The sequence below is a fragment of the Amia ocellicauda genome, chromosome 6 (genome assembly GCF_036373705.1).
Source record: "Amia ocellicauda isolate fAmiCal2 chromosome 6, fAmiCal2.hap1, whole genome shotgun sequence".
NCBI lineage: Eukaryota > Metazoa > Chordata > Actinopteri > Amiiformes > Amiidae > Amia > Amia ocellicauda.
Window position 1 is genome coordinate 37,711,171 of NC_089855.1, and position 124,548 is coordinate 37,835,718.

Here is a 124,548-nt window from a genome sequence, read left to right on the forward strand (position 1 = left end):
AAGACTGCCACTTTGACGTAGAACAGTTCATGGGCCAATGAGCTCAGGAATTCTGGTAACTTTGGGGGAGAAATCTTCTTTAGATCAGAGCTTCAGCTCAGAGCTAGAATTCTCTATCAAAATACACCTCCCTTAAAGCTACAAGGTGTATTAATTAAGGTTGCAGCCTGTGAATACATTTGTGAACACTTGAATGGCCTTTGATAGGAAAAAGGTTCCCCACCCCTGGTGTACAGCCTTATAACGCGCTGCAAATATATCCCCAAACTTCCCCAGGAGTTTCTCCAGCTGCTGCCTCTGCCCCTTGCTCTCCTCTGGCGCCGAACTCTGGCGACTGTAGAGGTGGTGGCCTGCCAAGAGGTTCCCTCCTTGCCAGCGCTTGGAAGGAGGGTGACGCTACCACCAGGGAATGTGAGCCGCGGTGCTTTGAAGTCCAGCTTCGCCCCCAGATTGGTGAAAAAATCTAGCCCAAGGATGCAGGCCTCACGGATCAGAGTCAGCCAGAACATCGACTTACATCTGCTTACACACTTGCATCAGTGTCTTTTGTCCTGTCACGGTCCTCAGGTTCAGCGAGGTCGCTTCCCATGTCTTTTCTGCAACAGCGAAGGCATCGGGGTGTAGCAGAGAGATGGTGGAGCCGGAGTCAACGAGGCCCCGACATATTTGTCCCTCTATGGTGCAGGTGAGATACAAGCGGAGTTTCCTGACGGCTTGCCTGGAGGCCATGGTTTCGGCACCCGGCAGACCCGGGCTATGTTTCCTCTTTTTCCGCAATGTTGGCAGTTAATGTCCTGTGTTTTGTCGGCCTGCTCCACAGCGCAAGCCATCTCCTCGTCATCGCCCAACTCGTCTGTTGCCTCGGTGTGGCAACACGGAAGGGCTTGCTTGTCTGGTGGAGCCAAGCACTCCTTCTGCATGGGTCACCAGCTGCAAGGCTTGCTTCAGTGTGGTGGGTGCTGCCAGCCCCACATAGTGGCAGAGCTCTTCTGGAAATAGCTGGAGGGCGAGTTCCACTTGGACTGAATGCGGGAACTCCGGATAGCTCCACCGGACCATGTATTGTGATCCGTGGCTAAAGGACCCAGCTTCTCTCCCGGCTTCCTCTTCAATGTGGTCAGCTTCTTGAGCCAGGCGCTAGCTTAAACCCTGGCTCCAAATTGCTGTTGTAGAGCTGCAACGAGGGCCCCAAAGTCTTGTTGCTGCTCTTCTGGCATGTCCAGGAGGGCCTGTCGAGCTCTGCCATCTAGTGCCATGGCTAGCTGTCCAGCCTTCTCTTCTGGGGTCCACTGTCCAGCCCATGCTGCCAGCTGGAATTGGGCCTGGTAAGTCTCACAGTCCACCAACACGTCATAACTCGGCCTGGTGGAGCCCTCTGCTGTGGTCATCGGGGCGGGTCTCAGCATCGCTGATCGTCTGATCGTTTCTGCTCCTCTGGGACCTCATGGTCTGGTGGCGCCCTCTGCTGGGGTCATCCAGGTGGGCCCCCTCATCACCCATACAGGATCCCAGTCTTCTGGCCGGCTTGCTCACCAAGGCTGTTCCAGTCCCTTGGGTTGTCCGTTGCTGGTCCTCCCAGGTAAAGAGTGGCGCTGCTCCCGCTGGAGTTGGAGGCTAAGCAAGGCAGTTTCCTTCTCCAAATCTTCTAGCCTCGGTTGCAGCTGGCTCTTCAGTGTCCTCTTCCTCTTCACAGAATCGTCTTCATTGTGGGTCTGCATGTTTCCCGCACTCTGACACCAATGTATCAATTACCGTTTTTCTCGGCTATGTTACGGTTTCACAACACTGAGAAGAAATAAGGGAGGAGGCGCAGGGTGCAAACAACAAGAACTTTATTTGCGCTCAGGCTTTTTCTAAGCCTGGAGTTACCCTCTCTCACCTCTACAACAACTGCAACTATGCCGTGGGAACCAGGGCACCCCTCTTTATTAGTTCTTACCCCGTGACTGGCTCCCCCAATCACGGCACCCCCTGTGTTCCCGCGGGGGGCCAACCCCTGACCCCGGAAGTAACTAAACAGTTACATTAACATAACAGAATGAACACAAAACACATCTACACATACCACACATGACCACCCCAGTCCCGGATCCTTACAATATCAAAAATATATTAGAAAATATATAAACATGGGAAAAAGTAGGGTTTATTTTATTTTCTTTAAAAAATATTTGTATTTATACTCTTAAATAAGAGGTAGGTATTTACCATATGTAGAGGGTTTCAATCCCACAATGAAAAGAAAATATACCAAACATCAACATTGCATGCTTATTCACAAATATCAATATTACAACATCAGTTATTTAAATATATTTTTCTCTCTTTCTTTAATACCCTATATTTAAATTTTGCATTATAAGATGTTATAATGTATATTGTAAGCCACAGGGGTGACTGTTTCCCTCTAAACTGTAAATTTTGGAAGCCCTGGCTTTCACTGTTGGCTATATCATAGCCAGGATTCAAACCATGGCTACAGGGTCCAAACAGCATATAGTTCAGGACTCCATAATATACATACACAAATAATAATAATAAAAAGTGTATTGATAAACATTTCCACATTTTACACATTGACACATTGATACAGACCAGTGCTCTCACTAAGTCACAGCCCCATGAGTGACTGTCTGGAACGTTTCAAGAAAATTGAAGAACTTTGATATATTTTTTTATATTAACAAATTGGTTATATATTAATTAATCAAATACATTATTGCAATTTTGATACTTTTTATGAGAAGAGAACAGGTTTTGTTATATATACAGGGCTATATTGTACAGGTCTGTAGGGGGTGGTGTTAGCTTACAATGCTGAGAACTGAGTACTTTTTTAATCAATGAGTTAATTTTACATTTCACAGTAGAGCTTGAAGTGGTTTAGTCAGGTCTGATTAAATAATGTCTAATATATGAGTATGTCAGTAGGAGACCAATGTTTTTCCACTACAAGTTGTGTTCAGTATTAATAGATATTATTAGATTTCTGCCTTTCAAACAAACTGTCATCCTCAAGTATTACACTTTGAGTGAATTGCTACTTGAGCTTTCAAGAACTGACCAGAAAAGTTGTTTTTGTTTGTTTCTGTTCAGCTCATCAAGTAAAATTCCCTGCCAGCCCCAAGGTATTTTCCACTCTGACATTCTACAAGGCAGGCTAAACAAGTCTTTCTTTATGCTTTTCTAGCGTTTTGAGGTTCTTTTTTTGAAGTCCGTTACCTCCTCAGTAAGGTATTTTCTTCAACTGGTCACATTATATTATATTTATTATAGAGGAGAATGCCTAGTGTCTAATATACCTCCACTGGCATTCTTTTCATTGTCCCTGAAGTCTGATTCCATGCTGCCCCTTTTCAAGGTAAATAACAGCATGTAAATGTACTGTTCTCAATTACCTTTTTTTTGGAAACTGAGATGAGAAACTATCCAAATGGCTCCACTTTGTCAGTAGGCCCAATATTGATAACATATATTCCTGTATCCTTTACACTGGTAAACTGGAATCATGTGAAGCACCCTTTCAATAACTAAAAAGCAAACAATTATCTTGTTTTCTTTTCTTGTTTCCTTTTTTTTCATTAACTTTGTAAAAAGGACTAGCACAGTTTGGGAATCATGTCATCAATGCATGAGTTTCCATGGCCGGATTGTTCACTAATTCAACTATTCCTGCATTTGGGGATTGTTCTGTCTCTTGCATCGCAGTCATCGAGGTCCCTGAAAATAATGTAAACAAATCAATGCCTTTATCCAACCTCTCATAAATTATACATATACATATATATATATATATATATATATATATATATATATGAAATGGAAAAACAAACAAAACACAGCAAAACTAAAACTGTAATGTGAAAGAAGGAAAAAAAAAAAAAACACATGGGCTTCAGCTTCGGACAAATTAAAATTAAAAATATTAATTTTTAGAAATGTAAAAAAAGAAACTAACAAAAAAGTTATGCCTTACTTGTCTTGCAGTATATGATTAAAGCTATAAGTCCCAGAAATGAAAGCACAGAAACAACACCAATGATCGAAGGCACATCACGTTTTTTGCGGTGATTTTCAATGTTACCTAAAATAAAACAAAGACAAATTATTATTATAATTTCTGCTTTAATTAGATTGATTATTAGCCCTATTTTCATATTATACAATTTTGAATAATTTAAGACAGGAAGGAGAAGAAAGGAAACAAATGTATAAAATGTAGGGAAAAGTAAGAAAATAAAGGCAGAAACAAGAATGATGAATGTTCAGTATTTCAACATGATGGCAGCAAATATTTTCCCCCCCCCATAGTCAATAGAGTTATGAATCTTACATTTTTCAGTAGGTGATGTTTTGATCTCTCCCAGTTTTTCATTGATTATGGAACACCTCACAGTCCCTTGTTCTGATATGTTGGTTATCACAGCAATACTGGTTACGAAAATCACTCCACTCTTTGGATCTTGTGAGAAATTTGTCTTGATTTTCTTTGGATCTAGTAGGCCCCCCTGCACAGTCCAGTTAACTCTTGGTTCCGGATACCCTCCTTGGGCAGTACATATTGCTTTAATTCCTTCTGCTATATTTTCACAAGCAGATATATTTAATACAGGTTCATTGAAACTTGCTGCAGGGATAACAAAAAATATATATAATAATAGAGGTGAATAGTAACACTACATAACCACTTTTAAAACCATAAACATATAAAGGATATCAGAATAGGCTCATCTACGCACAACCTAATGATCTCGAACTAAGATCATATACTGTGACTGCTTATGCCAACATATGCTTCCATTATTTATTCAAGACCTTGGTTAGCTAGCACTCCTTGCACTCATTGTTAGCACACCCCTGCTAAGTAACTCTTATGGCTTCTCTAAGGGGATATTTTAACATGTAAGATTATTGTTTTCCATGACATGCATTGAACATTTTTTTCCCATTAATGTATTTATTCATTCATTATACACCGATCAGCCATAACATTATGACCACCTGCCTAATATTGTGTAGGTCCCCCTTTTGCCGCCAAAACAGCCCTGACCCGTCGTGGCATGGACTCCACTAGACCTCTGAAGTTGTGCTGTGGTATCTGGCACTAAGATGTTAGCAGCAGATCCTTTAAGTCCTGTAAGTTCGAGGTGGGGCCTCCATGGATCAGACTTGTTTGTCCAGCACATCCCACAGATGCTCGATTGGATTGAGAGCTGGGGAATTTGGAGGCCAAGTCAACACCTTGAACTCTTGATTCATCAGACTAGGCCATCTTCTTACATTGCTCCTTGGTCCAGTTCTGATGCTCACATGCCCATTGTAGGCGCTTTCGGCAGTGGACAGGGGTCACCACGTGCACCCTGACTGGTCTGCGGCTACGCAGCCCCATACGCAACAAACTGTGATGCACTGTGTGTTCTGACACCTTCTATCAGAACCAGCATTAACTTTTTAAGCAATTTGAGTTACAGTAGCTCGTCTGCTGGATCGGACCACACGGGCCAGCCTTCGCTTCCCACGTGCATCAATGAGCCTTGGCCGCCCATGACCCTGTCGCCGGTTCACCGCTTTTCCTTTCTTGGACCACTTTTGATAGGTACTGACCACTGCAGACCAGGAACACCCCACAAGAGCTGCAGTTTTGGAGATGCTCTGACCCAGTCGTCTAGCCATCACAATTTGGCCCTTGTCAAATTCGCTCAGATCCTTACGCTTTGACCATTTTTCCTGCTTCTAACACATCAACTTTTAGGACAAAATGTTCACTTGCTGCCTAATATATCCCACCCACTGACAGGTGCCATGATGACGAGATTATCAGTGTTATTCACTTCACCTGTCAGTGGTCATAATGTTATGTCTGATCGGTGTATGTGAGGTATATTTATCACCAATTCTAATTGTGAAGTCTTCATATTGTCATTGCTGCACAATACTTATATCTGCTTATAGTTAAAGGCTTGACATTTCCTATTTGTCATGCTCCATCTTTAAAAGGTTTTTCATTTTTACTGACAATTTAAAAGGTTGCACTTTACCTGCAACATGGAATTCAATGGCGCAATGATGAGTCATGCCCCCATTTTCATTTTCAAAGTATAAATCATACTTCTCATTGGGTTTTGATTTGTCTTTGAATTTCACTGGAGATATCCTCAGAGAAAAATTGCCATTTGTTAATTCCTCCAGGAAAAAGCTAGTTCTATTTTCGTACTCCTTGACCTGGTGCTCAAAATCCACTTGCCCATGATTGAAAACATGTACTGACACAATGTGTGAGATTTGCCAGTAAATCCGTAGTTTAGTTAAGTTAAAAGGTTGGTCTGTCTTGTAACTACAGGGAAGAACAGCTGATTGGTTGATGATTCCAGTGATTGTTTGAATATGAGTTAGACTTCCAGCTTTACCAAACACTGTAATGAAAAATTATTATTTTTATTATCATCATCATCATCATCATCATCATAATTGCCTAATGATTGTGTCCATGGTGATTCATATTCACCAAAGAACTGTCAAGAAGAATTAAACAGGCAATGAAAATAGATGCAGTGATGTCAGGATTTGGGCTGTTGAATTTTGGGCAGTCAGTAACCTATTGTAGAAGCACATGATAGTATAACATTATAATAGCCACTGCCATGTTTCACAGTAGGGATGGTGTTCTCAGGATGATGTGTATGTTGGTAGGCTTGCACCTAATATAGCGCTTAGCGTTGAGGCCAGAAAACTCTATTTGGTCTTGAAGTCTCCCACATGCCTTCTGCCAAACTCTACCTGAGATTTGATGTGAGTTTTTTTTCTGTCCCATAAAGACCACTTTGGTGAGGCACCCGGGCTATTGTTGCAATATGCACAGTGTTTCCCAGCTCAGCCGTGGAAGACTGTAACTCCTTTAGAGTTGCCATAGGCCTCTTGGTAGCCTCCCTAACTAGTACCCTTCTAGCCCAAATACTCAGTTTTTGAGGATGGCCTGATCTAGGCAGATTCACAGTTGTGCCATATTCTCTCAATTTTTTAATAATGAACTTTACTGTGCTCTGGGCAGGGGCGCAAAAATGGGGTATGCAGTATATGCAGTGCATAGGGGCGCCGCACGGGGTATGGGTGCCATTGTGGCAAAATCATTCTTTGAAAATCTTTCATAAAACGTTATAAATAATCAAAAGCTTATTTGTTAAAAAATAAAATAATGAAAGGAAACATTTTTATTTAACTTTTGTTTAGCATTTTAAATGAGATCAAAAATGTATTTTATTATATCAAGTGATTGCATATCAACCACTCACCCTCCGACATTACTCGCACTGGAGGCGTCCAGACGCTTAAACGGGTGTTTCCACTAGACGCGTCAGTGTTTTTGTACGGTTAACTATCTGCTGTCAGACGTGGCCGTAAGCGTCTGTCACGCCCACTATACTTCTCTTTCAGCAGCGAGATGTGTGCTTGACTTGCAGACAGACAGGGAAGAGATCAGATACATTATGTCGGAAGATATAATCTCAAGTGCCGTGTGGGATCACGAAGAAATTACAGTTTTATTAGCAGCATGGAGTGAAATCCAATTACTGCTTACAGTCAATATCCGAGTGTATTAAAAACTTTCACAGGACCCGGTGCAGTGCCGTGACTAGTTAAAAATAAACTGATGTTATTAATATTTTATGAACAGCTGCATGGTGTTTCAGGCTGTGTTTTGTGAATGGCGTGCAGGGACAATCTGCAGAGACAGTCAGTAGGAAGGCGAACACGATTAGTTAACGTGTGCCCATTTACAAGTTAAATTAATGAATAAATAAATACAGCAGATCTTGGTTTCCCTCTAAAACATTAGGACTGGTTTAATAAATGCGTCCATAAACGCCATGACTGAGACGTGCACACTTCAGTTAAATTATAACCTGCTATATTGGATGATTAATCATGAAACTTGTGTATTTTGTTTCAACTTTAACTTGCCCTGGTTAAGGACGTCTGCCAAGTAAATTATAAATAATACGGCAAAAAGTATTGTTTGCAGTTACAAATCTGCAGAAAGAGTAATAAATTAAGGGAGTCATGTTGTGCCATTTAAAACATATACTAGCACAAAATGATAATAATAATACTAAATAGCAAAAATGTAGTTATTGTTGCACATGGAAACATATTCTTATGGGGACGTGCTTGTCTAAATATAATGTTGTCTATACACGTTTAGCTCTTCCTAATATCTCTTAACCTAAACCTGTATTTATTACGCTGTCTTCAATCATGTAAAGCAGAAAGAATAGAATAGACACAAAAGTGTTTTCCATGTCAGGCTGTATCGCTCGCAGTGTTGTTCTCTGTCTCTGTTTTTAAAATGAAACACAAACCAAACCCACAGTCGCTGATCCTCCCATAAGAGGGACGGACTTCACAACAGCCTGCTTTTACAAACAGCTCTGGGACGCATCCGGCACGGCATGGCACAGCACGACTCTTAAGCCAGTGGAACCAAGGCACTACAAAGTTACTTTTCCACAGCACTGTGAATGTGTAATTGGATGTGTTCAATAAAGACATGAAAGATTATAATTGTTTGTGTGTTATTAGCTGAATTGTGTTTGTCTATACTTGTGACTTTGATGAAGATCAGATGACATTTTATGACAAATTAATGCAGGAAACCAACTAATTCCAAAAGGTTCACGTTTGGGTACAATTGCCCCCTATGTATTGTATATCCCCACTGTATAACTGTTAGAAAATATAAGAAACTTTCCAGTAAGTTAGTAGTTAAAACTTGTTCTTATTAGGATTTCTTTTCTCTTATTATGATTCCTCTGCTCAGACTTATCTGTGTGGCAGATGAAAACAATTTCTGCTACTGTGGCAAATTCTTTGGGTAACGAACCGAAATTATCTATTAATACGTTCTTATTAGTGTAGTGTGTCCTTGGTACCAGCGCTTCCATGTCTGAACTAATTACAAAGAAAACCTTATGAAATTTTGTTTACTGTGTCTTTGATATCAACGCCTCCATGCTTAAACTAATTATAAAGAATACCTTATTAAATATCGCTTCCCGTGTCTTGAAACTGCCCCGGACATATGCCAAGAAGATAAACGAGCGCTCGTCTCCTGTTGAAAAGTCTCATCTGTTACTGGAAGCGCTCACTGGGGTGCCTGATTCACTGGGATCCGAAGGGTTGCTTCAACTGAAGCGTTGTACCTTAACAGTTCACATACTTTTTCTTGCAACTGTATAGTTTGTACAGTACAGAATATATTATGGAGTCCTCATATATCACAAATACCAACGTTTGTGTGTGTTAGGGCCTGGTAATATTTCTTTAATATTATATTTAGTACTTTTCATTTACAGGCACTAATACAATTGTGTGGAAAAAACAGAGTATGCTAAAATTATAGGATTATATACTTTTGTTAAATGTAGCATATTTCTCTCCTATTTACTTCACCTTCACTGTTCCTGTGGGTGGGGTTGTGGGGAGGTGGTGGTGGGGATTTGGGGGCGCCAACATTGATCTTGCATACCCCTCAGCAAATGTGCAGTTGCGCCCCTGGCTCTGGGGCATATTCAATGCCTTGGAAATGTTTTTTATATCCTACCCCTGATTGGTGCTTTTGAAGACACTTTGAATCCTTTGAACTACATGATGTAGTTTTTGTTAGGAATTGTACTAACTAACTGTGGGACCTCCCAGAGACAGGTGTATTTAACCTGAAGTCACGTGACACACTTTAATTGCGAGGTGGACTCCATTCAACTAATTACGTGACTTCTAAAGACAATTGGTTTCACCACAGCTCAATCAGGTGTGTCATAGCAAAGGGGGTAATTACTTATGCATTCAAGTATTTTTTGTTTGGTATTAATTAATTTAGAACAGAATATGAATTCTTGTTTTTTTTAAATGTGTTCAAATGTGCTTAGACACACTTTAAACTCTTCAGTGCCTAATTCTATTGTTCTAAGGTGACAAGTTTCCATATAGAGTATTTTATACATATAGAAATGTTGAAAATGTCAGTTAACTAGCACCCTGTATATGGTTGAATTTCAATTAAAAATATCAGAATCCCCTAATTTACAGTTAGGTCCATAAATATTTTGACAGTGACACAATTGTCATCATTTTGGATCTGTACGCCACCACAATGGATTTGAAAGGAAAGGCCTTTCATCTTTAATTTGAGGGTAGTTACATCCAAATTGGGAGAACCGTGTAGGAATTACACCCATTTATATGTGTGGTCCCCCCAATTTTAGGGACTCAAAACTAATTGGACAATTGGCTGCTCAGCTGTCTCAGCTGTTCCATGGCCAGGTGTGTGATATTCCCTCATTAGTTAAATTACACCTAAGCAGATAAAAGGTCTAGATTTTATTTAAAGTGTGGCATTTGTATTTGGAATCTGTTGCTGTTAACCCTCAATATGAAGGCCAAAGAGCTGCCACTGTGATTGAAGCAAGCCATTATTACGCTGAGGAATCAAAACAAAACAAACCAATCAGAGAGAACAACAGTTAAAAACCGCAAAAACAGTAGGTGTGGCCAAATCAACTATTTGGTACATTCTTAAACAGAAAGAATGCACTGGTGAGCTCAGCAACACCAAAAGGCCTGTAAGACCATGGAAAACAACTGTGGTGGATGACAGAATCAAGATGTGTGTGTAGACTTTCATCTTTAATGTAAGGGTAGTTACATCCAAATTGAGTGAACCGTGTAGGAATTACACCAAGAAAAACCCCTTCACAACAGTTGGCCAGATCAAGAACACCCTCCAGGAGGTAGGCGTATCTGTGTCAAAGTCGACAATCAAGAGAGAACTTCACCAGAGTCAATACAGAGGGTTTACCACAAGATGTAAACCATTGGTAAGCCCCCAAAACAGGAAGACCAGATTAGATTTTACCAAAAAAACATCTAAAGAACCATGTACTGTTCTGGAAAAATTATACTATGGACAGATGAGACAAAAATCAACTTGTACCAGAATGATGGGAATAGAAGAGTATGGAGAAGGGAAGGAACTGCTCATGATCCGAAGCATACCATCTCATCTGTGAAGCATGGTGGAGCTAGTGTTATGACATAGGCATGTATGGCTGCCTAGGGAATTGGTTCCCTTGTATTTATTGATGATGTGCAGAAAGATGAATTCTGAAGTGTTTAGGGCTATATTATGTGCTCAGATTCAGCCAAATGCTTCAAAACTCATTGGACGGCGCTTCACAGTGCAGATGGACAATGACCCGAAGCATACTGCAAAAGCAACCCAATACATTTTTAAGGCAAAGAAGTGGAATGTTCTGCAATGACCAAGTCAATCAGTTGACCTAAATCCAATTGAGCAGCATTTCACTTGCTGAAGGCAAAACGTCCCAAGAACAAGCAGGAAATAAAGAGAGCTGCAGTACAGAACTGGCAGAGCATCACCAGGGAAGAAACCCAGCATCTGGTGAAGTCTATGGGTTCCAGACTTCAGGCAGTCATTGACTGCAAAGGATTTGCAACCAAGTATTGAAACTCACAATTTAATTCATGATTGTTAGTTTGTCCGATTACTTTTGAGCCCCGAAAATTGGGGGGACCACATATAAAAATTGGTGTAATTCCTACACTGTTCACTCAATTTAGATGTAACTACCCTCAAATTAAAGATGAAAGTCTACACGCACATCTTGATTCTGTCATCCACCACAGTTGTTTTCCATGGTCTTCTGGGCCTTTTGCTGTTCCTGAGCTCATCAGTGCATTCTTTCTGTTTAAGAATGTACCAAATAGTTGATTTGGCCACACCAACTGTTTTTGCTATCTCTTGGTTTGTTTTGATCCCTCAGCCTAATGATGGCTTACTTCAATCACAGTGGCACCTCTTTGGACTTCATATTGAGGGTTAACAGCAACAGATATCAAATACAAATGCCACACTTTAAATCAAATCTAGACCTTTTATCTGCTAACCTGTAATTTAACTAATTAGGGAATAACACACACCTGGCCATGGAACAACTGAGACAGCTGAGTAGCCAATTGTCCAATTAGTTTTGAGCCCCTAAAATTGGGCTGACCATGTGTTTCTGTATTTGTACGTCTTAGTACAAATCTTACTTTCAATAATAAAAAAGGATTTCTACAATAACCCCTTTCCATCCTGCATTATGTTTAAGTAATTTAGTAATAATTTAAAATATATGCATGAGTACTAGGTACTGTAGCTGTATGATAAATGTTTATTTTGTTAATGATACCACAAAGTCCCCGTCTTGTAAAATGTGTATGCAGTCATCACTGTCTTAGGTGTTAAGGTTTTGCTTTTAAAGGGCAGGAAAATCCCAAATGAGTTCCCCCAAAATTGTTAAAGTGGACTAACATGAATAACATTGTTTGTGTTACATACTAAATAAATAAGCCACATGTATAATCATTCCTTTTTGGTAATAGGGGTGAAGAACTTTGATCCTTAAGGAAAAAACTGTCCTCAGGTTATCATCCAAGTTGAAAATGGGATATCAGCTGAACACCAGTCCTATTGTCAGATTGGAAGGCTGCCTCCCCCAATGAAAAGCCTTCCAGCAGGTCTTGGTGAGGCTGATCACTCCATTGATGAAGCACCTTCACATTGAACAAGGCATGGGAGGCCACAATTGAAGCAGGCACAATGGGAGGGCCTGTGATTAGGCCATTAACAACCCCAGCACTTTTAGACCTCCACACTCACTCTCTATCACAACTTGAACAGGGAGATTCTAATTGAGTAGATGTGGTTGAAGCTGAAAATTTGGTAACATTCAAAGATAGACTAGATAGGATCCTTGGATCACTTAGTTATTAATGGACACCAAATGAACACTATGGGTTGAATGGCCTCCTCTCATTTGTAAACTGTTCTTATGTTCGTACTGTATATCATATGCTTTCTCGTGATCTACAGCTGCAGTTGCATGTTAAAAAAACTTTAAAAAAAATTGTAAGACATAATCTGCCTCATCTAAACCCTTTTCACTACCACCAAGAATATGGTTTTCATTAAGATGCTCCTCTATTTTCTTTATAATATATTTTTTTTAAATGTTACAAGTAATGCAGGTGAGTAATTTCCTGGCTCAGTTGTTTCCCCTTTCTTGTGGATTGGTATCACATTTTCAGATTTCAAATCAGTTGGCACATCCCATGTTATAAGTGTCAATTGGAATATTTTAGTTAGCAGCCTATACATAATTTCCCTAATTTCCCTAAGTACTGTCGGAAATATACCATCTGGTCCAGGTGATTTGTTTGTTTTTAATTCTGCTAATCCCTTTAGTACCTCCTCCCCATGTATCCTGATATCTCTAGAGGTTGACTGGAGTGATTGTTAAGATGTGACATGTTATCTGTTTTTTATTTTGTAAAAACCTCTGTGAAATACTAATTTAGAATATTTGCCACATCTTGTTCATTTTCTAAGGTACTTCCATATTTAGCTTTTAGCTGTTTAATTTCCTCCTTTATTGACCTCTTGCTGTTATAGTATTGAAAAAAGGTATTTACATTAGTTTTAGCTCCAAGAGCTATGTTTCTTTCTATTTCCCTCATTTCTTTCCTGATCCCTCTTTTAACATCTCTTTGCAGTTCTATGTCCTTTGTATTTAGTTTTGGCTCTCTATTTTTTATATGTGCTATACACATTTTCTTTCTCTTAATATTTTTTGCATACTTCTATTAAACCATGTTTCAAAATGTTTTGGTTTATGTTCCCTAATTAAACTGCTTGAATTTGATCTTACAATTATCTTACATCAATTGCCAACGAGGTCTGTGCTCGCCAATACTATATAATCTGGCATGCATGCTACTTTCATCAGCTAATCCTCGCATGGCCTCCCTCAGGGCAGCTCTCCTGCTGCGGTTGGTGAAAATGGCAGTGGATCTCCTCTACAAGGGGAGACAACTGGTGTCAGAGTGGCACTTTCACCATTAAGTGGTGAAGCACATATGGGATTGGTTCGGTAGGGTCAGGCCTGGCGGCAGGAGGGTATCAGAAATTACTAAGGGGGCACAACTATTTTTGCTTGATGATAACACAGGATGGATAATAATCGATAGTACAATTACACACAATGTATTTGCATAACTCTCGAGTTTTCAAAACATCAATGCGTGAGATTTGTCACTTTAACATAAAAAAATTTGATGACAGATACCACTGCTGCCAAAAAAAGCAGGAGTGTTATAGGGTGTACACATAGGGGGTGGCGGGGAGGGGGGGTGCACACTGAAAATGTTGGGGCAAATGTGTGAGATTTTACACACAATGCGTAAGAGCGCAGTGGGGGCACATTTGTAACCAGGTTGAAAAAATGCAAGTTATGACAATGCTACACATCTACATGTACAATAACCATCTATGCTATGCAAAACAGTTGCTAATTACCATAATAACACTTCCCCATGCCAATACAACAATACAATGCATTTCCAATCGTGGAAAAGAAAAAATACTTTACAATGCAGCTTGGATGCAGGTACACAGATTCATTCAAATTACTACTCACTACTCTTTGCCATTTGCTTGGAGCGGAGGTGTCTGTATACTTCTCCCATAACTCACTGTAACGTCACAGTTTTTCCACACAATTGAGAGCACTGCTAAACTATTAATTTGGCCTACTAATTAACGTTGGATATATTTCTTCATCCAGTTGTGCAGTGAAACATTGTTTGTTGTTGTTATAGGTATACGCAACTTTGAAAGCAAACATAAATGGTCAAATTCACCCCACCTTTCTACTGCGTGAGCCAAAGATTTTTTCTATTTTCTAACTGGTAAAATGTGTGAGATTTACATATGAATGGTGCTATGGAGCAGCATGAATAAAGCCTATTGCCGTTTTAATATTAATATTAATGTGCTACTGGAAGTGAACTGTGTGCCCCTGAAAACTTAGGTTTGATGTTATTCTATTCCGCTACATAGCGCGACCATCAACGCAACAGGGCGGGTGGGCGTGACTGTGGGGGCAATTTGTAGGACAGAACAGGGATACAAAACTGAGGGTGCATTGCCCCCTTTTGCTCCCTTGTGGTGTCAGCCTGAACAGGGTAAACATAGATCTCTTCACCTCACAAGATTCTACACACTACCTGTGTTGGGTGTGCAAGTCAGAGTCCTCCCCCACTTAGGATTCTAACCGCACCAACAGAGGCTTTCATCTGAGTGTTCTACACCACACAGCTCCACCCAGTAGAGGATAAAACTGGTACCCCAAAAGACTGGTGTGGAGAATTTAAACACTCTGCTGATTTCACAGAGGGGTTACAAACACTGTAATGAGCTCATGTACCCCATTACACCTGCTGTAGTTTTCTGTCCACAATGCCAACAGCCTGCTTGGAGTTGATGCACTGGCCCACCAGTGGCTGGAAGGCCTTCTTTATGTGTTCCCACCAATCATGCTTCTCCTAGCTTTCCCAGAGAAGGTCAAGCGAACTTAGTCCTTAGTGGTCTCTGAGGATGTAGTTCATGGCTCTGGCTTTGTTGCTCAATTGGGAACCATGCCAGATTCAGCTCAGGGCGGATCTGCTTTCATGGGTATAAACCTAAGCCCCTGCCTGCTTTCACACACTCAGATCATGCTGTGGCACACCAATCACACCAACCACACCCAAACCTATTGGATTTTGCCCCTGAACTGTAGTATTTGTCAGCCTCTATGAGGTCACAGTATTCATACTGCTGGCAGTTGTTTCAGACCTGGTATCTGGCCAGAGTTCATGACCCAGTCTACTGCCCCATGGCGGTCATTTTGCAATTTGTACAGAAGCTGTTGTAGGGAAAGTCTCAACCAAGGCTCAATGTCTACTGATCAGATATATTGGACTGCCACATATGAATGTGATGGTGTGTCACCTGGATTTCACCTACTGGTGACACTTCTTGAAAGGGAAGCAGGAGCTGTCAAACACGGGTGTCAAACATATGGCCCACGAGGGGTCACTGGATCAGGGGTTCACTGCCAAGTTAATGCACGGACGGCGCACAAGTTGCTTGATTGCCCGCGCCATATATTGTTCAAGTAGATTGCCCAAGGGGGAGGTGTTACTGTATCACAAAACCATATAGGAAGGTGGCATGGGAACCCTAGCTCCCATCAAAAGAGGACGAACCTGCACAGACATCACGTTTTATAGAACAGGAAGTGGGAAGGGACCTGTTCTGAGTGACATGTGCAGGGGCCAATGGCAGCTTTGACAGAGTAACGTTTTCGATTGGGTTCCTACGGAAGTGTGCAGAAACCCCTCCCCTTTGAGTAGTGCTTCGTTTTTCAGATAACCAGGGTTGCATTCACAACCTGTCGTTTTTTTGGTCCCAGTCCGCCCCTGTTTGTTAGTCTTAGTGCTGACTTTCAACATTTATATTCAAAAACAATTTACTGAACAAGCCAAAATAGTCATTAGCTTAACCGCATTTTTTTCATTTATGTACATTAAAAACAAGAATTGAAGTCAGAAATTGTACTCATGTATTTTCTGAAAATGAATTCCATTAAAAAAACAACAACAACAATACCAGTGCTTATCCTTCAGTTTGTATGTTTTGCTTTTGTAATGGCTCACTTCTGTATTGTGATGTGGTTTTCTTGTTTGGTTGTCTTTTTGGTCATTATTATTTCCTATTCTTGGAGCTTACAGTTTCTTTGTAAGACACACCTACTGGAAAACCCAGAAGAAACAGCACTACTGTTTAAGTTTCTATATATGAACTATACCGAACAGAAACTCAAACTAGTTTCACAGTTTAGTCTGTGTGATTCCAATTACTGACAGAAAGTGAGAAATAAACACCCAGCTGCATGATTTAAAATTCTATAGGTCTCAAAATAAATGCTGATGTCCTATATGAAAGAAAAAGCAAACATAAACAAGCAAATAAAACCCAACAAATCACACCTTCACCTTCACACCAGGAAAATGTTCGTTTTTTGGTTTGTTTATTTTTGTTACGTTATATACTAGGCATTGTGATATTAAACAAACAAAAATGTTTTTGTGATTTTGTCCAATACTTTTTCATTTTTATTTGTATTTTTAGTATAATGGAAAAGAAGAAATGATTTGTGGTCTGTAAGTTATACACTGAACACAATAATGAAGCAGTAGTTTCAAACAATAATATGTTAACCTACTACAGTATTGTAGTAAATTAAGTAGTCCCTCCATAAGAAAGGGAATATATATTTATTGATAAATATGAATATATTGATGTCTGAAACATTATTGATATGTAATCACAAAAGTCAGCTACTGGGACAAAGACTATATATACAATTAAGAGAGCAGAATCTTAATGTGACTTACCTAGGAAGAGACTAAATACAGCAATGATCCCCCAATATGACCAAGTGTGTTGTTTCCTGAAAGAAGAATAATTTAAACACAAATTATCTTATTAGAAACTGTCAAAAAAAAGTATCAAAAGAATTACCAACCAGACTTCAAAATAACTGTTAATCTGCTTAAATACAAAATGAATTCCCTCAGAAAATGGTGGTAATGATATAGTCATTAGCAATCCTAACCAAGACACCCATTTAAAATCCCATATGCTTGATTATATAAATAGTATTTATCAGGCTTCTACAAATGTGTTTTATTGTACAACATACTATACAGTCTTTTAGAAAATATTTACAACAAAATATCAGCCTTACCCAGGCATGATTCTCATACTGCTTTGCTTCCTTTGTTATATTTGACTCCAAGTAGAAGGAGTAAGGGCATTCCAAATCAAGAAAGTCGTTTCTTCTTGGTCTCCTCTGATAAAGGCACACTAAAAGAAGGCAGATTAAAAGGGGAACCACTCTATGGGCTCTCTCTCTCTCTCTCTCTCTCTCTCTCTCTCTCTCTCTCTCTCTCTCTCTCTCTCTAATTAAAGATCATAATTTAGCTAAATAAAGCAAATACATTATATTGAGACATTATGTGTAACTATTAGTAGTTTATAGGGGCTAAATCCAGGAAATTCGTATTAGAAAGGCTAAAATAAAACTTGTCATATCACCAATTTAGAATGGGTGTTATATGATTGTACTACTAAGAGAAGTGTACCTTTTTGAGACTTTGTTTATAGATTGTCATAATTCAAACCAACCTATTATGAAAAAACAGATAATCTTTTAGTTATATACATTCAACATTATAGACTACCTTAGGACTTAATTGTTGTATTTTGTAACTTTTGGATTTTGTTTTGCATGTATATGTATTAATTTGTTATATTACTCTTCAGTATGTAATCTTAGCATTCCATTATAGTTTACAGGTAAATTTTTCCTGCTATATATTGTTTTTAAGTAAAATAAATCACACATTCATTTTAAGTAATTTGTAATGAGCAAAACCAAAAACTATACAATTTTTATTTTTTGTTGTTCTTTGCCTAATTCCCAGCATGAAAGTGACAATGTGTTTGTTTTGGGAGAATAGGGATTTCATATCAGTAATACACTGAACACAGAATACATATTTCAATCCTCTATATGTGTGCTGTACAGTATTATTTGTAATTATGCCTATAAATAACAATTTCTAATCAGAAAACAAAATATGAATATCAATAATAATACATTATTATCTATCATGTTTTTATATCCATTTATATTAAATAAATATTCAATAATTATAAATGAAAACGTGATACCAGTTTCAATCAATCAGCTCTTTACATAATTAAAATTAATAAATGTGGTTTGTATCCAGTTTATATTGAGCTATTAGTATCACCTGCATGTACTTTTAAATAATTTGCTCATAGCAGATCCCATTTTGTGCAGAGTTGCTAGTAGAATGCTTGGTCAATAGCATTCAGAAGTTAATTTAAAGATTGTACACAGTAATCCACAAATAGTTAAAGAATGAAAAGCATTCAAATATATACTTATTCGCATCTAGACCACATCACGTCACAAATTGTATGCAGCAGCACTAACAGAGCAAAGAAGGAACATATTTTAAGGAACTGTAAGTATTACTTTAATGGTCTGGTGGCTAAATTGTTGGAAATGTACGTCAACATGAATGTGAATGGAACAAAAAAAGTGTTACTGTTCTGGGAAATGTTTACAATGATTGCCAGTGTTTCAGAAATTGTATCTCAGGCAAGTTCAAACCTCTACCAATTGTCATGTTGCAGCAACATAGAGTATCAATTAATTCAGTTAAAGTACTAATGTGGTCTCTCTATTTGAATTTTTTTATAAAATTCACTCACCTTTAGTCATTTATCCATCTTTTTTTTTATCCTGTATACAGTGATGGGAGAACACAGGAAAATCCATCACAGGAAAAACATTTGCTGTTCAGCCTACTTGTATTTATACCCTCTAAAAGTAGGGATTTTCCAGGTATATTATTATTGTTTAGGCACAGGCTCATTGGCCTTAGGAATAGAAGTCCTACATTGGAAACTCCAGAACCTCCAGAAGCATTGCTCGTAACTATATTCATGATACAGCGACGGGTTATATCGGTTTCCTTTTTATTGCAATGTCCAACTGTGTACGATCAAATTAGTGTTTTTATTCATTTTCTGTTTGTTCCATTACCGCATTGTTTTGCTATCATGGTTGCCAGAAATTACTAATACGAAACCATACTTTTGAGTACTATTTGGTGATTTTAGCTCGTACTTAATATTAGTTCACGCCTGAGTTATTCATGGGTATGAAACTGCCAATGTGGCAATCTTTAAAATACGGAAACTAATACTTGAATAACTACAATGACAGAGTATACAAGGGAATGGTTTTGTCTGAGTGTTATTCGGTTCGTTTCCTATGCGGATTTACCGCATTTAATTGATAGCAATAGTTATTTAATGTATCTGGTTATTTATGAATGCATTGCTGTTGGGGCTGTGGGGGAATGCATATACATTGGGGGGGGGGGGGGGGGGGGGGGGGGGGAGCTAGGTTGACCTTGTGAGCATAGCGTGTGTGCCGGGGAGCGTGTCTGGCGGGGAATTGAGAGGAGGAGATCGTGACTGAGGAGTGAGTTGGCGCGGAGCAGCGAGAGTGAGCAGATACTGTGTGCGAGTGAGAGAGTGTTAGAGAGCGCAATCAGTGAGATAGAGAGGGGTATTTGTGTTATTTTGGCGTGGGTCCCAACCAATAGGGATCCCTAGTTCTGTGTTCCAAAGGGCAATAAACTCCCGACGTTGCCTTGAACAGTTGTCTGCAGTCCGTCATTTAAAATAAATATAAAAATAAAATTATACACATCCCATGGAGGGGCAAATTGATAGGCTACATTTTAAACAAGTGATGTCTTGAAGGAGCCTTTATTTATATATTTCTGTATTTATTTCTGTATTTGTGTCACGGGCGGGGCATGACGGTGTAAGATATTATTTGTTAGAATATATTTTTCTATCGGAAATTCTATGCTATCTGGTTTGGTACAGAAAAAAGACTTCTTCCCTTTTATCTAGTTCCCTAAATTCCAAGGGAGGCCCCTGGTAGACCCTGGTTTATCTATGTGTCCAGAGTACAAAAGATACCTGTCCTGTGATTGGCTCCTAGCCAATCTCCACAGACCCCCACCTCTATATTACATCAGGCACCCTTTTCATGGTGTCACGCTGCCACAATGTGATTGGTTGAAAGGAAACCTTATAAAACTAGGGACAAACAAAGATAAGTTAGTTTGGGAGTTCAAGAAGATAAAGGAGATAACAACAAGACAACAGCAGGAGGAAGAGAGAGAGAGAGAGAGAGAGAGAGAGAGAGAGAGAGAGAGAGAGAGAGAGAGAGAGAGAGAGAGAGAGAGAGATAGAGAGACCCGCTGCCTGACCAGACTGACCTAAGCTGCCCTGTGAGGAGAAGAGGAGAAATCAGGTATTATCGGCTTCTTTCTGTAATACAGCAAAAACTTAATATTACTTATTTTCAGTAATATAATTGAATGATATTAGTTTCTATTTTTGTCATAAATTATAATTGCACATCTGTAACTTGACCGCATCTCCCTCTAAAAAAATCTTAAAAGAGAAACCAATTGATCTATGAGTTTTCAGTTCAACTATTTATTTATATAGACTGAAAAAACATATCAAATTCTCTTGCATAGTGGTGGCCAGTATGGAGAAGACGTATATTTGCTACAAGTCACAGCTTGTTCCGAGAGTATTAACGTTCATGTATTAGACAGAATAGCCCTGTATATCCGACTTTTGCCTGAAAGATTAACCTTGCGTAACGGTGTCGTCAGCATAGACGAACTGTATAATTGACCTTAGGAGTGTGTTTACTGCGCATTCGACTACACGAAGTGTGGGCGAGTGATTTAAAAGTTACCTTCTGTAAATAGACGGCAAACATCTGTGTCAGAAGGCAAGCCGTTGTGTACATAAGGGTCGAACGAAATTCACAATACCAAAGTGTCCTAGTACTTCGTTGCAGATTCCTGTTTAACGGAGTTATCAAATGAAAAAGTTAAAAAGCCACATCCGAAAAGATCTGCTCTCTATGGGTTAGCTCAGTGTGTTAAGATCTTAACCGATCATTCTGCCGAACTAGAACAAAATTGAAACTTGTAAGTGATGAGAAATCTGCCCTGCTTTTACAAAATGCAGAGTTGAAACTCTGGGGGGGGCTTCCTAGGGGTGCTGATTCTTTAGTAAAATAGCTATTTTTCTCTATACGTGTGAAGCTCCAAAAGAGCGCTATGTATACCCTTCAGATTCTTTAGAAAACATAGATATTTTTCCCTACACTAGTGAAGCTCCAAAAGAGTTGTATTTAAGTCCTCCCGATTTATTTAGTAGAATAGCTATTTTTCCCTACGTGAGTGAAGCTCCAAAAGAGCTCTATTAAAGCCCTCCCGATTCTTTAGTAACATAGATACTTCTACTTCAGCGACATCCACGAGGCTGTCTCTTCAACAGGGCCAAAGCGGTTACCTCTTTCAAATGGACAAGAGTTATGTCGGTCTGGAGCTTTTTGAGTTAGTGGGGGTGGCGAGGAGATGACTACGTCTTTAGTAACCTCGGATCGGTGAAGAATTAGTATATTTGGGGACGGAATTGACAGGGCACTGAAGAAATAGCCTATCACGTTAGCGTTTGGTTTGAATAATTTAAATATTTGGAGGCGGAGTTAACAGGGCACTGATGACAGGTGGGGTCTGTTTTCAATTTAAGAAGCGGCTCTGTTTACATTTGAGGCGATGGGCCCCCCTAGCCCCGGATAATGGAATTGGGCAAGAGATAGCGATCTGTAGAAGCAGTGGGGGCTGTGGGACAGCTTGAAAATGTCTTCTCCAAAAACCGAGGAGGCCGCCAGGGCCCGCGAACTTTTTCCCTCCCCGGCTAGCCCCCGGGCCTACGCTCCGGGCTTTAATATACCTGCGGACCCCCGAAGCCTCATCTCCCGATATAAAATACAAATGACACGTTTTGTTTGGTTAATAAACATGTTCATGGTCTTATCGTGTGAAATAGGGTTTATTTATTAATGTTAAAGAACTACAATGTTTTTGCGTGGACGGTGCACTGGGTTAAAATCCAGAAAGCATCGGAATACATTGTATGGTGATATTTTCAGAACCTGTTTATAGGTTCAAAGGTATAAAAGTGCCTAAGCTAGATCCCTCTATGAATACCTCAATATAAACACAGTCGTTGAAATATGTAATCATGTTTAAGGTGTTTGACGCTATAAATGGGCCACCTGTAGGTGAAATAACTAAATACATGTTTTGATTGTATAGAGGTGGAAAGACAACACAAACAGCCTTGTAGACTCACATTACACCAGATCCCTGTGCTATAATCAAGTACACAATACTAACTCAATTTAAAAACAAAGCCGGTAAGATGTGCCAAATGTTTACAGATGCTCCAAAATATGGTGATTAAAAAGGTCAAGTTTAAGAATGGGACATTTTTACATATAGAATACATGGGAATATAAACATATAAATCCTCTATTATTTGAATATTTGTCTTTTAAAAAATCTTGACACTCGATATCCGTAAAAGAAAATTAGGTATATAGTCAATGATACAACTAAACAAAAAAGCACCCCTACTACCTAGGTCCTCGGTCTGTGCTACCAACCAGAGGAGCTCTTAGAGGCGCCTGCTCTGCCCCTGCAGGGGTTTTGATAAGCGGCTCCACCCCGGGGGCTGGGGCCCCTAGCCTGTGACTGATGCTTATTACCGATCGCTGTGTTCAGAGCTCTCTCATATCAAACCCCTGATCTGATATGAATGTGCAGTTCTTTTCAGGATGCTCAACCAGAAAGAAAACTGTAAAGAAAATACATAAATAAATAGTAATTCAAACTTATGTAATGAGTCAGAGTTTTCACAATCATGTTTCATGACTTTTTAACACACAGACACCGTTAGATCCCTTCCTCCCGGGCTGTGGTCACCCGCTATTCAGTTTTCTTATTTGAACGACACAAATGTGTTGTTGTTTCTAAGCATTTATTAGGTCTCTGTTTTAGGGCCTCAACTTAGTTTTCTTTATTGTCACAAATGAGTAAAATTTAGTTTTTTTTATTTAAAGTTACACATTTGTTTCTTTTATCTTACTTTGAAAACCTTTTTCAGCCGACTAATGTCATAAAGACGGAAAGTCTTTGTAAACAGTTATTTCTGATGTGTTTGAGGTATTTGGTCTAGTTATTTGAAATTTCATACTAATCTAAAGCAGATTCCCTCTGAGTATTTGTTATAGGCTCCCTGTTTGTATTCAGCATTGTGATTTATAATAATGCATTTGATTAAGGTTGAATAAATCCAAAACAATAAAATAAAATAAAATATTGATCTTTGCTAAAATTAACCTTTGTCTTTAGCCTGTATTTTACTGATGAGTCAAATCCCGCTTAAAAATAGCTTGTACATCAGACCCAAAAGCCAAATATGTCCACCAGTATAAAAACTGTGTTCATATGATTTAAAATACATGTGCTGAATAAAACAACAAATCAATAAGATTTTATTAAACATGCTGTTAAAAGGCGATACACATGGCACCATACTTCTTGACAGACCAGAAAAACTGATGTGGTTGAGGCTGTACTTTTCATTTCTGGGGTAATGCAGACAGATGACGGGGTACGAGAGTCAGTGTCCTATGCTGTGGGACGTGTGACGGTGGTTCAACCCCCTTAAAGCCTGAGATATCCTGTCCCCCAATTTGTGTAACGCTCCAGACGATCACTAGTGTTGTATTTTGAATAATGTTCAATCAGGCTTAATAGCCCTGCCCATTCATTAACTGTGTTGCCCTGAATTCAAGGTAACCATTAAGATGCTACTTATTCTTACAATTACTAATCTGTTAAATCTCAATCATTTAATTTTAAACCCCTCTTAGATGCAATCTTTACACTTTCAAGTTAGTGTATTTTTAATGTCACTATTTGGAAAGTTTAATTTGTCTTTAGTGCGCTCACAGACAGGCGGTGGTGGGTGGTCAGTTTAGTTATTATTGAAGTTATTTGTAATACAAATCAATACAAATGTAAAGTGAAATTAATCTTTTAAAGCACAAACATTTCATTTTATTTTACTTTAGTTTACTGATCCTGTCTGGAAATGATAATACCTTAGTAAGGAAAAATAAAAACATCAAGACCTTGCAGTTCTCATGCGTTTCTGCACAGCCTTAACAGTGTCAATGCTGAGAATTCATACAACTATCTAACTAACTAGACAGACACCCTGCATTTGCACTGCTGTAATGTGACATTGTGCTGTCCGGTCGGCTCTGGAGGATCTGTGTCAGGGGTTTCAGATCAGATAGGGGCTGTGAATGTACGGGCCGCATTCCTCGCAGCTTTTCAGGCGGCTCTCCACAGAGGCTGGAGCTTTTTTTTATTTTCTTAGCTGGACTCTCCTCCCCCACCGCTTTCTCCCCAGCGCGGTCAGATCAGCCCTTTTTAGCAAAACGTTGGATGACTCAGAGTGTACAGGAGTCAAGGAGGTCATTAAAACAATATCAATTTTATTTTTTATACAGGGACACATCGAACAGGTTGATGTGCATAACTTTTGACTTTTTAACTACTTTACTTATTTTGAACGTTATTTGGGGTACAAGTTGTACAGTAAAGCGAAATCAGATTTAGCAGAGAGAGACACAAGCCGGTAAGAACATGTTTTTGTACAAAATAAGAATCAGAGAGGTATCTATTTTATGAAATGCTTCTTTATTGTTAATAACATACACAAGGTGGGAAGGATGGAAATTATGCTACATCAGCTCAATGTATAGAATATTAATCTGAATTGCGCTGGTGCTGTTTCTGCTCACGTTTCAAAGATAATCAGTGAACTATTGGCAGGGTGACTGAGAATCTGCGATGCCGTTTTAAACCCTAGATGCTTAAGCTATATGCTGTTAGGTCCCACCCCCCACCCCAACCCATACATCGCCGTTTAAACTCCTCTTGAGGAGCCCTATGTGTAATAAAAATAATAAAATCGATATATGCAATAAGCCCACAAAGTATTTTGAATATAACGTATAGACTATTTCTGTTTGCTATGTGTGCTTTGTTACAACTGGAATTGACTTTGATATAGAAAATACATTTTATATTGCACTGATGTTGTAAGTTGCCCTGCCTGTTGTTTTGTCTGCCAAAAAAAAAAAAAAAAAAAAAAAAAATAATAATAATAATAATAATAATAAAGCATTTCACAAATTTCAACATTTGTAGCGAAATAGTAAAATCTATCACATCAGTATGTCATGTATTTCAGTACACTGTGCATGTTTCAACACAATTGTACATTACTTAGATACAGACAATGAGGATAGAAGTGCCTGACCTCTGGATTTGTACAGGTTTTCTGGTGATAAATTCTCAGTCATTAGGGGGGCTAGTTTTGTGTTGTTGATAGAATCGTGCCGCTCCTGCAAACCCCCACCATGGTGCTGAGAGCAGGACGTGCTGCTTGTGAAGCCCCTCCACTGCAGTGTGATCCTGTCAGGGTATCAGTGGAATGACTGTGTAAACTGTTTTGGTGAAACAAATTCTTAATAAAATGTTCAAATATTCGAGTGTGTCGGTTTGGTCTTTATAACTCACCCTGTTATTATGGTTATTTATTTATTTATTTATGTATGTATTTTCTATTTATTTTTTATCGGTTTTCTCTATTTCTAGCCAATCTCTCTTTTTCTGTGCCTGATTGTTTTGTGTTAACCCTATCTCACTACAGACCTGCTGGATTCACGTATGATCCGGTGTGACTCTAGTGTGACTGTGTCTCCCTGTGCTTGTCTTTCGCTGTGGTCTCTAAGGTTGCTGCTCCCTCTGGCCTCTGTCTGTATTGTGTTTATGTGCTGCTAGGTCGGTCTCACTCCCTGAGATGCTGAGACTGGAGATTATTTTTCTAGAAAAAGTATAAATCTACTGTTTTAATAGACACCTACTTAATGAATGATACATATTTAATATGTCTAAAGTTACTTTAGTATTTTTTAATTCATTTTTTTCTTAACATCATGGGGTGCATTCTTTATTTCTGTAAGAAAGTTACTACTATAAGGCTTCTGTTTGACCGTGGAGAGTTATCTAACTAGCAAAGAGAGCTGTGCTCAGTTAAATGTCGGTTATATACTGTATTTCTTAAGTTAAATAACTGTGGTTTAGTTTAATTTACTTACTATCGTTATTAAATTGTGTTTTCGTTCTTTATGTCTGTACATAAGTTACAAGTTAGTTGTACTGAAGTCTGTTCAAATGTCTTACTGTAAATACAACCAAGACCATTAAGGTCAGACTGCACCCCCAAGCTATTGTAATGTGTAAATTATATAAATATACATACACACATAGATTTTTGCTTAAATCATATTGTGTATTTACTTAATCGTATTGCATGAATGGATTACATTAGATATTTATTTAAAATAATTTTATGTTTTGTTACTAATATTATTACAAATGCTGCTTTTATTGAGTTTTATTGAAATTTCACAGTTTCTACATATATATTCTATGGTTCTTCTAAGGATTTCTTAAGTTAACTTAGTAACGTTACATTTCATTTACATCACTGTGTGTTGTGAATACACACACACACACACACACACACACACAAACATTTAAAACATTATATTTGTATTTATTCAAGCTTTACATTTACCCTTTCTTTAAATAACACGTTTGATATATTCTGAAATACAAGAAAATATTGGTCTTGGGTTGGTGTAGTATTTACTGAGATTATGCTGATTACTGAAAGTTTTAATTTACATTTTCTGTATTACATTTCTTTTAATTTTGCTCGTATTCAGGATTTTCTAAAGTTCAGTCCATCTTGTGTCTCTCAAGCTGTCCCACAGCCCCCACCGCTTCTACAGATCGCTATCTCTTGCCCAATTCCATTATCCGGGGCTAGGGGGGCCCATCGCCTCAAATGTAAACAGAGCCGCTTCTTAAATTGAAAACAGACCCCACCTGTCATCAGTGCCCTGTTAACTCCACCCCCAAATATTTAAATTATTCAAACCAAACGCTAACGTGATAGGCTATTTCTTCAGTGCCCTGTCAACTCCGCCCCCAAATATACTAATTCTTCACCGATCCGAGGTTACTAAAGACGTAGACATCTCCTCGCCACCCCCACTAGCTCAAAAAGCTCCAGACCGACATAACCCTTGTCCATTTGAAAGAGGTAACTGCTCTGGCCCTGTTGAAGAGACAGCCTCGCGGATGTCGCTGAAGTAGAAGTATCTATGTTTTCTAAAGAATCTGAAGGGAATACATAGCGCTCTTTTGGAGCTTCACATGTATAGAGAAAAATAGCTATTTTACTAAAGAATCAGTCTGGCTTAAAGACAAATCTTTTGGAGGGTTTGAAAAACAGTTGAAGACCCCCACCACCCCTGCACATTCCTTCGGAACCCATCAATATGGTAAGTATTCTGTGATGCGGTACAAACACCCCCCCCCCCCCCCCCGAGTTCAACTCAAGTTCAAGGTCAAAAGGTCAAATCCCCCGCAGCCCCCCCTTCCGAAAAAGTGCCATATAATACTACTGCTGTGCTTTGTCAAGAATGCCACAGTGTGCTGAAACCAGTAGCCTTCGCTTCACGGTGTCTTCAGGGTGTTGAGAGAGAGTACGATACGTGCACCAGACACTGGTTAGCGACTTTTTGCGCAGTGAAACATTTCAATTATATTACAGGACTGAACAAAGTGGCGCTGCACACACCGCATAACACCACTTACTTATTGAAGCCCACAGATACTTTAGTTTAATCACAGAGACTTTCACATTGGACTTTGTTAATGTTGCAACGTGACTTAGACCTTGATGATGATTATTTTTTTTTTTATTTCTTGGCAGACGCCCCCCTTATCCAGGGCGACTTACAACATAAGTACAAAAAGTTAAGTTAAGTACAAGGCATCAATCATTACAAATTCAATTTAGCTAAAACATAGCAGTTCAAAATAATACATTTTACAAATTCCAATTTACAATTTACACAAGTACAGTAAGTGAGGTCCTACATCCTGGACAGTGAAAGCTAAGTGCTGTCAAGATGTAGGGTCACAGTCAAGGGCTATGGGAAAGGGAGCAAGGAGGAAAACAATCAAGAACGCAATAAGCATAATAAAAACTGTGAAGTGCTATCTAGCAGGGATAGAGGACTAATATTACAAGTACTGTCGGAAAAGATGCGTCTTGAATAAGCTTCGGAATGAGGTCAAGGACTCTGCTGTTTTGACTTCGGTGGGCAGGTCGTTCCACCATGAGAAGGATGAGAAGGAGCAGGCTCTGGAGGAAGGAGAGTGGAGAGGAGGTAGAGTTAGTCTTCTGGCACTGGAGGAACGCAGTGGTCTGCAGGGGATGTATGGAGAGACGAGTGACTGAAGGTAGCTTGGAGCAGTGTGGTCAAAACAGCAGTAGGTGAGGGTCAATGTCTTGAACTGAATGTGTGCCGGTAACGGGAACCACTGGAGGGAGCGGAGCAGTGGAGTAGCGTGTGCAAACCTTGGCAGAGAGAATACCAGACGAGCCGCAGAGTTCTGGATGAGCTGGAGTGGGCGGGTAGTAGATGCAGGCAGGCCGGCCACGAGGGAGTTGCAGTAGTCCAGGCGGGAGAGGACCAGTGACTGGACGAGTAGCTGAGTCGAGTAGTCGGTGAGGAAGGGACAGATCCGACGTATGTTGCTAAGGAAGAATCTACCGGTGCGTGTCAGCGTGGTGATGTGCTGGGTGTAGGAGAGCGCAGGATCGAGGGTGACTCCTAGATTTTTAGCGGAAGAAGAAGGAGAGAGTGTGGTGGATTCCAAGGGGATCGAGATGATGATGATGATGATGATGATGATGATTATTCCTTTATTGGATAAACAGGATATTTGCAAGCATGACCAGTAGGCAATCACATCTGGTGTATTACAATAGACCATTCTTATTATTTGTACAATTTGGAATGTCTCATGGTGAAGGCCTTGAGTAAATATGTGCATATCTGTTGCGAGTCCAACATGGGTAAAACTCCAACAATCATCTACCCAAATGAGTGGAGGCTAGCATCGGACATGATGGCTGTTCTTAGTCCTTTTGAGGAGGTTACACAGGCACTTTCAAAATATAGTGCCTCCATCTCTGAGATCATCCCCCTCCTCCATGGCTTGTGCTCCATCATCAAGTCACTGCATGTGGGAGCTGTTGCAGTTGGTGAGGATGGAACCTAGTGATGATGTCATGGCTGGTGGTTCTGATCAGGATGCCAAAGTGGAGTTGGGGCAGGATTCAGGAACTGTCTTATTGAAATGCTAAAGGAAAACTTCTTGCGTTGTACATCTTAATTAACATGTCTATTAAACCTGCCTGCTGAGTCCAGGGGAAAGCTATGCACAGCAGCAAGGAAACTGGCAGCCAATCTGAGTAGACAACTAGAGTGGTGTTTCAAACCCAAATAAGTCTAATCAATTAAGGTTTGTCACGCCCCGCCAGTGACACAGAAGCAGAAATAAATACAGAAATATATAAAAGGCTCCTTCAAGACATCACTTTTTTTTTTTTTTAAATGTAGCCTATTAATCTGTCTCTTGATTTGCATTTAGGTAGTGATAAATATAATCTATTAACATGTCTATTTTTGAAAGCATTCTTATTTTACAGCATTTTTTCCACACCTGCCTAAAACTTTTGCACAGTACTGTATATTCAAGGGTTGTTCATTCTTATTGAAGCATTGCTTCTTTTGCTTTTATTTGTGTGGTTTTGTTATGATTTCCTTTAATTATGGTGATCGGGTTATTATTGTTCTTTTGCCTGCTGCACGCCACCAACCAGCATTCCCACATGGACCTTCACCTATGTGATTGTTTTCACCTGTGCCTTTGTTTCCCTACCTGCCTATACAGGCTGAGGGTTCCTTTCATTCAGCAGAGCAACTGACAGACAAACAGAGAGCATGCATGGAGCTCCGTATCGCCCACAGACCAAACAGAAGATGCAGGGCTGGAGGGAAAGCAGGCTTTCAGAGATGGCAGAATAAAGGTAGAATGGTGAAAGGCTCCCGGGAAGAAGGATTACAAATAATTGCCAGAGACAAACCCTGGAGATTGGAACGTTGACAAAGGAGACAGAAACTTAACGGCAAGACTGTGGAGTGTTAAGTATCTCACTTTGGTTTCTTTGGGGAGTGATTACACAAAGGAAAAAACATACACAGTGGACACAAATTCCTTTGAGACAATTGAATAAAATTAGACTTTTGCACTTTTATATATTGGGTTCCTCAATTCCCTTTTCCATTGTGTTCCCCTGCTATGCTACAGTCTTCGTGCCCTGTCCTAGCATTTATCATAATATACTATTGTCAAAACTTACCATCCATGTGGTGTTGTCCTGGAGTCCTGTCGAGCAAGCTCGGGGAGGGAGAGAGAGTGGGTACACTCTCGGTCATAAAAAGAGGTGACATGGTCGGTTTACCCACTAGGAGGTGACACATTTTTGGCGTAGCATCGTCTCTAGAAGGTCTCACAAAAAGAGAGCCTGCCTTATTAGGCAGAGGAAAGGGCCACCAGATTTTTGTGGCGTTAAACAGTCTCTATTTTTCATGCGGCTTCACTTTATGGTTATGCAAATTGTTTTCCAGGAGGAGCCACGGGAGTCGGCCCAGGAGGAAGGGTCCTCTGAAGCAGGAGCTCCTACAACAGGTTCACCAGGAGTCGGGGATGACCTTTAACCAGTTGAGGAAGGAGGCATACGGGCAGGGGCGTAGTTTGTGGGGGGGAGGTAACCCCCCCCAATATTATAATCTAGCAATTACAACCCCCCCCAATATTTGTATCATGATCACATGAAAAATATGTAGAATGTATTTTGTAGCAATATTTTTGTTCCTAATTGAATGTGAGTTTGTCATAATAAATCAGACAAAATTACTTAAGTCCCCCTCCATTGCACAAATTGGTAATGCCCAATTTTCCTTCGCAAACGTTCGCACTTTCCTCAACACAGGGCTGAGCGCTTTGACTGCAGATTGGGGAGCACAGGTAGCAGCTCTGAAAATGAAGAGAAGTGCTGCCCAGCAGACTATTTTAAATTGCTGGTCAAAGACGGACAGCAAAAAGACTAAAATATGTACTGAGAAGGTATGATAACATTGTGTAATTTAACTAAGTGTTAGTGTATCCTAATCCCAAATTTACAGTTGTGCAAGAGCTGACTACTGTATGCGTTTCCATTTGAAAAGGATTACAGGGGCATATAAAAATCTCAAAATAAATGATTTAAATCAGTTACAGTGTGTGTGTTTTTCTTATAAAAAAATATCAGGAAGCATACCCACACTTCAACCCCCCCAATGTTCAAACCAAATCTACGCCCTTGCATACAGGAAATGGAAATGGAAGGCTGCGGGGAGACCGAGGAAGTGGCAGCCCAGACGATGGCATCTGCCACAACGAAAAGGAAGCCCCCCGTGAGTCTGACCGAGTGGAGGGCTGCCCTAAGAGCTGAACTGCGGGAAGACCTGAGGCAGCAGGTGCAGGATCTGGGTCACCTCTTGAAGGAGGAATTGGGTAGGCCTGGTCCTACAGAAGCCCTAGAGCAGAGGGCGACTGGTAGAGTCGGTCGGGTAGAAGATGGGAGATACTGGCCATGTGCAGAGCCCTGCTGGATGAAATGAGGACAACCAATTTGCCTGCAGTGTGGTCAAGAGGGGCATAGGCATCGCCCTCCCCAACGAAGCAGTGAGTCGGCATTAAACTTCAATCCTCGACCACGGTATGGGCATGTGTGCAGGGGACCTCGTAGAGGATGCTCTTGCCAACTGGCAATACTGCGTCTGACAGACCCCAAGCCATCAGACGATCCCAGCAGGCCTGGGTTGGAATGCCAAAGTGTGCCCTGCACCTGAGACAGCCAGTCCGCCCGCAGGGGAAGCTGCCAAGGTTCTCTTCCCAAGAGGGAGACCAGGTCTGCAAACCACAGTCTGTGGGGCTACCAGGGCACTACCTGCAGAACTGTTTCCTGTCTGATCTTCTCCAGAACCACCAGGAGAAGAGGGAACGCATCGATCCCCAGGGTCCCTGAGTGGTCTCGGACGGAGAACCATAGTGGATAAGGTGTGGACTTTGCCGAGGCGTAGTGGCTTCAAAGCTGTTGAATCACGGGTAGAGGCGCCATTCTGATACCGGGGGGCCTCCACGAGAGAGGAGGTCTACTGCCGTGTTGGAGATTCCAGGCAGGTGATCTGCTTTGATGGATTGAAGCTGAGGCTGCATCCATAGTAGCAGACAACGCACTAAACGATATAGGGTGTGCAACTGGAGACCTCCCTGCCTGTTGATATAGGCAGCCACCACTGTGTTGTCTGTCCACACTAGAACATGACTGCCTCGAAGGGCCAGCATGAAGTGACGGAGACCGAGGAGCACAGCCTGTGATTCCAGAGTGTTGATATGGAGAGTCCTGATGGGCGCCATCCAACTGCACCAGGATTCTTGTCCATTGCAGATAGCTCCCCAACCTTGCATAGAGGTGTCTGTTGTCAGAACCAGTTGGTGGTTGTAGAACCCGTCTCTGAAATAAGTGGAGAAGTGACGTGAAATCTTATGGTCGTTCATCCAATCAGAAGGTACAAGTCCAGGTCTGTTTACGATCCGTCTTCCCGTGAAGAGGTGATGGATCCAAAAAGCAGATGTCTGTCTTTGATGTGCACTAGTTAGATGCGATCCCACGGTCGTCATTTACCTAGTGTCAATCGCTCATTAACAGAAACAATTCCTGCCTATCTGGAGAAGCAATTAAGTCACAAACGGATTTTCAACAAAACCACTGTAGGCTGTTTCGGCACTGTGTGATCTTCTATTACTTACAGGAGTTTCTAACAAATGAACCTTGTTGACCTCTTGCTTAGCCTGCTAAAGCTAATCTGCTCAGTCTATATACAAGCTACTTCTAATGATAGTATTAATATAAAACATTATATAATTATCACAAAACACTTTCTTCAACTTTCCTATACAGAGTCTTCAGTGGCAGATTGGCCCCGATGGCTCACCCAGGACTAAATTCAAAGGGCTCTGCCCACTAACGGAGTGCCTTTCAGCATGCCTGACTATTTCGGCAAGGATGCATCCCATGGGAACTGAACCACCACTGCAGAGGCCTTAAATGAAAGGCCAAGGGGGAGGGTTTGGGACGCAGTCGCTAGAAGGCCCAGCAGCCTCTGGCAAAGGGACACCCTGATGCGGGCTCTCAACCAGAAGAGGGAGATACACGTGCTTATGGAGGCAACTCTCTGGCATGGAAAGCATGGTGATGGAATTGAGGCACAGTCTGAGGAACTGCACCTGCTGAGTTGGCATGAGACAGCTCTTCTCTCGGTTGACCCGGAGGCCCAACTCGGAGAGGCGGCCAAGCATCAGGCTTGTGTGGCTCTGAACCTGCTCCCTGGAGCTCGAACAGACTAGCCAGTTGTCGAGAATTGAGGATGTGGAGAAAACCCCTCCTCCTTGGGCAGTGCTTCCAACCCAAAAGATAACTTGTATGTTCATATGGCAGGCGGCTCACGATACATGTGCAACTGGCGGGTGAACGGAGCGCAGTGGAGGATATGAAGCAGTATTCCATACAGTGGATTCTTTCCTCTACCCTGAATAGATCTAGGTTGCTTTAAACACTTATCCTCACAGCTCCATCAGCCCGTCTCCTGTTCTGCGCCACTTTTACTATCCTTGCATGCATCAAGTTACCATTGTATTTTTCACTTAATTCTAGCATATATGTGAAGTTTTCATTCTTGTGTCATTCAAGATGTAGAATGCAATTTCCAACCTTGTCCACATGATGGGGGTAGAGGTCTACATAAGGAATGTCATGACGTGGCTGATATGTGAAGCTTTCATTTTGTTAGTGTACAGCAGCCAGGTTTTGTGTCCTATCAACTTGGCTTCATCAACTTTGACAGATCTTTCTACTAGGTTAATCACTGACAATTTAAGTTCATTAGGCTATAGTTCTGTTTATATTTGATGTCATAAGTGACATATTGTAACACAATTTAGTGAGTTTTTGAATTTTGCTGCGTTTCATGCGTTTATAAATTCGTGTATTTTGCATATGTGCACAGTCATTTGCTTGTGGCTGCCATGTTGTTGCACACAGTCACTTGCCTCTTGCAGACATGATAGATAGCAGTGTCTATGTAAGACATGCATAGTTTCAGGGCATTGGGCTTTAGAGTTCCGGAGTAGTAGCTGTTTTCATTTTTGCACGCAGACACATGTTCAATCCAACATTGTGGCTTAACCGTGTACCTCACAAACTTAATGATCAGGTTTTATGCTCAATGCACAGACATCGACATAGGTGCCGAGTTTCATGTGCGTACTGCAGTCCAGTGTAGAGGTAATGTGTAACTTACTAATAATGTGTAATGTGAACAAGCATAATAGTGGGGCATAAGGTATGCATGTGTATGACACGTGTAGTTTTCACTGCATTTGTAGGTATAAGTTGTGTCTACAACACTTGCGAGTTTCGTTAGTTTTAATACATGTATGAGCGTTTTAGGGGCATTTGAAGTTTTGGTGGAAGGAAAAAATAAAATAATAATAATAATAATAAAAATCCTAACAGTAATGGAAGCATGGAAGCCTAATAATAACTAGAAGTTGCAGGCAATTTTTAAGGCTTCCAGGTGCTTGCAGTCGAGAAATGTATGGTTTCAGACTCCTAAAAATATTAATCAGATGAACACACATGTTGACAACATTATTTACTTAAAAGGTTTTGGTAAGCAGAGTATTCATGGTCAAGTTCCCCCTCTTGTGGTTAAATATTTTAAGGAAGAATTCCAGTTACAATCTCATTAAACCACCTAAACTTATTTGATTTAAATATATCAATTTAATTACATTAGTAATACCATCAATACCTCTAATATCATAATATATTAGTAAACACTTGACTCTAAGTTTCATTTTGTGTACTTTAAAACACAATCTAACCATTTAAGTAGCTTTAGATTGCTGCTGCTCTTCAATTTGCAGTTACCATCTCAAACTTATTTAGTTGCATACCTGGTGTTTCATATAGTTATCACGTTGATTTCTGATGTGTGCGTTATATATATTTACAACTGTAAAAGCAAAGTAAATCACTAAGGAGCAAATAGATCCAATTCGTTTTTACTATTGCACCTGACCGAGTATGTCTGCATTTTCATGTGTAGCTTCCACAGTAAAGGTATAATGTTCACCCTTTCAATTCTACTTTATAGAGCCAGCGATTAAATTATCCATTACACAAATTATCCATTAGGACAAGGCACATCAGGTCTTCTTCCTGACCAAAAAAAAAAAAACAGAAACGCAGCAGGGTAGGTGCAATAGTCTGGGCACCGTTTTAAGTTCCGAACGGAGCAGCAAAAATAGCAGTCCAGGACAAAACATGTCAAGTCTCATTATAAAACAGCCAAAGAAATAAGCAACAACAACCCATAACATCAAATTTTCAGGCAAGAGAAAGGGCATCAGCAAGGATATTATCACGCCCTTTAATGTGCAGCACAACCAGAGGAAAATTCTATAAGAAGAGACTCCACCGCAGCAGTCTTTGGTTGGTATGGCCAAGTCTTTGCAAAAACGTTAAAGGATTATGATCAGTAGAACTCAAGATAGAACTACGCCCACTCAAAAAGATTTCAAAATGCTTAATAGCAAAATCCAGAGTGAGAGCTTCTTTTTCTATAACCGAGTAATTTCTCTGATGCTTATTAGAAAAGAAGCAGACAGGATGCTCAACGCCACATGGGTCATTTTGCAGCAAAACAGCTCCAGCACCAGCATCACTTGCATCCACTGTCAGTTTAAAAGGCTTTGAAAAATCTGGCACAGCCAGAACTGGTGCATTTATTAAAAGATCCTTGGCCCCCTCAAGACGGACCTTAGCACTTAAAAGATCAGTATGAGGTGTTACGACATCGGAGAAATTGTTACAAAAGGCCCTATAGTACCCTACCATCCCTAAAAACCTCTTTAAATCTTTACGACTGGTAGGGATAGGAAAATTGTCAATTGCCTCCACCTTAGCCCTTACTGGCCTCACTTGTCCCTGTCCCACCACTTTTCCAAGATGGGTAACAGTAGCTTTCCCAAACTCACATTTTGCCAAATTCACAGTAAGATTTGCATTGATCAAGCGTTCAAAAAGTTCAGTTAGTTGAACAACATGCTCACTTGAAAACACAATTTTCTCAACCAGTGCAGAGACAATTGCAACTTTAACATTTCGGCTGCCCTTAACAACTTCAATTTCATAGTAAGTAGCAAGTTCCAAAAGCTCCGCCTTGGTGCAGCGATTTAACTGCTCCACTGTCGGCGCTTCAGAAAACTGGCCTACATTAACCTCAATAACGGCAATATATACACAATACACACAAACACACACATTATATATATATATATATACACACACATATACATATACATATACACACACACACCAAATAACAACAACAACAACAACAAAAACGATAATAAAATAGCACAATACTACTATAAGCGACTCTGAACTCTAATCCGAAATAGCGGCTAAAAACCAAAAAAAAAAACAATAATGTGGCAAAAGAAGCGTGCGCGACACAAAGTAGCAACATCACTCCCACCAATCAATTGGAGCAAAAAGCTCCTGGACGAGCCCCCATTTTATGTCACGACCACAAAATCGCTCACCAGCAAGAACGCAGCGCCGCAGCTTCGTAAACATAAACAAAGCCACAAAACGGATGAAAGCAGAGTCGCTTCTAACAATCAAAAGGGGAAGATCACTACGCATTTCATTACACAACATACATCAGGATAACAAAAATATAAAGGCTAATACAATACAAGGCATTCCCTCTAACAAGATGATAAAGCTATAGCAGTGCGGAAAAAGAAACACAAAATAACATATAAAGGGTTACATTACTCACCGACCTGCCAGGGAAGCCGAAAAAAAGACAAATATATTTCTTAAAAACAAGGAAACAAAGAAAAGAAAACTCAAAACCCCAAAAAACCAAAAACAAACAAACCAAGCGTTTTAGAGGGAGCTTCTCTTGAAACTTCCATTGGAGGCTTTTATAGGTCCGGTGATATCTCTTCCATCAAACGTAGTGCACCAGACACTCAACCCACACCAATCATCTTAAAGCAATAATGAACGGGGCATAACATGTTACTGTAAGTTACGATTTCACTGAGAGAGAAGAGCACAAAGTCGTGCCCCCAGTGTTGCATAGTTAACATGATATAAACAGGAAGTCATGCACTCGTTGTGATCTCAGTTTGAAATGACTTTCAAATGAAAGCAATAACCCACCACTACAGATCCAGCAACGCCATTGTTCCTGTACCACTGTCCATTTTCATATATTTATTTTATAAAACGTGTATTCATGTTCTTGAGAATCACATTTAATCCTATATTTTAGTTTCACTTTCGTTTTCTCTTGCTTTTCTTCACGGTTTCTCTACAGCTGTAATAACCCCTCACTAGTTTGTGTACTTGTTATAAAAAATCTAACGAACAAGGGAAACAAAACTGCTGCAGCTTTTAAAATCGTAGTTACCTTCTCAACCTTATTTAGTTGCTTATTTGATGTTTAATTTGGTTGTCACATTAATTACCGATGTGTTGTGTTATTTATAATTCCAGCTTGTAAAAGCTATGTTTTTCATTAAGGGGGAAATAGCTCAAATTATTAATCTGAAGCTCCTGAGCGAGTATGTCCATTTTTTCGGGTGTAGCTCACACAGTACACGTCTTATGTTCATCCTTTCAACTCTATTGAATAGACCCAGCGATTCTGCACAGTTGAGTATATAACATGTCAGCATAAATTACCATTTTACGAGAAGAGGACGAAGTCGTACCCCCGTGTTGCATCGGTAACATTAAACAGGAAGTCATGCACTCGCGGTTGCACTCGGTCTCAGTTTGAAATGACTTTCAAATTAAAGCAATAACAAATAACAAATATAACTATAACAAATCTCAGTTTACAGTATTTGTATTTGCTTGCAGAAGTGTCTCTGTGTTTAAATAGATACTTTCCATTGTAATACTGTTGCAAGTGATATCATTGATAGTTCTTAGTTTTTACAATGTACATGCCAAAGATGGCGCCTGAATCTTGTTTTCTCAGTGAAAAATACGATATATGCTTCCACAAGTGGTGACAGTGCGTCATTACAGTCAGAAAATTGGACAAAATTGTTCGTTGCTCCCATATTTCTTCATGTAGGAACTTTTCTTATAGAATATTTGTTGAGAACAGTCAAAAGATGCTGTATACCAAAGCACACATCAGGCAGTCAAATGTTCTATGAGGAGTTGAGGCTGAAGTGTTTTCAGCATAATCGAACATTTTGGGCACACCATGTGATTTATCAATTTTCTGTTATATCCAAATCAAGTATTAACATAAGCCCACTATGGAGAAAACAGTTAATTTTTTTACTACAGTCAAGATAGCTGCCAAACCATGTGACTTTAGGCCACCATATTGCATTCCAGTGACCATACCATAGACCCCTACACTCATACCAAGTTTGGTGAATTTTCACCAAGCGGTTCAAAAGTTATAGGCATTTGAAAATATTCTGTCGGAAGAAAAGAAAAATAATAATAAAAATCCTTACAACAATAGGCTTCCAGACATCCTGGACCTGGAAGCCTAACTTCGTTGCTTGGCCCCCTAATAATAAGAATAATCCTAACAATAACAAAAGGGTTCCAGCAACTTCATTGCTTGGCCCCCTAACAATTACAATAATAATAATAATAATAATAATAATAATAATAATAATAAAAATCACTTCGTGCATGGAAGCCTGAAAATACTAACAAAATCAATAGGCTTCCGGGACTTTGTGCATGGAATCCTAGCAATCCTAACAAAAACAATAGGCTTCCAGCACTTCATGCCTAATAATAATACAAATCCTAACAGAAACAATAGGCTTCCAGCACTTTGTGCATGGAAGCCTAATTAGGAGCAATAGTATGGAGCATTAAGTTGGCGAACAGATAAGTGCAAGTTAGAAAGTACCATCATTTCAGAACTTAACATCTAAAATGAAAAAAACGATTGTGAATGCAACACCTGTTATCTGAGAAACGATGCACTGCCCAAAGGGGGAGGGGTTATGCCAGTTTGCACTGATGCCTAATCTAAACATTTTCCTATGAAAGCTGCCTTATAGACCCCTTTGTGAGTCACTCGAACAGTCCCTTCCTGTTTCCTGTTTGAATATATACTGACATGCACTCAGGAACTTCCTCTTTGCCGGGAGACCCACACGACCTTGCAACCTTTGTGCAGTGTTTCCTTTCTCAGATAAACAGGGTTGCATTTTTCGAGTCGGAAGCACTGCCTGAAGGGGGAGGGCTTACTGCAGGTGTAGTCAATTATTTTGTGTCAGGGTCCACATTTCTTGGTCAAGGTATAATCAAGGTCCAGACATGGGGGGGGGGGTCACACCTTCAAATGACCCTTTCCAAAACACACACAATTCTGTGAATTAGTGATATACCCCGTTGCTTATATTTAGTACATTCATTTGACAAAGTACAACAATAAAATGTTTAAATACATGTATGTATTAGTATTAAAATGGTTTAGCATTTCCCTTTGCCCCACTGTGCACTGCACAAAATTGGTGTTGAAAAATGAGGTCAAAGATGATTGAGTAATACAGGGCGGGTGGTGTGGGGGTCGGTCGGCATGGGCACAACAAGGCACACCAGCAACGGGACACTTTTGCAGAGACTGAAGCAACTAGCGGGACTTCAGCCGCTGTAAGTGCGTCTCCACCCTGCAAACGCAATGCAACTCAGGTCAGCAAGGAGTGCAACTCTGAGTACCAATCAGAGGCGCAGCACCAATGTGCATTGAGGGCACCGCACCGCTACTGCAACAGGCCACTGGGCTGTACCAAAGCACCGGTCACTGGGTCATGCTGTAGCACCAATGCAGTAGGTACAAAGGAATAAGCACCAAGCACCACCAAGATGCGCCAAACAAAACGCTGTGCTCCAAGCACCGAGTGCTGGAGAACGAGTGCTGTGTGGGCCTTGCAGGCCTATTCACACTGATGCATCAGGGACACAGAGAGCACCGAGCGCCAGACTGTTCGTGGGGTCTGAAGGGCTCCGAGGGTAACTAGCCACCAGCAACAGTGGGGCGAGAAACTACCATGAACATCAACGTAGTATTAGATAGAGAGCTCTTCAAAATCTATTTCTTCAATCTAAGGTTTTTCAGTTGGTAGAAGGGTTCACAATAACAAACAAAAACATGGTATACATGCTTAACACACCCTGCCTGAAGCAGTTACTCTATTTGACCATACGATCAGCCATATTCAAGTGAGGGAATGCCATCCCCAGAAATTGTACAATTCATTCTCTCAGTCATAAGAACATAAGAACATCAGAACATAAGAAAGTTTACAAATGAGAGGAGGCCATTTGACCCATCGTGTTTGTTTGGTGTCCATTAACAACTGTCAGTGATCCAAGGATCTCATGCATTGTCGTTTTGAAAACTTGAGCACTATGCAAAAACATTGTGTGTAATTGTAATATCGATTATTATATCTAGTGTAATCATTGACCGAAAATAGTTGTGCCCCCTCAGTCATTTCTGATGGCCCATTGTGAGTTAATCCTGCCGCCGGGCCTGGAAAGAAGTTAGCTACACTCTCCCTAATTTGGTTCATGTCTCCGACCTTAATAGTTTCATACAATTAGTAAGAATCGCATCCTTCTAAAGCGCTCGTCCTGTGTCAGACATTAATATAAAGTGTGTTGGTGCTTCACACTGGACACAAGTGAAAATCGTAGAACTGCCTGTATTTCAATAGGACCTTCCACACTGCTTTAAGAAAAATAGCATCGCTAAGATTTAAACGGGCTACTTTCTAGATTTATTCGCCACGACTGGAAAGAATCTGACCAATCAGAAGTGACGTCAACCTACATGGAAACATGCACAGTATATGCATGCACCCCATAACAAACAGCGTGGACAACGAGAAGTTAATTAATGAGGCACAGTAATATCCTTTGTGCATTGTACATTAAACCTCAAACATTCAAAAGACAATGCGTGGGTGAACATCACAGCAGCTTTACTTTAATGACAGCTGTCCATAAATGATACAGTATTAATAATTAATATGCAGAATTCAATGTGATTTTTATTTACATATTAACTTTATTATTCACTTTATGATATAAATAGTACAATTGTATATGAGAAAAGGTCCCGAAATCATGTCCACAGTGATGTTTACATTTTATATATAAGATGGTATTTATAATGATAAATATATTGAAAAATTGATTTTGTAGCCACACTCTCAGTCATTAGGTATTTATAGCCTAGATGAACTCACAGTAATGTCAAAAGGTGTTGTTATTCAATAAAATGAAACTTTTGTAATAAGTTAGAGTGTGGCTACAAAATCAAATTTTAATTATATATTTTTGCCTTATTTGGGCCAGCACCTCATGGGAGTGAAGACGCTGTAGTGCATGGATACTTTTAAGTTATATTAATGTGTGTATATATATATATATATATATATAGTAACATCCTGGGGAGGTTTGAGATTCAAACCCAGTCTCATGCACCACAGTGCAATAGATTACATTATAACAAATATGATTACTACAGGGGTACATATTTTATATTGTTTATTTTGTATTGTGTTTTATTATACAACTCTTTGGGACTGTGTGTGTATATGTTTGTGTGTGGGTGTGAGAACAGTGATTTTGTTAAGAAAACTCAAAATAGGCTATTATATAAATCTCCCAATGTTACCCCTTGTAAATACTGAATACAAATGAAAGTAATTTCCAGATATGTGCCTAAATAACATTTATTTTTGTTGGACGTGGTTTTCTTCAAGATAAAATTGAGGAACCATAAACATAAAATACCTTGATAATTTTTGGAAAATACACTGTTGGATTAAAACATCAAATTAAGCTCTTTTGCATTCTCTCAAAGAATGCTGCTGAATTTACTTATATATATTTATGTTATAATGTTATAACGTATAATACATTATTTAGGAGCGCCTTTCAGGGTACCCTAGGACACTCTACAACGTCACTGTTGCTTTGGAACAGAAGAACTTTAAGCAAAGCTTTTAAATTTATTTATTTATGTATAGTTATTTTAGAATGTAATGTTTAATATATATTTAAATTTTCTACATTTTCTTTTTAACTGTAACTAGCTCGAGCCTTCCTTGACACACTCCTGCACCCCCCTTGGAAGGCGCAATACACAAGCTACAATTGCCAAATCCCATTTGCTGATTTTAACTCACTAGTTAATTAGCTAACTTGATAATTGATGCTGCAGAAATAGGTTGCAGTGTTATAGCATAGATTTTCAATGAGGCAGAAAAAAAGAACAAACCTCTTGCAGATCCTATTCAAGGTAAAACTGGTTACAGATGCAAATACACAGCCATGTTAAAATAAAATGCTATTTGGTGGCAGGTAAGGTGAACTTTAACTGTCCAGTTAAAGTAATGAGAAAAAACAGCTAGTTATGGCTACACATAAATGTCATCGTCATTGAAACAGTTAGTATGCAAGCAAGCTACTGTACAGCAATAAAAACAAAGCATAATCAAATAACATTACAATACCTTTCTCTTGTGCTTGTTTTTCCTTAAGTTTATATTTATGATTTTGTGCGCCAGATTGGTGCATTCTTGGTCTTTTTTCCACCATTATAATTTGGTTGCGTCGCAATCCAATTTTTTTCTCCTTTTTTTCTACTACACCCAATGCATACCAAAACCAGATTGATGATAGGTTTCTAAAGCATAACTTATGTTTGATTCCATGATCAAACATAAAATCAAATCTGAAAACTGATCACTGTCATCAATTATAGACAATAATTGAAAATATATTCAATTTATGAATTATTCATTTTTTCTAGGGGCCCCCTAGTGGCTGGGGCCCCTAAGCAGCCGCTTATGTGGTTTATGCCTAGAAACAGCTCTGGGTGTGCTAGCCATAATGTTTTTCTTCTGTAATAGTAAAGCACAAATATGTTATAAGTAGTTTTAGTGTACTTTAGTGTAGTGAGCACATTACAAGTGACATAACCCTCCGAATAAATCAGTACAGTGTGTCTGCTTCAACATATCCACCTGATTGGCCTAGCATGTATAGACAGTATTGGTATTGAGTGCCTGATGTGTTAGGTTCGAATCACGTGTGGGGAGCTCTGTTTGTACTTCAAATATGATATGGCCCCCTAAATACACTACTATGAAAAATAATGTCAACAGAACTATTCTGTGTTTTGTAAATAGTGGGAATTTACTAATTTTAACAAATTATATATAAAGCAATAATCCAACTCAATCAGATAAGTAATAATCTCATTTGGTAATGTGACTGGTTTTGTGGTGGAGGGTCACATCACTTTGATAGTTAGCCTACTGCCAGTTGCCATCCAAAAACTAACGATTAGTTAGGTTAATTATAACCCCAATTCTGAAAAAATTGGGACAGTATTGAAAATGCCCTTCAGGCACCGAGATATGACATGAGATATGGTTCATTGAATCTTTTAATTATATTGTGCACTGTACAAGGTGAAATGCCCATCCTACCGATTTATCTTTGAGGAATGCTTCCAGTAACAGATGAGACTTTTCTCCAGGAGACGAGTGCTCGGGAAGGAAACATTTACAGACACCAAAGTCTGTTTGTTTATCTTAATTTATTGAAAGTTTCACATAGCCTTTTATACATCTACAAGCAGTATTTCAAAGGAGTTTTGGGGCAGTCCCAAAACTGGATGATATCTTCTTGGCATATGTCTGGGGCAGTTCCGAGACACGGGAAGCAATAATTAATAAGGTATTCCGAACAGATAAGTGCAAGTTAGAAAGTACCATCATTTCAGAACTTAACATCTAAAATGAAAAAAACGATTGTGAATGCAACACCTGTTATCTGAGAAACGATGCACTGCCCAAAGGGGGAGGGGTTATGCCAGTTTGCACTGATGCCTAATCTAAACATTTTCCTATGAAAGCTGCCTTATAGACCCCTTTGTGAGTCACTCGAACAGTCCCTTCCTGTTTCCTGTTTGAATATATACTGACATGCACTCAGGAACTTCCTCTTTGCCGGGAGACCCACACGACCTTGCAACCTTTGTGCAGTGTTTCCTTTCTCAGATAAACAGGGTTGCATTTTTCGAGTCGGAAGCACTGCCTGAAGGGGGAGGGCTTACTGCAGGTGTAGTCAATTATTTTGTGTCAGGGTCCACATTTCTTGGTCAAGGTATAATCAAGGTCCAGACATGGGGGGGGGGGTCACACCTTCAAATGACCCTTTCCAAAACACACACAATTCTGTGAATTAGTGATATACCCCGTTGCTTATATTTAGTACATTCATTTGACAAAGTACAACAATAAAATGTTTAAATACATGTATGTATTAGTATTAAAATGGTTTAGCATTTCCCTTTGCCCCACTGTGCACTGCACAAAATTGGTGTTGAAAAATGAGGTCAAAGATGATTGAGTAATACAGGGCGGGTGGTGTGGGGGTCGGTCGGCATGGGCACAACAAGGCACACCAGCAACGGGACACTTTTGCAGAGACTGAAGCAACTAGCGGGACTTCAGCCGCTGTAAGTGCGTCTCCACCCTGCAAACGCAATGCAACTCAGGTCAGCAAGGAGTGCAACTCTGAGTACCAATCAGAGGCGCAGCACCAATGTGCATTGAGGGCACCGCACCGCTACTGCAACAGGCCACTGGGCTGTACCAAAGCACCGGTCACTGGGTCATGCTGTAGCACCAATGCAGTAGGTACAAAGGAATAAGCACCAAGCACCACCAAGATGCGCCAAACAAAACGCTGTGCTCCAAGCACCGAGTGCTGGAGAACGAGTGCTGTGTGGGCCTTGCAGGCCTATTCACACTGATGCATCAGGGACACAGAGAGCACCGAGCGCCAGACTGTTCGTGGGGTCTGAAGGGCTCCGAGGGTAACTAGCCACCAGCAACAGTGGGGCGAGAAACTACCATGAACATCAACGTAGTATTAGATAGAGAGCTCTTCAAAATCTATTTCTTCAATCTAAGGTTTTTCAGTTGGTAGAAGGGTTCACAATAACAAACAAAAACATGGTATACATGCTTAACACACCCTGCCTGAAGCAGTTACTCTATTTGACCATACGATCAGCCATATTCAAGTGAGGGAATGCCATCCCCAGAAATTGTACAATTCATTCTCTCAGTCATAAGAACATAAGAACATCAGAACATAAGAAAGTTTACAAATGAGAGGAGGCCATTTGACCCATCGTGTTTGTTTGGTGTCCATTAACAACTGTCAGTGATCCAAGGATCTCATGCATTGTCGTTTTGAAAACTTGAGCACTATGCAAAAACATTGTGTGTAATTGTAATATCGATTATTATATCTAGTGTAATCATTGACCGAAAATAGTTGTGCCCCCTCAGTCATTTCTGATGGCCCATTGTGAGTTAATCCTGCCGCCGGGCCTGGAAAGAAGTTAGCTACACTCTCCCTAATTTGGTTCATGTCTCCGACCTTAATAGTTTCATACAATTAGTAAGAATCGCATCCTTCTAAAGCGCTCGTCCTGTGTCAGACATTAATATAAAGTGTGTTGGTGCTTCACACTGGACACAAGTGAAAATCGTAGAACTGCCTGTATTTCAATAGGACCTTCCACACTGCTTTAAGAAAAATAGCATCGCTAAGATTTAAACGGGCTACTTTCTAGATTTATTCGCCACGACTGGAAAGAATCTGACCAATCAGAAGTGACGTCAACCTACATGGAAACATGCACAGTATATGCATGCACCCCATAACAAACAGCGTGGACAACGAGAAGTTAATTAATGAGGCACAGTAATATCCTTTGTGCATTGTACATTAAACCTCAAACATTCAAAAGACAATGCGTGGGTGAACATCACAGCAGCTTTACTTTAATGACAGCTGTCCATAAATGATACAGTATTAATAATTAATATGCAGAATTCAATGTGATTTTTATTTACATATTAACTTTATTATTCACTTTATGATATAAATAGTACAATTGTATATGAGAAAAGGTCCCGAAATCATGTCCACAGTGATGTTTACATTTTATATATAAGATGGTATTTATAATGATAAATATATTGAAAAATTGATTTTGTAGCCACACTCTCAGTCATTAGGTATTTATAGCCTAGATGAACTCACAGTAATGTCAAAAGGTGTTGTTATTCAATAAAATGAAACTTTTGTAATAAGTTAGAGTGTGGCTACAAAATCAAATTTTAATTATATATTTTTGCCTTATTTGGGCCAGCACCTCATGGGAGTGAAGACGCTGTAGTGCATGGATACTTTTAAGTTATATTAATGTGTGTATATATATATATATATATATATAGTAACATCCTGGGGAGGTTTGAGATTCAAACCCAGTCTCATGCACCACAGTGCAATAGATTACATTATAACAAATATGATTACTACAGGGGTACATATTTTATATTGTTTATTTTGTATTGTGTTTTATTATACAACTCTTTGGGACTGTGTGTGTATATGTTTGTGTGTGGGTGTGAGAACAGTGATTTTGTTAAGAAAACTCAAAATAGGCTATTATATAAATCTCCCAATGTTACCCCTTGTAAATACTGAATACAAATGAAAGTAATTTCCAGATATGTGCCTAAATAACATTTATTTTTGTTGGACGTGGTTTTCTTCAAGATAAAATTGAGGAACCATAAACATAAAATACCTTGATAATTTTTGGAAAATACACTGTTGGATTAAAACATCAAATTAAGCTCTTTTGCATTCTCTCAAAGAATGCTGCTGAATTTACTTATATATATTTATGTTATAATGTTATAACGTATAATACATTATTTAGGAGCGCCTTTCAGGGTACCCTAGGACACTCTACAACGTCACTGTTGCTTTGGAACAGAAGAACTTTAAGCAAAGCTTTTAAATTTATTTATTTATGTATAGTTATTTTAGAATGTAATGTTTAATATATATTTAAATTTTCTACATTTTCTTTTTAACTGTAACTAGCTCGAGCCTTCCTTGACACACTCCTGCACCCCCCTTGGAAGGCGCAATACACAAGCTACAATTGCCAAATCCCATTTGCTGATTTTAACTCACTAGTTAATTAGCTAACTTGATAATTGATGCTGCAGAAATAGGTTGCAGTGTTATAGCATAGATTTTCAATGAGGCAGAAAAAAAGAACAAACCTCTTGCAGATCCTATTCAAGGTAAAACTGGTTACAGATGCAAATACACAGCCATGTTAAAATAAAATGCTATTTGGTGGCAGGTAAGGTGAACTTTAACTGTCCAGTTAAAGTAATGAGAAAAAACAGCTAGTTATGGCTACACATAAATGTCATCGTCATTGAAACAGTTAGTATGCAAGCAAGCTACTGTACAGCAATAAAAACAAAGCATAATCAAATAACATTACAATACCTTTCTCTTGTGCTTGTTTTTCCTTAAGTTTATATTTATGATTTTGTGCGCCAGATTGGTGCATTCTTGGTCTTTTTTCCACCATTATAATTTGGTTGCGTCGCAATCCAATTTTTTTCTCCTTTTTTTCTACTACACCCAATGCATACCAAAACCAGATTGATGATAGGTTTCTAAAGCATAACTTATGTTTGATTCCATGATCAAACATAAAATCAAATCTGAAAACTGATCACTGTCATCAATTATAGACAATAATTGAAAATATATTCAATTTATGAATTATTCATTTTTTCTAGGGGCCCCCTAGTGGCTGGGGCCCCTAAGCAGCCGCTTATGTGGTTTATGCCTAGAAACAGCTCTGGGTGTGCTAGCCATAATGTTTTTCTTCTGTAATAGTAAAGCACAAATATGTTATAAGTAGTTTTAGTGTACTTTAGTGTAGTGAGCACATTACAAGTGACATAACCCTCCGAATAAATCAGTACAGTGTGTCTGCTTCAACATATCCACCTGATTGGCCTAGCATGTATAGACAGTATTGGTATTGAGTGCCTGATGTGTTAGGTTCGAATCACGTGTGGGGAGCTCTGTTTGTACTTCAAATATGATATGGCCCCCTAAATACACTACTATGAAAAATAATGTCAACAGAACTATTCTGTGTTTTGTAAATAGTGGGAATTTACTAATTTTAACAAATTATATATAAAGCAATAATCCAACTCAATCAGATAAGTAATAATCTCATTTGGTAATGTGACTGGTTTTGTGGTGGAGGGTCACATCACTTTGATAGTTAGCCTACTGCCAGTTGCCATCCAAAAACTAACGATTAGTTAGGTTAATTATAACCCCAATTCTGAAAAAATTGGGACAGTATTGAAAATGCCCTTCAGGCACCGAGATATGACATGAGATATGGTTCATTGAATCTTTTAATTATATTGTGCACTGTACAAGGTGAAATGCCCATCCTACCGATTTATCTTTGAGGAATGCTTCCAGTAACAGATGAGACTTTTCTCCAGGAGACGAGTGCTCGGGAAGGAAACATTTACAGACACCAAAGTCTGTTTGTTTATCTTAATTTATTGAAAGTTTCACATAGCCTTTTATACATCTACAAGCAGTATTTCAAAGGAGTTTTGGGGCAGTCCCAAAACTGGATGATATCTTCTTGGCATATGTCTGGGGCAGTTCCGAGACACGGGAAGCAATAATTAATAAGGTATTCCTTATAATTAGTTTAAGCATGGAGGCGTTAATATCAAAGACACAGTAAACTAAATTTCATAAGGTTTTCTTTGTAATTAGTTCAGACATGGAAGCACTGGTACCAAGGACACACTGTACTAATAAGAACGTATTAATAAATAATTTTGGTTCGTTACCCAAAGAATTTGCCACGGCAGTAGAAATTGTTTTTATCTGCCACACAGATAAGTCTGAGCAGAGAAATCATAATAAGAGCAAAGAAATCCTATTAGAACAAGTTTTAACTACTAACTTACTGGAAAGTTTCTTATATTTTCTAACAAACATTTACCTTAAAAAAACTATGCAGTTGATTAGGTAAAACATCAAATACCTTGTCTTTATATGTTTTTTGTTTAAATATAAGTCAAAGTACTTTTACAAATCACTCCTCTTTGTTTTTATTAGCATTTTCCATACTATCCCAACTTTTTCGGAATTGGGGTTGTACTACAGTAGTTGCCAGTTGTCAGCTAATGATTTTTGATTTAGTTGTATTTATTATTTAATTTCGTTTTTTAATGTGCACTGTGTAATATAGTATTTTCAGTATTGAGTATTTTTGGTGTGGGTGGTTTTTACCTAAACTGTTTATTTGTTATTGTTGTTATTTCAGTGGTGCACTATTTACATTTTTATTTATTACTAAATCTATTTCTTCAACATGTACAGTGTATGTTAATGTCAAACAAGTGTTGTGTGTGTCTCTTAGTTTTACCTAAAGAATTTCTCTCCGCTATAAAGATGGGCACCACTAAAATGTTTTGCAGCAAGGTGGGAGGGGCCACAATCAAATCTCACCTATGGCCCCCAAAAGGATAGGGCCAGCTCTGGATAGTGTAATTGGGAATTTGTGGTTTAGGTGTTGCTACCACCCAAGTGGATTGGAGAGGTGCTGTGCAGTAAGGTGAAGGTGGGACGTGAGAATGGTTTCTCCATAGAAATAGTAAGGTCAGGATGCTTAGATACAAGTTTAAGGATGGTGTGGCAGATTGTTTTTGGTTTAAACTCCTTTGCTCTGCTCTCACTGTTCTTGAGATATGGCCTCCCTATTTTCTTTAAATCTGTAATATATAGGTTTTGTTTGTATTTGTTTCAAATACATTCTGATCTTGGATCTGTACAATGCAATCACATTGGAGAACAATGCAAAAGATGTATACCACTACAAAGGTGACAATACTACACTAAGACATCTGATGTGGATGAAGCAGCATTTATGAGTCAGGTAAATTGACACCCTAGGCGAACTCTCCCTGGCTATCACCAAACTCCCCACCTGGAACAGGGAAAGGTAAAGAGTTGCAAACTTCTTGTGAAATTTATATTTTATAGTTTACAATTTTGTTTGCTTCCCCACTTGTTTGCCCCCCCCCCCCCAAAAAAAAAGAAAACGTATGGTGTGTGGAGGAAAATATAAATCATTTTGTGCTTCTGTGCTTTGTATGCTGTGACCCTGGAGGTTTCTGCCAAGTAACTATTCATTTGCCTGCATCCTGCATTCTTTCCAATGAATTATGAGAACCTCTTATTTTCTAACTTCTCAGTTACTCCTTTTTAGTTTATCAGCAACTTACATTCTCTACTTCTTTCTTTTAAGTTTAACGGTTTCAAACCTATCTTTGTTATCAGCAAATGACCTTCCAAATGTAGCTGGCAATTTAGAGGATAATAATTACTATTCATGAGTAATAATTGTAATAATATTGATGAGATGGGTAGGCTTATTTTAGAATGCCAATGACATTACTATCATAGTTATTTCGATGACCAATCAGACACTGTTTGTAAAATGTCCCAAAATGGGAATAAAAGCTACGTACTTCCTTGAACTCTTTGGAAAAACAGCATTATACTTGTTTAATACTTTCTGCTGGTGTGTTCTGCTGTTTTTTTCCCATGGACATTATTAGATTAGAACTTCTGATTCCAAATCTTTCTTCCAGCACAGGTAGTTAATGGAGTTTAGCTTGGAGCAGGAATTTAGTATTTATTATCGGTTATTACAAATGAATGGCTGTAAGGGTTGTATGGGCTCCTCCCATCTGTGCTGATCACTTTTTAAATACGGATATTGAATTAATTTTAGTTTGTGCCATGAGCATACTTTTATTTTAGTTTTAATAATATTACTGGTAACCTTGCATCATCACATAGCAGAAACACAAGCTTTTTTGGCATTTGCTCATTTGGATGATACAAATCCAGAGTTGCTGATCAGAGTTCAGATTCCAAATTGAGGAGAAATATCAAGTTAATAAAATAAATAAAAAATCCCAAATTAATTAAGTTAACAATTTTAAACTGTTAAACTGCCTCCGCTATCTTCTCCCCAGCTTCCTTAGCTTCTCAGCTATGCAGCCTGATTAAAAGTACCTGTGACCAGAGCTGTAAAAAGTATTCGCAAGTCATACTTGAGTAAAAGTAAAAATATTCTATACAAAATTTACTCCAGTAAAACTAAAAAGTCTCCCATTCAAACAGTACTTGAGTAAAAGTAAAAAAAAGTAGCTACTTTCAAGAGTACTCAAGTACCAAAAGTAAAAGTAAATTGTGATTTTAGTAATAAAGTGAATGTGCATGTGTTTGTGTGTGAGCCTTATGAAGAGGGCATGCAAAAGAGATTAATTTGATGTTTTAATCCAACAGTTTATTTTCCATAAATTATCAAGGTATTTTATTTTTATGGTTTATGGTTATGGTTATGGAAAACCATGTCCAATAAAAATAAATGTTATTTAGGCACATATCTGGAAATTACTTTCATTTGTATTCAATATTAACAAAGGGTAACTTTGGGGGATTTATATAATAGTCTATTGTGAGTTTTCTTAACAGAATCACTGTTCTCACACCCACACACATACACACGCAGTCCCAAAGAGTTGTATAATAAAACACAATACAAAATAAACAATATAAAATACGTACCCCTGTAGTAATCATATTTGTTATAATGTAATCTATTGTCCTGTGGTGCAGGAGACTGGGTTTGAATCTCAAACCTCGCCAGGATGTTACTAAATATGTTTTATATATATATATACACTCACCTAAAGGATTATTAGGAACACCATACTAATACTGTGTTTGACCCCCTTTTGCCTTCAGAACTGCCTTAATTCTACGTGGCATTGATTCAACAAGGTGCTGAAAGCATTCTTTAGAAATGTTGGCCCATATTGATAGGATAGCATCTTGCAGTTGATGGAGATTTGTGGGATGCACATCCAGGGCACGAAGCTCCCGTTCCACCACATCCCAAAGATGCTCTATTGGGTTGAGATCTGGTGACTGTGGGGGCCAGTTTAGTACAGTGAACTCATTGTCATGTTCAAGAAACCAATTTGAAATGATTCGACCTTTGTGACATGGTGCATTATCCTGCTGGAAGTAGCCATCAGAGGATGGGTACATGGTGGTCATAAAGGGATGGACATGGTCAGAAACAATGCTCAGGTAGGCCGTGGCATTTAAACGATGCCCAATTGGCACTAAGGGGCCTAAAGTGTGCCGAGAAAACATCCCCCACACCATTACACCACCACCAGCAGCCTGCACAGTGGTAACAAGGCATGATGGATCCATGTTCTCATTCTGTTTACGCCAAATTCTGACTCTACCATCTGAATGTCTCAACAGAAATCGAGACTCATCAGACCAGGCAACATTTTTCCAGTCTTCAACTGTCCAATTTTGGTGAGCTTGTGCAAATTGTAGCCTCTTTTTCCTATTTGTAGTGGAGATGAGTGGTACCCGGTGGGGTCTTCTGCTGTTGTAGCCCATCCGCCTCAAAGTTGCACGTGTTGTGGCTTCACAAATGCTTTGCTGCATACCTCGGTTGTAACGAGTGGTTATTTCAGTCAAAGTTGCTCTTCTATCAGCTTGAATCAGTCGGCCCATTCTCCTCTGACCTCTAGCATCAACAAGGCATTTTCGCCCACAGGACTGCCGCATACTGGATGTTTTTCCCTTTTCACACCATTCTTTGTAAACCCTAGAAATGGTTGTTCGTGAAAATCCCAGTAACTGAGCAGATTGTGAAATACTCAGAGCGGCCCGTCTGGCACCAACAACCATGCCACGCTCAAAATTGCTTAAATCACCTTTCTTTCCCATTCAGACATTCAGTTTGGAGTTCAGGAGATTGTCTTGACCAGGACCACACCCCTAAATGCATTGAAGCAACTGCCATGTGATTGGTTGGTTAGATAATTGCATTAATGAGAAATTGAACAGGTGTTCCTAATAATCCTTTACGTGAGTGTATATATATATATATATATATATATATATATATATATATATATATATATACATACATTAATATAACTTAAAAGTATAATAAAAAATTGATTTTGTAGCCGCACTCTAACTTATTAGATATTTAGACAGGACTCAAAAGTTTCATTTTACCGAATAACAACGCCTTTCGACATTACTGTGTGTTCATCTGGGCTATAAATACCTAATGACTGAGACTGTGGCTACAAAATAAATGTTTCATTATATTCATCCTTATAAAATTTGATTTCCTTACACATGCTATCTTAAAAACGTTTGTTTTATATAAAATGTAAACACTATTGTGGACATGATTTTGGGACCTTTTCTCATATACAATTGTACTATTTATATCATAAAGTGAATAAGAAAGTTAATATGTAAAATAAAAATCACTTTGAATTCTGCATATTAATTATTAATACTGTATCATTTATGGACAGCTGTCATTAAAGTAAAGCTGCTGTGATGTTCACCCACGCATTGTCTTTTGAATGTTTGAGGTTTAATGTACAATGATACGGTATGTATATTACTGTGCCTCATTAATTAACTTCTCGTTGTCCACGCTGTTTGTTATGGGGTGCATGCATATACTGTGCATGTTTCCATGTAGGTTGACGTCACTTCTGATTGGTCAGATTCTTTCCAGTCGTGGCGAATAAATCTAGAAAGTAGCCCGTTTAAATCTTAGCGATGCTATTTTTCTTAAAGCAGTGTGGAAGGTCCTATTGAAATACAGGCAGTTCTACGATTTTCACTTGTGTCCAGTGTGAAGCACCAACACACTTTATATTAATGTCTGATACAGGACGAGCGCTTTAGAAGGATGCAATTCTTACTAATTATATGAAACTGTTAAGGTTGGAGACATGAACCAAATTAGGGAGAGTGTAGCTAACTTCTTTCCAGGCCCGGTGGCAGGATTAACTTACAATGGGGCATCAGAAATGACTGAGGGGGCACAACTATTTTTGGTCGACGATAACATTAGATGTATAATAATCGATATTACAATTACACACAATGTTTTGCATAGCGATCTATTTTTCAAAACGACAATGCATGAGATCCTTGGATCACTCAGTTATTAATGGACACCAAATGAGCACGATGGGTCGAATGGCCTCCTCTCGTTTGTAAACTTTCTTATGTTCTTATTTGTCACATACAAACAATGCGGTGACAGATATCTTTGCCACTGGCAAAAGCACAAAGCACAGGGGGTGGGCACAAAAATGTTTGGGGAAATGTTTAAGATTTTAGGGGCAATGCGTGAGACTTGAGAGCTGTACCTGCCCAATGTACCAATGTACACAGCTACATGCACAATTCCCATCGATCTAATGCAACACAATGTCTGGCGCTCGGTGCTCTCTGTGTCCCTGTAGTCAGGGATCCAAGGCCCAGAAAAGTGCTTATAAATGGTTTAACATGACATCACCACCTACAATTTTGTGGAGGCTCATTTTAGAAAGGTCACACCCTATTGTGATAGAATCAAGAGGCCTGCTTTGCCAGAAATCATCTTATGTATTAAAAAAACAATGATGTTCATGTACCTCGATTGTCGGTTTGCAATGATTTCGAATCTCCAGCCACGTCAGGATTCTATGCTTTACTCTTCATCTGAATTTGCCTTAATTCCTCATCTGAAAATAAAATCCCCATTGAGCTGTGTATATATGTATTTATTATCACTATGTGCATGTACTCGGTAAAACAGCGTGATCGTGTTTTCTTTTTTCTTTTATGATTTATGTAATCTCAATGTTCAGAAAAAACAATATATAAAGAATTACATACATGTCAGATAATTTATCAGAGTGTTTTTATTTTTATTTTACATAATTACAGGCTTATGGATGTTTTGCCATGTTTTTGTTTTTCATTGTGCTTGGAGACAGAAGGTAAAAGGTCATGTTACGCAAAAAAAAAAAAGACAGAATTTGCCGCTGCCCCCCCCCCAGTGTCGCCTCCCTGTCACATCTCTCTCACAGCTGACTGCCAAGCTTCATTCACAGACATAAACATTCAATCTCGAATCGAAGGTATTTGACAATTTAGTACAATACAAGTATGTGATATGTAAAGAAAATAATAAATATACTCAATTATACATTAATTAATGTCTCATGAGTTGTATGTATGAGTTTTAGTCATAGAATGTATTGATATAACATGACCGCTGTATTTAATGAAAACGATAAGTTGCGTATGCAACCCCGGTTATCTGAAAAAGGAAGCACTGCCCAAGGGGGAGAGGTTTCTGCGCACTTCCGTAGGAACCCGATCAAAACGTCACTCTATCAAAGCTGCCATTGGCCCCTGCGCTCGTCACTCAGAACAGGTCCCTTCCCACTTCCTGTTCTATAAAATGTGACATCAGCGCAGGTTCGTCCTCTTTTGCCAGGAGCTAGGACTCCTGCGTGACCTTGCAACCCTTGGGCAGTGCTTCCTTTTTCAGATAACCGGGGTTGCATATGCAACCTATTGTTATCTTTCAAGTCAAGTATAACAAACTAAAATGTAAATAGTTCTACACTGTTATTATTCTTAGTGTTTAGTCATTGTATCTTCATGTAGTTCCTAATTCAATGTGTGTCTCTTCAGGACAAATAGAGAGAAAGTACATATGTCAAACAAAGAGATCAGCCATAACATTATGACCACTGACAGGCGAAGTGAATAACACTGATAATATTGTCCTCATAGTTGATGTGTTAGAAGCAGGAAAAATGGGCAAGCGTAAGGATCTGAGTGACTTTGACAAGGGCCAAATTCTGATGGCTAGATGACTAGGTCAGAGCATCTCCAAAACTGCAGCTCTTGTGGGGTGTTCCTGGTCTGCAGTGGTCAGTACCTATCAAAAGTGGTCCAAGGAAGGAAAAGCGGTGAACCGGCAACAGGGTCATGGGTGGCCAAGGCTCATTGATGCACGTGGGGAGCGAAGGCTGGCCCGTGTGGTCCGATCCAGCAGACGAGCTACTGTAACTCAAATTGCTGAAAAAGTTAATGCTGGTTCTGATAGAAAGGTGTCAGAACACACAGTGCATCGCAGTTTGTTGCGTATGGGGCTGCGTAGCCGCAGACCAGTCAGGGTGCCCATGCTGACCCCTGTCCACTGCCAAAAGTGCCTACATTACAATATGTATGTGCCACCAACTTGTTTAAAAATTGTTATGGTCAGATTTTTGCAATTATATGAAATAGTGTACTGATGTGACATGTCAATAAAAAATGTGTGTGTAACCCAGTACTAATTACCTGGATGCTAGAATTGGATCATTCAGGGTCTGAGATCACGAATATGTTCAATTACGTATATTACAACGTCTTGGGTTTCAAAGAAAGGAGGGGGAAGAATAATAATAATTAAAAAAAATCTTTCTCTGGAGCCGTGGCAGTTTGTATAACAAAAAGACACCAGACACATTTAGTTCAGTTTTGTATTGATACAAAAAAAAAATAATAAAAGGAATACACTTATATTACATATGTGTATTTCAATAAGGCCATATTATTAAAAAAAAAAAAACGTATTGCTGCAGCATATATAACGGATGTTGTGCACAACCTAGAAAATAAATAATGTCCAACGGAAATAAAACTAGTATGGTTCCGTCTTACTTGAAGAGAACAACAGTTTGGTCCAGTCACGTTGAGAAATTGAAGGTCAGCAGCTTCTCTTCGACAACTGAAGATGTGCTTATGTGGTCATGTGCTCCTATTAATGATGTAGATTATTCAGATATCAAAGGAAAAAGGAGAAACAGAGATATTTAAAGTAATTTTCTCTGACTGCACCCGCTACTGGACTTCACTTTACTTTGCAAAAACCTACATGTGCTCCTACAGATGAGATGGCGTATCACTCTTACAGGTAGCACTGCCGTAAACCATTAGGTTGCTGCCATGTGACGTAATGTGTGCCTGAAAGCAATTTAAAGTGATATTGCCCCCTAATGTTTTTGTTTAGTTTTTCTTCTAAGTAGCGAAACTGCAGGTGGGTTACATGTGCATTTTGCAAAAAACACAAAACTATTGTAATGTGGTGATTTTGAGATTTGCGCATTGTGTCAACAAAATGTCAATGTTACATCATTTTATATACTTTCTAAAATGTTTTTTTTTAAGCATGGTGTTTCTGAGTTTTTCTACCATTATAGCATAAATGTATTGGTAAAAATAATATTAGAAAACATTAAGTGTCAAATAGAAAATTTATTTAAAAAAATAATAATATATAAAGTGGAGAAACGTCAAAAATGTGTTCCATTTATTACAGTCTTCTATGGAAATTAATATTTTTACTGATATATATTTTCTTAACCAATAGTGTCTCTTGCATACAATTAAGATAGCATTGTTAAGAAATTTTGTTAATAAAAGATAAGCTAAACTGCTACAAAATAAGAGTTTTTATTCATGGGGGATTTTTTTTCTTTTTTGGGGGGATATCGCCTATATCTCATATTTTCTCATAGAAGCCAAGAGTTCCGGTTGAGCAGGCCTCTTGATTCGCATGCAACTCCTGATGGTCCAAAATTAAAAAAAGGAGTGGCCTGCAAATTGTAGAATAGAGTGTCAACTCCAACCCTATTTAGGCTCCCTGGATCCCTGACTACTGATGCATCAGTGCGAATAGGCCTGCAAGGCCCACACAGCACTCATCCTCCAGCATTCATTGCTTGGAGCACAGCGTTTTGTTTGGCGCATCTCGGTGGTTAATCACAAAATATGTAATAACACCAAGCTCTTTGCTTATGGGAAACCCCAGTTCACTAAATAATTGTGGCTGGTTTCATCCCTTTTTGATTTCACTGATAATGTAGTTGATCTTTGAGTGAGAGAGACACTCGTTTAGTACTCACCATTAATACAGAACTGCAAACGAGTTTGACTGTAGTGGGTTGATTTACTTCAAAATGTATTATTTAAGTAAATGTGGCACTATCCCTACACTAACATTAATAACTTAATTACAACTGGTAAATAATACCAGACTCTGTACTCCATTAAAACATCTAAATAAGCCTATAATTCAAAATAAGAATTATACTACTTTTACTACACATTTATACTACTTTACATACATTGTATATGTACATTAATCAAGCAGTACTAGTTTTTGCAGTACAGTACTTTGGGGATATTATACAGTTACAGTACCTGGTTATTACATACCTCGGTTATCACATACCAATTTTATGGTCCCAAGGTTGTATCAGAGTTTCACTGGACTTCCAGTTGTACGATTTCTGATTTTACCAGGTTTGAATAACAATAATAGTACCCGGATATATCATGAATTAAATGATTTATTTTAGGTAATATTATAGTAGAAATCGTATAAGCAATCACGTTTTTGATTTGCATACGAAAAAACTAAAGCAAATGTTTTCCAAATTGGCACAGGAACACAGAAGCTGAAAAAACACCCGATCAGGTAACAGCTCTGCTCCTCCATTCCTTTTATGTGATTTATAATCAAAATAGTTTGGATATACATAGTCTGATATATTATTTTCTTACATGAACTTCACTCAAAATGCCCAGATAGCACGGCAGCGTGGGTCCAATGTCGGCCCGACGAATCATGAGTGGTCGGACCGACGTTGGAAGTCTTTTTGCTCATTGTTCCCACGTTAGCCCAATGCTCAAAACGACGTTGGCCCGATGTCGGTCCAATGTTGGTCCATCCGTGTTTTAACCTGCAAATGTTAATCCCCAAAAGTATCCTTTGCTCTACAGTGGCACAGGTGAATATGCACACTGGACCAAATCAGACCACGCCACCCCAAATTGATTTGTAGTGAGGAGGGGAACCCCACTGTCACCCTTTTCCCTGTGCATGTTCGGCAGGTATCAGAGATACACCATGGAGACTCCAATATCAGCAGATGTTTATTTATAAGGTACAGTTCAGCAACAGATCTAATTAGCAGGGCACAAAGTCTGCTGTCAATTTATACAAATAAAAGAGGGGGGTTGGGAATTAAATTTTCTAAAACTATAAACTGCTAAAATCACCTTTAATGCTCTGGGTGACAAACTACAAGTTCTATACTAAAACCTACTAAAAGCCTAAAACTAATCCCAGCCCCTAACTAAAACTACAGTACATACAAATATACATATATATATATATATATATAAAAGAATAAACGAAAGTTCACAGTTCAGAGCAATCGAAGTCCGTTCCAGAGCACATGGCACAATCCATCTCTGCCTTTACACAGCAAGCTGGCTGCACAGGTCCCGCTGTACAGCACTCCCTTCCTGCAGCTGCAGCTTTTACTCCACGGCACAATTGGTGGTAAAGGGAAAGAGAGAAGACGGGGGGAATCAGAATCAATGCAGCCACTACCAAGATAAACACTCCTTCTCCCCGGCAACCAGAGTATGCTTTTGCACGTCCCTTTCTCACCCCTTCACTGCACGTCTCTCCTCCCAGCTGCCCAAGTCTAGTCTCCGGAGTGCCTTCCCAGGGCTGGCCCTGGACGTTCTGCCACCCTAGACAAGGAAAGAAAAACTACAACACGCCCTGATAGGTGCTGACAGAGTTTTGTCCGCAGTGCTAGCGGGGGGGGTGCTGATTGTGTTTTGTCTGCAGTTCCAACTGGGGAGTGGGGGAGATAGGTGCTGACGGTGTTTCACGCTATGGGCGCCCCAATGGATTGATGGTGCCCCTACCATTTGCCTATTCCATCTATGCCACTGGCTGGCCCTGCGCCTTCCTGCAGCTCTCCTCTTGGTGCAGTTTCCACGCTGCTCACCATGTCCTGTGTGTCTTTTTCCTCTGCCTTTCCTTAGTCTAAGGGCAGTCTCAAATAGCTGGGAGTGTAATCAGTCATGAGTGGGAGCCGATGGTGCCCTGGGTTGGGGATAGGCTGCCTGCTTAATTAGGCGGGTGTTCCGCATCAGGTGTTAAAGAAAACTCGTGCATAGGTTTAAAAAGAAACGTGAATAATCAATCAATAAAACAATCAGTGAAATAAAAACACACTTGAACACAGTAAAATAGGTGAAACCAACCATAAATACAAAACAAGTGTAAATAATAAAGTGATAAGGCACCTCTCGTGACACTTATCCTGTATCCAGTGTTGCTCTTTCCTTCGCTGTGTCCTCGTCCTATAACCCTCAGTGTTTTCAGAACACGTTCTTGATCTTGTAGAAATATATTGCAGAAGAGCAGAACTACAGTCACACTTTGTCAATGCTTTGTTTTCTTTCAAAAATCAAGGACCAAGTCTAATACAATGGTCTACAATTTTAGAAAAGTAAACTTTGAAGGTATGAGGTAGACTGGAGCACACTGGATACAGATTCATTTGAAAATGGATGGTTATATTTTAAGAATATACTACTTGAGACTCAGGAGTAATTTGTACCAAAACTTACCAAATTGAGAACCAAAAAACATTGGCCAAAATGGCTTAATAGAGGTATGCAAAAAAATATCTAGAGAAACGAAAAAGTTGTATAATGCATACAAAAGGGATAGAGATGAACAAAATACAAGGAATATGTTGAACTGCAAAGAGATGTTAAGATGTTCAGGCAGTACTTGTAATATTAGTCCTTTTACTCTCCTGTAATATAGCACTTCACAACATTTTACCATGCTTCTTGCATTACTAATACTTGAATATTGATTTTCCCCCTGCTCCCTTTCCCGTAGTCCTTGACTGTGACTTAGCATCTTGACAGCACTTAGCTTTTATTTTCCAGGATGTATGACCTCACTTATTGTACTTACCTGTGTGAATTGGAAGTTGTAAAATCTATTATACTTTGAATTGCTTTGTATGAATTTGTAATGTTTGATGCCTTGTACTGAACTGTATTCTTGCACGTTGTATTGCGCTTATAATAATAATAATAATAATAATAATAATAATAATAATAATAATAATAATAATAATAATAAATAAAGGGATCAGGAAAGCAAAGAGGGAAATAGAAAAAAATAGCTCTTGGAGCTAAAACTAATGCAACCATCTTTTTCCAATGCTACAACAGCAAGAGGTCAATAAAGGAAGTAAAACAGATAAAGGGCAAAAATGGAAGTATCTTGGAAAACAAACAAGATGTGGCAAATGTTCTAAATGAGTATTTCACATAGGTTTTTACAAAAGAATAAAAAACAGATGACATGCCACAGGTTAACAACCAGTGCAGTCAAACCCTAAGAGAGCTCAGGATAAATGAGGAGGAGGTACTAAAGGGACTAGCAGAATTAAACATAAACAAATCACCTTGGCCAGATGGTATATTTCCAACAGTACTTAAAGAAATGAGGGAAATTATTTATAGGCCGCTAACTAAAATATTCCAAAAGACAGTTAGAACAGGGGATGTGCCAACTGACTGGAAGATGGCAAATGTCATACCAATCCACGAGAAAGGGGACAAAACTGAGCCAGGAAATTACAGACCAATCAGTCTCACCTGCATTACTTGTAAAATGTTGGAAAAATTATTAGACAGAAAATAGAAAATAATGAAAACCATATTCTTGGAGATAGTCAACATGGGTTTAGATGTGGCAGATCATGTCTTACTAATTTATTGGAGTTTTTTTTAACATGCAACTGCAGCTGTAGATCATGTGAAAGCATATGATATGATATACTTAGATTTTCAAAAAGCTTATGTTCTCATGTTCTCTCTTCATGGTGAGGTATGAATGTAGGAAGCTTGACAGAGTATTTCTAAAATTTGTATTATCCAATACATGCAGTTATTTAAAAAGCTGATGTCAAATCAATTAAATTAAGTAATCAATTAATATTAAATAAGTAAATGTGCAGTAGCCATTGGGAGAATTACAGATCCCCAGATCAAAACACAACAGAAAGACGTAACTTAAGATCATATTTTCAAATCACTCAGCAGAGGCATTATTAAGGAATAACAAACACCAGTTTTATTCACAAATACTAGATGAAACATTTAAAAGAATAAATGGCAAACATCTGATCTTGCTTCTCAGTGATCAAGTTCCTGAATCCTCTGGGCACGTCTGGCTCAATTCTAGATGAACAGATAAACAATAAAAAAATAACTGTAAACTGTAAGGCATTAAATAAGCCAAATTCATTCTTATAACTGTAATCTTAATTGTCCACTTTTAAAATAATTATGTGAATGTTCCCTTCTGTCCTGTAGCCATTAAGTTACATTCGTGGCTAATTCAGTGTCCTCTTACAAATACAAAAAAACAACTTGTTTCTGTGGCATCTTCGCACACGCCTGTACTTAATGAAACCGATAAAATGTGAAGAAAATGTGAACACTACTGTTTTTCACTTCTGACAAATGAGTTACAAATTGAAATACATTCGCTACATAATTAATTACCCAATTGGCTATATATTGACATTTACATTCACTTTAAACCATTCCGCGATACATAAAATTAAAAGCCTGTCGTTGATATTTTAAAAATGTTATTTTGAAAACAACCACAGTTAATGTGTCATACATACAGTACAACCCGGTACTTCAGACAATTAATCAGCTCTGCATAAATATTCAAATGTTTATGAATATGTATATATATATTTCTTTGAATGGAATATGTAAAATGTTGTATAGTTCTGACTGTCTCTCCCCCCCTGCACACCAACTTTTCTGGTTCCACGTGCAAAACACGTCAAACCACTCTCTCCCCCACAGTCCTTTGCGCATCCCAGAATGCTTTGCAGAGGAAACGGTGACGTCACCCCCAGTGATTGGTAACCGTACACTCCAAAGGAGGAAGAGGATGCACATCCGGGACATTGCCCTCTGCTGATTGGACATTATTCACCTTTTGTTTACTACTGTATAAAATGTAAAACCCAGAAGAGATCGGTAGAAAGCTGTTTGAACACGAGTTCGCTCTGTTCTTCTTCCGGGCCACCCTGAATAAAATACTTCTTTTCCATTTGCAACACAACTTCTGTCCTGCCATTTTCATCAATTTAAGAGGGTTTCTTCAATTAAATATTCTACTTTTCAGTACATTTAAAACAGTAAATTTAAACATTTTATTAATACTTGTGAAAGTGAACATACCTTCCAGCGTGCTCTTCAATCTGAGGTAATCTGAGGAGACACCTTTTCTCAGTATGGTCTCGAGGAATAATCAAGCTGGGAACATTTTTGACAGTATCAAACATTTATAATGATTATTATTCATACGTATGATATTTTAAAGTTATATAGGTCAATGTATTAAAACAAGTTGCACTGATATTGTATCTGTCAGTATTTAGTCAGACATGATCCAACTTCCCGACCGTAACTGCAATCCGACCAAACCAACCATAATCCGACGTCAGCTATACGTCACTCCCCCGACCATACTACTGTCCAACCATGCCAACCACATGCTGGCATCCTCTATATGTCACCCCCTGACCAGGACTGCTGTCCAACCATGCCAACCATATGCCGACGTCAGCCCAATGTCCTGTGCTATGGGCAGTGTTTCTAAATCGCAGTATATATTTTTCTTACTATTACAAATCTTATCACTCGGATTTGTATATAGCGAAGTAAAACAGTGAAGTGGTGGGCAGCTCTGACAGTGGAATGCAGGAGGATCATCTCTCCGCTTGGACCTCCAATTGTGAGAGAAACCTTTGTCCAGCAGGGGGCATCGAACTGTATTTGACAGTCTTTTTCTTTTCCTTGCAGGGAGCTGATCCATCAGGCCAGACCAGACGAGACGGGGAGGTGCCGGTTGACAGAGCTGCAGAGTCCTGGGTCCTTGGAGCGGTCCGGAGGCCGAGGCAAGCGGAGATTGGGACGGACCGGGAGCGACAGGGGACCTATCCAGAGGAGTCGGCGGACTCCTCACGGAGTGGGTCCCATCCAGAAGCCCGGCCGACCATCTACCCAGAGCCCGGCCTGACCAGGACTGCTCCCCGCTGACGTCACCAGCCAAGATCCAGGAGAGGCCTCGGATTCCAGGGACCTTGAGGGAGGCCTCCTGCAGCCAGGGCCCGGACTTCTCCCCGCAAGGCCCGCTCCCTGCAAGAGCCCCGGAGGTGGAAGCTGCTCCCCAGCCAGGTGGACTTGCCCCGACCTCCGGATTGAAAGCCTCTGGACCCTTTCCCAGGTAGGAAAGTGCAGCATGGCCCAGCGAACTGCCGGTGTGAGGCGCCACAATGCGGTGCGCTTCAGCCGTGAGGCTGGAGCTGAGACCGCGGCCCTCACCCGGCTGGAGTTCAGCAGGTCCGTGCTGCAGAGGGGCCTGGGCTTCGCCCCTTCTGAGCTGAACTGCGTGGTGAAACTGCCTGGACCTAGGGATGTGTTTGAGGTGAGTTTTAAGAACCCTCAAGTGCTGGAGTGTTTACTATTCAGTTTTATAACGAAGCAGTGGCAGAGTACGATGTAGAGGTATGGCTGAGGAGACACTGTGAGATCCTGTCAGAAAGCAAGAGAGTCAATGACGAGGATGGGGTTTGGACCGGTGCTCGAGCACCGTAGTTTTAGGTGCAAATAGGGGGCTTGTCTTTTACCATGGCATGCCCAAATTGTGTAGGAACTGCGGGGCCCTGGGTCATTTAGCCGCAGCCTGCACTGTTATTAAGTGCAAGGTCTGTGGCGGAGAACATCTGACCAGGGCCTGCAAGCAGGAGAGGGCCTGCAACCTGTGCGGTGGGGGAGGGCACCTTTTTAGGAATTGCCCCTCCTCCTATGCAAATAGGGCGCGGGCCCTCAGGGGTGGTGGAGAGACAGAAAACCAAGTGGAGGCTTCTTTAACGCAGATTCCCCTAGACAGGGGTAGAGAGGAAACAGTCCTCAGGAGTCTTATAGGCTCCCTCTCCGACTCTGGGTCGGAAGTGGAGGCAGAGGGGGAGTGGACAGTTGTGGCGGGGAAGAGGAGAAGGATGGAGAAGAGGAGCATGGGTGGGGGGGTGCGAAGAGCAAGAGGTTCAATTCTGCTGGCTCTCCCCCCCCCCGCCAGCTCCCCCCCCGCTGCAGAGACCTCCCCCTCTCAGTTTTACATGCCCCAGCGGAGAGTTGTGGGCCTTCTCCACCCCCCCCAGTGGGCAGCCTGGTGGAGGACAGGCCCCAAAATAGTAACATCCCTCCAGCCCCACGACCGAGACTCTCTCAGGGGAGGGGACAGGTATGCCCTCCCGGCAGTAGTGGGAGAGCCGCAGGTCCTCAGGAGAGGAGAGTCAGCGCCAGTGTCTTCTGCCAAGAAGACCTCAGGGCCGCAATGGCAGAGTCACTGGCACTGAGGGAGGAGGCCTGCGGCAACAGACAGCCGGGAAGGGAGAAACCACCCCCTCCCCCACCCTTAGTTAAAAGGACGACTAGCTGGGTCTATCCAGTCCTCTCCTCAGTCGCACACAAGGCCTCTGCCCTGCCATCTGCTCGTCGGGCCTCGGCTACAAGGGAACCAGGGAGAACCTCCAGCACCGCGGGCCCTGAGCCCAGTGGAGTTTCGCCAGCCTTACCGGGTGGTGGGAGCCGAGCCCCCCACATAGTCTTCCTAGAGGATCAAGCAGTGAGGCAAATGGTTGAAATGATGGGTGCGAGCGCTAAGCTAGGCGAGGGAGAAGAGAGAAGTGGGGAAGAGGAGGGTTTCTTTACATGATTGTTACGGAGCGGGTAATTGCCCTCACTGCCATTATGGCTTTAACAATTATATCTATAAACGTGAGGAGCATTGCTGAGGTGAAAAAGAGGGCCGATGTTTTAAGCTCTCTGGCTGGAATGAAAGCAGACATTATCTGTTTACAGGAGTGCGTCATCCCGTTCCAAAAAGAATATAAAGGTCTCCGGGACACTTGGACCCTAGGTGATTCCTTCTGGTCGGGGTCCAATGTGTCCTGAGCGGACGGGATTGCCGTACTCCTGAAAAACCCATTCATAGAAGTTAAAAAATTTAGGGTGATAGAGGCGGGCAGGTTGGCCAGCCTCGACCTTAAATACAAGGGGGCTGTATTGAGGCTGGTCAATGTCTATGCCCCCACCAGCCAGAGAGAGAGAGTCCTCTTTCTCCCTCAGCTACGCCCACTCCTGATCGGCACCTTACCGGTTATCATTTCAGGTGATTACAACTGTGCTCTGAGGGATGTAGACCGGAGTAAGCCCCGCAACGATAGATCCAGCAGGGACCTGGCTGCGTTCGTGGAGGACTTTGAACTCTGCGACGCAGGTCGGGACCTGGTCCCCTTGTTCACCTGGGTGAGTTCTTCTGGCTCCTCCTTCTCCAGGATAGATCTCGTCCTCCTCAGTAAGCCACTGGAGAGGACCGCCATGTTTTCGGAGGCGGTCTTCTTTTCAGAGCACAGGCTCCTGACGACAGAGGTGCTCATTCCGAGCACACGGGAGTCGGGGCCTGGGGTCTGGAAGCTCAACACCTCTCTGCTCGATGACCCTCATGTTATTAAGACCTTTAGCAGATGCCTCGAGGAGTAGAGGACCCTGAAGGACCTTTTTGATTCTCCCATAGAGTGGTGGGAGATGGTGAAGAAAAGGACCAAGGGCTACTTCATTCAGCTGGGCAAACGGAAAGCTTGCGAGAGGCGGGCGAGATATTCCCATCTAAACGCCCGCCTCCAGCGCCTGAGTCTTTTACAGCTCAGAGGCTTCGACCTAGCTGAGGAGGTGGCCCGGGTCAAACTGAGTCTCTCCGCCCTCTATCGGGAGGAGCAAGAAAAGATCATGGTCCTTTCCAGGGTCCGTATCATGGAGGACGACGAGAAGTGCAGCCGCTTCTTCTTCAAGAAAACGAAGGAGAGGCGGCCTGCAATGTCCTCCATGATCGACTCCTCGGGGCAGGAGGTGGAGGGCAGAGAGGCTGTTGAGACAGTGGTGCGGGACTTCTACAGGGAGTTGTACGATCAGAAGGTGGTGGATCAAAATCTGATCCATCACTTTCTGTCCCTGTTGGAGTCCCGCAACGAGGGGGACGAGGAGGCGGAGGAGGATCCAGAGATCACCACCACTGAACTCTCCCAGGTGATAAAGAGTCTTAAATCTGGAAGGACACCGGGTCCCGATGGGATCCCTGATAAATTCTATAAGATCTTTTGGGAGGTGCTTAAGGAAGATCTGGCTCAGGTCTTGGGGTCGATGTACAGAGAGGGTAGACTGGCCCCTTCTATGAAGAGGAGTATCCTCTCTCTTCTTCATAAGAAGGGAGATCCAAAGGATCTGAGGAACTGGCGGCCGGTCAGCCTCCTGTGCACCGACTACAAGATACTGGCCAAAGCACTGACGCTCTGTCTGCAGCGGCCACTCCCTCAAGTCGTGGGTCCCGACCAGGTCTGTGGTGCCCGGGGGAGATCGGCGGCCGACAACACCATGCTGCTCAGGGATGTCATAGCCTACTCGTACAAGAGAGGGCTTCCCCTGGTCCTAATCAGCCTGGACCAGGAGAAAGCCTTCGATAGAGTGGGCCACGAATACCTGCAGCTCATTATGGAGAGGATGGGTCTCGCTCTTGGCCTGAGGAAGTGGGTTAAGATCATTTACAGCGGCCTAAGCAGCAGGGTCCTTGTGAACTGCCACCTGACCAAACCATTTCCGGTCGTCCTCTGTCTGGAGCTGTTCATGCAGGCGATCCGCCGGGACGTCCGGGTGACAGGTTTCCATCTCCCGGGTTCCGGCGGAGAGCAACTGAAAGCCCTGGCCTATATGGACGACGTGGCCGTGGTCTGCACGGACGCACCGTCCGTGGCCAGGGTTGAGGAACTGCTGGACGGCTTCTGCAGGGCGACGGGGGCCGCTGTCAATAGGGCCAAGAGCGAGGTCTACCTCTCCAGAGCATGGCCTGTCGGCCGGGGCCCGCCGACCGTGTTCCCTGTGAAGCCGTCCATCAAGGTTCTGGGGATCACGATCGATGGGACCAACACGGGCACCCGGAGCTGGGAGGAGGCTTTATCTAAAGTCTAAAGAAAGATCCACGGCTGGAGCACAAGGACCTTGACAATGGCCGGTAAGGTGCTGGTCGTAAAGGCCATCCTCTTCCCGATACTCCTCTATGTAGGAATGATCTTCCCCCCAGACAAGGTCGTCGCAAAACTAGTGACCAGGATTATATTTCGGTTTGTCTGGGGGAGCAAAATGGAGAGGCTGAAGAAAGTGCAAATGGTGAAGGGTACCCTGGATGGAGGCAGGGGGTCCCGGACGTTGTGCGGCTGATAAAGGTGCAGGGGCTGGCCTACGTGGTCAAGAACATCCAGGCTGCTGGCCAGAAAGTGAGTTTTATGAACCGCTTCTACTTTGCCAGCAGCCTGAGACCATTCGGCCTCTGCGCCATGGACAACACCAAGCCGCACTCGTGGGATCCCCCGCCGTTCTACAGGGCGCTCCGAGCCTTTGCGCTCGAAGTAGGCCTCCATAAAGTCGTGCTGGCCTCCTGGGATTATAAATCCATCTGTAGCCAGATGAGATCTACCCAGGAGACCAGCCAGATAGAAGATTTCCCTCCCGAAACCTGCCGGTTTATCTGGGCTAACGCTAAGTAAGTTTGCCTCACAAATACACAGAAAGATGTCTCCTGGATGGCTGTGAGTCGGTGTCTCCCCACCCGAGTGTTCATGGCCTAGCCCCTTATGACATCTGCCCCTATAAGGGTTGCCTGGGGAAGGAGACGGAGGCTCACATCTTTAGAGATTGCCCCTCCGCCTACAGGGTCTGGCTCCTGTTTTCTCCGTTCCTCCACAGGTTTGCCGTTCCTGCGCGGGCGACCGCCCAGCAGATCTTATATGGTCCAGCCAGGGGATTAACATCTTCCACCCTGAGGTGCTGGTGGCGTGTCGTCTGCGCAGTGAAGCAGGCCCTGTGGGAGGGACGGAATATCTGTCTATTCAATAAGCAGGAGCTGGACCCGATCGTCATCGCGCGGAGGGGCATGGTACTCGTGAGGGACTAAATCAATCTGGAGGTCCATCAGAGGGGCAAGGAGGAAGCCTTTAGGAACTGGCATATACAAGATCTGGGGGAGCTTAGGATCCCATGATGGGACCCACCTCCGGGGACGGTCAACTCCCCCTGCTGGAGCCCAAGTCCAAGATCTTTTAACTATTTTATGAATGATTGCCTTTTAAAATGACTTTTAAAAATGAATTTTAACTGTTTTTAAAGATTTAGTTGTTTTTAAAACACTAGTTGTTTGGGGTTTTTTTTGGTTTAGTTTTGTTCTATTTATTTGTCAAATACATTGACCGTTTTGGATTAATTTTAAATGCATTGGACCGTTTTGGTTTGTTTTAAATTTTTTCCTTTTTAATTGTTTCTTTATTTTGTCCAGTGCATTTTCAGTTATTTTCAATGTATTTGACTTTTATGTTGGTAGCAGTTTGCTTTAATCACGTTTGTTTTGTTTAAGCACATGTTTATTTGAGTTTATTTGTTTTATTAATCACTAAGATTTTAAAATTTTTAAGTGATTTTAAGAATTGACTTTTAAAATTTTAATCATAAGTATTAAAATTTGTATTGATTGTTTTTATTTTGAAATGTAAAATACTTACACCAATAAAACAGTATTACAAATCTTATCACTCGGATTTGTATATAGCGAAGTAAAATAGTGAAGTAGTGGGCAGCTCTGACAGTGGAATGCAGGAGGATCATCTCTCCGCTCTGCCTGTACATTCCAATCTGAACACTCGGAGCGGCTGTACGGAGCTGTGTTTCGGTGCTGTTTCTTGGCCAAACGGTGGACTCGCACCATTTGACCATGTTTTGGGGTGTAGTTCATACATATTGATAAAAACTTCCCTATCAACTATCCCATCCAAACATTAGACAGGGGTCTAATTTGATGGTTATTTATAGGTTTACTTTTATTACATTTTAAAAAGCCTTTTTTAATGACAATAGGTAAAGAAAATCCAAGATGGCGGATTTGATAAAAAAATACATGTTTTTGGTGCATAAAAAGCCATATTTATTAGGGGTAAAGTCACAATTTAGCTTTTGTCGTATTGCATATATCTAACCATTTAACTGTATAACAGCTTTAAATATATATATATATATATATATATATATATATATATATATATTAAATCGATTGACCACCCTATTGATCTATACGAGATCGCAGTATTCCTACCGCTGGTGCACGTTTCACACCTGGTGCCAAGACAGGGTACATGACCCAGTTAATTGCCCCATTGGGGTCATATTACAATTTTTACAGTAGCTGTTGGACAAGTGAAGTCCCTGGCCACGCTCAAGATGTATCTAGTGGCCATCTCTACATGTTATGTCCGTATTGATGGCGGGCCCCATGGACAGTTCCTGGGAGCTCTTAGGCTGTGGCCTCCTCTCGCCCCTTCAGTGCTCGCATGGTGCCTTGATGTTGTGCTAGATGCACTTTCCCAAGCCCCATTTGAGAAACTGCAGTCAGTGTGTCGGTGTCACCACAACGTGGGCCCTTTTTCAAGGTGCCCCCTTGGCAGACATTTGTGTGGCTGCAGCTTGGGCCTTGCCGCACACATTTCTCTGGTTCTACAGTGATGGGACCAGCTCCCTCTACTGGGTATCCAGTGTTGACTTCTGTTGAGGCCCAGTAGCCTGTGGGCATGGGCTCCTGATCTTTTCTTCCACATCTGTCCCTGTCAGTGCATCCTGGTATCTACCTTGGATGGAGATAAACAGAACAGTTTCCCTTCCGACTGGAGTATGTCTTCCAATCAAACATCCTTGTGAGCCTTCAGGTAAGTTGCATTGAGAGTTTTCAAAATTACACACTGATGCCCTTACGTTATTTTAATTTATCTTATGTATTAATAGAATTATATTAAAAAAAAATTTTAACGGTCTAACAAAAAATTACCTTTTTTTTCCATCTCATAAGCAATGAATGTGAGTGAAACTTTCAGGACATATTTAGAAAGTATAGGTACAAATGTTTATGTAAAAAATTAATAAATAATGATACCCCACCTTTAATAAACAATACAGATGTTCATATACAACAAAAATGAAGAAACAAAGAATACCAGAAAAAGTTCCACCACTACCACACAACATAAACATGAAAAACAACCAAAGAAATCCTGCAATATGTTAATTTTGAAGAAAATAAATAATAAAATAATTAAACAGTAAAGCCTCCCAGTCACCTCCCGTGACACTAATTCTGCTAAATCAAACATTGGCAGAATATGAATTAGTATGGCCACAATGACTTACATTCTGACACCTGATCATAGAAACAGCTTGGCTAAAAGAGCAGAGTTATGAAAAATGTTACAGTTCTGGGATTAATGCTGTTTTCTAATGTCAAATTATCATATAAAAATGGGTTTTAATAAAAGTGTTAAAGGAATCAATTACACTCAGTAACCATGAGCTCAGGTGAAACAAAAACCAGAAGACGCAGGGGTCTCTCAGGACATAATTTAATTACATCCCCAGGAGAGCTGAGGAAGCTTAGCGCAGAAAGAAAATATAAAAATATCCTCTGTTGGGCTGGTGATATTGATGCAGCCCAGATTTAAACAACCTGTCAGTCAGTAATGATACAGGTTTATAAAAACATCACTTGGGATACTAAGGGATTGAACCATGGTTACCACCACCAGAACCAAAAACACATTAAAATCGCATTAAACATAAACATTTGTTCTTTTATTTCATATTGTACTAAATGGTTCATGAACTTTACAGATGGAAAGTCTGGGAAACACTAAAATGTATTATTTTATCATAGTATATTTCCCCTTCCTATGCTGAAAGTAAACCTATTATGTCAATGACAATGGTTGACTGTAAATCAAAGTTGAAAGGCAGGAGCAAATGTATTTATAGGTATGTTTGCCTAAGATATCCCTGTAAATACCCTGCTGTATGTAAAATTAGCTGTTGTTTGAGATGTGCAAATTAAGTGGCAAGCTGTTTAAAGTCCCCTACAACTGTGGCAAACTTAATGAATAGTTTTCAGGGAGTCTGTATACAACAAGTTCTTGTCCTGCTGTTTAAATAATGAAATGAATAGGGTCTATTTTGGGTTGCTATGGTTACACCTAAAGGGAGGCTGGTTTGGAGGTAGGGGGGGTGGGGGTGGGGGCGGGGATGGGGGTTGGGGGAGGTTACTAGTAGAGCAAGTGCAGAGGTTGCATTCCATCCCAAGTAAGATTAGGAAAGCTGGTATCTAAACAAGATCAACAAGGAAAAGAAAAAAGATGAGAAAACATTAAACATCCTAGTTTCTCTTCAACTGTTAAGCAGAAGGCTCAGAACACTACTGTTTTCGAAAGGTATGTCATTTTATTTTTCAAAATGAACATGGATGTCGCTGCAACTCTGTATTCAGTCCATATACAGACTACAAGCTTTGTACCTTTGCATGTTTATTTCTATTCACCATCTAAAAGCTAGGAAAGCTGATTTGTCTCAACAAAATATTAAGTACTGGCAGCAAAATAACAGTTTGTTTGACCCTTAATTTGCTAGCATTATTTTTAATGCTAATGATAATATAGATCATTATACTGTACTATTCACACAGTAATCATTCAATAAATCAAAATATATTGACAAAGGTAGTGCTGCACTAATTACAAAAAAGAAATTGCAAATAACCAGCATGCAGTTAAGAACAAAATCAAGTATAATACTTGATATAAGTTAAGACTGTTACTATATATCAGTCAAGGGCCTGAAAAACACTGATGATGCACAGCAACCTATTCTAGAAAGTGTCTAGATATAAAATTGTATGGTGACAGACAGGGTATTCAACTGTTAAATTGAAAAGCTTTTTCAAATCCTTTTTTCGGTTAACATTGTTCTATGACACTTACCTGTAACTATATGATGCTTTTGTGTCACAACTCACAATTTTATGCATATGACAGTTTCAGTTTCAATTGAGCTGTTAATGATGGGATAATTTGGTGAAAGCTTGCTAAGAAAGAAACAAACTATTAGATTACACATAGGTTTATTATTGACAAAACATTGAAATACTTGCAAATCTCAAGGTACAGACCTGGATCCTTCCCAGTTTTAACATAGTCATTTTCTACAACTTAGAAATTAAAACATGATATGATACATGATTGTAATTTATGATTTGTCCCCATGCTTTACTGCCTCAGTGACTCTCATGAAAGTGGAAGAACAGAAGATTATTTTGCCTTTCTAAAATGTACCTACAATTCGTACTATACAATGAGGGAAAAAAGTATTTGATCCCCTGCTGATTTTGTACATTTGCCCACTGACAAAGAAATGATCAGTCTATAATTTTAATGGTAGGTGTATTTTAACAGTGAGAGACAGAATAACAACAACAAAATCCAGAAAAACGCATTTCAAAAAAGTTATAAATTGATTTGCATGTTAATGAGGGAAATAAGTATTTGATCCCCTATCAATCAGCAAGATTTCTGGCTCCCAGGTGTCTTTTATACAGGTAACGAACTGACATTAGGAGTACTCTCTTAAAGGGAGTGCTCCTAATCTCAGCTTGTTACCTGTACAAAAGACACCTGTCCACAGAAGCAATCAATCAATCAGATTCCAAACTCTCCACCAAGAGATGTCCAAGGATGTCAGGGACAAGATTGTAGACCTACACAAGGCTGGAATGGGCTACAAGACCATCACCAAGCAGCTTGGTGAGAAGGTGACAACAGTTGGTGCGATTATTCCCTCGGTCTGGGGCTCCATGCAAGATCTCACCTCGTGGAGTTTCAATGATCATGAGAATGGTGAGGGATCAGCCCAGAACTACACGGGAGGATCTTGTTAATGATCTCAAGGCAGCTGGGACCATAGTCACAAAGAAAACAATTTGTAACACACTACGCCGTGAAGGACTGAAATCCTGCAGCGCCCGCAAGGTTCCCCTGCTCAAGAAAGCACATGTACAGGCCCGTCTGAAGTTTGCCAACATCTGAATGGTTCAGAGGAGAACTGGGTGAAAGTGTTGTGGTCAGATGAGACCAAAATCAAGCTCTTTGGCATCAACTCAACTCGCTGTGTTTGGAGGAGGAGGAATGACCCCAAGAACACCATCCCCACCGTCAAACATGGAGGTGGAAACATTATGCTTTGGGGGTGTTTTTCTGCTAAGGGGACAGGACAACTGCACCGCATCAAAGGGACGATGGACGGGGCCATGTACCGTCAAATCTGGGGTGAAAACCTCCTTCCCTCAGCCAGGGCATTGAAAATGTGTCGTGGATGGGTATTCCAGCATGACAATGACCCATAACACACAGCCAAGGCAACAAAGGAGTGGCTCAAGAAGAAGCACATTAAGGTCCTGGAGTGGCCTAGCCAGTCTCCAGACCTTAATCCCATAGAAAATCTGTGGAGGGAGCTGAAGGTTCGAGTTGTCAAACGTCAGCCTTGAAACCTTAATGACTTGGAGAGGATCTGCAAAGAGGAGTGGGACAAAATTCCTCCTGAGATGTGTGCAAACCTGGTGGCCAACTACAAGAAACGTCTGACCTCTTTGATTGCCAGCAAGGGTTTTGCCACCAAGTACTAAGTCGAAGGGGTCAAATACTTATTTCCCTCATTAACATGCAAATCAATTTATAACTTTTTTGAAATGCTTTTAAAAAAAAATTGTTGTTATTCTGTCTCTCACTGTTAAAATACACCTACCATTAAAATTATAGACTGATCATTTCTTTGTCAGTGGGCAAACATACAAAATCAGCAGGGGATCAAATACTTTTTTCCCCCACTGTATGTCTTTACATGTATTGACAAATCAGCTGAGAAGTTCAAACACTCAGTCACACTTCAAAACAATGGGCATACATTCCTAAAGAATTCTGCTGAGTTTCATATATAGTTGTGAAAATTGCATGCACTTTTTCTCAGGTCTATTAATGTAGATTAAAAGTTGATGTCCTAACATCACATGAAAAACATGTAATGATAAACTAAGCATTCCAAACAAAAAGATGGAGATGCACACGGCACAAACCTTTTTTAAATAAGTAAAAACAGTGTTTTGCAGTGTATGAAAGTGCCCATGGAAATGTTTGAGTCAACTGCAACTTTTATCTGTGCCGTTCTTAATCCGCCATCTCTTTTAACCATACATTCTAATATGAAATTAAATGATATATTAATTACAAGTGGATCTTCAGTTAATATGGATATGGTTAGTGTCAGGTTTAGGAAAAGGTATACAAACTAGTGTTGTAATTTGGGTTTATACATTTGATTGGAATTTCTGAAATGAAGTCACCTCCTCATACAGTGAGAAAATTCGATAATGCTGAACAGAGTTTGTGTTGCATTACCTGAAATACATAGCATACAGAAGCACAGAACTCATCTAAACACACTGATTGCTCAAACTGACATGTAAAGAGAGGCAGTGCAGATTTTACACTTATCTTAAGCAAGTTCAATTAACTGGACTTTTTGGTAAGTCTACAACTACATTACCTTTTTATAGTCTTAAGTGTGACTTTGGATCAAAGTCAAATACATGCAGACTCAATTAACAGCACTCAAATTCCTTGGAACACTTCTGTTTTGTGTTCCAGTAGTGCTCACAATTACTGAGCTGAACTTCTTAATGAATTGTATATTTCGAGTTTCAAGCCACATTTCTTAGAAAGTGAAAACAAAAGTGAGTCATTTAATTAAATCTGATGGAAAACAGAAGGCCGAGTTTGACCCCAGGACTAGGTTTAAAAAGCACTGTCCAATATTATCATTGCTATTATGGATGTAAAACAAGAATCTTAATGCAAAAATAAATACTTGTCAATCCACCATCCTTATCCTGTCACACAAGAACAGGCGTTCACTCACTATCTATTGCTTAGAATGCTATATACAATAATAATACAAAAATACAAAACTTTTACTTCTTAAAGAAGGGAAGACTCACAAAATGTCTTCTGGGGATCAGTGATCAGTGATCAGGGACCAGTTAAAAATTAAAACTTTTATTGAGTTGAAAACATCTGAATGCAATGTTTGACTACAAATAAGAAAATTGTTTGCTCTATAACACTTAGCACCCCTGGCAGCGGCTGGCATGGTGGTGTGATGGTTAGCACTACTAGCTCATAGCTCAGGGGTCCTGGGTTTGAGTCTCAGCTCAGGGGCCTGTGTGTGTAGTTTGCATGTTCACTCTGTGTCCACGTGTGTTTTTTCCGGGCGCTTCTGTTTCCTCCCACTGCCCAAAGACATGCAAGTTAGGTTAATTGGCCTCACTAAATTGCCCTGTAGGTGTATGTGTGTGTGTTGGCCAGTGATGAACTGGCGTCCTGTCCTGGGTGTGTTCCTGCCTTGTGCAGGCTATAGGACTTATTGTTGCCACCTCCTCAGTTTCTCCAGTTGGGTCTGGATATGTGAGTCAAGCAAGTACAATACCAGGCAAAATGTAAGTTTAATTTGGAAAAGAGAAAGGTTTTTGTATAATATATGCATTCATTAAGCACAGAGACTTAGATTTGCCAATAAGTAGGAATAAATATATACAAGCTAAGACTAACTTAGATTTGATTAATTCATTTACTCTGGTTCATCTCCCCTTAGTTACTTTTAAAGTACTTTGAAATATTCCATTACTAAGAAATTAAATCTTAGAAAGTGTCAAATAATAGAGCATTCAGCTTTGGTTTACTAAAGAAGAAACCACTAACATTTGATTTGTATCCTTAGGTGAAATGGAAAAATTGAAATTGAAGTTTCACAAACATCATTCTCATAAGTCTGAGTTAATCAGAGCTCAGTGGGAAAATGTAAGCAGTTCTCAAATCTGAGGGAGTGTACCTGAGGAATGCACAACCCCCAGGCAAGGTCAATGCAAATCACCCAAGGAAAAAAAACGGATTTACGATCACTAATATGTTACCAAAGCCTTGGATCTGTGGAGATTTACAGTTATTTCAGTTCTCACACCACTAAATTATTCTTTTGAATGTGGAGTCTCATGGCTTTTCAATAAAATGTGTACAGCTCAAATAACATGTCAGTACGAGCCCACATTCAAGACATGTATTTAAAGGTAGTTGTTGCTGCAAGCATTGGTTGAAAAATACACATTGTATAATAGAAATTAACTTAAGTTACTTAACTTACTGGCTTAACTACAACTCAGTTCACTTAGATGGAAACTTAGGTTAAATCAGTGTTCAAGAACCTAATCAAATATAATGTTTATACATTTAATTAAGGTAAATTACTCAACTAAAGGGTTAAAACTAGCTCTAATCTTAGTTTATTAAACAAACACATTTTTGTGTGTGTGTGTGTGTTTGTTTAATGGTGAGTTTCAGTAAAATCTAAGGATAATTTCTAAAACAAAATCACCGTCAATCTCTCTCATAACATCACAGATTTTTCAGAAGTGTAATGAGACCTTTTACATTTTTTTTAAATACATTGTTTGTAGGAGAAAAAACTAAAGTTAATTCAAATGAAACCCATGTGAACTATTTCAATGTCCACACATCATTCTCACCCATCCCTCACACACATAATTCTCATCACTTCTATGACATTTGAAAACCCAACAGTTAGAGCAGATATGAGTTTTTTCAGCATTGCATTATGTTTTAAAGCAACTTTCTGTTTCCTGTTTTGTAACAGTGGCTGTTCCTCCTTTAATTTCCTTATGCCATACAGACATATATCCAGACAGGGTGGAGCAGATTACTCAGGAGCATGTCAATTCGTCCCACGACAATTCACCGCGGCGACAATTCGTTACCAACAGCAATTCGTCCCCGCGTCAATTCACCCCCATCATTATATGCAGAGTGCGAATTATACAATGACAAACTGGGGGGTCAGCAAAAAATTTTAGATGGGGGGGTGATGGTCAAAAACTGTGAGGGGGGGGGTATGAACGATATATTCATGTTTCGACCCCCCCACCCTTCTATTTTTGCCTCTTTCGGGGGAGTCTAACTCTTAATTATTAAACCATTTGTAACCATGAGTGCATTCACTTACTATAGAGCCATAGAACACACATATGTGTATATATAGTAGGCAGGCTATAAGAATATATATATATATATATATATATATATATATATATATATATATATATAAACACACACACACAACTATTTTGTATTATTTATAGTAATGTATGTGTTTATTTGAGACTATAACCCCAATAATTAAGTTTTATAGAATTAGTCATGACAGCTGCAGGCTACTAAAAATAGGTTTCATATTAGCTTTGTATATCAGTTGGTGCAGTTGTTAGGGAACAGCATTGCAAACCTGATGATCTGGGTTTGATTCCTGATCAGTACTTATTATTTTCTTATGTGTACATTATTATTATTATTATTATTATTATTATTATTATTATTATTATTATTATTATTATTATTTCAATATATAATTTCCTGGAGTTAAAAAATATCAGAGTAGAATATTAATTAGAGGGCGATTAATAAGTATTTTAGATTCTCCTAATTAGAATTGCATTTCAGACAGAGCATGGCAGATTCAGTCATTGATATTTAGTTAGATCATTATTCGAATTCAGCCAAACTTCATGTAAGAAATCAATAATAATAATAATAATATTAAGGCATCCGCATTTAATGTAACGCTTAAGTGAAAAAGTAACACATTAATGAATTAGATTTGTCAGAAAGACAATTATCGCCAAGGCGAATTGTCAGGTACAAATTGTCACAGGACGAATTGTCCAGGACGAATTGTCATGGACTTGAATTACTCTGGTTACTACAGAACAGCCAACCTCTTGCTCCACCTTGTTGAGAAAAGATAGTACTATGAAATGCTTTTAAATTTAAAGTGCTTTTATCTGTTGCTGATATCTTTATTTTGAGTCCTATTTCTTAAAGAAGGAGGGTTATTATACCCAAAACTATATTTTAGCCATTCCTTTCTTATATGACAATTATACTAATAATTTCAAATTACCCTGAGACCCTTCAACTCTAACCATTGCTAACATATAACATTCTTTTAACATGATTTGATTTATTCTAAGAAACACAGACACACACACATATATACAGACAGGTTCGCCTTGACAATTCGCCTTGGCGATAATTGTCTTTCTGACAAATTAAAGGAAAAATCTGAATAAATGAGTGGAGGAACATAACAAATGCAGATGCCCCCAAACAGGTGTACTGCATCATACAATTAAGCAATTAACATCCTATCATGCCCTGTGGCATGTATAAAAATGCTGAGAAGGCCCAGTTGACCACAATGCCGGAGGTGTTCCAGAGCTTTTTGTCAAACCTGGCCATTGTAGCAAGTCACTCCCCTGGTGTGCAGAGCGATTGTGGGACAGTGTTGTGTTTCGGTTTAAAAACAATAAAGCCTGATGTGGAAAGGACTTTTGTGGCTATTTTATTCTTTCTGCTTACGTGATTGGAGACAGTTTTATAAATATACATTTCTGTTAAGAAATATTAGGAAGAACTAAACGTGCATAGACAACATTTTATTCAGAAATAATATTTTATTTTATTTATCTATGTGCAACAATATCAATACATATTTGCTATTTAGTAGTCTATTATTATTGTCATCATCATCATCATCATCTAGATGTGATAGATGTATTTTAAATGGCACAACTTGACTCCCTTAACTTATACTCTTACTACAGATTTGTGTAATTTTAATTTACTTAGCAGATGCCCTTAACCAGGACAAGTTACAATTTAAACAAAATATACACATTTCAACCTTAATTATACAGTAACAGCAGCTACAATATAGCAGGTTATAATTCAACTAAAGTGTGCACGTTTCAGTCATGGCATTTACTCAGCTAACACACAATGTTACCACAAAGTAAATTACATTGCTACAATGTTATGGCAAGGTTGTGTGTTAGCAGGGTATTTATTTCTTAATTTCTTTAACTTGTATATGGGCACACGTTAACTAAATCATGTTCGCCTTCATACTGATGGTCTCTGCAGAGCTGCTGTACAACAGACCTGCACCCATTTCCCAACGACTGAAACACCATCCAGTTGTTAATAAAATATTAACGCTCTGATAGTGTCCTGCAGGGACAAGCGGTCACAGAATGGTTTGATGAGAATGAAAATGATGTGAATCATATGCTATGGCCTTCGCAGTCACCAGATCTCAACCCAATTCAACACCTGAAGAATGGTCTTCCATCACTCCAGTAGATTTCCAGAGACTCGTAGAATCTATGCCAAGGCACATTGAAGCTGTTCTTGGAGCTCGTGGTGGCCCAACAACTTACTGAGACACTATATGTTGGTTTTTCCTTTAATTTGTCACCTGTCTGTATATATGTATATAACCAGAGCATTTGCCAGTAATCATATCTGTGAAAATATCTGAAAAAAAAATTATTATAAGAGGGTTGCCAAGTTGTTGGTCCTTTTCCACCTTTACCTTTGGTTGCTTTAACTGAATTGTTTATCATTCAAATATTTTAAGACTATAGAGACAGGTACTACAATGAAAAATAAATAGTGTAAATCATTTTTTAAATTGTAGTTCACTACTGTAGTTCACAGTGTTTAATTGTATTTTCTGTTTCAACAAAGTGTGCCACAAAGGCTGTGGAGTTATAGTGCCTTATTACAAATCCATGTCACCATTCCTACTGGATTAGTTTCACTTTTTGGCTACTGTTTGCATTCTACGATTATACTGCAAAGTGAAATCAGCTTGATGACACAGATAGAACATATTGCAATATATATATATATATATATATATATATATATACTGATCAGCCATAACATTATGACCACTGACAGATTAAGTGAATAACACTGATAATCTCGTTATCATGGCACCTGTCAGTGGGTGGGATATATTAGGCAGCAAGTGAACATTTTGTCCTCATAGTTGATGTCTTTGAAGCAGGAAAAATGGGCAAGCGTAAGGACCTGAGCATCTTTGACAAGGGCCAAATTGTGATGACTAGACGACTGGGTCAGATCATCTCCAAAACTGCAGCTCTTGTGGGGTGTTCCCGGTCTGCAGTAGTCAGTACCTATCAAAAGTGGTCCAAGGAAGGAAAAGCGGTGAACCGGCGACAGGGTCATGGGTGGCCAAGGCTCACTGATGCACGTGGGGATCGAAGGCTGGCCCGTGTGGTCCGATCCAACAGACGAGCTACTGTATCACAAATTGCTGAAAACGTTAATGCTTGTTCTGATAGAAAGGTATCAGAACACACAGTGCATCGCAGTTTGTTGTGTATGGGGCTGCGTAGCCACAGACCAGTCAGAGTGCCCATGCTGACCCCTGTCCACTGCCGAAAGCGCCTACAATGGGCACGTGAGCATCAGAACTGGACCACGGAGCAATGGAAGAAGGTGGCATGGTCTGATGAATCATGAGTTCAAGGTGTTGACTTGGTCTCCAAATTCTCCAGATCTCAATCCAATCAAGCATCTGTGGGATGTGCTGGACAAACAAGTCCGATCCATGGAGGCCCCACCTCGCAACTTACAGGACTTAAAGGATCTGCTGCTAACGTCTTGGTGCCAGATACCACAGCACACCTTCAAAGGTCTAGTGGAGTCCATGCCTCAACGGGTCAGGGCTGTTTTGGCGGCAAAAGGGGGACTTCACAATATTAGGCATGTGGTCATGATGTTATGGATGATCGGTGTATATGTATTTTAAATGGCACAATGTGACTCCCTTAACTTAATTCTCTTTCTGCAGATTTGTAACTGCAAACAATAGTTTTTGCCATATTATTTATAAATTACTTAGCAGACGTCCTTAACTAGGGCAAGTTACAGTTGAAACAAAATACACACGTTTCACAATTAATCATCCAGCTACAATATAGCAGGTTATAATTTAACTAAAGTGTGCATGTTTCAGTCATGGTGTTTATGGACTTATGGACGCATAGGGAAACCCAGATCTGCTGTATTTATTTATTCATTAATTTAACTCATAAATGGGCACACGTTAATTAAATCGTGATCGCCTTCATACTGGTTGTCTCTGCGGATTGTCCCTGCACACCATTCACAAAATGACAGCCTGAAACACTGTCCAGTTGTTCATAAAATGTAAATAAAATTGGCTGTTACCGATCCGATTATTATCCTTCAGTTTATTTTTAGTAGGGACTCTGTACCGGGGTCCTGTGAAATCCAAGTTTTTAATACACTTTTTATTAACTGTAAGCAGTCATTGTTTCTGTACATGGATTTCACTCCATGCTGCTAATAAAACTGTAATTTCTTTGTGATCCCACATGGCACTTGAGATTATATCTTCTGACATAATGTAGCTGATCTCTTCCCTGTCTGTCTGCAAGTCAAGTACACATCTCCGCTTCTGAAAGTGAAGTATTTCCTTAGTGGACGTGACGGACGCTTACGGCCACGTCTGGCAGCAGATAGTTAACCGTCCACAAAACCAGACGCTTAAGCGTCCGCCAGTGGAAACAGGGCATAAAAGACACATTGGACCAACCCTGAGTGTATCAATATTTGGTGGTCAATTGTGTCAAAGGCCACATTTAAGTCGAGTACAATAATAACAGTGACATGCCCTAAATCTGAAGACTGAAACATTTAATACGTTAAACGTTAAATACTTTTAATATGGCCATTTCAGTACTGTGGCTGCCTGGCCGGAATGGAAGCCTGGTTAAAATTTTGAATAAATATTAGTAATTGAAAAAGTTTGCAACTTGCAACTACTTTCTTTAGAACCTTAGAAAGTATGGGAAGATTTGAAATAGGTTGGTAGTGTAAATTAGGGTCAGCACTGGATTTTGTAAAAAGTGGTTTAATTACAGCTATTTTATCAGGAAGATATACAGAGGATAAAGAGGCATTCATCATGTGACAGAAGTACTATTATCACATCTTATTAGGTGTACCCGTTCCTTATGGAAGGAGCAAAGAAAGATTTATGTTTCCTCCAATGCACCCTTCAGTGGAGTAATGAAATACAGGGATAGTGGAATGAAACTAAACCTTAACCAGCTGTGTATAACCAATGATTAAACAAGCTGGGGTGGGAGTGAGTGTTGAAGACTACCCAATTCAATGCAGTTTGCTCTGCTCTGCATCCTATTCCCTCGCTCACTCAAGTACATGCATGTAAAGGGATGCTCACACACTGTATTAGGCAAAAACTTGTATTCTTTAAAAATCTAATATTTCTTTATTAGACCTTCATGGAACATGTTATAATTACTGCTGAATTAAAGACAAACACACAAAAAAAATCTGATTATGATGTGTCTAATTATCTTTTTGAAAGAGACTACTGGAAAGGGAACTACCTCCATGTGTTTATGGCAACCTCCAATATGCTTGCTTTCAGAATAGTGCTGAATCTCATTAGCTACACTGCATGTAAATTAATGTTTGCAAAGTGAACTCTTACAGATTCATGCCATTTCCTTGCTAAAGATTTGTGCCTTTTTCCATAAATTTTAAGAATAAATATTTAAAGTAATATCAGATTTTTAAATAAGTAATCAGAATATTCCTCTAACCTGGGTGACCTTAATGGAATAGTTATTTAACTATTGTAATCTGAATACATGATGACGATTAGTGAGTCCTCAACACTGTACACAAACATTTTGTTTTCCCAGGCAGCAGCAGAGAACGGAAATGTAAGTGAGGTCCCAGAATGGCTTCAGGGGTGCACCCATTCCCATTGCTGATTTCTGCTCTATGGGGACTCATAGCTGCAGCCAAACACCCCAACAGCACTCTCCTGTATGACGGCAGCAACAGCATCCGAAACTGCAGCTGTGCCTCAGAGATCCAGGCCTGCAACTATGCTCTAGCCAACATCTTGTGCAGCTGCAGGACCATCCCCCAGTCCACCATCATCACAGGGAACATCGGGCTCACCTACCAGGGAGGTCTAACTGTTTGGGTAGCCAATCCCTGGGTGCTGAACGTCCTGGTCAATCAGAGCTCAGTGCAGGACCTCCGGTTGGCTGCCTGTGGGAGCAGCCAACTCTCTGCAGAATACCTCATTGTTTTTGGGCTGAAAAGGTTGCGGATTTTCAACAGTGCTGTTGGGGCTCATTTCCCCGAGCAGGTCCTAAGCATCGATGCAGTGGAGAAAAGCAGAGGGAAATCCAGGGCCCAGCTAAGTCAGAAGCTCAGCTTGCCCTTCCAGGTGTCCTTCTTGGATGTGGCTTTACTCAATGGTATGTCTTCATTTAAAGCCTACAGCGTTAGAAATCTGCCCAGCATCAGGGAGTTTTTCCCCTATTTGTCTGTTGCTGCCTCTCCTGAACCAGCTGATAACCAGCAATGTCAAGTTACTTTTATCTACTAGCCTGTCTTTACTACAGCTCAAACAGTGGGTCACATGCTTCAAAAGGTGTCCATTCATGGCACAAGTGTTGTTTCCAAGGAATCATCTACCTGACAGAACTATGTTGGAAACATTCTAGATCAGTGGTAAGAACATAAGAACATAAGAAAGTGGGCCATTCAACCCATCATGCTCATTTGGTGTCCATTAATAACTAAGTGATCCAAGGATCCTATCCAGTCTATTTTTGAATGTTCCCAAGTTTTCAGCTTCAACCACATCCAGATTGTATGTTCCAGATTGTAACAACTCCCTGTGTGAATAATATTTTAGTTAGCGGCCTATAAATGATTTCCCTCATTTCTTTAAGTACTGTTGGAAATATACCATCTGACGCAGGTGATTTGTTTGAATTTGACTTGACTGATTGTTAAGCTGTGGCATGTTATCTGTTTTTTATTTTGTAAAAACCTCTGTGAAATACTAAGAACTTTTGCCACATCTTAGATACTTCCATTTTTGCCCATTAGCTGTTTCACTTACTCCTTTATTGACCTTGTGCTGTTGTAGTATTGAAAAAAGCTTTTTGCATTAGTTTTAGCTCCAAGAGCTATGTTTCTTTGCTTTCCTGATCCCTTTCTTAATATCTCTTTGCAGTTTCCCTCATTTCTTTAAGTGGGTCCATGACAATTTGTCCCCGTCAATTTGCCCCGGCGACAATTTGTCCTCATGACAGTTCGCCCCTATAACAATTCGCCCCCGATGACAATTCGCCCCATCATTATACACCAATCAGCCATAACATTATGACCACCTGCCTAATATTGTGTAGGTCCCCCTTTTGCCGCCAAAACAGCCCTGACCCGTCAAGGCATAGACTCCACTAGACCTCTGAAGGTGTGCTGTGGTATCTGGCACCAAGATGTTAGCAGCAGATCCTTTAAGTCCTGTAAGTTGCAAGGTGGGGCCTCCATGGATCGGACTTGTTTGGCCAGCACATCCCACAGATGCTCGATTGGATTGAGATCTGGGGAATTTGGAGGCCAAGTCAACATCTTGAACTCGTGATTCATCAGACCAGGGCACCTTCCTCCATTGCTCCGTGGTCCAGTTCTGATTCTCACCTGCCCATTGTAGGCACTTTCGGCAGTGGACAGGGGTCAGCATGGGCACCCTGACTGGTCTGTGGCTACGCAGCCCCATACGCAACAAACTGCGATGCACTGTGTGTTCTGACACCTTTCTATCAGAACCAGCATTCACTTTTTCAGCAATCTGAGCTACAGTAGCTTGTCTGTTGGATCGGACCACACGGGCAGCCTTTGCTCCACACGTGCATCAAAGAGCCTTGGCTGCCCATGACCCTGTTGCCGGTTCACTGCTTTTCCTTCCTTGGACCACTTTTGATAGGTACTGACCACTGCAGACCAGGAACACCCCACAAGAGCTGCAGTTTTGGAAATGCTCTGACCCAGTCATGTAGCCATCACAATTTGGCCCTTGTCAAAGTCGCTCAGTTCCTTACGCTTGCACATTTTTCCTGTTTCTAACACATCAACTTTGAGGACAAAATGTTCACTTGCTGCCTAATATATCCCACCCACTGACCATGATAACGAGATTATCAGTGTTATTCACTTCACCTATATATATATATATATATATACACATACCTTCCTGTAAGATATTATTTGTTAGAATGTATTTTTCTATGGGAAATTCTGTTCTATCTGGTTCTGTAGAGGAAACAGACTTCCTTCCTTTTATCTAAGCTCCCTGGTAGCCACTGGTAGTCTCTGGTAGCCCCTGGTAACCTTATCTGTACAAAAGACCAAAAGGGACCTGTCCTCTTATTGGCTCCTAGCCAAATTCAAAAGGACCCCAGACTTCTAAATTACATTAGCATAAATTACCCAAGTCATGGTGGTGGCAAAATGCTATTGGTTGGAAGGAAACCTTATAAAAAACAAAGAGAAGTTTAGTCTCTAAACTTCTTCATTCTTCAGTGAGCAACAAGAAAGAGAGAGAGACACACCGCTTCCGGCCTGACCAGACTGACCTAAAGCTGTCCTGTGAGAGGAGAAAGGAGAAACAGGGTATTATCTGTTAAATTTCTCTTAAAAGAGAAACCAATTGACCAATGAGTTTTCAGTTTTCAGATTGACTGAAAAACCAAGCATATCAAATTCTTTTACATTCCCAAACAATTCTGATGCAGGATTTACAAAACACAGATCGCCTTGTTTATTGGTTGACTGATAGATGATTAAGTTATACAATTAAGATGTTTTTTTTTTCCAGAATTACAATGGACATGAAGAGGCAGTATTTGACAATCTGTGCACTGCAGGCTGGAGGTCCAGACCAATATTATTTTTGCTTTCTTTTAATATTTTTAAATTAAAAAAGCAATGCCTCAAATAAGAATCTGCACAACAGATATAAAAACTACAGTATTAGTGGTATCTTGCCACAATTTCTAGTCTGTTAGTAAATTGATGATTTACTGTGGTTTTATTTTTTGTTTCATTGGACCATAGGATCTTTTGCCACCTCTTTTCAGAGTCTCCCACATGCCCTTTTTGTAAATTCCAAGCTAAATTGTTTTGAAAATGGCCTGTGTATTACTCCGGGTAGGCCAAGTTCAGTAAGTTTTCTGTGTAGATGATTTTTAGAAAAGCTTTTTCAACCAGAGCCATATAGAGAACAAAAGACAAAGAAGAATTGTGATACAGTTTGGGGTACCTTTGTAACTTTATTGAAATCAATGTAATTGCTCAGCAACAAGGGGGATCATTTTCTGTACAATATTAAAAGTCTTCCCAACAGACCATCTACAGTGTTATTATTGAATAAACTACATTGGTAATATTCAAATTAATCAGGCCCTGAGTTTTTCTTCTCTGCCTATCTATTGAACTTTCTTCCTGTCAGTACGCATTATTTAAAATATAAATCAGACTAAATTCCTTGATTTATTTATGTGATCATCTTGCTGTCTGTGTTGAAATATAATCAATATACATGGTTCATCTATAATTTGCAGATTGTGTGTTTCAGTTCATGTTGTGACACTTATAAGAACAATAAAATGAAAAAATGTTTTCAGGATTCGGGTGCCAAGATTTGGTATCTATGTTCTGGACAAGGGAAGCTAACCCTTATTTTAGAGATCCACAGTTCATCAGGTTGCATAGTAAATCCTTGAATTTAGAAGTTCCTAAGGACATGCAACAAGTTTAGATTTGACTGGTTAATCAAATAATTTGTTCAGTTGAGTAGTTTAGATATCATGAATGAAAATCCCCTCCAGTTCACAAGTAACTGCATTGACAATTCTTTGGAATATTGATCACAGCTTACATTTTCTCCAATTACATATACATGGATGGTTAAATATAAATATATATTTTTAAATGTAAGATTGGTGTTTAATAAATAAGTACTTCAGAAAACACAATTCATGTATGTATGCATGTATGTATGTATGTATGTATGTATGTATGTATGTATGTATGTATTATAAATGGAGCAAGTTCAATTTGCTCTTAAGTACATGCTTCTTGTAAATGTCTGACACTGTTTCATGTGTTGACCTGCATACCAAGTTATGTACTAAACCATTTCACTATTTGTAACCTGTGTTTTGATATATGGCCTTAAATATAGTATACAGTAATTATATTTTGTTCATTTTCTGTTGTTCATTGTTAATACAATATTTACACTAGTAAATTCTCTCGCTCTGCCCCCAGTTAACAGAGCTGAGTTGTAGATGCCAATTATAATGTTTGTATAGCTCTTGAGTAAAATGTTAAAAGGCAATGTTATTTCTTGTCCGAATCTCTTTCTCAAGAACGAAGCGCACCCGTGTGGTATAATTCCGACGTTACAGATACACATTGAACATTGTTCTTGTCATGTGGCTACCCTTTGGTAGGAGAAATCACGTGATTTACAATTACGGAAAGCAAATTTGTGAAGTTGTAACAACGTTTAGGAGGGGAATTCACGGAATAAACCGTTTAGAAGAAGTGAAGACACATTTCTCTAATGTAGGGATTGGTGTTGTTGTTCAACCGCAGTTTCCTATTAATACGCGCACATACACATACATATTTCCGATTTCTGTTCTGCTTTTTACATGTCACTGGTTTACCAGTTTATTTTTGTATACATTTTTGTCGGTGGACCTTTCTTATGTTGTATTTGGATGAAGACAGATTTCTGAACTCGTAGCAACAGGATACATGGTATTCTAAATAATTTAAAACCTTGTAACAGATCTGCATTGCTTTTTATTCTTAACTATCGTTATGTTTGTTAAGATTTGTTTATGAAGTATTTGTACCTACTCCAATCGGAAGGACAATCTCGACAATTCCTGTAACTCCATGGTATCAAGGTAAAGGCAATTTTTCTATACTATAATATTTCTAAGGGGCGGATATGTTCCTAACATGAAAGGCCGACAAACCATGTTGCTTGTATATGTACGGTGTTCAAATAGGGAAAAACATATGGGCATCGTTAAGGTATAAGATGAGGCAATATATAATAGGCCTAATACCTTTAACTTGCATATTCTTAACATAGTATTGAGATGTAACCATGTATTCAGACATAACTATATTATTTACATAACATACAAATTATCGCTTTGTTATATATTAACATTGGACTACTACTATGCGTAACTATTATTATATATTATTATTAGTGAAACGATGTATAGGTTAAAGTGATTGAGCAATTGTTGAATATATGAATTAAAAATACATTTCTTTTCCCTAGGTCTGAGAAAATGAAAATAAATGTTGCAGAAGGACTAACGTTTTTTTGAAGATATGATACATTTAATACAAGTTGTTTGTTTAATACAGCTGTATTCACTGGGTAAGATTTCATAATGGCATTATTCCCGTTGGCCTGTATTTATGGCTTCACACATGTTTACAAATGTGTCTGACTTCAAATGGACAGACTACACTTCCTATACAATCTTTTGGTTATTTGTTATAATTAAATATAAATGTGTACCCCTGGAAATTATAGGGAGGAAAGTATTGGAATAATAGACGTTTCATATGTAAATGTCATTTTAAGCTGTGTCTAATCTGTTGTGTGAAAGTAGTTCATTTGTATGTTTGCCTAAAATGAACGGCCTTCACACAACAGTTATTAAGACTCATAAGTCTTAATAATAAATGTATACATGTTTATAAAAATGCATTTGCATATTTAATTTGATACTTTGTCAAGTGTATTTTGATATATGAATACATTAAAAGTTTAGTATACAGGTTATTCCATGCCATCTCATCCTTAGCTGTTGCTCAACCACCTTCCTTTGGTGGATAACATTTAGTTTAGGGCTCTCCGAATTAGAATAAAATGCTAATAATTATTCTATAAAACATTTTGACTCTGACATGTTAAAATTTTAATCTTTGAGTGGAAAAGGTGATCCAGATGAGAAAAATCACCCTGCACTCAATTTAGACACAACTATCATGTGTAGCACCTCTTTCAAGTCAAAATGAATAGAGCTTTCAAAAGAGAAATATAAAGAGCACCTGGGCCAATTTGGGCATGTCATTAAAATGTGAAGTGATTGGTATTTATATGTTTTTGTACTTGCATGGGGAGGAGGCTCTCATAAAATCTTTATATTTTTGAATAAGCAAAAGTATTACATTTTAATTGTTCTGAGATCAAACTGAAAAATAGTTGTTCTGTGTTACCCAGTTAAGTATAATGTTCTACCCATGTACTGTAATTTCATTGAAGACGTAAATACATCAGTGCATTGTGTGTTTCAAGAAACAGAATTACAGTGACCTTTCAGTCATTGTGTTGTGTTAAAAGCAGCGATTGCATTATTTTAGTCACTCCTGTGAGTCTAGTGGTTGTGGGTATGTAGATGTGTACAATAGTGAGCTGTGTCTGATTTTCAGGTGTAGAGTATTTTTAGTTTGCATTTTTATAAAAGATGTTGGTGTGGCTAACCCATGTGTGATAAAAGTGTGAGTGAAGTCTGAACTCTCTGGTTTCACTTTTCAGCTCTCTGTACGCTCCCTGCTCCTGTCAATGTGACGATTCAATCTAGTAATTTTGAGCACATCCTAAAATGGGATCCTGGAGAGGGTACACCTGTGGAGGCATGGTACAAAATCCGATGGGCAACGCAGTACGTAGTATAAGACTGGTAATAAATGACTTGCACTGCTAGTGATCTGCTTAAAAATCATCTATATGTGTGTGTATATATACACTCACCTAAAGGATTATTAGGAACACCTGTTCAATTTCTCATTAATGCAATTATCTAACCAACCAATCACATGGCAGTTGCTTCAATGCATTTAGGGGTGTGGTCCTGGTCAAGACAATCTCCTGAACTCCAAACTGAATGTTGAATGGGAAAGAAAGGTGATTTAAGCAATTTTGAGCGTGGCATGGTTGTTGGTGCCAGACGGGCCGGTCTGAGTATTTCACAATCTGCTCAGTTACTGGGATTTTCACGCACAACCATTTCTAGGGTTTACAAAGAATGGTGTGAAAAGGGAAAAACATCCAGTATGCGGCAGTCCTGTGGGTGAAAATGCCTTGTTGATGCTAGAGGTCAGAGGAGAATGGGCCGACTGATTCAAGCTGATAGAAGAGCAACTTTGACTGAAATAACCACTCGTTACAACCGAGGTATGCAGCAAAGCATTTGTGAAGCCACAACACGTACAACCTTGAGGCGGATGGGCTACAACAGCAGAAGACCCCACCGGGTACCACTCATCTCCACTACAAATAGGAAAAAGAGGCTACAATTTGCACAAGCTCACCAAAATTGGACAGTTGAAGACTGGAAAATGTTGCCTGGTCTGATGAGTCTTGATTTCTGTTGAGACATTCAGATGGTAGAGTCAGAATTTGGCGTAAACAGAATGAGAACATGGATCCATCATGCCTTGTTACCACTGTGCAGGCTGGTGGTGGTGGTGTAATGGTGTGGGGGATGTTTTCTTGGCACACTTTAGGCCCCTTAGTGCCAATTGGGCATCGTTTAAATGCCACGGCCTACCTGAGCATTGTTTCTGACCATGTCCATCCCTTTATGACCACCATGTACCCATCCTCTGATGGCTACTTCCAGCAGGATAATGCACCATGTCACAAAGGTCGAATCATTTCAAATTGGTTTCTTGAACATGACAATGAGTTCACTGTACTAAACTGGCCCCCACAGTCACCAGATCTCAACCCAATAGAGCATCTTTGGGATGTGGTGGAACGGGAGCTTCGTGCCCTGGATGTGCATCCCACAAATCTCCATCAACTGCAAGATGCTATCCTATCAATATGGGCCAACATTTCTAAAGAATGCTTTCAGCACCTTGTTGAATCAATGCCACGTAGAATTAAGGCAGTTCTGAAGGCGAAAGGGGGTCAAACACAGTATTAGTATGGTGTTCCTAATAATCCTTTAGGTGAGTGTATATGTATATATATATATATATATATATATATATAATTATACAGCTCTGGAAAAAAAATACAATTAATTAATTAAGATTAAAATTATTTTTTTCCAGAGATGTATATATAAATGTATTAGAACACCTCAATTTTTCCAGTTTTTATTGAAATGTATGCAGTTTAATGTCTCGGTGTACTCTGAAATTAAAGCATAGAACAAATAAACAATTGTAGATAAAAAAGAAAAACATGGAATAGTTTTTTTTAACAAACTTTTACCCCTTAAGATGGCAAACCCCTCTGGTATCCTTTAAAGGGCACCAAATCCGTGTGCTGCTTTTTAATCCCATGTGTACTCTTTACTGTTGTGTTGTTGAGTGTTTGGTATTCCATGAAAGCTAAGACTCTTAGCTTTCTAACGATGTGAAGACTTCTCTGATGGGGTTTTTATCTATTTCATTTTTGCACAGTCTTTATTCTAGTGTCTATAACATTCTGCAAGGGGTGGGACTGCTGACTGTGCTTGGTTTGGGAGCACCAAGACAACTGAATAGCATATGTATAAAACCAAAGACACAGATTTTCTATATACACTACATAATTATCATATTGTACATAATCTTATTTAACACATTTGCTAAATGTATGGTCTAGTATGGCATAATGTATGGCATAGTGATTGACACTAGGGTGTAAAGACTGCCAAACATAAATGCAAAATAAATTAAAGTATAAATAATATATATATTTATAATTGTATTTAATGTTGTCATTCATTATCCTCCATACATAAGTACAGTGGTTATAAGAATTTAAGGTTTTGCAGAACAAAATCAGTATGTTTAATTATATATATTGTAACAGTTCAATACATATGTTTGTGTATGTGATGTTTTTACTACCACTACTTATAGTAGAGGAGACTTGATTTACATTCTTGATTTTCACAAGGTCCAGAAATGAAAGTTTGATTTCAAATGATTCAGTTCTTAACATGACCAAGATGTTCGATGAAGTCTATGAAATCTATGAAGTCCATGTTAAAACTTTGACTTCAAACCAAACTTCAGAATGGAGTACATCCTTAGTCTTCGAACCCTATTGTCACAGTAAGTTGTTTGTTTGTTTGTTTTGTTGTTTTTCTCTCTATTAAACAACATTTTAGTCCCACATTCCCCATTGGTTTGGCCACTGGGTTTCTAAATTGTCGAGTGTTAAGTATTAGTTCTTCAGTACCCCTTCAGGTATTCTGTCCATGTTGACCTAGTTGCTGCAGTTTTCACTAACATAATTGAGAGGTGAATGTTAGAGCCTGATTCTAACTCTCTATGTATTTAAAATATGACAATAGTTAAGAAAATACTAAGCTGGCTTGAATTTATTTTACTTACTTACTTACTACATTTTGTTGTTTGGATATGAAGTTAGAAGAAACAAGTCTCTGTAAACAGTTAATTGTTACATCACAAAGGTTTGTTATTTCAGAAGTAATATAAACATTATCTAAAATTGTCTAATTTCTAAGTAATGCAGATGTAACCTCTGCCTTTAGGAAAATGTACATTCTTATTAATTATTATTAATAATTAATAATAAATAGTAGTAATTGTATACCTTTCACACCTTATTATGACAGAGTATTTTCAGGATTATTAAGTTACAATAGTCTCTGAAATTAAAATGATTTTTTTTTAATGAAATTTACATATTTGTTTAAAAAATATTTATAATTGAGCTCCAGGAAGCAAATATAACAATACAAAATTATTGGTATCATGACAACTAAGCAAATGTCAAATTATATTCTTTAATTATTTAATGTTTCATGTAAGATTTTGTTTTTTTTTGTTGGTTCTAATGATTAACTGTATCCAACCTCCTTCTTCAGCAATTCTGGGTCCCCCTGAAGTGTCTGTCTCTGGGTGTGGAGATTGTCTTTTGCTGGACATGAAGCCTCCCAAAGGAAAAGCTAATAAGTCTATAGAAAAAATCTATTTTGAAATTATATTTATTATTACACTGAAAAAGGCCAGCGAGAGTAAGGTAACAAAAAAAGTTTTTTTTAGTTTTTTTTAATACAAATTTGCACTGCAGTTTACTCAAACAACAGACATGTGCTACTATGAAACTCAAAGTTGTCCATGTTTAGGTTTTTAAGTTTTCAATGTCTAACTCCCTTGTTGTTGTTATTATTATTATTATTATTATTATTATTATTATTATTATTATTATCATTTTTATTTCTTGGCAGACGCCCTTATCCAGGGCGACTTACAACATAAGTGCAAACAAAGTTGAAAAATACAGAAGTACAAGGCATCAATCATTACAAATTCAACTTAGATCAAACATAGCAATTCAAGATAATACATTTTACAAATTCCAATTTACAATTTACTCAAGTACAGTAAGAGACTTCCTACATCCTGGACGGTGAAAGCTAAGTGCTGTCAAGATGTAGGGTTACAGACGAGGGCTACGGGAAAGGGAGCAAGGAGGGAAACAATCAAGAATGCGAGCAGCATAATAAAGCTGAAGTGCTATCTAGCAGGGATAGAGGACTAATATTACAAGTGCTGTCGGAAGAGATGCATCTTGAATAAGCTTCGGAATGAGGTCAAGGACTCTGCTATTTTGACTTCGGTGGGCAGGTCGTTCCACCACTTAGGGGCCAGGGATGAGAAGGAGCAGGCTCTGGAGGAAGGAGAGTGGAGAGGAGGCAGAGTTAGCCTTCTGGCACTGGAGGAACGCAGTGGTCTGGAGGGGATGTATGGAGAGACGAGTGACTGAAGGTAGATTGGTGCAGTGTGGTCAAGACAGCGGTAGGTGAGGGTCAAAGTCTTGAACTGAATGCGTGCCGCTATCGGGAGCCAGTGGAGGGAGCGGAGCAGTGGAGTAGCGTGTGCGATTCATGGCAGAGAGAATACCAGACGAGCCGCAGAGTTCTGGATGAGCTGGAGTGAGCGGGTAGTGGATGCAGGCAGGCTGGCCAGGAGGGAGTTGCAGTAGTCCAGGCGGGAGAGGACCAGTGACTGGATGAGTAGCTGAGTTGAGTAGTCGGTGAGAAAGGGACAGATCCGGCGTATGTTGCTCAGGAAGAATCTGCAGGTGCGCGTCAGCGTGGTGATGTGTTGGGAGTAGGAGAGCGCAGGATCGAGGGTGACTCCTAGAAGAAGGAGAGAGTGTGGTGGATTCCAAGGGGATCGAGATGGGGAGGTCAGCAGAAGGTGAGGAAGAGTGGGGGGAAAAGAGGAGATCTGATTTGGAGAGGTTGAGCTTGAGGTGGTGAGAGTGCATCCAGGCGGAAATGGCAGACAAGCAGGAAGAGATGCGTGAGGGGATGAGAGGGTCAGAAGAGGGAAAAGACAGGAAGATCTGGGCATCATCAGCGTAGAAGTGGTAGGAGAAACCATGGGAAGCGATAAGGGGGCCCAGGGAGCGAGTGTAGAGAGAGAACAGGAGCGGGCCCAGGATGGAGCCTTGGGGAACGCCTGTGAGGAGAGGTTGGGGGGTGGATGAGGAGCCTCGCCATGTCACTTGGTAGGACCGGTCACTGAGGTAGGAGGAGAACCAGGTGAGAGCAGTCCCAGAGATCCCAAGTTCAGCGAGGCAAGAGAGGCGGATGGAGTGATCAACGGTGTCAAATGCTGCAGAGAGGTCAAGGAGGATGAGGACTGAGGAGAGGGAGGCCGCCCGAGCACGGCTGAGGGAGTTGGTGACAGTCAGGAGAGCCATCTCAGAGGAGTGAGCTGTGCGGAAGCCGGATTGCAGAGGATCAAGGAGTGAGTGTTGGGACAGAAAGTCAGAGAGCTGATGGTGGACTGCCCGCTCGAGAGTCTTGGAGAGGAAGGGAAGTAGGGAGACAGGGCGGTAGTTCTGAGGAGAGGTGGCATCAAGGGTTGGTTTCTTGACCAGTGGGATGCCAGCAGCTTGTTTAAACGCAGAGGGGAAACAGCCAGAGAGGAGAGAGGAGTTGAGGAGGGAGGAGATGAAGGGGAGAAGATCAGGAGCGGTTGCTTGGAAGAGACGAGAAGGGAGACGGTCCAGGTCACACGTTGTGGGTTTGTGACATAGGAGGAGAGTGGAGACTTCAGCATCTGAGAGAGATGAGAATGAAGAAAAGGAAGCTTGGTCGGTGGGAGGTATCGGTGTGATGGGAGATGAGGGTGGAGTATTGAAGAGCCTGCGGATGTCTGCAATCTTGGAGGAGAAGAAGGAGGCGAAATCATCAGCAGTGAGAGGAGGGGGAGGGGGAGGGGGGCAAGGAGGGAGGAGAAGGTGGAGAAGAGTTTGCGAGGGTTGTTGATAGTGGATTCAAAGAGAGATTGGAAGCAAGACTTCTTGGCTGAGGTGAGAGAGGACGAGAATGTGGACAGTAGGGAGCGGTAGAGTTCGAGGGCAGCTGGGAGTTTGGTCCTTTTCCACTTCTGTTCGGCGGCACGCAGACTAGTTCGGGTTGCATTGTTTCAATAAATTATTGCTACTGCTGGTAATTGATTCTGCTGACTGTATGCATGTGCCAAAAATAGCCTCACATGGGCTGCCAATGTGCAGACTGCACAATAATTACATTGTTATAAATTTTATTGTCTGCTGGATATCATATAGCCCTGCTAATGGCTGCAGTTTTTAAATGATATACTAAATGGAATGCTTATAAAAACATTCTGAACTTAAATTAGGGGAAGTAATATTATACAGTGCACATAGAAGACCTCATTCATGAAATGCAATATACTATTTGTTGACCATGCTACAAGAAGGAGATTACAGCATTGAAGAGAGTTGAAAGAACAGTGAGAACTATAGTCACTGGTGTGAAAGGATTGATTTATGCAGACAGGTTGAAGGAGAAGAATCTTGAGTTTTGAACAAGGGAATTTTTACTAAAATATTCAATTCAATACCAAGAACTAACTCAAACTCTGAAATTAAACAAGGACCAGGAAATAAAGATTAGAATAGAATTTGAGATCTGATCTGTTTAGTGCAACACAATTTGGCTCAGGATTGAGCTCGGTTCCCTGATATTGGATCAGACCCCTGCCTGAAATTCTGCTATAGATTAGCTAGTGATGAACAATTAGTCTTATTTGTAACCTTTCTTAATTCATCATAAAAGTATAGGAAAGAATGTAATGTCTTTTTGTTATGATTTAAACTAATCAAGAATCATCATAAGTTTACCTAACATTTATTGATTCTAAGATATATTGCATTTAAAGTAACAATGGCATTAGAAAGTAAAGGAAATTCCATAATTTACAGTAGTACAAATAAGCTTGTTTACCTGAACCTACTGGGAGAACACGTGAGCATACTCTCTCTACAGCGGAATGTCAGAGAGGATAGGAAGGTCTTTATGATGAATATGTTTCTCCAATTGAGCTTGAAGTTGAGTACTTTTCATACTATTGGATTTGATCTTATTACCATTTTCCTCCTGTTTGGTGGTACTTTAATAATGAGGAACCAGCTCGTCATATACAACAATTTCTATAGACACCCTTGCTCCATTGTCCTTATCTCTTAGACCAAGTTACGCCTGAAGTCCAAGAGCAGGGGTTAGATTGGCCTTGTTTGCATTTCACTGTCTAGAGGTCCAACTCAATACAGTGATCTTGCTGATCTACATGAGTTTATCACTCATAAGTAGTTCCTTTGATCATGTAAATGACTCCAGCAGCCAGTAAAGCCAAACATTGTTCTAACAAATAGCCCATAGAACACTAGTTATATCTTGTTACTCTTGTTGTTATATATATTCCAGGTATGAACAGAAGGGGTTTTTCATGTACACCCATGAGATGAGTGCATTAGAACATAAGAAAGTTTACAAACGAGAGTTGGCCATTCAACTCATCATGCTCATTTGGTGTCCACTAATAACGAAGTGATCCAAGGTAGAGCCCTGATTGTTTTTTTTCCTGCCCCTCAATACTCGCTCCCGCATTGTTTCTTGCATTTTTGTATCCCTCTCCCACCCGCAAAAACCTTAGATCCTGCAATGGAGACGGATGTGCAGCTATATAAATGGAATTCAGACAAAATTTTACATAGTTAAACCATTATTAGAAAACATACTTAAGAACTGTGAAACAGGATTAGCCTATTATTCCTTTTTGAAAAACTGGTCACAGTATTTCTCAAAATAAATTAGAGGCTGCTTTTATAAGTGTTTATATTCCATAATATCTTAAACAGGAAGTGTAGCTCCATGCCACAGCCTCAATTAACACGTTGCCTATGAATTGTGCAATGATTACACATTTTTAAACAAACAAATAAACAAAAAGTCACTGACATACTGGGGTTTTAGACTATTTTATTTTGACAATGGGAACTTCTGTTGATGGAAATGCCACCAGTGTAAAACGCAGTCTGGGTTTGTCATGTGTGATAAGCTTCATAACCATATATTCAGCCACTTCATTATCCCGAGACTTTATTGATCAACTGGCGTCAGTGTCTTCCCAGTCAGAGAATTTACGCATGGCCATTGTATGCCTTTTCTCTGGCGGCTTGAAACACTTAAACGCGAACACAGTTAAACGCACAGGTAAATAAAACATAAAGTGTGTGTGTATATATTATATATACATATAAACATCTAGGTGACATTCAAGACAAGTTCAAACAAAATTGTGTGATTTCTCAATTAGGCAACATTTTGTAAAATTGAGAGATAGAGTTTTCCCGCAATTTACCGCAGTCTGTTTTGCGTTTGCTTTTTTTACCCACCCAATTCCACCTGCAAGCAAATTAATCCCTCTCCCGCATGATCCCAGTCCCACTGCAGGACTCTAATCCAAGGATCACGCCCAGTCTATTTTTGAATGTTCCTAAATTGTAAGCTTCAACCACATTGCTGGGGAGTTTGTTCTAGATTGTATCATCTCTCTGTTTGAAGAATGGTCTCCTGTTTCCTGTCTTGAATGCCTTTAAGCCCAATTTCCATTTGTGTCCCTGGGTCCATGTATCCCTGCAGATCTGGAAAAGCTCTTCAAGTTTAATGTGATCATGCCTTTCATGATTTTGAAGACTTGAATCAAGTCCCCACCTAGTCTCCTCTGTTCCAGGGAGAAAGGATCAGTTCCCTCAGTCTCTCCAAGTAGGACATTCCCTTCAGACCTGGAATAAGTCTGGTTGCTCTCCTCTGAACTGCCTCTATAGCAGCGATATCTTTCTTGAAGTGTGGTGCCAATTTAACTATTCCACAAGAGTCGTACAATATTTTAAGTTATTTGTGTTTGTTGTTTAATTCTATTTTAGCTCACCAACATGAAAAAAAATAAAAAGGATAAAATCGAGCATTTGGAACCAGCAACAGAGTATTGCTTACAAGTGGATATGAAGGCCAGTTCAAACTCAAATTCAAAACCCTCCAAATGGTACTGTGCATTCACAAGCCTTGAAGAGACCAGTAAAGGTGAGGTACTTCCCAGTCTTTAACTCTTTCTCACAAGTGGCTTTTCTGTTAACTATGATTCACAACATTTTCTTTATTCTTCCAGTCAACCATAAAAGACATAGGGCATCGCAAGTAGTTTTTATTCCCTGCTCCACTGAATTCTAATTTACTTCAAGGTCTTAAAAGGAAAGTGCTGCCATTTCCAAAATCACAGTTGTATGCCACTGTATGTACCCCCTGGTAGGGGCACACTTAAAAGTGTAACATGCAAGATTCACAATCAGAGTTTTGTGTGTCTTTGAGTTTTTATAGTATATAAGTAAGTGACTTGTTCTGGAAGAATGGTATGTACAGTACTGTGCGAAATGTTTAGGTATGTGTGAAAAAAATCTGTAAAGTAAGAATGCTTTCAAAAATTGATAAATATAATCTATTAGCATATCTATTAACTAAATGCAAAGTGAGTGAACAGAAGAAAAATCTACATCAAATCAATATTTGGCGTGACCACCCTTTGCCTTCAAAACAACATCAATTCTTCTAGGTACACTTGCACACAGTTTTTGAAGGAACTCGGCGGGTAGGTTGGCCCAAATATCTTGGAGAACTAACCACAGTTCTTCTGTGGATTAGGCAGCCTCAGTTGCTTCTCTCTCTTCATCCCAGACAGACTTGATGATGTTGAGATCAGGGCTCTGTGGGGGCCATACCATAACTTCCAGTACTCCTTGTTCTTCTTTACGCTGAAGATAGTTCTTAATGACTTTCACTGTATGTTTGAGGTCATTGTCATGCTGCAGAATAAATTTGGGGCCAATCAGATGCCTCCCTGATGGTATTGCATGATGGATAAGTATCTGCTTGTACGTCTCAGCATTGAGGAGACCATTAATTCTGACCAAATCCCCAACTCCATTTGCAGAAATGCACCCCCAAACTTGCAAAGAACCTCCACCATGCTTCACAGTTGCCTGGAGACACTCATTTGTGTACCGCTGTCCAGCCCTTCGGCGAACAAACTGCCTACTGCTACAGCCAAATATTTCAAATGGTGACTCGTCAATCCAGAGCACCCGCTGCCATTTTTCTGCACTCCAGTTCCTGTGCTTTCGTGCATAGTTGAGTCTCTTGGCGGTGTTGCCACGTTGGAGGTATGGCTTTTTGTCCACAAGTCTTCCATGGAGGCCACTTCTGACAAGAATTCTCCAAACAGTAGATAGTGCTTCCGGAAAGTATTCACAGCACTTCACTTTTTCCACATTTTGTTATGTTACAGCCTTATTCCAAAATTGATTAAATTGATTATTGTCCTCAAAATTCTACAAACAATACCCCATAATGACAACGTGAAAGAAGTTTGTTTGAAATCTTTAATGTATTAAAAAATAAAAAACAAAAAAAGCACATGTACAAAAGTATTCACAGCCTTTGCTCAGTACTTTGTTGAAGCACCTTTGGCACCAATTACAGCATCAAGTCTTTTTGAGTATGATGCTACAAGCTTGGCACACCTATTTTTAGGCAGTTTCTCCCATTTTTCTTTGCAGGACCTCTCAAGCTCCATCAGGTTGGATGGGGAGCGTCGGTGCATAGCCATTTTCAGATCTCTCCAGAGATGTTCAATCGGGTTCAAGTCTGGGCTCTGGTTGGGCCACTCAAGGACATTCACAGAGTTGTCCTGCAGCCACTCCTTTGTTATCTTGGCTGTGTGCTTAGGGTTGTTGTCCCATTGGAAGATTAACCATCGCCCTAGTCTGAAGTCCAGAGCACTCTGGAGCAGGTTTTCATCAAGGATGTCTCTGAACATTGCTGCATTCATCTTTCCCTCTATCCTGACTAGTCTCCCGGTTCCTGCTGCTGAAAAACATCCCCACAGCATGATGCTGCCACCACCATGCTTCACTGTAGGGATGGTATTGGCCAGGTGATGAGCGGTGCCAGGTTTCCTCCAGACATGACACTTGCCATTCAGGCCAAAGAGTTCAATCTTTGTTTCTCATGGTCTGAGAGTCCTTCAGGTGCCTTTTGGCTTTCATGTGCCTTTTACTGAGGAGTGGCTTCCGTCTGGCCACTCTACCATACAGGCCTGATTGGTGGAGTGCTGCAGAGATGGTTGTTCTTCTGGAAGATTCTCCTCTCTCCAAAGAGACACACTGTAGCTCTGTCAGAGTTACCATCGGGTTCTTGGTCACCTCCCTGACTAAGGCCCTTCTCCCCCGATCGCTCAGTTTGGCCGGGCGGCCAGCTCTAGGAAGAGTCCTGGTGGTTCCAAACTTCTTCCATTTACAGATGATGGACAAGGATGCCACTGTGCTCATTGGGACCTTCAATGCTGCAGAAATGTTTCTGTCCCTCGATACAATCCTGTCTTGGAGGTCTACAGACAATTCCTTGGACTTCATGGCTTGGTTTGTGCTCTGACATGCACTGTTAACTGTGGGACCTCATATAGACAGGTGTGTGCCTTTCCAAATAATGTCCAATCAACTGAATTTACCACAAGTGGACTCCAATCAAGTTGTAGAAACATCTCAAGGGTGATTAGTGGGAACAGGATGCACCTGAGCTCAATTTTGAGTGTCATGGCAAAGGCTGTGAATACTTATGTACATGTGCTTTTTTTTTTTTTTTTTTTTTATACATTAAAGATTTCAAACAAACTTCTTTCACGTTGTCATTATGGGGTATTGTTTGTAGAATTTTGAGGAAAATAATGAATTTAATCCATTTTGGAATAAGGCTGTAACATAACAAAATGTGGAAAAAGTGAAGTGCTGTGAATACTTTCCGGATGCACTTTATCTACTGTTTGGAGAAGTCTTGTCAGAAGTGACCTCCATGGAAGACTTGTGGACAAAAAGCCATACCTCCAACGTGGCAACACCGCCAAGAGACTCAACTATGTACGAAAGCACAGGAACTGGGGTGCAGAAAAATGGCAGTGGGTGCTCTGGATTGACGAGTCACCATTTGTAGCAGTAGGCAGTTTGTTCGCCGAAGGGCTGGAGAGCGGTATACAAATGAGTGTCTCCAGGCAAAAATGTGGAAAAAGTGAAGCGCTGTGGATACCCTCCGGATGCACTGTAGGTGTACCAGGGTCCCACTGTTTTCTGCCTATTCTGAGCTGATGGCACTACTGGACATCTTCCAATTGCGAAAGGAAGTAAGCGTGATGCGTCTTTCATCTGCTGCAGTAAGTTTCCTTGGCCGACCACTGCATCTACAGTCCTCAACCTTGCCCGTTTCTTTGTGCTTCTTCAAAAGAGCTTGGACAGCACATCTGGAAACCCCTGTCTGCCTTGAAATTTCTGCCTGGGAGAGACCTTGCTGTTGCAGGATAATTACCTTGTCTTGTTGCTGTGCTCAGTCTTCCCATGGTGTATGATTGCAACCTCACCTTGTTAGCTGAGTTTGGCTGTTCCTCACCCAGTTGTATTCCTCCTACACCGCTGGTTCTCTTTCAGTTAATGATTGTGTTTCAACCTACATATTGAATTGATGATCATTAGCACCTGTTTGGCATAATTGTTTAATCATACACCTGACTGTATGCCTACAAAATCCCTGACTTTGTGCAAGTGTACGTAGAAGAATTGATGCTGTTTTGAAGGCAAAGGGTGGTCACACCAAATATGGATTTGATTTAGATTTTTCTTCTGTTCACTCACTTTGCATTTAGTTAATAGATATGCTAATAGATTATATTTATCAATTTTTGAAAGCATTCTTACTTTACAGCATTTTTTCACACCTGCCTAAAACTTTTGCACAGTACTGTATGTTATATAATCACTTAGTTATTAATGGACACCAAATGGCCTCCTCTCGTTTGTAAACATTCTTATGTCCTTATAAGCATCAAATTTGAAATTGAAAACTTACCAAATAATGGTGGATGTTAATTACCAAGTCAAGTCAAGTCAACCAAGTGTTAGCGTTTCACAGTCTTACTCCTAGTAATTATAGTTTCCATAGACATGACGTTTTCGATATGGAAGAGTGGTATGCATCCTACTTATACTCTATAAAACCACATAAAGTCAAAACTGTGATTTTATTTATCTCACGTTACACTTTAAGTGTGCCCCTATCATAGTAAAGCAAAAGATGAATGCATATGGTGTATCTTTTATTTATTGCATTTTATTTTTGACATTCTGGAGCTGAATAATTAATGTTTTTATCTTGGTTAAGTCCATTGATAGGTATTTATTTGCATTAGTAATACCAGAAAGTATAAAAAATCAACAATAAAAACTTTACATATATGAATTTTGAATTTTATTACTGCACTTTTTTATTGTAGGTTACATACAGTGAGGGAAAAAAGTATTTGATCCCCTGCTGATTTTGTACATTTGCCCACTGACAAAGAAATGATCAGTCTATAATTTTAATGGTAGGTGTATTTTAACAGTGAGAGACAGAATAACAACAAAAAAATCCAGAAAAATGCATTTCAAAAAAGTTATAAATTGATTTGCATGTTAATGAGGGAAATAAGTATTTGATCCCCTATCAATCAGCAAGATTTCTGGCACCCAGGTGTCTTTTATACAGGTAACGAGCTGAGATTAGGAGCACTCTCTTAAAGGGAGTGCTCCTAATCTCAGCTCGTTACCTGTATAAAAGACACCTGTCCACAGAAGCAATCAATCAATCAGATTCCAAACTCTCCACCATGGCCAAGACCAAAGAGCTGTCCAAGGATGTCAGGGACAAGATTGTAGACCTACACAAGGCTGGACTGGGCTACAAGACCATCGCCAAGCAGCTTGATGAGAAGGTGACAACAGTTGGTGCGATTATTCGCAAATGGAAGAAACACAAAATAACTGTCAGTCTCCCTCGGTCTGGGGCTCCATGCAAGATCTCACCTCGTGGAGTTTCAATGATCATGAGAATGGTGAGGAATCATCCCAGAACTACACGGGAGGATCTTGTTCATGATCTCAAGGCAGCTGGGACCATAGTCACCAAGAAAACAATTGGTAACACACTACACCGTGAAGGACTGAAATCCTGCAGCGCCCGCAAGGTCCCCCTGCTCAAGAAAGCACATGTACAGGCCCATCTGAAGTTTACCAACATCTGAATGATTCAGAGGAGAACTGGGTGAAAGTGTTGTGCTCAGATGAGACCAAAATCAAGCTCTTTGGCATCAACTCAACTTGCCGTGTTTGGAGGAGGAGGAATGACCCCAAGAATACCTTCCCCACCGTCAAACATGGAGGTGGAAACATTATGCTTTGGGGGTGTTTTTCTGCTAAGGGGACAGGACAACTGCACAGCATCAAAGGGACGATGGATGGGGCCATGTACCGTCAAATCTTGGGTGAGAACCTCCTTCCCTCAGCCAGGGCATTGAAAATGGGTCGTGGATGGGTATTCCAGCATGACATTGACCCAAAACACACAGCCAGGGCAACAAAGGAGTTATTCAAGAAGAAGCACGTTAAGGTCCTGGAGTGGACTAGCCAGTCTCCAGACCTTAATCCCATAGAAAATCTGTGGAGGGAGCTGAAGGTTCGAGTTGCCAAACGTCAGCCTCGAAACCTTAATGACTTGGAGAGGATCTGCAAAGAGGAGTGGGACAAAATCCCTCCAGAGATGTGTGCAAACCTGGTGGCCAACTACAAGAAACATCTGACCTCTGTGATTGCCAACAAGGGTTTTGCCACCAAGTACTAAGTTGAAGGGGTCAAATACTTATTTCCCTCATTAACATGCAAATCAACTTATAACTTTTTTGAAATGCATTTTTCTGGATTTTTTTGTTGTTATTCTGTCTCTCACTGCTAAAATACACCTACCATTAAAATTGTAGACTGATCATTTCTTTGTCAGTGGCAAACGTACAAAATCAGCAGGGGATCAAATACTTTTTCCCTCACTGTACCTTCAAGTCCCCCTGGATAAGGGAGTCTGAAATAAATAACACCACCACTGAGCCTGACTCAGAAAGAAGGCTGGTTTACAGTGGCTTTCTGTCCTGCAGAGTAGATAGGGAAGTGAAAACTAAAAGGAAAGCTTATGTTGAAAGGGGAAAGGGGAAAAAAAAGTTAAATTAAGGTGAAGGCAAAGAGAGTTGAGGTGAAGAAGAGAGGATGCTAAATTATGAAGGAAGTAGAAGCATAGAGATTAGAAGAAAGTAAATAGTTTTCCTTCTACCTTCCTACTATGCCCTACAATAAGATAATAATTTTACTGCAGCATATACAGGAAAAAACAAGTATCAAAATACTATACAGATGCTTAATAAAGTACATTCGTTCAGAAAAACATAAGAGAAAAATAAGGATCATCAGGCGTGGTGCAGCTATGAGAAGGGCACCAAAAGCAACTGAAATTAGTCAATTATAACAAATAATTGAAACACAAAGTTAGTAACACTGACAGACAGTGTTCTCTACACTTTTGTTCTCCATATTCTCTTGACTCAGCTTCTTTTGCCAGTGGTAAGTGTACCTTCTCAAAGCTGAATTTGATGAAGACCTGTATTTTCTTTAATGTTTCATAAGATCATAAGAAAGTTTACAAACGAAAGGAGGCCATTCGACCCATTCATGCTCATTTGGTGTCCATTAATAAGTGAGTGATCCAAGGATCCTATCCAGTCTGACTTCAGATGTTCACAAATTTTCAGCTTCTACCACATCACTGGGGAGTTTGTTCTAGATTGTGAACTCTCTCTCTAAACTCTCTGTGTGAAGAAGTCTCTCCTGTTTTCCATTTTGAATGCCTTGAAGCGTGTGTCCCTGCTGATCTCGAAAAGCTCCTCTGGTTTGATATGGTCGATGCCTTTCATGATTTCGAAGACTTGGATCAAGTCCCCACGTAGTTCCAGGGTGAAAAGGTTCAGTTCCCTCAGTCTCTCCGAGTAGGACATTCCCTTCAGACCTGGAATAAGTCTTGTTGCTCTCCTCTGAACTGCCTCATCTTTCTTGAACTGTGGTGCCCAGAACTGTACACAGTATTCCAGATGAGGTCTAACTAGTGTATTGTACCATCTTAACATTACTTACCTTGTTTTGAATTCTACACTTTTGACAATATACCCTAACATTCTGTTTGCCTTTTTTATTGCTTCCCCACATTGCTTGGATGGAGAAAGTGAGGAGTCCACATAGACTCCTAGGTCTTTCTCATGCATTACTTCATCTAGTTCTATTCCTCCCATAGTGTAAATAGTGGACATTTTTGTTACCTGCATGGATTACCTTGCACTTGTCCACATTGAATTTCATCTGCCATCTTGATTATCCAAGTCCCTTTGAAAAGTCTGTGCTGCCAAGGTTGTATCTGCTGAGCCACCTATTTTAGTATCATCTGCAGATTTGACAAGTTTGCTAACTATGCCAGATCATTAATATAGATTAGAAAAAGCACAGGCCCTAGTACTGATCCCTGTGGAACTCCACTAACAACCTCACTCCAGTTAGAAGCAACTCCTCTAATTGACACCCTCTGTTTCCTATACATCAACCAGTTCATAATCCATCTACTTACATTATCCTGAATGCCTACAGCTTCAAATTTGAGGATCAGTCCTTGGTGTGGAACCTTATCAAAAGCTTTTTGAAAATCTAAGTATATCATATCATATGCTTTCACATGATCTACAGCTGCAGTTGCATGTTCGAAAAACTTCCAATAAATTAGTAAGACATGATCTGCCTCATCTAAACCCATGTTGACTATCTCCAAGAATATGGTTTTCATTCAGATGCTCCTCTATTTTCTGTCTATTAATTTTCTCCAACATTCTTTCTCTTTATTTTTTTGCATACTTCTATCAAACCATTTTGGCCAATGTTTTTTGGTCCTCATTTTTTGGTACAAATTTGTCCTGAGCCTCAAGTAGTATATTCTTAAAATATAACCATCCATTTTCGACTGAATCTGTATCCAGTGTGCTCCAGTCTAACTCTTCTAAAGGCAGCCTCATACCTTCAAGGTTTGCTTTTCTAAAATTGTAGACCATTGTTTTAGACTTGGTCCTTGTTTTTTGAAAGAATGCCTCAAAGCTAACCATATTGCTAAGAATATTGTCATGCTCTCCCTCTGATTGGTTCCCTGACAAATTGAGTTAGAAAGCAGTCATTTACCATCTCAACCATTTCTATTTTTGTTTCTACAGTCCCGACGGGGCTTTCCCATATTTGGGAAATTGAAATCCCCCCCCAATGATAACAACCACATCCTTGCTACATGCAGTCCTGATTACAGTGTATGATGCAACATCTTGCTTAATATCTGAGTTGGGTGGTCTGTAACACACTCCTACCACTAATCCTCTGGGTCTCTTTTCAAAAGTTTGACCCACAAAGATTCTGTTCCGTTTCTGGGATCTAATTTGAGTTATTCTGCCTCAATGTCATTTTTCACATATAATGCTACCCCACCCCCTCTTCAGTTTTGCTCTCCTAAACTGTGTATATCTTTTCAACTTGTATTCATCCCCATCATTTTCTGTAAGCCATGTTTACGTCACTCCTACAACATCATAGTCACATGCCAGCACTGTGGCTTCTAGGTCTAACATCTTGTTCCTTATACTCCTAGCAGTACAAACATTTCAGGACTTTTCTACTAGCAGTTTCCCTTGGTTTTCTTTCCTTAGTGGAACATCTCCCATTGTCAGAGCTCCCTGGCCCCCTGGTCCCCAGTTTAAAAGATTCTCAATTACTCTGCACATACGCTCTCCCAATGCATTAGCCTTCTGTTTAGATGTGGACCGTCTAGTTTTTACAGGTCCCACTTATCCCAGAAGAATCCCATCTATCCCATCTATCCCCTCCATAAACCTAAAACCCTCTTCCCTACACCAAGATTTCAACCACGTGTTAAACTTTCTAATCTCAGCCTGCCCCCCTGGCCTGGCATGTAGTAATGGAAGTATTTCAGAGAAAACTACCTTGGAGGTTCTGCTGTTTAGTTTAGTTCCTAACTCTTTAAATTTGTCTTGCAGAACCTCTGCCCTACCTTTTCCTATGTCATTGGTTCCAATGTGGACCATGACCAGTGGATTCCCCCCGGCTTTGGCCAGTAGCCCGTCTTCTAGTTTAGGGAGATCTGCAACCTGAGCACCAGGCAGGCAAGATACCATGCAGGTCTCCTTATCAATAGAACACACTGTGTGATCTACGCCTCTAAGGATTGAATCTCCTACTATAACTACCTCCCTCTTGTGGGGGGGAGTGGGCACCATGGTGCACTGGTGCTCAACTGCCCTCCCATCACCCTCTGAGCTGTAACTGTCCAATTTGGTGTTCAGCAGTTGGAACCTGTTGGCCAATTCTAGCTCTTGGGGTGTATCTAGGGGTTGTGCACACCCTTTTCTGCGGTTATCACCTACTGTAACCAAGCAGTTCTCTACACTGTCCTGCTCTAAGCTCTCAACCCTCCTAGGTTTTGGCATGCACAACATCTCTCTCATGGGCTGATTGACCAATTCTTCTATATCACTAATACAGCGCAGATCAACAAGCTAGACCTCAAGATCACGAACCTTGATCTCTAGGATTTTAGCATGCCGACAGCGTTCACAAATGAAAGCTTCTTGGATGAGTTAATCCAGGAAGGCAATCATTCTGCAAACCTGACACTAGTGGCCACATGCTTCTAAATGTTAGTGTTTTTTTTCAAGTCTCTTGGTTCCAGATCCGTCGTCAACTGCTTAACTTTTGTGACCGAGAAACAGCGCAGCATTTCGAGAGAGACTTGTTGAGATGGACACAGTATCTGTAGATCTTGACATTTTAGAAAAACATTATTTTTAAAACTTCAAATATTTGCAGGATTTTGGAGTTTGAGTTAAATCAAAGTTACTGTTTTAATGTAAGTTATTATCATGCACCAGTATATATTGTATGAAAACAGATATTGCCATATATAAGTACACAATCAGTGTTTCCAACTGGATATGAAAATGATCTGAAATATATATATTTTTTTTTTCTTTTAAATACTGTTTTACAAAATACTTAGCGCCTTTAATGGGAATGCCTGTGAGCCCACAGTGTTATCAGTCAGAGCTATATTAGTCCTCCATATGCTACAGCTCTACATCATATGCAGTATTCCTGCATTATTACAGTAGTCAAAGCACTGTAAGGCCACTTGATTTACATCAATTTACAAAATTAAATATATGAAAGGTTAAGAAAAAATAATAATTTTGTATCTGTTGTTTATCATTTTTGTCTCTCCAGCCCCTCATATTCTGGTTTCACTTTCCATTGCTCTGATAGTAAGCGGAGGGTTTCTTGTTGCCTTGAATTACAGTGGCTATCTCGGCAAATTAAATGTTCATCTTCCAAGGGTTCTGGTATGTTATTAATTAATAATATGTAATACTACACACTTATTAATATTATTACAATTCGTTTTTTTTAAAGAAGGATTTACATTACATAGTCGTAAAGGACTTTAACACCTAAGAACCACACAAAAACATTAGAACTAATGCTGGTTATCCACTAATATACAACTCCAATTCAGAAAAAGTTGGTACAGTATGGAAAATGCTAATAAAAACAAAGAGGAGTGATTTGTAAATGCACTTTGACTTGTCTTTTACGTTTTTTGTTTAAATACAAGGTATTTGATGTTTTTCCTAATCAACATAGTTTTTTGAAGGTAAACGTTTATATTGAAATTGATGCATGCAACACGTTCTAAAAAAGTTGGGACAGGTGCAATTTAGGACTAATAGCGATGTGACAAGTTGAAATAAGAAGGTGATGTGAAACAGGTGAGGCAATCGTTTAATCATAGTATATAAGGAGCCTCAAAAAAAAGTCCTAGTCCTTCAAGTGCAAGGATGGGTCGAGGCTCTGTTGGCCAATCTGCCAACAGATGCGTCAGCGAATAATCCAACACTTTGAGAACAACATTGCCCAAAGACAAATCAGTAGGATTTTTGGCATTTCACCTTCTACAGTGCACAATATAATTAAAAGATTGAAGGAATCCGGTCAAATCTCGGTGCGTAAAGGGCAAGGCCGAAAACCACTTTTGAATGTGTGTGATCTCCGATCCCTCAGACGTCACTGTCTTAAAAACCATCATGAGTCTGTAATGGATATCCTAACAAGGGCTTGGGAATACTTTGGTAAACCTTTGTCAGTCAACACCATTCGCCGCTGCATCCACAGATACAAGTTAAGGCTTTACTATGCAAAAGCAGAAGCCATACATCAACACTGTAAAGGAAGTGCCACCGACTTCTCTGGGCTCAGTCTCATCTGAGATGGACAGTAGCACAGTGGAATCGTGTTTTGTGGTCCGATGAGTCAACATTTCAAATAGTTTTTGGACAAAACAGCTGTCGTGTTTTCCGGGCCAAAGAGGAAAAGGACCATCCAAGCTGTTATCAGCGTCAGGTCCAAAAGCCAGCTTCTATCATGGTATGGGGTGTGTCAGTGCCCATGGCATGTGTAACTTGCACATCTGTGAAGGCACCATTAATGCAGAAAGATATGTAGACATTTTGGAGCAACATATGCTGCCATCCAGACATCATCTTTTCCAGGGACGTCCCTGCATTTTCCAGTAGGACAACGCCAAACCACATTCTGCCCAGATTACAAGCGCATGGTTGTGTAAGCAGAGAGTGCGGGTGCTAGCATGGCCTGCCTGCAGTCCTGACCTGTCTCCGATTGAGAATGTGTGGCGCATTATGAAGCGTGATATAAGGCAACGAAGGCCCCGTACAGTTGCACAGCTGAAGAAATGCATAATGGATGAATGAGGGAAAATTCTGCTTGCTAAACTTGTGCTATTAAAAGAAAAGGTGATGTTACACAGTGGTAAATAGTCGACTGTCCCAACTTTTTTGGAGTGTGTTGCAGTCATCAGATTTGAAATGAGTGTATATTTTCAAAAATAAATTAAATTCACAAAGTAAAACATCAAATAATGTGTTAACCATGTGTTTTTAATGTAGTTCAGGGTGAATTGAATTTTCAAATAATTTTTTTTATTTGTTTTTTTGCATTTTCCATACTGTCCCAACTTTTTCAGAATTGGGGTTGTATTAAGCCAGTAAGGAAGTTCACAAATAAATATACCCACTACAGCCTAAGTAGTTCATACAAAAACCCACTCTGTTTGAGCAGCAGAACATTGACTCACATTTCCTCTCCCTTCAACAGGTTGTGTTTAAACCCTCCCTCAACTTCCTGAACTTTACACCAGAAGACTGCAGACAGTATATAGAATCTGTTACTTTCATCCAGAAACCTGGAGGATGGCAGAAAGAGGATGGTCTGGGCACTTGGAATTCCAGTGACATTGAGGATGCAGATGAAGAGGGAAAGGATGGCTATGAACACCTAGGTCTGCGTATTTCTGCAGCAAGTGCATCCACCAAACCCTATATTTCTTCAGGTTCAGCCCCATGTGTCACAACTGATGAGTCTGGACAAGCCACTAGTGTGGGAAAGCCAGTGCAGCAACTACACATGCTTATGTGTGTGAAGACTGCAGGGTCTTGGGTCCAGTCTGATACTGAGCCTCAGGAGTCGATACCTAAAAGGAAGGAGTCTAGCCTGGAATCTGATGACGTCAACCTGCTCTCCGTGAAAGTGGAGGGGCTACAGGCATTCTTGGGAAACCTTTCAGGTGGGGTGACCCTGGATCAAGACGAGCAGCATCCAGAGGAGGAGCTTCAAGAACAGGTGCTTTCCAAGTGCCCTGTGTCTGAGACTCTGGAGCCTGGAGACTGTGGCACAGAGCAGTCTAATACAGAGGCCATGGAGGGCCATGGTCAGACTGATTGCTCACAATCAGAGGAGGAGGAGGAGGAGGAGGAGGAGGAGGAGGAGGAGGAAGCATATCATGGATATTTGACACGTTGAACCACCATTTTCACCATTAAAAAAAAAAAAATCTAATTTCTTAATTCTGAGCTACAGTATATCATCCACACACATTGGAACATACCTGCCCTTTGATACCACTTTTCCAAACCAGCAGAACACCTGAAACATGTCATAATCCTCAGCATTATCAGTGAAACACTGCACTAAACCTAAAATTAGTAAAGTAGCTGTCTTTTCTGTGACACTGTCAACTGGAATATTGCAATCTAGAGAAGCACACATCCCATCTAGTTTTTGATTGGCAGTTGAAAATACTGCAGCAGATTATACTTCAATGCCCACATTTACAAAGGTGACTTTGAGTGTAGTCAATTTGGACTTATTCACCTCAGTTTTAAAATTATATATACCAATCAGCCATAACATTATGACCACCTGCCTAATATTGTGTAGGTCCCCCTTTTGCCACCAAAACAGCCCTGACCCATCGAGGCATGGATTCCACTAGACCTCTGAAGGTGTGCTGTGGTATCTGGCACCAAGACATTAGCAGCAGATCCTTTAAGTCCTGTAAGTTGCGAGGTGGGGCCTCCATGGATCGGACTTGTTTGTCCAGCACATCCCACAGATGCTCGATTGGATTGAGATCTGGGGAATTTGGAGGCCAAGTCAACATCTTGAACTCGTGATTCATCAGACCATGCCACCTTCTTCCATTGCTCCGTGGTCCAGTTCTGATGCTCACGTGCCCATTGTAGGCGCTTTCGGCAGTGGACAGGGGTCAGCATGGGCACCCTGACTGGTCTGCGGCTACGCAGCCCCATACGCAACAAACTGCGATGCACTGTGTGTTCTGACACCTTTCTATCAGAACCAGCATTAATTTTTCAGCAATTTGAGCTACAGTAGCTCGTCTGTTGGATCGGAGCACATGGGCCAGCCTTCGCTCCCCACTTGCATCAATGAGCCTGTTATTCACTTCACCTGTCAGTGGTCATAATGTTATGGCTGATCGGTGTATATTAAACTCATGTATTATGAGTAATTGCTACAGGCAAAAGTAACAAATACAACCTCCAGTTTTTCTTATGCAAACTAATTTTTTTTTTATATACTATTATTTGAATCTGTTTATTTTAGGGTCTAATCATTTTGAAACTAATGCTTTATTTCTAGTCTTAGACTTAAGTTAATGCAACACCAGTTAAAATTATTTATTATTTATTATTTAGTTCTTATTTATTTTCCTGTCATCTCACCATTTTCTCTTAGTAGAACAAATGATGGGGAGTCATAGAGCTCTGAAAATCTCCCCTACATGTGTGTTTAGGAAAAAAAAAAAAAGCCATAGTACAGTAAAATTCATCAACTTGCTTGCTCTTTCAGTTGTCTTTCCTTTCATCCAATTAAAAATTGATGAATACTGCAGATGATAATTACAACAAGGAGGTAGGGCTGGGCAGTATACCGTAAAACAACTATATACCAGTATTCATTTACCGACCGGTTTGGACTTTTACTATACCTTCTTATCTGTATTTTAAAGTTTTCTATGCTAAATTTAATAATTTACTAATTACCGTGTCATTCAGTCATATTATTCAGCTACCAATAATCTTGATTGCTTTCGCGTATCCCACAACAAGTCAATGTAATTGGATGACTTAATTTATTATTTTTATATAATTTTAGTTTTTATTTAAGAAAATAGACTTGCCAATCATTTAAGTAACAACTTAATTATTGTGCATCATAGATTTACATTATATTTTTAAAAAGTAATTGATGTAATTATTTAATAAAGCTTTGACAAATGCTAAATGCTAGAGCCAAGCCTTCAGAACTCAATTTAATTAGTTTTAAGTGTGAAATTAACAAGAGCTTTACTGATCATTTTATCCTTTCTTTCACAGTTTATTTTACAAACAGGTGAAATCTGGTTTTAAATTTAGATGTATTTAATGTGACATATATGTTTCTCATTTTCTTGTTAATAACTTTAGAATTGACAGCTTTGACAATGGATAAAATAATAATGCCTCTCATTTATTAAAAACTTCCATTAAAAATAAAGCACACTTAAGAAATATAAGAAAGTTTACAAACAACAGGAGGCCATTCGACCCATCTTGCTCATTTGGTGTCCATTAATAACTTAGTGATGTAAGGATCATATCCAGTTTATTTTTGAATGTTCCCAAATTGTTGGCTTTAACTACATCACTGGGGAGTTTTTTACAGATTGTAACAACTCTCTGTGTGAAGAATTCTCTCCTGTTTTCCGTTTTGAATGCCTTGAAGCCCGATTTCCATTTGTGTCCCCGGGTGCGTGTGTCCCTGCTGATCTAGAAAAGCTCCTCTAGTTTGATATGGTCGATGCCTTTCATGATTTCGAAGACTTGGATCAAGTCCCCACGTAGTCTCCTCTGTTCCAAGGTGAAAAGGTTCAGTTCCCTCAGTCTCTCCGAGTAGGACATTCCCTTCAGACCTGGAATAAGTCTTGTTGCTCTCCTCTGAACTGCCTCATCTTTCTTGAAGTGTGGTGCCCAGAACTGTACACAGTATTCCAGATGAGGTCTAACTAGTGTATTGTACCATCTTAACATTACTTACCTTGTTTTGAATTCTACACTTTTGACAATATACCCTAACATTCTGTTTGCCTTTTTTATTGCTTCCCCACATTGCTTGGATGGAGAAAGTGAGGAGTCCACATAGACTCCTAGGTCTTTCTCATGCATTACTTCATCTAGTTCTATTCCTCCCATAGTGTAAATAGTGGACATTTTTGTTACCTGCATGGATTACCTTGCACTTGTCCACATTGAATTTCATCTGCCATCTTGATTATCCAAGTCCCTTTGAAAAGTCTGTGCTGCCAAGGTTGTATCTGCTGAGCCACCTATTTTAGTATCATCTGCAGATTTGACAAGTTTGCTAACTATGCCAGATCATTAATATAGATTAGAAAAAGCACAGGCCCTAGTACTGATCCCCTGTTTGTATGGGGAAAGTGAGGAGTTCACATAAAGTACATAAACAAATATGCAAATAATATTTTCAAATTTACCTTGGATTTACCTTTTTCTGTACCTGCATTAAAAACTGAATTCTGGGGCCTTGTCGTGTGTGGTCGTATGATTCCAGGGTTGGAAGTCTATATATTGTCATTTACATTTTCTAGTTCACAGCTCTCTAAAGGTTTATGTACCCCAAAAAAAAGGATGTGAATCAATAGGCAATAATCCAGCACCAGGATTATAGACTTCTATTATATAGATGCAATATATTTTCTCAAATTTCAAACAATGCATATTTTAATGTTTTTTAAATAATTGTGTATATACTCGGCAAAAAAAATAAACGTCCTCTCACTTTCAAATGCTTTTATTTTCATTTTCATTTCATTTTTTGTTTTCACAACTTAACGTGTAAATATTTGTATGAACATGAAAAGATTCAACAACTAAGACATAAACTGAACAAGTTTCACAGACATGTGACTAACAGAAATGGAATAATGTGCCCCTGAACAATGTGCCCCTGGTGTGGCCACCAGCTACATTAAGTACTGCAGTGCATCTCCTCCTCATGGACTGCACCAGATTTGCCAGTTCTTGCTGTGAGATGTTACCCCACTCTTCCACCAAGGCACTTGCAAGTTCCCAGACATTTCTGGGGGGAATGGCCCTAGCCCTCATTCTCCGATCCAACAGGTCCCAGATGTGCTCAATGCGATTGAGATCCGGGCTTGCATTAGCAAGAGCTGTTTCTTTCTATTTCTCTCTTTGCTTTTTTTCTCTTGATATTTTTTGCATACTTCCATCAAACCATTTTGCCCAGTGTTTTTTGGTCCTCAGTTTGCAAAGTTTTGGTACAAATTTCTCCTGTGCCTCAAGTAGTATGTTCTTAAAATATAACTATCCATTTTCTTCTGAATCTGTATCCAGTTTGCTCCAGTGCCGCCTCATACCTTCAGGCACATCCTTGCTACATGCAGTCCTAATTATATTGTACAATGCAACATCTTTCTGAATATCTGAATTGGGTGGTCTGTAACACACTCCTACCACTAATCCTCTGGACCTTTTATTCAAAAGTTTAACCCACAAAGATTCTGTTTCGTTACTAGGATGTAATTTGAGTTCTTCCGCCTCAATGCCATTTCTGACATATAATGCTACCCCACCACCTCTTTGATTTGCCCATTTCTCCTAAACTGTGTGTATCCTTTCAAGTTGTATTCATCCCCATCATTTTCTGTAAGCCATGTTTCTGTCACTCCTACAATGTCATAGTCACCTGCCAGCACTGTGGCTTCTAGGTCTAACATCTTGTTCCTTATAGCAGTTTCCATTTGTTTTCTTTCCTTAGTGGAACATCTCCCATTGTCATTCTGGTCCATTTGAGCTAGAAAAATGTATCAGTAAATTTAAGGCTATAGATCGATATAACATTGAAACAATATAGAGAAAATACTGTTTGTCTTGTGAAGTTGTGTAAGCTTTTTTGGTGCTTGTATTTACGGCTGCGTCCCAAATCGCACACTTGTTCCCTCGTTCCCTTCCCTTGCAGGGCAGAAATACTATGGTGGCCATCTTAAGGGGTGTCCCAAACTCTTAGGGAACGAGTGAAGGGAGCCTAATCGAGCCATTTGTGCCCTCCAATGCTCCCTTCGACGAAGTGTACAAAAGAGCACACTTAAGCAGAAGTGTTTTAGCGCTGAAGTCTCAGAACTCTACGTTAAAGGCGGAAACAAGTCAACTGGGAAAATATAGCAGCGGTGGCTGTATATAAATGTAATGTTAGCTAGACAGTTGTAGAAATTGTTAAATTATGTATCAAGGAAATGATACGTAGATAGATAAAATAAAATAAAATGATTATATAATCATGATTTAAATATACGATTAGAAAGTTAAACCAAAAAATGTTTTGGTAACTATCATTTAATTAATTACTGAAGTAGTATCCTATAAAACTAGGAGGTGATATTAACGAACAGTGTATTTCAGGGCCTAGGATACAATACAAAACTTCCCACCCCCCTTTCCGGTTCCATCTATTAGATTTCTACGCAATGCTATGCATGCGTATTTTTAAACACGAAAACTCGTATGAGCAAACTTCATTTCCCAGCGGCAACTGCATATTGACCTCAAAAACTCTGGGAATTCATTAGATTAATGGAAAGAAACGGCGCTTACGTTTAAAAGTGGAATAATTATTTCCCAGCGGTATGGTGAATGCTGATTACTAGATAAGATATGATACTATAAAATGAATACACATTTATGTTAGTTTATTTATTTAAAGGGTTTGTATTTTATAATCTAAAATTAAAACTTATACGTGATGTGTATACGATGTGAACAATGGTGATATTTGTTGAGGTTTTGTAACTGCAAATATGAACGTAAGCATACATTGTGACCTTTAATATTAATAAATTACATAATCTACCCATACTTTCCAAATGCCTGTTTGTAGCCATAATAATGAATTGTACATACGAAAATAACACACCCCACCCTGCCTCCCTTTTATTTAATAAAGTACAGTAATTACATGCAATGATATAGAACATCTTATTGTATGTAATACATGTAACTAATGGTGTGAATATATTTAATTAAAATCATCCAAATTATTTTCTCGATTTAAATGTATCATTATCATTAATTTAATAGAATGTATAGAAATGTGGCCCAATGTAAAACAACCTTTAATCTGATGCTGTATTATGCAACATAATCCTTGTTGTTTAAAAAAAACATGTAGTTATGTACAAATAAATATATGATCGATTTTTATAATTTCTGTATTTTATATAAAATCCACATATCACTGCATGCAATAGTACGGCGTTTTACAGTATTTTGACAGATTATTTGAGTACTGACTCTTTATTCATCTTAATATGAATTACTTATTAATTAAATGCATCATCCATAAGCCGCTGTAAGTGTACATAATTGTTTTATATGTTATTAAGGAACATAGGATTAAAGATTTCGGAAAAGTACTTTTCACACAAAAGTACGAAAAGAAAAGTCCCACTGGGAAACGAACGTGTCTTCTATTTCATTGTGCAAACATTAGTTTAACACATACTATTATTATAAGTCTCCTTCCAGTATTCCAAAAACTAAATAGTTTTGAGGTTAATACGGAGTTGCTGCTGGGAAATTAAGTTTGCTCATATGAGTTTTCGAGTTTAAAAAAATACACATGCATAGCATTGCAAAGAAATCTCATAGACGGAACCAGAAAGGGGGTGGGAAGTTTTGTATGGCCGGGAACTATCGTATCCTATGCCGGCGCATTCATATTCATATTTAGGTCACCTTTCGGCCTCCTCATAAGATTTAGGCTGGGTCAAAAAGCTGGACTAGTTTTCACCTGGCCCAGAGCTGCCTTAAAACTATGAGCTCATTCACATATGAGTTAAAGGTAGGGTATGCAATCTTTTCCAGAAACATTTTTTGTTATACTGGTTGAAAGTCTCTTCACATCCTGATAGCAATCAATAATTTAAGTGGTCTAAATGTAAATATAGATATATATATATATATATATATATATATATATATATATATCTTCTGTGGAAAGGACAGGACTAAAAAAGGATCGACCAATCATTGCATTCGGTCCAAATGTAATGATAGGATGTCCTTCCTGTCTGTCAATCTATATTTGCATACCGCCGCTCAACTTGTTCGTGCAGACAATCACACGTCATCAGCGCGGGAACCTTGACGCTGTGCAGAGCAAGCTCGAGAATGGAAGGCGAGCCGCAGCTACTATTTTTGAAAACATAATAACTGTAAATAAGATGTTTACGTTCCTTATTGTAATGTCTAACCTATGAATGAGACATGCGGTAATCTGAAACTGTTGCGATCGATTCCACCCACACGTGTCTCCTCCTGGCGCTGAAACTCTGCTCTGTGTGTGTGTGCATTTGTGATAGAGGGGGCGTGGCTTTGGAGACGCCTCTTGAAGCGAGGGTGGGCTCTATGCTTTCAAAACAAGCTTGCTAACTGCTGGCTTCTCAGGATTGCATACCCTAGCTTTAAGGCAGCCCTGGGACGGACTAATTCTCATATGTGAACGGGGTCAGAGAATCGAGTCTCCTACTATAATTAACTCCCTGTTCTGGGGGGGAGTGGGCACCATGGTGTTCAACTGCCCTCCCAACACCTTCTGAGCTGTCACTGTCCAACTCGATGTCCAGCAGTTGGAACCTGTTGGGCATTTCTAGCTCTTGGGATGTCTCTAAGGGATGTGCGCACCCTTTTCTGTGGTTACGACCTACTGTAACCCAGCAGTTCTCTACACTTTCCTGCTCGGTCTCAAGTCTCCTAGGTTTTGGCGTGCACACCATCTCTCTCATGGGCTGATTGATGTATTGACTTCAGTTAAGGCAAACTACAGACAAGATTAACTTCAATTAAGGCAAAGTTAAAACAAAACGAGGAATGCTAAGACTGGTCTGAAACTAGGAAAACAACAAGAAGGCTGCCTCTCACCTGTACTCTCCTGTGTCTGTCTGTGGCAACTTGTAAATACTTCTGTTCACTTCTTGGTCTCAAAAGCAGCTTTAAGCAGCTTTTTTCTACCTGCCACCAGTTCACACCAACTGGCTCTACCTGGAACAGAATTCCTGCTAGTCCTTGACTAAATCATATTACATAGTAATATTACATGGATTTAGTGTTTTGATATTTATTAGGCATTATATTTTCATAAGGTATAATCTGACAATGGGGGCTTTTGTACTGTTATTAAGGTAATTGCAGTGCTTTCAACTTGCCAGACCAGTTATCATTACCAGGCCCGTAGCCAGCCTAGTGGAAGGGGGGGTTCTTTTTTCAAAAAGTGGACCTTTTTGCAGTTTTTCCCCTCATTTTGTATTTAATTATGATATTTAAATACTTAATTTTGGTGACTTTTTATGCACTACTTTATGCTGGATTAGTTTGTCTGCTGGTATCTTAACGAGCACGCTTTTTGATGCACTGAAAATATTTACAATGTTGTCAAATTGCTTACCAAGATAATGTTCCACCTTTTTCAGTCCAAACACACACACACACACACACACGTGAATGGAGCACCGACACAGAGGAACACACATCACACATTCAGGGTAAAAACCTTCTGAATCGGTCACTGTAGCTAGCTAGTTTCACTGGACAGATAATGGTCCATGGTCCATTTCCTTGACCCATGCTACACCCCACCACTGAGTTTTGTGAAAATCAGTCTTGTAGTTATTGCGTAATCCTGACAGACACAGACACACACGAATGAAAACATTAGCTACCTTCTGCTCCTGTGGGGTTGACGACTGTTAGCTGGCACGTAGTGTTAGCTATCTCAACTGTTACGTTACGTAGTAAATGTAACCTTACCTTGTTTGGCAGTCTTTTTGAACATATGTTCAATATTCTGTGACAATGACGCTGCTACCTGCTTTCTCTTCCGTCTCTCCTGCTCTTTTCGCCCCCTTACTCACTATCCAGCTGGATGTCGTTGGCCTCACAGATTTTGCTATGAGTGCATAACGTCAGTTGCCGTGCATAGGGCCGGCCCTGACCAATTTGGTGCCCTAGGCAAGATTGTAACTGGTGCCCCTTGCATCGCAGCCAGTTCCACCACAGATCATTGTGTTCATACACACACACACAGAGACTGCATAGCTTTATGTCTTTGGGATTTTCTTTATTTTAGAAACAAAAATCAGACACAAACAGTATAAAAACAGTTTTAAAGAAACAAGTGACATAAAACGAATTATGAATACAATATTAAAAAAGTATTGCACGGAAAAATGATATTACAGACACCTTAGTGCAATATGCATAATGTAGCAATGTTCTACAGCAGGGGTAGTCAATTATTTTGTGGTCAAGGTATAGTCAAGGTCCAGACATGGACTAATTCTGTGAATTAGTAATATACCCCGTTGCTTATATTTATATTTCACAAAGTACAAAAATAAAATGGTTAAATAAATGTATATATTTGTATTAAAATGGTTTCAGACCACTTACATTTTAATTTGTTAAAGATTATTGTAGTCATATAGATAAACATAATAGAAACTTTCAATCATTCTGTGTCTTATTAGATTAAAGTCTGTAGCATTTCCCTTTGCCCCACTGTGAATTGCACAAAATTAGTGTTGAAAAATGAGGGTGAAGACAATTGAGTAATCCGGGGGGGGGGGTCCGGGGGTTCCCCCGAAGATTTTGACAGCTGGAGACTTGAAATGCGCAATTCAGAGTCATTTCGAAGTCAAGAAACAGCTCAAAATCTCCATGAAATCAGGCAGATTTGGACTCAAACATATCTTTGCTTCACAACCACATATCACCTGCGAAAAATCACACATCAACCGACATTATATATGCAACCAGTCGCGGTTCTGGTGCTGGTCAGTCACAGATGTATGTCGTGGGTCTGTATTGAAAGGGATGAGGAGATCAGCTGACGTAGCTATTTCTAGGTGAACACAAGCTGTGGCACCATGACCCCCAGTCGTGTGTGCACTTTTATATTTTAGAGGCGAGGTTGACATCTGTCCACAAACGATGCACGTTTTAGCTGCTTATGTATAGAAATCAGGAAAACCCAATAGCTGTGTTTCTGTTGTGTTTTTGACAGTACAAAGTGCCGCTCTTGCCCAGTGCAGAGTGAGCAGAGACGCCGGACAGGGAATCTGCGCGCAATCAGCTCACTGACTAACTAACACCAGCTCTATACAGGACATCCCATATTAATACATCACATCCTATCGGCTAATAACCAGGAATTGCTGCGACTTGGTTCCACACAATAACAAGTACTGAGTGCAACAAACCTCTGTAACATTACATTAAAAAAAAAAAAATCTTCTCTCATTCGGGCACCCCTAGCATTTGCCTATTCCGCCTATAGGGCCGCCCTGGCTGCACATGTAAACTCCTGTAAAGGATGATTTTAATGAATACAAAAAAACAGACTTAAACTCTGGACCTTTGGCAGTGAGGAGGGGTCGTTCGAACTACCCGAACCCCCCTGGCTACGGGCATGATTACATAGAAAATTATGGTATGGACCAGGCTGAGGTTGTACTTTTTTTTTTTTTCAAGGTTAGCTTCATTGCTATATTTGAATATCACATTTTTTTTCCATCCTTCCCTTCAGCTCTCCCCAAGTTTCCTGGTTGTCTTTCTAACTGAAGTCTTAATGATTCAAGCAAAGTGCAAAATATCCTGCTGACTCATTGCTGTTAACAGACACATTTGGAGATAAAGTCATTTTTAATTATGCCCAGGGTATTGTTGGATTAGTTCCTATGTTTGGTCTGTTTTAACACTTCACATCAGTCAAATAATAATTATTTTAGTCAGTGTGTGTCTCCAGGTCATTTGCTTGTTTTTACCAGAAACAACCACTTCTTATCTCTTCACTTGTTCCATAACATATGTTGTTATCCAGTGCTTAATTTGTAAATCAGAAGGTGCTGGAATGCAAAGTATATATGAGAGTGGAGGGTTGACGAGGCAGACGCTGCTCCCTGAAAGCATACAAAACAGTGCAGAATGTGAGAGCATGGGGGCGGGGGGGGGTGCAATGGTCAAAAGCTGTGACAGCGGGGGGGTGGGGGGGACGGTTCAACGATGATGGCGCTGTTCCTAGCAGATCCAGTAGGGGTGGGAGTAAACTTAATAAGGCAAGCTTTTTTGCGAGAAATAATTTATAGAAATTCAAGATTCTTTAAATCATACAGATGATTATTTACTGTGAGCGTTACAGGATTGGTCAACAAGGGATGATTTATCTAGTTAATAAATTAGGACCGCACATCAGTAATGCCGCAGTCATGCATTTACACAGAGCCTCTGTGTAGAGCTGCACTACTTGGGGATTGCCAGTGTTGCAATCCTCTACACCAGAGATATTCAATTATTTAGTGTCTGGGTCCAAATTTCTTGGTCAAGGTATAGTCAAGGTCCAGAGGTATAGTCAAGGGGGGTCACATCTTCAAATGCCCCTTTCCTTGACACACACAATTCTGTTTAGTACATTCATTTGACAAAGTACAAAAATAAAATGTTTAAATAAATGTATATATTAGTATTAAAACAGTTACATACCACTTACATTTTAATTTTAAATTTAATAAGATTATTGTAGTCATATAAATAAACATAATAGAATCTTTCTAGCATTTTGTGTAATATTAGAAGTATTTACCATTCCCCTTTGTCCTACTGTGCACTGCACAAAATAAGTGTTGAAAAATGAGGGCAAAGGATTGAGTAATTCAGGGCAGGGGGTCTGGGGGTCCTCCCCCATAAGATTTTGACAACTGGAGACTTGAAATGCATGATTCGAGTCATTTTCGAAGACAAAAAACATAGCTCAAAATCTCTATGAAATCAGGCAGATTTGGACTTAAACATATCTTTGCTTCACAACCACATATCACCAGCGAAAAATCACATATCAACCAACTTTATATATGCAAACTAGACGTTTCTGGTGCTGGTCAATCACAGATCTATGTCGGTGGGTCTCTGTGATTGAAACGGGTGAGGATGCACAATTCTCGATTTGTGTGCTGCTAGAAATACGCGTCTTCATTGGAAATAAGCTGTTTCCACCGCTGACGTAGGAGTTTCTAGGTGAACACAAGCTATGGCACCGTGCACCCCCCGGTCGTGTGTATGCAACAAGGTTGACATATGTCCACACGACAAACGATGCACAGGGAATCTGCAAGCAATCAACTCACTAACTAAAGGGAACACTTATATATAGGACATCCCATATTAATACGTCACATCCTATTGGCTAATAACCAGGAATTTCTGCAACTAGGTTCCACACTATAACAAGCACAAACAAACCTGTGTAGCATTACAATGTTGTATTACAAAGTTAAAATTATTCTCACAGTCCAGTCAAATGCATCTGGGGGGCCGGATTTG

The 124,548-nt window shown here is 39.8% G+C and overlaps 3 protein-coding genes across 3 annotated transcripts; 2 read left to right on the plus strand and 1 right to left on the minus strand.

The window, feature by feature from the left end:
- Positions 1 to 1,815: 1,815 nt before the first annotated feature.
- Positions 1,816 to 17,804, minus strand: LOC136751444 (CD276 antigen homolog). Its single transcript, XM_066707065.1, has 6 exons — positions 17,691 to 17,804; positions 17,338 to 17,393; positions 6,039 to 6,413; positions 4,334 to 4,627; positions 3,977 to 4,084; positions 1,816 to 3,720 (listed from the first exon to the last, which is right to left on the minus strand). The coding sequence occupies exons 1-6, from the start codon at positions 17,705 to 17,707 to the stop codon at positions 3,617 to 3,619; spliced, it is 954 nt and encodes a 317-aa protein (XP_066563162.1). The 5' UTR covers positions 17,708 to 17,804; the 3' UTR covers positions 1,816 to 3,616.
- A 54,938-nt stretch (positions 17,805 to 72,742) lies between these two features.
- LOC136751445 (exosomal polycystin-1-interacting protein-like) lies at positions 72,743 to 86,818 on the plus strand. The gene is made up of 2 exons (XM_066707066.1): positions 72,743 to 72,864; positions 84,174 to 86,818. The coding sequence occupies exon 2, from the start codon at positions 84,212 to 84,214 to the stop codon at positions 84,872 to 84,874; it is 663 nt and encodes a 220-aa protein (XP_066563163.1). The 5' UTR covers positions 72,743 to 72,864; positions 84,174 to 84,211; the 3' UTR covers positions 84,875 to 86,818.
- Positions 86,819 to 88,790: 1,972 nt separating this feature from the next.
- LOC136751868 (interferon alpha/beta receptor 1) lies at positions 88,791 to 112,600 on the plus strand. Its single transcript, XM_066707623.1, has 8 exons — positions 88,791 to 89,258; positions 89,648 to 89,749; positions 90,917 to 91,043; positions 93,278 to 93,435; positions 94,215 to 94,369; positions 99,599 to 99,755; positions 109,952 to 110,067; positions 111,896 to 112,600. The coding sequence occupies exons 2-8, from the start codon at positions 89,701 to 89,703 to the stop codon at positions 112,598 to 112,600; spliced, it is 1,467 nt and encodes a 488-aa protein (XP_066563720.1). The 5' UTR covers positions 88,791 to 89,258; positions 89,648 to 89,700.
- Positions 112,601 to 124,548: the final 11,948 nt, after the last annotated feature.

Bases quoted from the DNA above. Each gene is read 5' to 3' on its own strand.
- LOC136751444 (XM_066707065.1), bottom strand. The intron at 6,414-17,337 runs GTAAGTCACATT...TTTTCATTACAG, and splicing joins TGTATTTAGTCTCTTCCTAG to TGTTTGGTAAAGCTGGAAGT. The intron at 3,721-3,976 runs GTAAGGCATAAC...CATTATTTTCAG, and splicing joins AATCATATACTGCAAGACAA to GGACCTCGATGACTGCGATG.
- LOC136751445 (XM_066707066.1), top strand. From the start codon at position 84,212: ATGGCTTCAGGGGTGCACCCATTCCCATTGCTGATTTCTGCTCTATGG.
- LOC136751868 (XM_066707623.1), top strand. From the start codon at position 89,701: ATGATACATTTAATACAAGTTGTTTGTTTAATACAGCTGTATTCACTG. The intron at 89,750-90,916 runs GTAAGATTTCAT...TTCACTTTTCAG, and splicing joins AATACAGCTGTATTCACTGG to CTCTCTGTACGCTCCCTGCT. The intron at 93,436-94,214 runs GTAAGTTGTTTG...CTCCTTCTTCAG, and splicing joins CTTCGAACCCTATTGTCACA to CAATTCTGGGTCCCCCTGAA.